At 36.9% G+C, this 144,179-nt stretch overlaps 3 protein-coding genes and 1 pseudogene across 8 annotated transcripts; 1 reads left to right on the top strand and 3 right to left on the bottom strand.

Annotated features, from left to right (window-relative positions):
• Positions 1 to 28,265: 28,265 nt before the first annotated feature.
• LOC127938228 (sec1 family domain-containing protein 2-like) lies at positions 28,266 to 58,838 on the bottom strand. The gene is made up of 4 exons (XM_052534691.1): positions 58,692 to 58,838; positions 44,320 to 44,441; positions 39,914 to 40,074; positions 28,266 to 28,646 (listed from the first exon to the last, which is right to left on the bottom strand). The coding sequence occupies exons 2-4, from the start codon at positions 44,408 to 44,410 to the stop codon at positions 28,554 to 28,556; spliced, it is 345 nt and encodes a 114-aa protein (XP_052390651.1). The 5' UTR covers positions 44,411 to 44,441; positions 58,692 to 58,838; the 3' UTR covers positions 28,266 to 28,553.
• On the bottom strand, positions 57,770 to 59,398 carry LOC127938226 (sec1 family domain-containing protein 2-like; annotated as a pseudogene).
• Positions 59,399 to 59,518: 120 nt separating this feature from the next.
• LOC127938224 (pre-mRNA 3'-end-processing factor FIP1) lies at positions 59,519 to 85,815 on the top strand. 2 transcript variants are annotated; one of them, XM_052534688.1, is made up of 15 exons: positions 59,519 to 60,282; positions 61,902 to 61,947; positions 63,098 to 63,143; positions 63,243 to 63,316; positions 63,499 to 63,548; positions 64,202 to 64,294; positions 64,411 to 64,538; positions 65,453 to 65,496; positions 68,452 to 68,551; positions 68,634 to 68,766; positions 72,340 to 72,391; positions 76,236 to 76,294; positions 77,368 to 77,572; positions 83,664 to 83,810; positions 84,890 to 85,815. In XM_052534688.1, exons 1-15 carry the CDS (start codon positions 60,210 to 60,212, stop codon positions 85,035 to 85,037), a joined length of 1,398 nt encoding a protein of 465 aa, XP_052390648.1. In that variant the 5' UTR covers positions 59,519 to 60,209; the 3' UTR covers positions 85,038 to 85,815. The 2 variants fall into 2 exon arrangements, with proteins under 2 accessions (XP_052390648.1, XP_052390646.1); XM_052534686.1 differs by having other exon boundaries at positions 63,219 to 63,316.
• Positions 85,816 to 85,930: 115 nt separating this feature from the next.
• Positions 85,931 to 126,908, bottom strand: LOC127938807 (E3 ubiquitin-protein ligase LNX). Of its 5 annotated transcripts, XM_052535679.1 has the most exons (12): positions 126,670 to 126,908; positions 126,459 to 126,562; positions 122,891 to 123,415; positions 105,992 to 106,245; positions 103,046 to 103,201; positions 100,629 to 100,837; positions 99,352 to 99,741; positions 95,317 to 95,451; positions 91,766 to 91,943; positions 89,940 to 90,198; positions 87,427 to 87,585; positions 85,931 to 87,291 (listed from the first exon to the last, which is right to left on the bottom strand). In XM_052535679.1, the coding sequence occupies exons 3-12, from the start codon at positions 123,316 to 123,318 to the stop codon at positions 87,156 to 87,158; spliced, it is 2,304 nt and encodes a 767-aa protein (XP_052391639.1). In that variant the 5' UTR covers positions 123,319 to 123,415; positions 126,459 to 126,562; positions 126,670 to 126,908; the 3' UTR covers positions 85,931 to 87,155. The 5 variants fall into 5 exon arrangements, with proteins under 5 accessions (XP_052391639.1, XP_052391638.1, XP_052391640.1 ...); XM_052535678.1 differs by lacking the exon at positions 126,459 to 126,562; XM_052535680.1 differs by lacking the exon at positions 126,459 to 126,562 and having other exon boundaries at positions 105,998 to 106,245.
• Positions 126,909 to 144,179: the final 17,271 nt, after the last annotated feature.

Below are 144,179 nucleotides of genomic sequence, written 5' to 3'. Positions count from 1 at the left end.
ATTCTACAGTTTTAAACAATACAGGTAAGTTATCTAGAATTATTTATGGAGCAGATAAAATAAATATAATCATTTATTAAGCAAATATCATTTTGACATATCTTTATTTAAAGGCTGAAATGTGAGGTTTACCCTTTTATTAAACTTTTTTAAAAGCTTTATTTGAACATTTACATTAGATATCTCAACATGCTATTAAACTGTTGTCAGTCAAGTTGTCATTTAAAGTCCAGACATCATTGGTAATGTTAACGGTTAAGTAATTATGCAAACAAAAAGTCATCTTATTTGTTGTTTGTTGATTTTTAAATATAAAACTAAGTGAAGTGATTTATGTGTTGGTAGTTTTTTAACATCTCCAGCACATTTTAACAATACCGTGATTAAATAACCTGATAATATAACATTTTCGTTGCATCCCTAGTGTGTGTCAAAGAGGACAGAAAAAAAAAAATTATAACTACAAGCAAGCATGTGTATGTTTATTCTGGAGTTCAACAGTCCAACAGGAAATAAGAAAAATGGATGGTGAGCACAAAAGAGTTGTAATCAGGAAAAGTGGAGAAGCAGAAAAGCTGTGGATTAGTGAGTTAAGTGTGTGTGTGAGAGAGAGAGAGAGAGAGAGAGAGAGAGAGACAGAGAGAGAGGAGGATGCAAGATGGAAGTAATGAGAAGCATATTTTGCAGGCTGAGGAGGTAGAGAGGATGAGGTGGATGCATGACTGGATTAGGGAGCTTTAAGAACACAGAGGAAATAAAAAAATGAGCTCAAAATAGAGCAAAATAAAACACACAGGTTTCATGCTGGGTATTTTAGTCTATCCTGGTGGAGCAGAGGTCACAGGGTAAACTATATGTGATGTCTGTGATGATGGAAGAAAATGGTGGGAAGGAGAACATTAAAGCTGTGGAGGACTATATTGTGGTTCCTAAGGTGTTCTGGGCGATTAGTGAAGTGATAAGATAAGAGAGGAGAAAGGTGAAAAATGTACCTGGCTATGAACTTGCACAACTGGAAGTGCAAGCGTAACACAAATGTCTCGCAGCTATACTTTAAAAAGACATCCAGAAGACAAAGAAGTCTGTATGTATGTGGAGACATACATACTATCAGAGCTGAAGTGGTGAACTCACACACATGGCCCTTGATGGAAAGCAGCTCTGTGCATCAAAGGGCGAAGATGACCTTGTGTGTGTGAGAGTGTGTGTCAGGAGCATGAAGAAGACAAGGCAGTGGACCACTTTTTGCTCAAGATAAGAATGAAAGATATTGTGAAACTAAATAAAAAGTTAGGAAGAGAGGAAGCTAGGGAAAGATAGAGAGCTGGAGAACAGGAAAAATTCACATTAAGTATGTGTTCACCAGAATGAGGCAGAACAGGCCTCTAACATAGATATGAAACACCATTAAATGACCACATAAATCAAGAGTATATCAATCATTATAAATGAGAGGGACATGTTTCTACATCCATACCCATCATCCATTACCCATGAGAAGTTCACACACACTTTTCAGAAAATTGGGGGAAACCATGAGGAGGAAAAAAAATCAAGAAACAGCAACAAATTAGCCAGAAAATGGACAAATCATCATCCCTTAAATAATTATTACAATCATATGTGATGCAAAAAATATTTCTTTTTTTTAAAACTAAATAAATAATCAGTCCCATTTTTTTGGCACAATATACCATTAATTTTTACAAATGTATTTATGCCTTTTGATTTTCTTTATATTGTATATTTATTTGTGCTGCTCATTTCCACAGTTTTTACATTTAGATTACCTTTGCTATAAAGTTAATATATAAAAAAACTAATTAATATCAGTTTAATATAATATTTAGCTAAATAAATATACATTTTTAATGCTGTACATAATAATATTGTGAAACCTAAATCCATTTGTAGCACTTCAAATAATTCATTTAAACTTTAAAGGGGTCATATGATGTTGCTAAAAAGAACATTATTTTCTGTATTTGGTGTAACGAGTGTTTCAGATTATGCTACCAACACATATGATGTGGCAATTAACAGCTAAATACTAATCAACCAGTGAATTTTAATAACTAATCATTAACCGTCAATACACAATTACAGTCATCATCAAGAACTCAAACAAAGTTAAAGAATATAAGTCAAGAAGGATCAAAAAGAAAGAGGAAAGAGCTAATGGTAGAAGCAGAACCTGGGAGAAAGTAGAAAAGAGAGGGGTATCAGCCCCTGCAGAGAAACAAAGAAAGATAGGAAGAAGGAGATAACAATAAAACTTGAGAAAGGAAATACAGGGTTAGCATGGTGGAGAGAAGAGCAGAATATAGAGGCCGTTCCCCCTGGCTCAGGCCTTGATTAACACCAGACCTCCAAACAGGAAATGACCCGGCCAACGTCAAGCAACAGGAGGCCTTCCATCTGGAGCCCAGTGCTGCGTAAGACTCGAACACACACATCGGAACGACAAGAACCAAAGAGCGATAAAAACCAACACTGATCTTACCGAAACCAAAAATGATTAAGACATCTCACCATTTTCACTGCTAATTCCACTCATTCCAGCAGTATGTGAAATAATCTATTCAATCCCACAAGCAGAGAGACAAAAGAGGCAATGTAAATAGTATCATTTGAAGAGGCTAATAGTTTCTGCTACTACTCAGTGATTTTAGTAGGGAAAAAACAGCTAAACATAAATGTCAAGAAGAATCTTTCCTTATTTAAAATTGTATATATACAACACAAGAATAGCAAAGCACAGCACAGCAAAGGGCAAACAAATAATAATAATTATATATTAGAGGCATAAAAATGCACTCAAGAAGATGCAAGTATTTTGGAAACTGCATCTCTGCAGTGACCCAGACAGAGACAGACATGCTGAAGCGTGTGTTAAGGGCAAGCAGGACAGACCCCAAGAGAGGACAAACGGAGTGAGAGAGAGCCGGATGGATTGTGAATGATTAATCTCAACTGTTCCCAAAGGAGTGATATGACCAGAGAGAATGTGGACGTGTGTTTGGCTGTGTGTGAGACGGCAGGGACTGTCCCCTCGCTCGTGTTTGTACGAGTGACCCCTGTGGCTATGATTACTGTTTAAAGCCTCTTTATGAGCTGCAGGGTTTCCTGCACAAATAAGTGCTAACTACATTTATTAGACTTTTACTTCCTTCATGAACATACAGTACACACACACACACACACACACACACAGAGTTAAACCGTTACTGAAATATCCTGCAGGCAAATTGTGACTGGATGATATGAGTGGTGAAATCCTCCAATCAAGTAGGCTGTTCTGGTTGTGCTTCCTGTCCTTGAGCTAAGTGAGGAGTATTTCATTTTCTTTAATTAAAGAAGAGATTTTTAATTTCCCTCAAATTAAAGCATGACTGTTCATTTCCTCTGCAGAAACCAGTTTGTACAAATACTGCTGTCATATCTCACACACACACACACACACAACCACACACACACACACACACACACACACACACACACACACACACACACTACAGTGAAGGGGTCATGGGGTAAAAGATCTCTTTGTCTCAAAGCACACTCAGTAATAAGTAGGAGTGTTGCTATGCTAACACAAGTGTTAGATTTAGTCTCTACATGTACATCAACATCATTTTGCTTGCCACGACCTGGGCCACTATAATGCAGACATGATTCTGCAGGCAACTATAGTAGACACAAACAGCATTACAAATGTCATAAAAAAATATATATATATATTTACAACATACATTTAAACTATTCAATCAGTTAACAGGCAGCTTTTGAGTATTCCTCAGTTAGGTAAACTGATTAAAATTCTTAATTCTTTAGTAATTCTTTAAGCAAATGTTCAGTAATAAAATAGAAATAGCAACAATTTACAACCAGTAGAACAAATGAGAAGCAAAATAAATAAAAGCAATAAAATTCATTGTACTGCATATTCAGAAATAGTTAAAAAACTCCAAAAGTAATCAAATACAAACAATACCTAGGCATATACATTTTATAATTGCCTTAGTCTTTACTGCATGATAATGAAAAACTAATTTTTTTTGGTTAATGTTGCTTTTTTGACTAATGTCAATGGCATTCACACAATTCTGAATGTGTGTGTGTGAGAGAGAGAACATTTCTCCCTGTCATGTAATATGTGAACACGTTGATGTGGATGAAATGTTACTAGAGTGTGTATTCGGATTTCATATGTATTTGTGAAGGATGAAACACTCCTGGCTAAGAGGATGAAGTAGGATTTAAAAAAATTTCTCCAGTATATATGTGCAGTTAAATCACTGTGAAAGAGAGATTATGTACATGTGTTTATGTGCTGGGACACATTCAGGTCACGCATGATGCTTCTACATGTACAGGGTCATAAACAGTTGAGCGTGCATACTCCGTGTTTACTCCTGCAGGCTTTGACAGCTTTCCAAAATGTGTCTGGGTGTAATTATGAATTACGCATCTGTGCATTTATAAGTGAATTAATAGCTCTGCTGACAGATACAGTACTTTGTTTCTCTGCCTTCTCATAACATATAGATAAAGTTGCCACATATCTAGAAGATCATTCATAATGAATGATAAATAAATAATATTACTGTAAATGGTCACAAAAGCTAAACTTTATTAGATTAAATTCTATCAGAAATTGATAGGCCAATAATTACTTAAATGTTATGGTCATATACAATAAAATAACCAATAATATAGCTGATATTAAAATTCAGTATTATTTGTTGTAAATAAGTTTGTAAAAAAAAATTAAATGCTGGATGTAGATGATGATTTTAAAAGTGGATGTAGTCATGACAATAGAGTATGAAAACATATTCATTCTGTGATTTTCTAAAGATTACAAGATAATGGTAAAATAATTATTTTTTTACAGTTATTCGTTAAGTTGTTAAATTAAATTACATTTCCTTCAAGTATTGGTATTATACCATTTTTTTTTTTGCATTTCTGGCCTTTTTTTATTTTTGTTAACAGTTTGGTGAGGAAGGTAAGGGTCAGAAGTAAACACATAAAAACGGACCATTTTTAATCACTTTCTTAACATTTTCTATCAAGTGGCACTCTTGTGCACAGACAAAATATGTCTTCATAATCTTTAATCCAAATGTAACACATTGCTCCATCTCTGAATAAGCTTTCTTTTTCATGCTGTAAGTCTTATTATTTTTCAGCACCTCCCTTCAACCACCTGTTAGAGACCCCTTTTCATAATCCAAAGAGTTCTCAATGAAATCCCTTAAAATAAAATATCCTGTATCACTGGGAAATAACTACATGGGCAGCTACCACTTCTTTGTGCTGAATTTAAAACCTTGACGTGGCCAGCAGACATTAATATGATTCAACATCACAAATCATAAACCATAACAAAGAACAGATGCTTTTCTATTTCTATTTCTCTCACTGTTCAAAGCACCAAGCCATTTAAAAATCAGGTCAGTGAATCATGTGCAATCAATCAGCTCCTAATTCAGACAATACTGCTCTATAAACAGTCTTCAACATTTTATTTATTGATGGGGCTCGTCCAGTACTAAAAACAGACACAGTAGCAGACCATCACACCGTTTTCAGAAAATGAACACTTCCGCAAATTACATTCCATGTTTCATACAAAACTATGACCATCCGATTACATTTGCCTTTTCAGACCAGAAGTGAGCCACTTTATCCAATAATATTTATTGTTTCATAGCAGTAGTGATAGTTCAGGTATCACATGTGGAGTATAACTGCGCTAAAGAACTTGTTTCCTATGATCTAAGACTGAAATGGAAACATTTTCCTAAACACACTTGTGCTTTAATTAAAAGCAGAGACAACCCCCCCCCCAGGTTACTGACAACAATTAGAGCCAGATTTAGAATCAGACACATTTTCATTCACATTCTACAGGAGTGAGAAGAACACTCCTGTCTCGTTTTCTATCCATCCTCAAGTGAATTAATTCCCCTCTCAGTTCTGATCTGCTTCTCAACCTCTCTCTCTTTGAAGGAACTTTACAGTCCTCACCTCTGACTCTCCACCCGCTGTTCTGTGAAGCCACAAGGCTTCAGTGATGACAGCACTGAACTCCAATAACATCATAATAATATGCTGCAGCAAACACCCCAGCACTGCTGTAGATCAAACTCAGAAGAAACTAAGCAGAGAACGCAATCTCAAGCACAATATGTAATTACACAGAAGGACAGATGGATAAGCAGGAGACCTTTATAGTGAATCAGGTTGTTTGGTTCTAAAAACTATTAATTTATTCATTCGAGGTCTTTACTGCACAGCCTTTTTCGAAAGCGTGTAATAGAACGATAGATAGCTAGTTAGATAGATAGATAGATAGATAGATAGATAGATAGATAGATAGATAGATAGATAGATAGATAGATAGATAGATAGATAGATAGATAGATAGATAGATTATTGTAATGTTATATTGGGTGGTTGTTCTGCACGCTTAATAAACAAACTCCAGCTGGTCCAAAATGCAGCAGCTAGAGTTCTTACTAGTATCAGGAAATATGAATATATTAGCCCAGTTCTGTCAACACATATCACATTATAGTCCTGCAATTTCAAAACTCTGGCCATTTGATAATAACTAGAATATCAAAATCAACTGCAGATGGCAGACTCCTTTCCTATTTAGTGCCCAAACTCTGGAAAAATCTACCTAGTGTTGTTTGGGATGCAGATACTCTCTGTCAGTTTAAGTAGATTAAAGACCCATCTCTTTAACTTGGAATACACATAATACACTATCACATTTATATAATTCAAATCCTTTAAAGGATTGTTAGGCTGCATTAATTATGTAAACGGGAAGCAGGAACACTTCCCATAACATCCGATGTACTTGTTACATCATAAGAAGAATGGCATCTACGCTAATATTAGTCTCTGTCATTCTTATTCCGAGGTCACCGTAGCCACCAGATTCAGTCTCTATCCAGATCAGATTGTGGATCAGCAAGATGACCTCTACAACCCTGAATGTGAGCAGAGACAGAACCCCTGCGAAGACCTCATCACCTTGACAACCATCAGCACAAGACCTTGAGAACCAGACAAGTGCTCTGCATCTGTGTTGCAGGCTGAAATTAAACCACAACATGCCCCCAACTGAGCCTGGTTTCTCCCAAGGTTTTTTTTCTCCATTTCTGTCACTGATGGAGTTTTGGTTCCTTGCTGCTGTCACCTTTGGCTTGCTTAGTTAGACGCTTGACTGTCTGACTGACTGCAAAGTCACTATTGGCAGAGAGCTGAACTGGATGATGACATCACTGAATCATCAATGAACTGACTTTAGTTGGAAAATGACTTTGTTGTTGTCTTGCATTACTGACAATCTATTTTCCTGTCTAAAACTGTAAAGCTGCTTTGACACAACCAGTATTGTATAAGGCGCTATACACATAAAGGTGACTTGCCTTGACTTGACAGAATGATCGATAGAGTAACAGAACAACAGATAGAATGGCAGAACGACAGATAGACAGGCAGAATGATAGGACAATACATAAAATGTTCTAGAACAATAGACAGACAAGATGATTAGATAGATGACTGGATGATGGATAGATAGATAGATAGAAAGATACAGGTGCTGGTCATATAATTAGAATATCATCAAAAAGTTGATTCACTAATTCCATTCAAAAAGTGAAACTTGTATATTATATTCATTCATTACACACAGAATGATATATTTCAAATGTTTATTTCTTTTAATTTTGATGATTATAACTGACAACTAATGAAAATACCAAATTCAGTATCTCAGAAAATTTGAATAATACTTAAGACCAATACAAAGAAAGGATTTTTAGAAATCTTGGCCAACTGAAAAGTATGAACATGAAAAGTATGAGCATGTACAACACTCAATACTTAGTTGGGGCTCCTTTTGTCTGAATTACTGCAGCAATGCGGCGTGGCATGCAGTCGATGAGTCTGTGGCACTGCTCAGGTGTTATGAGAGCACAGGTTGCTCTGATAAAGGCCTTCAGCTCTTCTGCATTGTTGGGTCTGGCATATCGCATCTTCATTTTCCCAATACCCCATAGATATTCTATGGGGTTATGGTCAGGCGAGTTTGCTGGCCAATTAAGAACAGGGACACCATGGTCCTTAAACCAGGTACTGGTAGCTTTGACACTGTGTGCAGGTGCCAAGTCCTGTTTGAAAATGAAATCTGCATCTCCATAAAGTAGGTCAGGAGCAGGAAGCATGAAGCGCTATAAAACTTCCTGGTATACGGCTGCGTTGACCTTGGACCTCAGAAAACACAGTGGACCAACACAGCAGATGACATGGCACCGCAAACCATCTCTGACTGTGGAAACTTTACACTGGACTTCAAGCGACATGGATTGTGTGCCTCTACTCTGGGACCCCGATTTCCAAAGGAAATGCAAAGTTTTCTTTAATCAGAGAACATACTGTAACTTTGGACCACTCAGCAGCAGTCCAGTCCTTTTTGAAGCGAGACACTTCTGATGCTGTCTGTTTTTCAAAAGTGCCTTGACACAAGGAATGCGACAGCTGAAACCCATGTCTTGCATACGTCTGTGCGTAGTGGTTCTTGAAGCACTGACTCCAGCCGCAGTCCACTCTTTGTGAATCTCCCCCACATTTTTGAATGGGTTAAATATATCAGTCTGTGTGTAATGAATGAATATAATATACAAGATTCACTTTTTGAATGAATTAGTTAAATAAACTTTTTGATGATATTCTAATTATATGACCAGCACCTGTAATTTACCCAAGTCAAGCCTAATAGACAGACAGACAGATAAACAAAAAGAGAGTCAGTAAGAATGATAGAATGACAGACTGGGCAGCTGATGTTGGTAAACAGGACAGCACACATAATGAAAGACAGCTGTGAAGGTTACACCAGCACTTACACCATCAGCCTGTCTGTAAATGTGCTACCAGAGACACTCTGTAATCCACATCCCCCAAGGAGGCGAACGCATCTTTGAGTGCGTTTTTAACTTATCTCGCCCCCTGCATATGTTTGTTTGCTCAGGCAGGCTTTTCTGCTGTGTATTTGTGCTGGGGTGTGCGTCCTGTTATTCAAGCTCTCTGTGAGTTTGAGAGAATATGTTTATGTGTGAGTGGGTGAAATTCATTATGACAGTTTGTGGTTCTTTCTCGGCTGATTTTCTGCGGATTTAAAATGAGAGGTTCCCATGCTGACCGTGGCTGAGTTCATGTTAGTGTGTGTGTAAGCGGCTTGTTCCCATAGCGACCAGATTTCAAGCCGAGGCTGCTTTCTATTCTGAACAATTTAACTGAGCTGCATGTCACAATCAATATATATTTCACTGAGCACATGCATAGCACTGGTACAAAAACACCAGCCACAGCTGCACGTTCTTTTATTGTTAAATAATTTGATTGTTACACTGATGATTAAAACACATGGCAGGAGTTTTATCACACGTGCTTCCAGGCACACATGTAAATGTTCATATGCTCAGAAAAACCTACAAATAACTGTCATTGAGCAGTCATTTTGCTGGACACACCTGGTGTGTGTTGTTACTGTAATTGGCAGGCCAGTGTTTATATGAAAGAGTCACACGCTTTAAAAGACAGAGAAGGGGAACGAGGTGCCCCTTGAAGTTACTGTAGCAAAAGCCAAAGCATTCTTCATTAATGCAAGAGACGAAAAGAGCAAGGAAAAGAAAGTTCATATTAATTTTAATATTATATTTAATATTCATTTTTAATGCATAAAATGTTGTAATAGAGCCCAAACATTCTTTATTAATGCAAGAAAACACAGACAAGAATGAAAGAGGAGAGAAAAAGTTAGAAAACATGCATACTCATATATACTCAAGTTACAACATATTTTCCGTCAATCGCAATGCTGCAACAAGCCAGGCTGTTCGTTTCAGAACCCCACAGGTACGGAAACATTCATAAACTTAAAAACCCTGATTCCAACCACACTGACACACACACAGATTTGAAACAACACAGTAAAGATGGAGGACCACATGCCAGCCTATTACACGCTTTCGAAGGCCATGTGATGGCGACTCTCTCAGGGTGTGTCCACCGGCCTAATAGGCACTTTGAATTTCATTTTAGTACGACACCGAATCATCACAGGAGTAAAACAAGCTTATATACACACACTTACACACACAAAAACAGAGCTGAGCCCTCAAGGTTGGAAAAGTTGAACTTGTAGTCATGTTTCAAAAGTTGCACCGCACACACTCTTTTCAGAAACCTCCGTGTAGCCTTGAATACACAACGTTATGTAGGCGGCAAGCAATAATGACTAAGAAACTAAAGCCTCGGGAATGAGTTGGTTTGAAGTGCAGTGCGTGTACAGAGTTCATTCCTGCAGTCACAAATCAAGGCGAATCAGGTTTACAGGCTCTCATATGGGCCACAGATTCAGATGGCTTCCATCAGCTGTCACCAAACTGAGGGAGAGAGCATGAAAAAAAAATAGAGAAAAGGGAAAGGAGAGAGTTTGGGGAAAAGGTAAATCAAAGCATTGAATCTTTTTTACTTTCGGAGTGGATTCCACACATATCATGGATTGCAAAGAAAAAATATGATCATTAATAAACTTTCACTTCATTCTATACTGAAAAGCACTGATAAATAATATCTTGGTGAAACAAAACTTTACCAAATATTTATCATTTATGTTTTTAATACAGCTTTTACAAGCCCAAATTTTTTAGGAGCCATTTTTTCAGTTTTAAATGAGTGTTAGTTGATTGCATAGTTAAACTTAAAAATCTCAAAACAATCTTGGTACCAATGGTATAGTACCCATTATAGGACAGTACATTTAGATGTACATATACACTCTCTCATGCAAAATTATAATAAAATAATTAGCAAAATGTTGCATGTCACACCTCAGGACATGCCCAGAGGTTGTACTAGCCATGTGTACAGTATATGTGTGTCCTAGAGTGATTCCAACTTATAGCGGTTGAGTGAATGGTGCTGGTTTGGAGTCTCATTACAGGCGAGCAGTGCTGTTTCCTGTTCCACTGATGTACAGTATGTAGTTGTGAAGTGGAGAGGTCAGAGCAGCTGTTCAGCGGTTCTGCTGGTGGTTGTTTTAATGTTGTTTAAATGTTTCAGCACTGATCACTAGTGTGTTGCACAGAGATTGGTCATGACAGCTTCATTACAAGTCACTCAATGATGTGGAAACTTAGTGACAATAACAGCATGTGATCTACCCTTTCCCATCAATCTACAGCTGACTGGCTGAGTTGTCTATACACATTCCTGCTTTATTATAAGGGTACTTGGGATCACGTTGAACTAGTACTCCACCACTTACCTGTGATCTCCTGCAGCAGAGGGCTTAACGAGGTCTGCCAGGTGAGTCAGATTGTCAAAGCACCAATCAACTCGTTTTCCTCCTTCGCAACATGTTTTTCCTCCTCAGCACCTCCCAGACATGCTTCCTGGGCCATAGAGTACACATAAACCAGCAGCACCAGAAGATCATCCACACTCAGCTCACCAGGGCCTGAACTAGACCTTATGAGGGGAAGAATCTATTTCAGAACCTCTTCCAGGTCCGAGTCCCCCAAGACCTGCAGAACAGAGACAATACATTCATCAGCACTATTACAGACTATTCAAAATATAGCATCATATCTATCAAACTACAGCTGAGACATTTATCCAATAGGAATTATAAAGTTCTGCTATAGTTATTTACATGACATGATCAATCATTATGTCAGAGCCCTCCACCATAGTCTTTTCCACTTCTACATATGTTAAATTCTTTAGAAAATCAGGTCTGAAGGGAGCAATTACTCATTCTGACCATGAACTAATATTTAATTCAGTTACTGAGCAAATTTGTGGATGAGATATATTTGATAAAAATATATTTTAAAGGTGAAGTGCGTAAAATTTTTCTTATGTTAAAATATTTTCTCATATCCATACAGAAGCAACAAGTATAGGTAAGCCATTTGTAGGATGATATCTCTAAAAAAAGTGTACTGATTCATTGTTTTTCTAGATTCTCTTATCAACAGAAAATAAAAACAGCAATTATTTGAAATCGGACAATTTTGTAACATGTAAATTACTTTTACTTTTGACTAATTTAATGCATCCTTGTGGAAAAAGTAATAATATATACATTCCAAAACTCCAAAAATTTTTATAGTAGTGTGTTGATTCTATTCAAATTAATATAATGTGACACATTAAACAATTGCACAATTATTTACTGCATATTATATTTATATTTATTTTAAGTATAATTCAAATAATTTAAGTATCATGCTAACTCCTACATACAGTAGTTGCAGAGCTTTTTAAATGTGCCCCTACATTGGGAAGCTGTGAATGGGAATACTTGAGAGTCCAATATTTATGGTGAAGTGCAGATGGCCCTGAAAAGTTTCCACAAATTATATCTCTGTTATGCCATCTGTCTACAGGAGGTGATATCAGAACAAATACAACTCTGCTCCCTGGAAACTCTGTTGGGAAACACAGCGTGTTTTTGTGTGTTCATGTGAGTCTGAGAATGATTGCGTGCTTGTGTTAAAATGTGTGTGTATTAGAAACCCCCAAAATCAAATAACCTTGAGGATGGATTTTATTTGCGATGAAAAAAACGTCCCTATTGAGCTCAGCAGAGCTGTTCTGCCCAAAACAAACACAGTTTCTCTCTCTGGAGAGAGCTGAACTGGCCTTGCTTCACAATCTCATATCTGAAAACTACAAAATCCTCCCTCTGAGCCTGAGAGTACAATGACAACCAAACAATACATTCCAAAGCACTGAAACAACAGTTCACTAGGCCCCTGTGTGTCATCCTTCCTTCTGAACATATGCAAGCCCACCTGAATCATCTTATGAGGCAATCATTATCAGTCAGAAGAGAATAAATGGAGTGTGTTGAAGGTATTCTTCTGAATTAAATGAAATTCCACACCATTATCTGCTTTAGTGGATGAGATTCCCCACAGAATTGGGATCTCAGATCAGATTACAATTTAGATTCAACACATAACAAAAAATCTGCTGAGCAATTCAAATTTGAATGTCACTTATAATATCCTTTTTTCTCATGAGAAAACTTCTCTTTGAGAAGTTTTGGACTCTTTTCTGGGGGAACTCGGAAGGAAGTCGAACCCCAGCGGGCTAATTCAGATCTGTGCTCCATGTAACCTCCCGGCCAGACAGTCAGGATATGAAGGTCTCACTCCTTCTCCATTGGACATTATCATTCTAAATCAGGCCTGGAAATGTAGGGAGGACTTTGAGTTGGCGGATCACTCGAATCAGATCGAGTCACACCTGTGATGCTTCAATCCATGACCGAAAGGACATACATTTAAAAAGAAACAGCTCTTTGAGAGGAACCATTGTAAAGCTATAAATTTCCTTTAGGAAAAGAAAACACCCTTGGAGGTTAAAAAATATTTTTTCAACCTCTGCACTTTGGACTTCCACTTGTCCTGCTAATATTTTAGCCCTAATACACATGTACTAACACAAACATTTTTAATTTATATTTTGAATTTGTAGTATAAAAATATAAAATAATATTTTTAAATGTGCCATTTTTAATGTATAATTTGTTAAGTTTATTTCGTATTTTTAAATTATTTTATACATATTATTATTATGTTTTTTTCATAAAATGCTCTTTTGAAGCAATAATTTTCTATAATATCTGGAAATTATACAGCTATTATAATTACACAGGAAACTCCAAAAATTTACAACAAAATTCACAACCAAATGTGACAGAAATCCAAATGTTTAAGGCATATAATAAAATTGCATGTATATGATAATATACATAAATAAATAAAAAATAAAAAATATTACTTAAAAATGCTTATAGAGGACACTCAATAAGGCAAACCACAGTTCCACAGTTCTCTCATACAGACATTTGGCCAACGGGATCCTTATTGTTGAGCCCTGAGCTGCTTAGCAATTCTTTGCATTATTATTAGATGGGATAGTACTTGGTACAGTTTTTGTTTAGCTTGTTTAAAAGATGATTGGGAGGTGTTTAAAATATATACGTGAACACTTGTCACACACACACACACGCACGCACGCACACACACACACACACACACACACACACACACACACACACACACACACACACACACACACACACACACACACACACACACACACACACACACACACACACACACACACACACACACACACACACACACACACACACACACACTTGTCTGAGTGTAAAGTGTGTATGGTGTTTTTTAAAAGATCTTCTTCTGTGTTCAGTGGCGTAATGGTCTGTGTTTGCAGTCTTTAGTGCACCTGACATCTGCATGAGGGTCATGTTCACCTAATTGGGCTGTTCAGTAAAGTGACCTGCTGAGACACAAACACAAGAATGTGAACACACACAGGAGAAAAATGCACAGATTTAAAATTTACAGCTGTTGATGTAGTGTTTTGAAACGTTATTTCCTCTAATATAGTGTCCAGGGGTTTTCTTTGAGAAAGTGGAGTAAGAATTAAAGAAAAGTTGAAAAACTAAACTCTCAGTCCTCAGAGAAACATTATCTCTTTCTATCCAATGCTAACATTAGAAGCCTTCAGTTTAATCAATTCATGAAGTATGCAGAACAATCTGAAAAAACAAACAAATGAGATCTTGTCTGAAATAAGAACTTGGCCATAAAAAACATGGGTTTGGTAACATGGATTCTCAAAAAACTTGGAGACTCCTACTGCATTGCAGTTATGCATTGAAATCAAGTTGCTACTGTAACCATTAGCCGCAATTACTGATAAAAAGGGTTACAGTAAAGCTTTTATGGAAGTTGTATCACCACACTGTCGCCACAAGGGAGAAGTCGTGGCCTAATAGTTAGAGGGTTGAACTCCCAATCGAAGGGTTGTGAGTTCTAGTCTCGGGCCGGACGGAATTGTGGGTGGGGGGAGTGCATGAACAGTTCTCTCTCCACCTTCAATACCACGACTTAGGTGCCCTTGAGCAAGGCATCGAACCCCCAACTTCTCCCCGGGCGCCGCAGCATAAATGGCTGCCCACTGCTCCGGGTGTGTGCTCACAGTGTGTGTGTGTTCACTGCTCTGTGTGTGTGCATTTCGGATGGGTTAAATGCAGAGCACAAATTCTGAGTATGGGTCACCATACTTGGCTGAATGTCACTTCACTTCACTTCACAAATCATGATATTCATTAAGTGAAATTCTGTTTCAGTGAACTGTTAGTGCTTTGATAAACAAAATAAGTGTAAAATGAAATCAACATTATTCATTTGAAATCACTGGTCTGAGCTGAATCATTTTAGCCCAAAAGATTCACCGTTTTCTGAGGGGAAACTGACCATTTTAGAATCGATTGTAACAGAGCCCGTCCACTTTTTCAGTGGCTTTGGTTCCAGGAGTATTTTCCCATATAGAGGATTCAAAGTATTTTTTTAAGAGTTATAAGCCAGGAATCAAATAAACTAGCAATGAGGTGAATCAATTTGAAAGTCTAGAGACAATTTACTTGAGGTTTCTCTACAGAAACACAGGTAAGTTCTTCAGGAATGATACTGTTAAATACAATTATTTGAAAAATAAATTGAAATAATGAAGGCTGATGGTTTTAAAAAAAAGCATATACCATCCATTAAAAAAACCTAGTAGCTCACAGTAAATCTGTCTGTTATAAGGTGCCATTCAAAATCTATTGCCCTATGTAGAAAATGAATGGGAGTTTTACCTCCAGAACCCGACTGTTTCACTCTCTAGAAACTATAAATATGTTCAAAGTAAAAACTCAAAATTGCAAAAAATTCCTAAAATGAAAGAAAATAAAGGTCTCATAAGCCAATAATTGAATTGACCATGCAGTTACGCCCCACCCTTTGTCTCTCATCCAATCACAAGAGGCTGCCAGACCACGCCTGTAATGGCTTGCCTTCTCCGACAGGAAATGAACTCCAGATGGGCCTCTAGAGGGAGCTGACCCTACTGTGTGTGAGAGAGTGTGCATCCAGTTTGGCACTAACTAAAACCAGGTGCCTCTCTCCACACAATGGAGTCCTTCTACAGCCCTCAGGGCAGCAGGGACTCTGGGGTAAGATAGTGGGAGACGGGGCCTTTTATGGGGAGGGGGCACTGTTGTTGTGGGCACACTGCTGGAGGAATGTTGTTGATGTGTGTATGTTTGATGCCTGAAGCCTTTTATAAAGTGGGCTGTAAAAACAGAGCACCCTAAGAATACCCTTCGCTGTCAAGACATTAAAACCAGCCAGAAATAAGGTCTGCATATAAAAGCATGATGTCAGTAAGTAAGGAAAGATTGGACTTCACTGAAATAGGCCAGGAGCTAAAGCTCATTCAAATTACTATTAAAATCACAATAAAATTAAGTACTAAAAGTTAGAACTTCGAAGTAGACTCGTAGTTGGTTTCTCTTAAGATGATCCTTCATCCAAAAACATTTCTGCCATTATTTACGGTTCTCATTCTCAGGTCGTTTCAAAACTGTGTGACTTAATTCCTTCAGCTGAAAATAAAGAATGTTCTGGTATTTATTTTCATGCAATCAGAATGAATGGATAAAATGAAGGAAAAACATAATTAAAGTTTCAGAATGGGGTATGTACTACAATGAAACAAGAAGACAATCAAATTTAAGTAATTATTCATGGATCAACTCAAGCTATTAACTCAAGAACCCAAATCACTTTTTTGAAAATCAAACCAATCTGATTTGTGGATGAATCATTCATTCCAGTTTCGCGAACTGGATATATTAATCACTGAACAGAAATTACTCAAAATAATGATTCATTCATGAACCATACATCTCTTCTCTCTGGCATGTATCAAGAAAAATTGGGGATGTCAGGACTTTCAGTGAATAAAGAATTAAATGCCAATCTGTTCCTCACAAAAAGATACTGTATGACATCAGAAGATTCCTTTTTGAAAGACAACTCCAGTTCCCGCTCATTACAATTGAATACGTGCATAATTAAATTTATTCAGTATAAATTCAGCAAAAGTTCTGAAAAATTAAAAAATGGTATCAGTCATCCATTAAGTCTACAGAGGACATTTAGAGATGAGGCCATAGGAAAAGTGTAAACAATCAGATGGCAGTAAAAATACATGAACACACACACTTTATGTAGGCTAACATATGATTCATCAAGACAGAAATAAACTAAATAAGAATGTCACAGATCACTGCTTTCCACCGTAGCAGGTCATTATAATTAAAAGTACAAATCTCAAGCCACTAAATAAAGCAATTAAAAATCCAGAACAATTCAGTGCAAAAAAAATCAAAACAAAGTTCTGTGCTGTCAAGAATGGCTACTCAATCTCAACATTACAAAATCTTGATTGTATGTGGACCATTGTTTGATTGGATCACAACACCATCCAGATCTCCAGTGTTAATGTTGGGGCTCATGAAAAAAAACTAGGACTCTCCTAGAACAACACAGTCAATGAATCACTTACAAAAAAGATACTTTCAGACTAATTGTACAGTCTAGCTAAGGGCTTCCCTATCTTTATTAACAAGATTATACACAAAGCTGGTTGCAGATCTTAGATCTGACGTGGTTTATGACCACAGGGCCTGGTTTTATTCTGTAAAGGCAGAGATATGTGCGGTAGGTGAACATACAGAATGGCTGAGGGAAATTCAGTGAGGTGCAGACCGTCTAGAAGTACAGCTGATCATTTTATCAATTAGTCTATAAACGGCCTCCTTATACCTTATCAAAGCAGTTTCATTTCAACTCATTTAGTCAAAATTTCTGGAGTTTATGGAGATGAAACCCAGTCCACACATAACAGATCAGCTGCAGGTCAGTGTGTGCTTAATGTGTGCAAAAAATAACCCAGCTGTACAATAAAGTGTAAAAATATACTGAAAAAAAAAGTTCTGTTTCATTCCTCCTGACCTCCAGAGGCAGTGCTAAGCATTAATGAATAATAGTTGGCCCAGATAGGTAGGTTGAGAAAGAAATACCAACAAAGTCATATCATGACGTAGATCGAGAAGCGAGGATATAAACCACAGCAGCTCAATGCCAAGCCTCTTTTCACTTTCTGGCTTACAATAGGTCATTGATTTGCGGTGATCCATGCAGCTTGCCTGAGTTGTGAGGATTCTCCCTGCCGAACATCAGGATGGATGTTTTGGATTCTCTTCTTCTTTACATGAGTACACATTCTTAAATTTGATTGTTGTGTCAAGGACATGTTTTTGAAGGAATCATGGCTCACAGCTCTCAAATATCTGTTTCTCAACCAAGTTCCAAACTATTCCCGAACATACTTCTTCCCGTTGCCCTCGCTGCCCATCATGTTTAGGGTTTCAGCATCTGAAAGAAGTGCTGACTGATCCATGTTTGCAATGTAGCATGCTGCCATTGTCAGAAAGACAGATTTGTATTGCAGAGCTAGATCTTAACTTGTGTGCTAGCTTCGCACAACTGTACTTAGCACCATCGCGCACTCAAAAATGTTGCACATTTGGTGCTGGCGACCAATAAGAAATCTTCACCAAAGAAAGAAAATTATGAGTATTCACAATCGAACACAGTTGCTACTATCTTTCTTCAGAGATGGCAGAGATGGAACATCTTCTTCAGTCTTTACAATCCCAGGTATCAGTTGCTCTTCTTCAGGAAAAATTCTGATGGTACGTTTACTATGCCAACATGCAAGGACTTTGTGACTGAACTCTCCAGTGTTTTAACAGGCGCCAATGTGCTGAGAAAATGAAAGCATTTTTTAAATCTAGCACGCATGTCATCCTATTGTAAGAGACTCCCAAAACAATATTAGGAACTGTCAAAATTTCATAATAGGGGTACTTTAAAACCTGTTTGTTCTACTCCTTTTCCTGTTTGGGACTTATTCTAGAGTTGTGTTTGGTTGTCATGGATGATCCTGGGACACAATTCAGTCTGTCTACAGAGAAAGAGTAAAACAGATGGAGGAGTGGAGGGATGAACATTAAATGAAGGGGACAGGAAGAGGCCAGTTTTAATGCAAATAAGAAAGATAATGAAATGTATGCAGAAGAAAACTAAATACTGTAAATGTAGGCAGATGAATGGAGTGAGGCAAAGGCAGTTTACATAGACCAAGACATAAGTGCACAGATACTCTTAAAGGTAATGCTAGATAAAACAGCTGATGGATGTTCTCTTAAAGGTAAGGACAGATGGTCTGGCCTGCATCAGAGAAGTTTATGTAAGAACATCCTCATGAATCTTCTCTTTTAAACAAGAGCCGCACTCTGCTGTGTGCTTTGTAAGTGCAGCATAGGCCACGTCACTTTGATATACTTATTCTATTCAGGGGAATGTTTATGATGATTAATAAAGTATTATACGATTTATTTAGTACTAAAAATAATAATGTAATTTTGTGCGTAATCAAACCATTTATTTAACAACAAGAAAGTACAATGAAATTTCATTAGACAAAGAAAAGTTTCTCAAAACTCTGACAATTTGTGAGGCAATTCAGACACTTCAGTCACTTATGAAGTTACCCTTAATTTAACATCCTGCCTTGGAAGATATCTGCCTATGTAGACAGCAGACGACAAAGCATCTTGCAGGGTTTGGATCAGTCATAGTCCTTTACCTCAAAAACAAGCAATGTGCCATGTCTTGTCTGTTTCATAGGTCCAGCGGTTTCAAACAAGGCCAGACTGATCTGATAAAGACAGACCATCGCTGCTGTGGTTTCAACGTGTTTTCTACCGTCGAATGAGTACAATGCAGTATGTAAAATAATCAACGCAGCATAATGTTGTTTTTGCTGCAGTATGCAAACACACTTGCACTTCCCTTCTCTCTCTTACACAGTGGACAAATAAATAAAGTCGGAACGTACCATTCGTACACGTACCTAAACATACCCATTCTCTTCCCCATAATTGTACGGTTATGCTAACGGTATCATTTAGTTCAGACAGTGTTTACAGACACGCGCACAATCACATAGAGTTGACAGGCCACATTCTCAACAGTGTCACCATTGACCGTAAGATGGCCACTGGGACTCAAAACCAAATTCAAACACACATGCAAAAACAAAAAACAACACACCTACTCGTATCACAGGATTATCTGCTAAAATGCTATCAGTCAATTCAGTGGAAAAAGATGAGATATAAAAAATGACTCCTGTTTAAAACATAATATGGAATTATTTTATCCTGATGCATGTTCCTGCATCAGTGTAAAAATAAAAGTATTTTATTAAATATATATATATATATATATATATATATATATATATATATATATATATATATATATATATATATATATATATTTACTTTATAATTTACGGTTGAATTGAAGCTTTATATCTCAAAATTGTGACTTTATTTCTCACAATTACAAAGTTATTCTGTATAACTGCATATGTCAAAACTAAACATTTTCCGCTTAGAGTTTTGCAAATATTAACTGTAATTTGAGTGTGTTGTATCTGCGTGAAAGTGTAACATATTTTGTTATTCATTTTGGCTGAATGTTCTAAATAAGAAAGTCTGACACACATAAAAAGACACTGGCTGCAACTCAACTAATGTTCCCTCTCTCTGTTACAGACACACACAAGCCCAACCATAAACTTTGACCTAATAATTCATGTCAGACTGAAAAACCAAAACACACCTAACAAAACATTTCTCTTGAAAATGCACACAAGTCTGCGATGTGAGGGGTTAAACTTAACCATCTGACTCTAGGTTGTGTCTCCAACACACAGTCAGAGGGTTGAGTTCAGTGTGTGTGTGTGTGCGTATGTATAATGAGAGGAGACCAGGTTTCAAAATAAGAGTTCTGCCCTATTGAGTGTGATGTGCCAATGACTCACACTTCTTCATAAAAAACAAAACACACAAAAAAAAAAACTTACATAAAAATTTGATTTAAAATATATATATGTTCATTAAAATAACACACTGAAGACTTTTTGCACAATTATATGAACAGTCTAAACTTATCTGGCTTTGGAAGTGCAGATACTTACGGTCTGTAGGTGGCAGCGACATGCCATGTAGTTAGAGTTCATTCAGGAGTGTGTGTGTGTGTGTTTCTGTGCATTTACTCTGTGTTTTGCTTTGTTTGTTGGTTAATAAAATGCTCACTACGGAGAATTAAACTTAAAATATTTTTAGCATCTGTTTACCGTGTCCTGGCGGACCTAGACAAACTAAAAGGTCCAAACATTTACAATAATTTGAATCAGGCATAAACAGGAAATGTCAAATTACTCCATAAACTCACACACACTCACATCAGTGTGCTTTTATGGGGGGAGTCTCTTGTGGAAATGAGTCAAATACAGTGTAAGCTTTGAAACATAATTCTGACTTCCTGCTAATTTACGTCTTTAGGACAAGAAGGCAAACACGCACACGCACCTTTATGATTAAGACGTTACTCAGCGGAGAGCACTATGATCAGAGAGATATCTAATGGGGGTACTGTCGTTCCTCCAGGGGTGTAGGCAAATTTGGTCTTTTATTCCCGGAAACTACAGCTGGATGATGAGTCACTGCAGAATTGGGCTATTTTACGATCATTGCATATTTAATTGTGTTAACACTGTATGACTAGGGAGGAACATGAGTCTAAAAGGCGGACAATCAAACCCTGTCACACATACGCATAAACAAAACAACAAAATGGGGAAATGTTGTTTATCATATGGCTCAGTTAGCTAAACAAGTGCAGACATCTTCTGCTATCATTTAGAAAGAGCGAGAGAGCAGCTGAAAACAGAAGCCAAAATCAGCATGTCGTGGTTAATCGGTGTGTCTGTTTTCATTCTCTGTGCTTTCTCTTCATCTCACACACATCCACAGAACGAGATCCGGCATCTGAACAGTCTGAACTCTAACAGTGACAAGACAAGACCAAATTTGGTTAGAGAGGCGATCGATACATGAGACTATATGCAACTCTGCAATATTCCTTGGGCCTTTTGTGTTTTAAATTTGAAAGGAAATAAAGATTGACAAGAAACAGCAACTAAAACCATAAAAAAAAAAAAAAAAAAAAACGTTTAATGGTAACAAATCAAAAAAAAAAAAAAAAAAAAAAACTTCGATTTAACGATGTAAAAAAAAAAAAAAAAAAAAAAAAACAATTATAAAGACTATACAGGCATACTAAAAAAAAAATCACAAAAAAGTCAACTTTAAAATTGAAATGCAAAAATAATATTTGAAATATTAATAAAAACTATACAACAATAACGTCAATGATATTTCAATATCAATGGACTAGATACAGAAAAGATTGCAGATTCTGATTTACTGTAGATTCCAACACTGTATGGCAATGTAATTATATTCTTAATCAGAATCTCTCGCTTGTTTTTCAGTTTTTAAATGTAAAACATGTAATTTTCTGTGACAGTCACACACACATCTACAAGGTGAATTAAAATGCTGATGCATTAAAATGAGGGAAGACGTAAAGACATGACAGTATGAACTGAAATGTTAAAGTGTTCTTTAAAAGAAAACTTGTTTTTTTTAAAAAGATAACTTTAACATTTTAGTTCATACTGTCATGTGTGCCCATCTCTATTTTTTTTTACTGCATCAGCATTTTAATCCATCTTGAAGATGGAGGTTCAAAAGTGAGAACTATATGTCTTTCCAACTTGATAACTATATACAATCACAAAGAAGTGTTTATTAAATTGTGCCAGTATCATGGACCATAACTATGTCAGCATCACTTGGCCCTTGAGTGTTGTTTGGGCTCCTCCTCAGTGCATTCTATAAATGCTTTCATATGTCTTGCACACATCCAGTCAGTTTTCTTCATTAGTAACATGCAATTATAGGAGGTGTTGAATTTTTTAATTTAGCTCCCTGCATTCTTTGTTATCATGTAGGTAAATGTGATCGCAAAACAAGCAGGAAAAAGGCATAACATGCACATTTTTAATATATAAAGGGTGTGTAAAGTCACTCATAAATTAATATTTCTGGATGCCAATGTGACCATTTTAGGCAAAGTCTGGAGCCCTGTTACATAAAACTATGACTATTTTGCTAAATGAGGAAGAATCTGGATTCAGTTCTCTTGTCTGTTAAAATCTTACACCAAAATGCTTAATATATCAAAAACAAAGTCTCCATCCAAGTTGTCATGTAAACTTTTATCAGGTAAATATCATGTAGTGGTTGAATGATATTGGATTTTTCAGTGAACAATGCTTAAACTTTTCCATTTAGACTAACTGGAATATTTGCCTACACTCTTGGATGTCTGTGACGGTATTAAACCCTGTGTGTTGGTGCCGATTAGCATGAGTGAGATGTGTTTCAGGGCTGATGAAGGGCAGAAGGGCTGTACAGAATGTGTTTTGCTCTCTTTCCATCTGCTCAGTGTGTAGAGTCAGCAGAGCCGTTTGATTGACACATGGAGCTGCTGTGGTGAGCACGCAGGAGGAATCCAGCATTCCATGGAAGAGGACTCGGAGGAACCAAGCTGTTCCGCTAAGATGTACTGTAAATAATACAATAATGCTTTGATTTAACTTGATCATTCATCATTCTGTTATATCAGCGGCGTCCAGCAAGCACAGACTCTGCCCGTTTTAAACATGATGCCAGGTAAGCTAGGGGAGGGGCCAAAGGCCGTTGTCATGGAGATCCAGAGAGTGACGTATTGAACCGTTCAGGACAGCAGGACAATGCAGCACTTGAGCTGTATGCAAACCAACATTCCCATGAGAACAGATAAGTGAAAAACAACACCGGTCAAATAGCAAGAGTAACACACAGCATCAAAATGTTACAGGATGTTGTTTTCATTTCTCATTAAACCACTTTTATTTGTCTCTCCTGCTCTTTATTTCTTTCACTCTGACCCACATCTTCATTAAAATTCCTCTTCCTTAACCAAACAACTAACATTAGTACATTCAGACTTCACTGGAGCTCTGGCCAACATATTCCTGTAACCTCATCCCCTGTTTGTCCTTCTGCATAACTTGGAATTTCAGTTATTTCGAAATGCTCCATATGATCATGAAGTGACTGTAATGATTTAAGATCACCAAATGTGCTCTAAAAGATAATGTAAAAAGTCCCATAACACACATTACAATATCTTGTCTGTCCCACAACCTGATTAACTGATATAACAGAAAACAGACAGATAAAGATATTTGAAGTAAACCACAGAATACACTACAGAGTGTAGAAAAACAAAACAATATGTTAACCTGGGTGCTGTACTACATTAACTAAGTAGGCTTTGTGTGTGTGTGTGTGTGACACACACACACACACACACACACACTGTAACAATTACTAACAGTCATTATCACAGCAGAGCAAATTATGAGAACAAACTCACAGATTGGATAAAAGAGTAAGTAAGTCTTTGTTTTTCTTTAAAAAACACTCACACCTGACTTTAGGACACTTACGAGAAGAGTCAAGATCATTTTTATTTATGAGGATGAGAACAACTAAAATTTAAGAGCAGAGGAGCACTGAAAGATTTCGACAACACTGCTTATGAATGTAAGACAATAAAGAAAGGAAAAAAACTGAAAAGACAAATAAGTGAACAAACTAACACACAAAAAAAACAACTGACAAAATAAAAGAACAAGCAAGCAAAAGTATATGTTGTAAAAAAAGTACTGAAAAATGAACAAAGAAATTAAAAGGATGAAAGAACAAAGAAGAAAAAAGAAATTAACAGATTAATAAATGAAAAAAATAATTAGGCACAAAAAAGATAAAGAACTGATAAACAGACAAAAATTTAAATACAGACAAATGACAGAATAAAACACTGAAAGAGTAAGTACTTAATAATGAACAGATGAATATATGAACAAACAAGCATAGAAACAAAGAGCCAAAAATAACTCATTGAAAATGATTAATTAAAAAAAAACATTTATTTGAACAAAGAAATGTACATAAAAATTAACACAAAAATGTGTGAACAAACAACAACAAAAAAGAATGAACGTGCAAACCAATGAGTCAGCAAAATACTAAAAGAATAAAAAATAATTAATGAATGAATGAAGATATGAATGAACAAACTAACAAACTATAACAGAAAGAATTGAAAAAAAACAACAACAACTAAAGCAAAAATTTAACTAAAGAAAAAGAAAGAAAGAAAGAAAGAAAGAAAGAAAGATGTGGGCTGCATGTGAAAAGTGTTTGTGGACCCATTGCCCCCCTCCCCAAACAGCTTCATAATTAGCGGTTGCGTGTTGGCCTAGTTTAGGTTACTCTCACTCCTTTTATTTTCCCCTCTTTTCCGTGGAAAACAGCAACACATGAAAACACACATGGCACTACTCATCTGTTCTCCCCTAAACGAGAGAGAACGAGGGAAACGAGAACTTGAGTCCCCTCAGCCTCATGTGTATGACAATACACATCTGAAGTTACGTTCTTCCCTCTAAATTTATCTTTCCCTCAGTCGCATCTTTTCGCATCCGGTCGTTACGAGTCTCTCAGACGGAAAAGGCGCTTGGCTACGTCAGATATCAAAACCACTCATAGAGTCGAATTTGTGTTTAGCCGTGGAGCTACGCCACACAAATTCAAAGCAAATGTATGTCAGACACGCTGAGCATGTGGCGCTTTAGACCCGTGCTCAGTGCTGACGCATAGGCTTCAAATCCATGTTTACGACCGAAAACATCTCAAAATGGCACACAGTCTCTCTGAGCTGAGTCGAAGTCTGTGAGACAGACACCACATGCTCAAACCACACAGGAAGAGCAAGAGTGTCTCTAATTACGGAAGTTAATTAGATAATGGATGGAGGGGGGAGGGGGGGTGAAAAAGATATGCTTCAAGAGAGAGATAAAGGGATGAGAATTAACGGCATTTATTTATATTTTTGGCATATGATGTCACATTCCAGTTTTTAAATTATAATTTATTTTAATTAATAATTCTCATAATAATAACAATTAATATAATTAATTTCCAGTAGCATATGTGTTTTTAAAATTTCCATTTTTAATGTTCTTTTTTAAGTTTTTAAGTTTAAGAAATTCTGAAAATGCTAGTCATAAACATCCATTATAATGTATAATGTAACTCTCAAATCGAAGTGTCATTACATAAAAATAATACAAATATTGAAATGGACACAACAAAAATCTGTGATGCAAAAAACTGTTAGCATACCTTATTTGATCATCTTTTTTCATTTAGTCATATAGTTTTATTGTTATTTGAATTAATCTGTTGTTCTTTTCACAGTGACTCTTTCTAGGTAACTAGGAACTAGCTGTCATTTGTCTAGGGCTCTTTCAAAGGCTGCATTCATAGATTCAAGATTTCCACAAAAATCTACAACTGTTTTCAACAATGATAATAATAAGTAATGTTTCTAGAGCACCAAATCAGCATATTTCGATTTCTGAAAGATTATATGAACAGGGTTCGAGCGTTTTATATAGAGAATGGGCAACTACGTCATCGCGCAGTAGCGGCGGCCATCTTTTAGGACACGGCTGTGGTAACTCCAAGAGGCAGTTGGTGGCGGTAATTCTTAGTTTTCCAAACGAGGTTGTATAGAGAGTTGCTTTCCTACATGCTTGTCAATGTATATATCTGCATATCTCTGCGCACCCTGTTCGCGCAGACAGAATACGTCATTAGCACATTCACGCACACTGTGCAGACAGAGTTAGAATGGCAGACATACATCAGAAACCCGGTCTTCCTTCCTGGTATTGTAGCACTTTTAAAGTTTACTCGCTGGTTAAAGACACATGATGTAGCCCAAAGGTTCCCAGTTCCAGTGCTCACGCACATATTTAGCATATTTTGCTTAGTTAACACACCCGATTCAGATGACCATCACAAGCTACGTGAATGAACTGTGTTCCAATCAATATGATCCCTACACTGTGTTCATTGCTTCTTACTCCCTGAGCAGGGGTTTACTTCACTTCGGAACATGGACTGGAATTGGGAACCGCTGATGTAGCCCATTGTAGTAATGTTGTCTCTGGTATTCTGGTCTGTGAGCGTAAATGCGTTCAGGGGGCGTGGCTTTGAAAGGTGATTGCAGGTAGGGGGGAACGTTCACTATCAGTGCTATCAGGCTAATGTTAGCATTTTCCAAGATCTCCTATTGTACCTTTAACTATTTTTCAGTCAAATAAATGTTGTATGTTTTAGTTCAGTAAAATTTATGTAATATTTTGAGGAGATCTTTTGGTATTAAATACTATTTGTGCAATAATTATGGTCCATTAATAACTTAAAATATTTTTTTTCTGTTATGTCTATTACAGTTAGTGTAGTATTTAAGGTTAAAATTGAGAAAAGGGTTTTAAATTCCAATGTAAAGAGGCGAATTAGAGTCATTTTGTGGTCAGAAAAACACACAAAAAACATTTTAATTTGTTATGCCATGGTTTACCCACTAGGAACCTGTATGGCTCTTTACTAAATATATCTAGAATATTGCAGGTCATACTTGCATAATTTTTTTAAGTTCTTCATTTGAATAAATATTTAGACATGATTAAACACTAGATTTTTAAATGAGAAATTTTAAAAGTTAAATTAGGCCTACATCTTTTTTTAATAATACTCGCATAATTACACACAATGAATGCAAGCAAATATAGAATTTAAACCAAGATTAAAATGGTGCTTAAAAAAAAAAAAAAAAAAAATTCAAATGGATTCAACAATTTTTATCCCCTTTATTTTTTATAGTATATACACATGAATTGATATTGAATCGAGATCAAAATCATCTAAATACATGCAGCCTTGGTGAACATAAAAGACTTCTTTCAAAAACATCCCTACCATTCTTAACAACTAAAATCTTACCGACACCAAACTTTTCAATGACAGTTTATCTGGCCATTTAGGATCTAAAATGTACACAATATTAACTTTTTGTTTATCGATCTGTTGTTTAAAGCAATACCACACTTGCATCTTTAACTATCGTTCTAAACATATTAGAAGTACCTTCCTTAACTTAGCAGCTTGCTACTTTCATATTCTTCATATATGCTAGTTTCATGGGATTGCTTTTAAATATATATATATATATATATATATATATATATATATATATATATATATATATATATATATATATATATATATATATTTTTTTTTTTTTTTTTTTTTTTACTTTTCCACCATTGTTACATATTTCACCATTCTGTTCATAGCATGCAGTTAAACTTAACAAACATACAGTTTTTGTCAGATCCATAAAACAGTAAATAAATCACAGAGAGAGAAAGAGAGAGAGACTGCATAGGATAAAAAAAATGTATCCTTTCTTTCAGGAGTACATCAGGAAAACATGACATGGAATGCACTTCTCTGCATTTTGAGGGATGCTGCACAGGGGCTCAGTGCAGACCAGCAGTGGAGAGAAGACGTTTAAGTACTTCCAGACACGTCAGCACAGAGCCTGAGGCCTCTCCACCTCCTCTGTGTCCTGCTGTCAATCACTGTTTGTGTGCGTGTGTGTGTGTATGTGGAGATGAGCGGGAGGAGTGAAGCTGAGGGCTGGTGCCAAAAACATATGTGTGTGACCCTGGAACACAAAACCAGTTATAAGGGTCGAAAATTGAGATTTTGAGATTTATACATCATATGAAAGCTGAATAAATAAGTTTTGCATGGATTTATGGTTTGTTAGGATAGGACAATATTTGGCTGAGATGCAACTATTCAAGGGTGCAAAAAAAAAAAAAAAGTTGTCCAAATGAAGTTCTTAGCAGTGCATATTACTAATCAGAATTAAGTTTTCATATATTCACTGTAGGAAATGTATAAAATATCTTCATGAAATATGATCTTTACTTAATATCCTAATGATTTTCAGCAGAAGAATCTATCATTTTGACCCATAAAATTTATTTTTGGCTATAGCTACAAATATACCCCAGTGACTTAAGACTTGGTTTTATATAGATATACTAACTTATTTAGGGCAGATTAGTTTTATCTCAGTTTCAAATGAATGCAGTCCTAATGTACTGTGAGTGTAAACAAAGGCCAAAACGAAAGAGAAACAACATGAAAATGGCATGCATTCTCCAGCTCTCATGTTTCACCAAAACCATGAGAGCCACGTCAAGCTGAAAACCAGACACAGTTACTGTTAATCAAAACACACAATGTAAGCAGCACTGCTGAGTCCGCAAAACTGAAACAGATGCAGGCAGACATGGAAAGAAACAGTTCACTCAAAGTGAAAATTCTGTCATCATTTACTTTTCTTTTTTCAAGAAACACAAAATGATAAATTATGTAGAATATTCATGATATTTGATATTTATATGCAAAAACTGAGTTTGGTGTGCATATGATATGCAATGGTTAGGATTAGTGGTGTGTGGTAGGAGTGTATTATATGTACGCCAAAACTGCATATAATATGCACGCCAAGACATTGCATACCATATGCACGTGAAATCTACATATTATATGCACAGCAAACACATGCTTATCACATGCACGCCAAAGTCAATTTCTGCTCAAGAAACATTTATTATTATTATCAACGCTGCAACTGTTGTGCCTTATAATAATTTTGTGCAAACTGTGATCAATTGTTTTTGTATTATTGGGTTTTCATGCTTTCATGCTCAAAGCTGACAACTGAACAAAGATGATAAAACATGAAATCAAGAGTTAAAAATAACCCCTTGTTAAAATGTTGTAAAAGTATTTTGCATTGTTTTTAAAATTAGATAAGCAACAGAAAATGTCCAGTTAGTGCAACTCCTGGTGTAGAAGTTAAGTTTTAATTGACATTTCAGTCTGTTCTTCAGTGCAATCATACAGTAGGGCTTCTTAACACTTAGAATATAGCGTTGTTGTATATGGACAACTTTTATGGTTGCTTCTTTGTCTATGTTCGAGCCCTAAATACAAAACAGCAGCTTTGAAAACTCTTCAGATATCTAATGTGCTCCATGAATAAAACAATCATTCAGGTTTGGAATGACATGAGGGTGAAATGATGACAGAATATTAATTTTGGGTGAACTATTCCCTGCAAGATTTAAACACACAAAACAACAAACAACTTCAGACATCTGGACCCCTAGAGCTGTTTAATTTAGCTAGTCTTAAGCAATCCACAGTGCCCTGAAACTGTTCAGAATTAATTACATTACTCAACCGCTGCAGGGCCAATCAGACTGCAGAATGAACTACAGCCGCTGAGGAGACAATTCCCAGGATGCTCAGGATTCTGGCTAAGCTATTCAATGAGAAAACTGAACCTGTGTTTCATTGATCGCAACTAACCCTGGACAACCCATTACCATGACACAACAATCCAATATCTCTCACACACAGCCTCAGGCTCGAGAGGAACGTGGAGGCAGGACAAAGGAGAACTGTGTTTGAAGGTAATATATTACTGAATGTGGATGTCACAATTTGAATCTGGGAAAAAATGTTAATGTGTGTAAGAGTGTGAGGCTTGACCAAGCTATTTGTGACTAAGCTTTAATGGAAAACCAAATCTGTTCACCAAAATCATGTGCTGCTTTATTCATCATCAGAAAAATAAGATAAATAAGATATTCAAGCTCTGGAATTTGAAACCAGCTGTATATTAGAGCGCTCTGTTGGCGCTGGCTAACGGCTCTTGGCTCAGTGAAAGCGCTGCATTGAGGGGGATTTCCAAAAGTCAGCAGCGTCCGACTGGAGCTCCAGAGTACACTCACTTCAGCCCGACGCCAGCTTGTCCACAGACGCACACACACACAGACGTTGTGGCAGTACAGATTGACACACACACTCATACAGCTGTGAGTGACCAAAACACTGACCCGATTCACCATTCAGCATGTTTTCACACCTCAACCAAAAATGCATACACATAGCGTATACAGAACATATGTCTGATCCTCACGCTACACCTCAATGTTGCATTCAGTAAGTCTTATATACTGAGATTATGCATTATACATACAGGTTTCATAGAAGTTACCAAAGGTTTCAAAGGTTATATCAGTAGTCCTGTACTGTAGTGCTCTATAAACGAAGTATGTACTGTCTTTGTCAGAACTGTATATACACATCTGAATAATGAACATGTGTTTGAGGAGAAACTGTTCTGATCGGGTCTTGGTTTGGTACCTTGTGGGAGATGTGAGGCCCAGAGAGCTGTCAGCACATTCACTGCAAAGATGATGGACTCTCTCATACAGCTGGATGCAGTCTGACAGCCAATGCGTGCTAAGAAACAGTGACAGACTGATGTTGACCAGGCCTATATATATAACATTTATTCCTGTGATGGAAAGATGAATTTTCAGCATCATTACTCCAGCACCTCTGATTTTGTTTTCAGGGTTCTTTGATGAAAAAAAAGTTAAAAAGAACAATATATACAGTATATATTTAACACTACTGTTCAAAAGTTTGGGTTCCGTCATTTTTTTTTCTTTTCTCTTCTTCTAAAATAAATGAATACTTTTATTATGTGATAAATTGATAAAGTGTTGATAAAGACTTATATTGTTACCCTATATGAATTCTGAGATTAATAACACGAATGTATTATTTAAATAAATAAATAAATAATAATTTATTTATTTACATTTATTCATAATTTATAAAAAAATAAAAAACATTGAAGAATCTTAAAGATTTTTCCTTTGAAGTCATTACTAGTTTTACGTTTTTCAGAAATCCCTTTTAAAAGTCTTTTCATTTCCTGGTTTAAACGAAATGAGAGAAAAAAAAATATATATTTTTAGCAACCACTGAAAAACATATAGGTTGACCACAGAGAAGAGAATCATGTCCCAGATAGTCTAAACTGTAACATATTGTATATGTTTTCGAGAACTTGATGAAGAAAATGAAATTAGGAGACCTAGATCTGAATGTTTTTCCTAGATCTTAATCTTTAGCTTTTCCTTTGATCGCTGATTTATCGGACACATACGGACTGTTTCAAACCCTTTCTTCAATCAGCTGTGTTGTATTAGCAGGCACATGAGGCTTATACTCACACACAGCCGATATACAAACACACACAAAAAGACTGCCATATATGCACTGGTCATATGCAAAGGCATTGAGAAACAAATCCATGCAGGATGTTACTTCACAAACACAGCTGTGAGAGGATCTCAGGTGTTTGTGAGGAGGACGTAAGGCACGTGAGTGTGCATCTCTGTGTTTGTGGGGTTTTATATATGAAGTCAGTGTGTGATCAGTTGATATATGTTTTGCTTGTGTATATGTATATGTAAATGTATATGTGAGTGTGGGCGTTTACACTGGAGGGTGAGAGGGAGTACGACAGATACTGGAACTTCATGTGAAGAGTAAACGGATTGTGTCTTGTTTCCGGCAGTAATCCTAAACACAGGAAGTCAGACAAGCTAAACAAGTCATATCACACACACTAAAGCACTGGCTGGACCCCAGCCAGAACTCTTCTCTCATGTGTTTTCTCCTGTCAGAGTCCTACTGTATATGATGTGCTCTATCTATCAAACTCTTGAACACAAATACGGCTCGTATATTATGAGGCGCTGTCATCCTAGATCAAAACAGATAAAAATGAAGCTCAATCAATAGCCGTTTCATTGCATCTTACAATGCACTAAAAATCAAGATGTATATATATTACACAAATGCATATTAAAAAATGCTTTATCAATCAAGAAATAAGTTCTTCATCAAATACAGTATATACTGTAGACACAGCTAGAGAGTGGAGACGGATAAGATAAGAGAGATGAGAGGAAATAGAGAAGGAAATCAACAGATGAATGATCAAAGCAGCAGAGAGATGAAACGATTCAAATTAAAACATTAGTGACAGATTTACAAAGAAAGCTAGAAAGACTGTAACTCTTGTAAGCTGGGACCGGCTCCAGGGCACATGTGGAGGGCTGGATGAAGGGGTCTACTGAGATGTTTTTTAGGGATTAGTGAGGACTGTCAGACTGGGCAGCAGGAAAAACAAGGATGTTTGGACACAAGGTCAGAAAACGAATATGCTCGCACCCACGCACACATGAGCTAGATGCACGTTCATACTGGAATAACGCCACCCGGTTTACTCCCACAGCGATCACGCATGTGTATGGGGGAGGCCAAACAAGCTTGTTGTGTTAGTGAGGTCAGAAAGCCAAGAAACAGTCCAGAAAGTGTCTCTGGGTGTGTGTTAGTGTGCATACAGTGAGATATTACCCAGGACGAGGCAGTGGGCTCCAGGCAGAGGGGAGCGGGCTGACCTGAGGGTGGGTTACGGGTTCAGGGGTCAAAGGTGAAGCACCATAACTTTGTCTGTGTGCATGTTAATGATGGCCCTGGAGCCACTGATGAAGTCTAACAGCGTGCATAAATGTTCATTGTCCATCTCTTTTCAGAGATAAAAAGAGACACAGACAAGATGTCTTTGGCTCCTGATGTGTCACTACAAAGAATTAGTTTGGTCTGTAGATGTAATGTAATGAGAAATGTAAAAGGAAACAACAGAGTCCATGATAAAAAAAGGAAAACAAATATTTTATAAAAAGATTTAAATTTAATGAAAGGTAATAACATTTTCGGTCCCACTTTATATTAGGTGGCCTTAACTACTATGTACTTACATAAAAAAAAAATAAGTACAATGTAATTATTGTGTTCATATTGTATTGTAAAACACCTGCTGCTATTGAGGTGGGATAGGGGTAAGGTTAGGGAGAGGGTTGGAGGTATTGGTAAGTTTAAGGGTGGATTTAGGTGTAAAGTATGGGTCAACAGTGTAATTATAAATGTAATTACAGAAATTAAATACAGATGTAATTACATGTAGTTTTTTTTTTTTTAAATATAAGTACAATGTAAAAACATGTATGTACACAATAATTACATTGTACTAAATTATTAATTAAAATGTAAGTACATAGCAGTTAATGCCACTTAATATAAAGTGGGTCCACATTTTCTTTGCACCTTGATTACTTACAGCTTAAATTTCTTAATCATTTATTTATCATTAATCAATAAATCCAATCCTAAAATGTTTTAAACTTCACATTATCATATATTACTGGACATTCAATAATCTAATGATTTAAATACTTCATAATGTATTTTTTTTGTCTGCCATTAGTAATTTTTTTTTTTTGAAAGTATCTAGAGTCAAAATGAATAACTCAAAATAGTAAAACATTATAAATATAGGAAGGTGAGCCACATAAGCCATCATAAAATAGCAAATATATGCACAACTGCATTTGTGACTGCAGAGTGTCTATACCAGTTGGTTTATTTTAACATTGATAGCATACTGTCATACCACCCGTCCCAGGCTAAATATTGAGAATGACCAGAAAGAGAAGGTTTAGAAAAGAAAGAAAGAGATCAGAGCTGAAGCTTTTGTAGATTTCTGATAAGTAAACAGGAATCAAGCTGAGCTCAAGCAGAATGAGTCCCTGATAGTGTGTGGGGTGGAGGAAGTCAAAGTTCACAGGTCCACTACGGCAGGATTAAGAGCACATTTACCACACAATTCATCAAATCTTCAGTCAGCCAAACACACCACTGCCCTTTGAAGGACCTCAATAACACAGACCATCTGAAAACATCTTACAATACATACATATATAGATAACACATGCATCACTATTACTATAACTCACACTTATGGGTCATTTACATCCATCTCAGGTAATCTGATCACAAGTGGTCAGACAAGACAGATTGTTGTTTACAATTGCTAGTAACATGCATCTCTTGTGATGGGATTTCTGGGGGTCTTTGATTTTGTTACAACATACATCACTTGTCAGTGGGCCTGGGTGTAGTTAAAGTAGTGCTGGGTAACAAATCACCACTTACAATATCAACAACAAACGTTTGAGTAATTTTCTATTCTTAACCTAAATCTAGTTGATCAAGTGTGTGTTGCTAAAAAGCCAGCGTATTCGGTTTCTGTATGAACGAGAGATGCAAATTCAGCTACTTCACATTCAAGAACGTGTTGCATGTGTAGTGCTTTCAGCATCTGCTCTCTCACTATTTGAGAACACTTCAAATTAACTTCATCTCGAGAGTTGCACTATGAGTTTACTTCACGAGCATTTCATCATGTCTTCATTTAATAAAAAGCATCTTTAAATGCACACTGAAAAGCAAACGTCTTCATGACAAAGCGCCATAATAAAAGTTACTTTAAACTTAGAATTAAGATTTGTCATAATAAAATGTACTTTTTTTGCAGTAATAATATATATTTTTTACAACATTTATTATAATTATTATCTTCTCAAGAAATATCATATAACCAATATATTTATTTAATTCTTGTTTTAATTCATGCATGTTACAATTTCTGTTGTGCAACAACTTATTTGACAAAAATGTTTTGTTTTAAATTCATTCTTATATTTGTATTAGATAGATTGATTAGATCAACAGACTGATTACATTTTCAGAATACATTTTATTAGATAACATTTCTGATAATAAAATTAAATGAAATCATAAAATATACTAAGTTACAATGTAATGTATTTTATTCCTTATTATTACACGGCTCTGTGGAATACTTGATTTTGATTCGTCAGTCACGACATTCTAAGGTATTCTATCCCTGGATAACAAACAGTAAAAGCTGATAACACAGGCTCATTCGGGTAACAGCAACTGGCACTGAACTATTGCTTGTACATTTGGGCTTTTCATTTGTTTAGCTAATAAAATATTAAAACTCAATTAAAAATGGTGTACAATTATTTAATTATTTCATCCCAGAATCGTGGATTTGATGGATGCTTTGCGTTCCAATATTTAAACTCAAATCAATATTTTGGATCTAATTTTTTTTACTTCTGTGGCAAGTAGCCTTGTTACAATCGGGATAATGTACATCTAGCCGGTTGTTCTCTCAGAATAAACCCCTTCAGGCTGATACAATGGCAGTCACGTTGTTGGGGTTTATTCTGAGAGACCAACTGGCTAGAGGTACATTATCCCTTACTCAATGGTATGAAAAATACATTACAGAAAAAAAAATATTTTGATAATATTTTTGGCCATGTTGTCTTGCATCATGGTGACACCATTCAAATTTCCTTCACTAAATTTAAAACTCCATTAAATAAAACAATCCTGTTAAATAACTCCAGTGCTTCTTCACCTTAAAGCATATTTGATACCATAATGGGAGTTTTTTTTTTTTAGTTTTTTAGTTTTTTTAATGACATTTAAATGAATATAATTAAACACTGTGTATGCTGGTCTGTGAGGTAACGGGAATGGGTGAAAGAGAGTACTTGTTGACAGCTCTTCTTGACCACAACACCCTCTACAGCAAACATACTCTCACATACACACATTCCCCTGGCAGGGCTGCACATCAGCCGTACAAGACTCGAGGGCATGATTCCCACCTTTTCTCAGCTTTGTGTCAGCTTATTAACTCTAAGCTCCTCTCTAAAACCATTTTAGTGGGAAAGCAGAAGCCAAAGACTGTCAAAACATACAGCCATAGTCAACAAATCATTGCATTACAGTCATCAACTACAGCCAAGCCCACAGCTTTAGCAGGGTATAAAATAAAATATATAATCACCAATAAATACATGCCATTAGCATGATTCAAAAGAAAATAAATCCAATATGGCTACCAAGGGTGGAGAAGTGATGATCCTTACACTCAGTATCAAACTCTACTGAAATCAACTATGATGAGCAACTAAATATCAATAAAATAGTTCAAACTACACAGAAAATAGATTATTGCAACCAATATGTGTTTACTATTTATAAAATAGATTATTATAACTAATATTTGTTTGCTTTATATTTTTATTCTCATTAGAGAATCCTGCTATACGCTTTACCAACATGCTAACATCAGTCTCTGTTGAAATCAGCTGTGAGGAGCACTGTTTTTGTTAGCTTGTTCCTGCCAATGTAGTGCTCCAAATCTGTCACTAATGAGCTTCCATGATGGTTGGGATCATGCTATGTAGGCAATAGACAGGTCACTAGTTTTTGGAACAGAGCTACAGATTCAGTGCAGCGGGGTGAGGCCCGGCTGGATGGGCGCCTTTATTTACAATATGCAGCTTTCCTGTACTGTGCCCCAGCAGGGTGAGAGAGGTAACCACAGACCTGAAGAATGAGCCTGTCTCATGCCACTATTTTCAATAACACAATTTCAGTCTCCAGTTTCAGAAATCCAGCTTGCAAATATCAGAAAAAAAACATCAAATGGAAAATAAATTTAAATTTAATAAACAAGGGAAGAGAGGAAGGAAAATAACTCATTTTATTTATTACCTCAGGAAAATCAGAGATCCTGTTACGGCCAATGTTTAATGCTAGCATCATTTTCTCAAGGCTGAATGCAGATATTTTATGTCCCAGAGAGAGCCTTATAATTACTCAATATTGACTTTTAGAGGCACACACATACACACAAAGAGTGGGTAACATTAACACAATCATGCTCATGGAGCTCTCCAAAACTTCAAGAGAGAAACTTCCATTCAAGATATGAATGTAAAAAGTCTGTATAACTGACAAGCTATGTAAAAAGTCTGTATAACTGACAAAGAATAAATGGTTCAAACATCTTATTGATCCAAAACTTATTTAATGTGTTTACACACAGGTCAAATATTTATCTCCTTTCTAAATTTTTCCAGTTAATTTAAGCAGAAACCTGAGAGTTTCACCAAAAATTTGAATTCTATAAATTTCCATTTACTCATGTCATTCCAAACTTCTATGGCTTTCTTTCTTCTGTGGAACACACACAAAAAGGGGATGTTTTCAAAACAGCAAACACAGAAAGTCATACAGGTTTTAAAAGACATGAGGGCGGTGACAGAATGTAATATTTTTTGGGTGAACTATCCCTTTAATAAAAGCAGAGATGGAGCATGCATTAGTTAGTGCTGTTCTTTTTATATAGCTTGGTTGCAACCAAGTGATTAGCATAATGTTTTACATGTTAGTAAACACCTTTTCCCTCTTTTTCCCCCAGAGCAATGATGATCACTGGAGAGCTGAAGGTTTATAAGCTTGTGTGCTGATTGCTGTTTAGCTGTTCGGCGGTTTGGCTGATTCGGCCAATCTGGCCTGCTTCTGCTTCATGTTTTTGCTGATTTGTTTTAATGAGTTCCTATGGGCTGAGCTTTCCCGCTGATCTCTTTACAGCCACAGGAACCAGAAACTATCAAAAACAGTCTGTGAAAACTAATAAAGGACTAGCGAGAGGATATTAGTCTGGAACACTATTTTCTACATGTTCTAGAGTGGTTAAGATATTTTGATAAGTTCAACTCTCAAATAAAACTTTTTTTTTTTTATCTTTCTGAATACTTCTTTTTGCCTTTTTATCCTCACTTGGCTCACTGCTTTCCACATTTCCTATTAAGGTCTCTGTCCTTTCTCTCTACCCACGTCTCCCTCTCTCCCTCCGTCCTCTACATATTTGACCCTTGACCTGTGATGTGATGCACACGCGTGTATCCTCCTCAGACGGCCTAAGTGAAAGCATTTCCTTTTCACTTTTGCATCCTCAGAGAGCTACACACCCACTGGAGTACTCCAATCCAAGCTGCCTCACAACTTCACTGATGCTTAAAGAATCTCTCTGTTTTTCCCCAAAGCCAAACACATGGTGTTTACTGAGAGCTGTGGCCAGTTAGTCTGTTTAGACTGTTTACTCACTCACTCACTGCACCTGCAGACACCAGAGTAAACTATAGAGAGTACAGTACTAACAGCAGTACACAACCACCAAGTTAAAAGTGACCAGTACACATTACATTAAGATTAAAGGCATTAAAGAGGATATACATATCTCTTGATATTCTAATAATCAAAATCTCTACTGTGTTGAGGATTGAGACAAACAATCGCTCATCAGGCCAGTAAAGTTTCTTAGAATCTACAGTAACAAAGACAAACAAGCTATTGGTTAGTTGATTGGTCAGCTGGATGGATGAATGAATGGATCAGCAGATGAATGACTGGGACAGATAGATCATTGGATAGGAGTAATTAGATAAATAGATTGATGGAAAGTTCAGCTGGATGAATGGACAGAAGAATGAGTGGATGGATGAGTGGATGAATTGGTAAATTAATGACTGAATTGATCTGCAGATGGATGAGTGGATGCCTGAATGGATGTATAAAAGAGTGGTTTAGCTGGAGGGATGAATGGAGGGATGGGTGGATGGACAGATTGATGGAGGACTGCATGACATATAGGTATAGGTAGATGAATGAACATATGGGTGGATGGATGTGTAGATGATGGACACATAGGCTTAGTTAGATGGATTGATAGGTTTAGATAAACCGATGGATGAATAAGTGGGTGGATGGATGGACCATTGGATAGACGAGTGGATAAAAATGGGATGATTGGGATGAATGAATGTAAAAATAAATACTGAATAGATGGTTCAATGATTGGATGGAGTGACGCCAGACTATAAGGACTAATAACAGAGCACATATTCTAGAGTACAGAGTGATGTAACTGGGGAATAACTGCTAGATACACTCCTGTGAAATCTATTAAAAGTCCAGGAGCTTTACATAACTGCATAACTAGTTTAAAATGACTTCTGGTGACGATCTGAGATTCAAGGTGCTGTTTCAGCAAATATAGATTGTCCTGTCAAGCCATGAACACTTGAAAAGTATCCACTAGACAAAAAGAAAGACAATGAAGAAGAGATCTACAGAAATCACTTAATCTTTAACTCTCAAAATAGAGATATGAAGCATTCTGCCTTCAGGATGTCATAAATTAAACTCTATAGCCTGTTATTGACAGATCAGTGAGCTGTGTGATTGGCTAACCTGCAGGAGGAGTCTCTCAAAGGCAAGGCAGGCGTCCCAGCGTGTGAGGGTGGGATGACAGAGAGCTTGAGCAGCAGCCAGTCCCAGCTGTAGGACCCCACTGTGGCTTTCCAGGGACCCCAACTGCACATATGAACAAAGCTGTTTGGCTGTAACCTGCCCTAAGAAAGACAGAGAAAAACATAAGCATCTCTTAAGCTGTCTGGATTCAACAGTTATACAACACAACATTCTGTCATTCTGAATTCAGTGTTTACCTTTGATTGCATCTTTGGTGTCAAACAAAACTTCAAAGACTGTTTGAACACCAGAAAAAAGTACTTCAGTCCTCATCAATGCAAATACACAAATTTACTGGACATACACACATACACTGTTGTAAAGGAGTGTAAACACACAAGTAATCCTGTAGAACAGTCTCTTCAATGTGTTATGAACTCACAAATGATTGGCACTATAGATAACCATAGTATTATTACTAAGAAGCAACTCAACATGTTTACTATGAGTATCGTACGTGTTCACGTTTCTAAATTGTGAAGGAATCATTCTTTTGATACAGTTCTTTTTCATGATTTGCACAAACTGATTCAAAACTAAAGCACAAAATGCTTTAGGAGAAACTCTGGGAACTTTTTTACTCTGGGAGGAAATACTTCAAAAATAAAATAAAATAAATAAATATGAAATGAAAAATAAAATCAGTGTATCGTTCTTTTGAACCAGTTCAATATAACTGATACACTAGAATGATTTGATCTTCCTAATGCTATGCAAAGTAAGAGTTTAGTGAGTTTTACTTAAACAGAATTATACATAAACAGGCAGACAGTGGGAGAAAGGGGAGATCATTTTTATCTTCATAAAATGACCACTACGTGGTTTGGTGGTGCATTTTAAACCACAACACACATGCTTCAGTTCCTCCTTGTGTTGAGACTGAATGTTTGGAAGAATTATGAATCTAAAGGGCACACTGCTTGGTAACCTCGTGTATGACATACTAGCCAAAAATATAACTGCATGTGTGATTTAGGCGGGTGTTTCTCCCACTCAAAGTGTTTGTATTTGGTCAGCCTCTACTAAGCTCATTTATTACGTTTTCATGTTTCAGCCAGAAACACTCCTACACAGAAACACATCCTCACTGACCATGGAGTTCACTAAAGGGGCTTGTAAAGACACAGATAGTGATGGTGACAGACAAAGAAAGGGATTTCACGTAGTCCAGCAATTTACTCCATATTGGCCTCTTTAACCAACTGGTTACCCTTTAAGCTGATCAACTGTACAATTTCTCTGTAATTGCATCATCTTATAATTCATGCTCAAATTTCTGAAAATAAAAGATTAAAATGCAGAAAAATAATAGGTGGGTGGGGAGCATTTCGTCTGAGGGACGCAGAGAGTCTGAGGGTGGAGGGTTCACATTAACTCATAGAGTCACATCGCTATGTTGATGTTATGAACCAGCACTAGATGTGGGAGTATATCCTGTGCACCAATGCAGCCAATGTTTGCTTTAGTCCACCCAAACGCACATACACACACAAAAGAGACAGAAAGAGAACAAACAGAGTGCAAGTTGGCTTAAAAATTACTAGAACAAGCAACACATCCAACAGTAACAATCAGGCAGACATCCAGAGGGCGGTTATGCGATAAAAGATTGAGACTGAATCATTGGCAGGCTGAGCACAAAGCCCTGTGGTTCTCCATGAAGGTCATTTTCTTAAGATGACAGATTCACAAGATGATTCTAACCCCATTACAGCCTAAATTTCACAAACATACAATTCAATTGTATTTTGTAACAATGTCTCTTGAGAAACCCTTTCTATTTATTTAAAATGAGAATGCAATGAAACCACAAATGTTAGTGAGGCATTGGGGAGTAGAATTAGGACATGGACACCAGACTACTTCTTAGCAGATAAAATTCAGACTCTAGTTGGGGGTGAGGAGGACAACTGACCTGCAAAACTGCAGTAAAATCTGGATGTGCAAGTCTGGAGATGGTTTAGTTAATTGGTCTAGAACCTTTTCCAACTACTGCAAACTAATTGGCAAAAAATCTATAGGGCTGAGAGCAGATGCATATAAAAACTGTTTGATAACTGGCAAAACGAAAAAGACAGTAGAGCTACTCCAAAAAGGCAGAACCACTAACTCCATAAAGCCTTTTTCTCAATAATGAACACCAGCACATTTGTATGCAATGAATCAGGGGAAATGTAGTCCTCTGATGTCTACTGAATGGCCACATTCCTTGGGTGGTTGGGTTAGGGAAAATAGTGGCACGTAAAGACCAGTCAGCTCATAAAATAATGCTGAGAAAGTGCATTTTCTTTTTTTCAGAAATATTCAAAGACTGAAAAGGGCTATTGTAGATTGAGTCAGCTTTAGAAAGCTCTAACAAAATACCCAAGAATCACTCAGCATAATTCGTCGGGACCAGCTTCACCAGGAAAAAAGAGAGAGGAAGTTCCAAGCAGACCAAAAGCTGGAAGAGAAATAAGAGAGACACGGAGCACTAACCATCACATGACCATGAAACAAGGGCTGAACATATATAAATACACACAGGGAAGAAATGGCCCACAGTATGTACATGCAGACAAGCAAACTCATGTTCACAAAGCAAAAAGAAGACCACCTAACTTTGCATACAGTACACGCAAAAATGAAGACCACCAGAGCATATTTTACGACAGGCCATCAGAATAATGCATCTGATGCTACAAGATGAAGCAAAACAAAATCTTTAACAGCTGTGTCTGCATTGCATAAAAAAATACAGTGTGTGTGTGCAACTTGTTCTGTTTGATACACACTATGATTGTTCTGGCACTGTAAAAGTTCTGTTGGCTTGAAGATCAGGAAATAACTGATTCAGTCAGAAAGATTGGCTGAAGGTTCTGTACTGTAAGAGTGCATGTGCTTTGGAAGAAAAGAACTGTGTGTCGTTGAATCAGAACTATTTAGCAATACAAACCCTCTGGCATCATAATATTCTCTTGCTCTCCTAAACAAACCTACATTGACAGAAGTGCATGTTGTCACATAAACCAGAAGGGCACTCACTTTATAGGATTTGACAATTACATTTGCAAACAAACATACAGAAACAAAAAAGGGTTGTCTTGTTTGCCTATTTAAGAACATAACTGAGATGACCTGCAATGAGTGTGCGAGTCAGTTTAGAGGTTACGGTCCAATGTCAGTGTCATTTAGGGTGTGTATGCTTTTGCTAGATGTTCAGATTCAACTAACTGCATGCTGGTTGACAGATGAAAACTGTTCAAATGTTGCACTAAACTATAATAAATCTATTAATCTAAACCAAAACTGGTTGAAAGCTTTTGCACAAATACTGCTAAATTTGGCAGGATAAAAATGTATAACTAAAACTGCTGAACTAAACTAACTAAAACTTCTGGAGAGCGGTTACACTTATACTGTCGAACTAAACTAAACAGGCCTGGTTGAAAAAGTAAAAAGAAAAGAAAAAAGAAAGTTGTTACTGTACACTAAGCACTTACACTATATTTTCATACTAACTATACTAACTATAACTGATGAATGTTACACCAAAATTGTTAAACTAAACTAACTAAAATGGTTGAAAACTAAACCTAAGTCAGCTAAAAAAGTAGTCAATAACATCTGCTGAAAAACCTTAACACTAAAATTGTTGAACTAAACTGAATAAAAGTCTTCTACTCTACTCTTTAACTCTAACACACTATTCCCACTGATTATAGTTATTGTGCCTGTGTGTATTTAAGCGCTCCGCAAATGTCTTATATGCCTGTGAGTATTTTTACCCCCCATTTCAGACTCTACTGCTTATGAACAGAGCACCTCTAGAACATGTGTGTGAGCATGTGATCGTATTTCCTCAGAGGTCACATGGGAGTTCTGCCCAGTACTGCTTACAGTCTGAAGGAGGCGCTGTGGTTCTTTGACTAGAAACCACTGACTTTCAGTGTCTTATTCTTTTTCCTCTGTTCTTCCTTTTCTGTCTTTAACAGTGAATCTCTCTCTCTATTGTTCACTATGTTTGTCGTGGCTATTGATGTAAAATCTTTAGTAAAAAGCTTTGAATACACAACTTTGTCTTGTTGCATAGTATTCTGCAGCAGTGCACACACTTGAGGCTCTTTGGTGTATTTGTATTCTGGCAGCAATTAAAAGTCCATACCACCACAGCTGTTTTTGTGGGTAAATTAACCTTTATTAATTAAACATAAACTTTGGATTTCTAAAGCTTTCTCGATTCCCACATTTTCTGAGTCAATAATTCAATAATAAAAGAGTGTTTTTAATGTTGGTAGGGAACAGGTTCTCAGTGTCTTATGTAGTTTGTGTATGTCTATCAGTTTTAAATGTGGGCGTGGCCTTACCTATTTTGATTGGCAGGTTTTCTTTGCTGGCTGCCTTGACCAGTTGCCTCCTCACTTCCATCACTGCCTCCTTTTGCTTAGCAACCAGCATTGTCTCCCATAGCAACCGTGTAGCGGCAGATCTATGAAAAACATGGCCAGGTAATAAGTGCACAACCTCTTTGATTTCTAATTCACATAACCCATAAATGCAAGAGCTAGAACAGAAACATCTTTAGAACACCATAACAAAAGCATTTACATCAGTCTTTAATAATGCATTATACATAACACTCATGTTAGTTAATATCAAAAGCTGCAGTGATTTAGAAAAAGTGTTTTATTATATTTGACTTGTTCAGTATTTTTCAAGAAACAAAACAAGGGGTTTCCGCGAACCCCTGTTGAGTTGAGTTTATGAAAATAAATATGAATACAATTTAAAACAAATAAATCCAAATCCTTGTGTGTGTGTGTGTGTGTGGTTTGGTAGCCTTTTGGATAGCATGCAGTTCTTTAATCGCTGTACTAGCTGCGAAGCCATTTTGGCTGTATGCGATGAGGACCATAAACACAGGACACGTTATTGCACTCAAAACAGCAATACAACATGAAACAGAATATAGACGGTCTCAAGACCCACGAGTAAAAGATGAACTTCTTTTAACTTGAAATGGCATATTTAAAATGTGGCACCCAGGAAGCAATCGAATTACAGCCAAAGACATCTTTTAAGCATTTGTTTACATAGAACAAAAATTAAAAAACAGCGTAGATTGACACAAGAACATGTCCTTAGTCTTTCTGTTTTGCTCAGTTGACTATTTATCATTTTCAATCTCCTACCCATCCATAAGTAATAAACCACTCTATCTTAAGTAACTGTATAATCATTATTCAGCAAGGGTTTCTTAAATGATCTCATCTTCTGACAAGTGCTAATGAGGCATCATCATTCTGTTCTTCATCACTGGCTCCTCCTCTTCCTGTCTTTAATCAACTTCTGGATTGTGTGTGCATTACAGATTATGTGCTGCTTGTCATATTAATCAAGTAGTGGAAACTTCTCACGAACTCTTGATGAGAGAACTGACATCATGTAATTGAGCAGAATTTGGCGGAAAGGACAAGAGGAGAAGAAAAAGAAGAGTAAAAGACTGAGAAAGTGAGGGTGTAGGACAAAAAAAATCAGAACGAGGGAGAGAGAATACACACGAGGGTGAGCAACAGAGGGTGGGGGTGCTTTACGGACACTGAAACCAAATGTTAAACCTGCTCTGTTTTTCTTTTGCTCTTTTTGCTTTTTCTCCCTCCCTCTGTCTATTTCTCTCGCTCTCTTTCTAACAGTTGCCATGTGTTGGATCTCAGCTGTAATGTGTTCCAGACAGGGTTCTGGCAGTGCTAGAGAGAGGCCTGACTCCATTACTCCAAAAACGAGACAAAAAAGAGGGGGAACAAGAATGAGGAGGACAAAAGCCTACATAATAAACATGGGGCTTGTTGTTCTAAAGCTTAAACTTGTGTCGGGAATTACCAGTGGAGGGACAGTATTAAAAACCAAAAAAACATTGCAAATAACACAAGAACGCAAAATGGTTTAGAAATCTGGAGATATGTGAAATCTGATCAAAAAAAGAGGGAAAATTGGAGAAAAATAAGATCACATGATGGGCTGGTCACACTTCATTGCCGAATCTTGCGAAACAGAGAGAGAGAGAGAAAAAAAAGGCCATTGTGTTTTCAGATTACACTAGATTAGGCACCAGGAAAGAAACCTAAAACAACAGGCATGAATATAATGAAGATGTACACTACCAGTCAAATGTCAGTACACACTTGAGTGAATTTATGAATCCCATGATCTTAGAAATATTTCCTTCTGAAGTCTAATGCTTAAACATTTAAAATTAGGTTAAGAAAAAGCTAAGCAAAGAATAAGCAAAGCAGAGCAGAGCAAAACAAAGTAAAGTAAATATTAAATGAGTTTGTCAAATAAACAAAATAAATAAATAAAATAAAAATATAATAAATATGACAAGAAGAAAACAAACAAAAACCAAATTCATGAATTGCACTGACAAGTGAAGGAAAAGCAGTTAACAAATGTCCAGACTAGGTTATGAGTGGTGGTACATATCAAGGCATCTTAAAGAGATCTTTAATGGCTCAGAAGATGTTCGGCTAGTACAAATCTTTGAAAGCCGGTCAAGTATGTTACATGCTTGTGGGTAGGTACTGCGTCCGGTGCAATGAGGCTTAACTGATTTTGCATGTCGTAAACAGATGCACACATAGTTAGCATAGTTCACATGCCAGAGTTAAGACTGGAACCTCTCTGTGTGCATGTGTATGTCGACTCGGCATGTATTCCAGGAAGAGAAGGGGTCCGCTTGGAATGTTTTGTAGGGGCAACATGGTTCCAATTTACCCCAAAACCTCCCCCCTTCTTTACTCCACTCTTCTCCTGCAGTGTTCCCCAGGCTCGATGTCCGGACAAGGGGGTTCAGTGAGTTTGTATTTGAGTGTTTGTGCTGCATTAATACTCTGACCTATGGAGGGCACTGTTGGTCTGCAAAGACAAAATATTTACCCATTCCCACCAAAACCTCTTTGTGCTGTCTAGTGTGTATGTGTGTATGTGGTAGGGGAAGTCAAAATACATGACTGAGCACTTAAGAATGGACTTCAACTGACTAAGTATGCCTGAACGCCGTAAAATAGGTCTTTATGCACGCACAGACACTAAATTGCATTCAAGATGGTTCCAAAATGTGATTAGCAATAATTAGATGCTGTTTCTCAATAATGTTTTGGATGTGCCGTAATGTAACGCACTTTAAATAAAATCCCAAAACAATATGGAGCCAAAGTTTCACCCCACAATTTTACACAGATGTGCTGTTATGATGTCAATGTCATAATCATTGAGATGGGCTGATTGATTTAGTAGACATTGATTAAGTCTGTGTTTATCAACAACAGGAAACAATCAACCCCCACTCGATAGCAGCATTCAGCCCAGGTCAGTTATTCTTCAATTACGCCCACTTCCAAGACTAATGACACTATGCACACATATGCTTGCGCACACAAGGAGACCTGGCAGACGCTTCACTGGAGAGGTGTGTGTATTTTCCATGCTAATTACAATCTGTAACAGGACTCTGAGAGAAAAACAAAACTAAAATAAGAAACAAAAACAAGCAGAATTCTTGATTCATCATAAGAGAAACAACAAGGCACACGGATAGTCCAGTTTTTTTTTCTTGTCAGGATTTGATAAAGGAATGAGCAAAGGAAATTGGAGTGCAAAAAGTTTCTAAATCTGAAGAGTATCTCCAAAGCGAGCCTGCCTTTTCACTTCAAAGACAAATGTCATCTGTATCTTAAAGAGATTGGAGAATGACTGCTATACAAGTATCATTTGGAGAAGTACGGGAGATATAGATCCATAGAGAATGGGATTATTTTATTGCCGATTTTAGTTGATAACTGCAGCTAAATATTATATCCTTTGACTTGGTATTTTGTGATATAATGGTTTTATCTAACTCTCTCTCTGTCTCTGTCTCTCTCTCTCTCTCTCTCTCTCTCTCTCTCTCTCTCTCTCTATATATATATATATATATATATATATATATATATATAAGAATATAAAATAAGCAGTTTTATATATTGTGCACACTACCGGTTAAAAGTTTGGGGTCAGAAAGATTTTAGGCTGCATTTACTTCATCAAAAATGTATCGAGGCGATAGGGATGAGAGACGTGCGGATCATAATCCAAAGGGCTTGACAAGAGAGGTAATTCAATACAATAAGAAATAGTATAGGCGAGGTGCAAATGCAGTCTGAAACAGCAAGGCAAAGGGTTATCCAAGATACACAGGCAGAAGATCAACAGGCAAGACTTTGACTAGACTAAAGAACATTTATGCTAAACAGCATAAATGCTTAAAAAATACACGGCAGTTCAAACAGGATCTGAGTGGGTGTTATATAGTGTGTGTGATTGGTTTCAAGTGTGATTAGTGAAATGGCTGCTGGGAAATGTAGTCCGGGGTGACATGTGAAAGTCTTTAGATTTTAGAGAGAGTCATTACAATGAAAGAGTGACCTGTGGTGGTAATTGGACGGAATTCAATGAACCAGATTCGTGACAAACATTTTTGTCAAAAAATAGTAAAAAACAGTAGTTTAATTACAATTAATTAAACAAATAATTAATTTGTAACAATTAATTACAAACCTTTTTTTTTTTTTTGCTACTGTTATATATTTTTAAATACCATTTATTTCTGTGACTGCAAAGCAGAATTTTCGGCAGCCATTACTCCAGCCTCCAGTGTCACATGATCATTCAGAAATTATTCTAATGGGATGATTTACTGCTCAAGAAACATAAAAAAAAAAAAAATATCATTATTATTATCAACGTTGAAAAAAGTCATGCTGCTTTTTTTGGTACTTTGGTATATTTGTTCAGGATTGATCAGCATTTATTTGAAAGAGAGATCTTTTGTAACATTATAAAATGTCTTTACTGACACTTTGAACAATTTAATACATCCTGAAAAAACTTCTTTTAACTTCCTAAGCCTAAAATGTGTATATTAACAAAAATATTAATGTAAATAGTAACTATATTTACTGTTTGACTGATATGTTGAGTGGTCCGGTTAAATTTACAGACATTTTATCGGCTATCATCTCCCTCCATAAAGATAAGCATAATTCTGCTAAAATCTTTAAGATAAAAATACAACACACATAAAAGCAACATCCCGTTACATTAATCTAAAAAATACTGGCACACACAAACTCACAAAAACACATCACAAATCTCTCTCATCTGTGCCTCATTTTGTTTCATGTGAGACTCCTTGAGCGGAAGATAAATCCCGGAGAGCAGACCTTCAACACACAATGAATGGGAGCACAGTCACAGGTTCAGGAGCAGCTGCTGGTGCACTCACAGCTCGCTGGGGGTTTAGAGTTTCTCCATGTATCAATATAGCATGTCTTCATATCATTTAAATCAACTTATTCCCCAAGATCCATTTCAAATAGATTGACTTGACAATCAATACAGCTAGATGAGGCGACGAGACGAGACAAACCAAGATGAAAGGAAATGAGAAGAGGAGACACAAGATGAGAAGACGAACTGAGATGAGAAGGAGGAGAAGAGTGGAGAAACAATATGAGGAGACACAAACTGAGATAAGAGCTAGTTGAGATGGAGGTGTGGTGAGAAGAAGATGAGGTGGGATATGAAGTGAGACAAGCAGAAGTGAGATGAGACAAGATCAAATTAAATTAGATGAGAAGAGACAGGTTAAGATAAGATAAAGAAAAAAGCTCTACATTTTTAAACATGTTGCAAAAGCTATTAACAGTAATTTCAAAAGGTCAGAGTTGTTTGTGTGACTGAAGTGTGCCTGTCACCATAACAATCCACCTGTCAATCACAGACAGGAAACTAGTGGGAGGGATATAGCAGGGGCTAAAGTGAGAGTAAACAATATGATCTGTCAACAAAGACTCGATATTCAATGCTAAGCATGACAAATGTGACAAATGACAATGACATGAAAGTCACTCTTTTTAGCCATAGTGAAATAGTGACATATGTGTCTTCTCTCTACTGTTGTTTTCTCACAGTGTAGTGTGGTCCATTTCTCCCCCCTCTACACACACACTACCACTTTCATGGCGATCTCCTGAGCAGCTCTACTATAGTGCTCATACAGGTTTAATGCTGGCTAAACAAGGCACACAGTTGGGTAGAAGGTAGTAAAAAATAGGGCTGAAGTATGGAAGTTGTGTCAAATACCTTTACATAAACAAGGGCATAGTTGGAGTGTCCCACACACACTAAATCAAAGCAACCCCACTCTACTGCAGAGCCAAGAACAACCTTTTACACCAGTCTGACTGGAACACACCTGACCACACACATACCTGTACACACAATCATCCAGTTCTAAAACAGATTCTTGGCCAACTGTAAATGTCTATTTGTATTACTGGAGCGGGGAATAAAGACAGGTTGGTTGATGTTGCAGTAGAGCAGAGCGTGAAAAACAGCCCTCATTTAGCTAACCAAATGTGAAGTCCTGAAATCGGATTTAACCAAAATTTCACACACAGCACAATCCACTGCAGACTGCATATGTTACGATTTCGAAGAACATAAATTCATCTCCTTAGTGAAGTATTTCAGACCCAACCTACCAAAACATCAGACATAGCTTTCTTTACAAAGACACTCAGATTTCTCCCACAACCACACTAAAAACACAGAGAGATCCGGACGTTTCCCCAGTCGGACCTGAATAGGCACAGTGTACAACCAGACTGTTGGGGTTCACACAGGCAAGGAAGATTTCAGGCTGCCTGAAATGACCACCCATAACAACACTAAATCCAGCGACCCTGAAACAGAGCCTACAATTACAAAGGGAAACACCATACAATAAAGAGGGCAAAATTAGCCAGACAGGCCACAAGTAGGATCTTAAAATAAAACCTTTGATAAATATTTTTCAAAGCCTATAGATATAGCTGGGCTAGAATAACACCACCTGAGCTGACAAGAATAATACCAATATCAGCACTGCAGGGATGGGACACAAAAACCCAGTCAGAACTATTATTATTAGTGGTGTTTGATGAGACAAACATCTCTATTAGAATTTCTTACTAGAGTTACAGGCTTAACAGTAACAGTCACTTATAGACTCCTGTTCAAAATAATGTGTTCTACATAAGAAACAAGTTTATGTTTCACTGAATGTATACCAGAGTGCTGCATATCACAAGCGCATTGCTGCAAGCTTGTGTTACCAAGCAAGTTTACTAAATCAGAAAAGTCAAACATAGAGTATGTAACATACATGTATACATACATACACACAGTATGTAACATACATGTCAAAATGTATTTTGAGGTCATAGTATTGTGGAAGGATCCACACAATTTGCCCCATAATCAAAATCTGTGTGAAAACGAATGAAGGTTGCTACTGTTTTACTGACACTTGTGTTAATTTCAAATGGAATATCTATGCATACAGTAAAATGTACACATAGTTGTGCTTTCGGGGTTATATCCTTTTAAAGTTTAGCATGTAACTCACTCTGTACCATTTGTGCTACAGACATGAATACTATCTCAAATATAGTGCAGGGTTTTGAGGTATGCTTTTTTCTTTTTTTAAGGATTAGACTTACAAATTTAAACCTGAACAAAACAAAAACAAATGACTTAATTTAAGGCATGATTATCAGAGACTTGTATGCAACCATTATGGGCTATTGATTTTGGCCAGCAACACCCCAAACATCCTAGCAAAGAGCTAAAAAATACTTTAAAAAACAATTTACAGACATAAAAATAACGGCTACTATTAAAACTTAAAGCCAAAAGAACCTATTCAAAAACATTTTATCCTGCAGTTCTTTAGAAAACCAGTCATAATGTAGTCTAGCAGTAAATATGTTTACATGCCCAGTTTTAATCAAGCTACTTTGTACTCAAACTACAGTCTTCATCTGTCTTTCCACGTATACATATAATACGTATACAGATAATGCCAAACCGAGTATTTAAAGGTTTAAATACCTTTAAATACTCTTCTTCTTCAATGGTTGTCTTCAATGAGCAAAAACAGCATGTTACTCCTCTCCCTTCAGGTTACACTGGCTACCAGTAGCCGCTCGCATTAAATCAAGGAACTGATGCTTGCCTACAGGACGACCACTGGCACGGCACCAACATACCTAAACTCACTAGTTCAATCTTATGTGCCTTCCAGAAGTTTGCCCTCTGCAAGTGAACGACGCCTTGTGGTGCCATCCCAAAGAGACACCTGGCTACGTGTTCTGTACTAGACTAACTGAGTATGGTCATGGCACTTGTATACTGTTGTTGTTCTCTTGTTGGTGTGATTGCTTCTATTGTTCTCATTTGTAAATCGCTTTGGATTAAAGCGTCTGCTAAATGCCTAAATGTAAATGTAAATACACTTTTTGTGCCATCTCTGTCCTTTAAATACTGGTGCACAAAGCAGGGACCACCTCTAGGACTGATTAAAAAATATACATGCCGGACGAAGCTGAGCTATAATTAAATTATTCAGAACTGTCAGTCCAACATCACAAAAACCAGAATGGTAAAATTTCAGTCTGACTCAAAAATAAAAAATAAAACAATCAGATTATTTCAGTTCTGACTGTTCAGTTCAGACTGAAAAATTTACTTTTAAAGTATATGTTAACCCATTCATTGTGGCAGCGAGTTTTGCACAGACAAAAACCACTCTTAGGTATAGAGGAATGAAACTATGCTTAAGGACATCAAGAGTCCAGGGAGTAGATTTGCTCTCCTGAGGATCTGATGGGCCCTATCAGAATACATCAAAAGCTTTGATATTTGCCTGGAGCCTGTCTAGACTCTGCTAAACAAACACTAGGCTTGTGCCTCGCTTCCCTGCTGAGTTAAAGCAAGAAATCCCCATGCTCACATTGAACAGATTTGACTGCATGGAACTGGACTAGTTCTCCTCCACAGAGTTCTGAAGCTCCAGCCGAGAATAAGCTGGCCTGAAAAAGGGAACCAGTGTAGATACTGTACAGAGAGAGAGAGAGGACAATATATATATATATATATATATATATATATATATATATATATATATATATATATTTCTTTTTTTAATCCGGAAACATAAATTAGAAACATAAGGGAGGTGAAAAACACTGAACATGACATTCTAGGGAAAACTAAAACTACACACAGCAACACAAAAACATTCTCTAATGAGCAAACGATCATTCCTCAGTTAATGTGCAGATCACGTCATGACAGAATGAGCACATATTGAAGTAATTAGCGCACGACTACACAAATACTAACAAATAACTGAAAACATTAAAAGACTAAATCTAACATCTCAAAGCAGTCCGTAACACTCTGAAAGCACATGTTTTAAATATAATTCTGATAAACCATAGTAAGATCAAGTGGTATCTGTGGATACCATACTGTCGTAATTCCACTTTCAACATTTTAAAAACCTCCTTGGATTATGTGCTCCACATGGGGGTGATTTATATACAGTTAGGAATGAATCTAGAGCGTCAGGTACACACCACCTCATTTCTGCATTTGGATGCATGTTCAGGATTATTTAAGATCAGAGCTTGTTCTTTATAGTCCTTCTAAAAATATGATAAGCCTGTCAGATGAGTCCCTGCTTCACATTGCTCTATTCAAGCACTTGATCAACCAAGTAAAAGGCGTTTTTGCATAAGGCCAACATCTGCATAGACTTTAAAACACATATCTCATTAAAAGATAGGTATCTGTTAAGTGGTTTTGTGCTGAACAATAAATGTTTTGCAAAAGATTCAGAGAAGGTCAGAAAAATGGTAGTGTAAAACTAAATTCTGCCTGTTCTTGCTGTAAAAAAACCCCAGCTATCGTTATATGTGGCCCTAAATGATAAATACAATGTTACAAATGTGTGAAATATGGGCCTTTCAAAGCACAAAACAATACAAAACCAATTCCAAACCCTGTTAAACATGCGCTTTTGCACACAACCAGTTACAGAAGGCTTTTCAAACGGAGACTTGTCCTATTCAGTCTACACACCATCTGGCTAACAGTGAGCTCTTGTATATTTATATGGAGGTCTTAAGAGTGTGTTTGTACTCAGCACTGTAGTGCTACTGTAACCAGCTAATGAAAGGATGTGGTCTTGGAATACGCCATGTGTCTGTGTCCGTGTGAAGGTAAAACAACAGCTTCAATGCTCTCAACAACAGTTATTGAACATGGTTGAGTATTACTTGACAAATAGCCACAATGGGAGACCAGAATGGAGACAAGACAAATCTGGCAGCTTTGGCAGCACAAAATGTATAAGGTGAAACTGGTTTATTCATTGATATAGCTCATAAGAGAACTTAACTCAGTCACTCCGGACCGGAGCCAAATTATTTCCACAGCCAAAAGTGCTCTCTGAATCCCTGCCTGATGGGATCTGGAAAGAAAAGAGACATACGAAACACGTTCCTCCTTTTAACAAACCTTCATGTCTAACATGTGGTTTAGACCTAATGGGTCGTAAACAGTGTTTGGGTTTCCATGCTAACGCAATTGACTTCCAGATGAAGTAGGTTTAGTTTTGACGTTGTTACTTGCTTCAAAAAAAAAAATCTTGTATCAAGAGAATATTATGTCAAATTATGATGATCCACCACAAAATCATCTGCCAGAAAGGTTATATGGTGTCAATTACCCCAAACATTTGAACAGATGATGCTTTCACTCATGAGTTCAACCAAAGGGCATAAGTGCAATACGTTTAACAAACATTTCCCATCGAAAAAACATGACTGGGTTCATTTAGGAAAAAACATTAGTTTCCATTCAGACAGTGAGTGAGTTCACAAAATATGTGTTAAAACAATTGAGCAGCATGACAATATTACACAGAACAGCAGAAATTTGGGGTCATTCATGACCACATCCCATCTCATAGGAAATGACTTCGGCAAAAAACTCCAACAAAGCCATTTAGTTCTTCCAATACACATTTATGATGACTAAAGAAATGATGGTTCTCCATTAAAAATTCTTGGCTGAGCCTCGTTCCTGTACCAAGTCTCATGGTGTCCTCAGATACTGTGAACACACAGACTTTAAGAACAGCCGTGATTATGCAATATATTTCTCTAAACCTTTACCAGAACTGAGGTTTTTGGTCTAAACCAAACTACTACAGTAGGGGGACATTCCCCTTGAAGCAGTGATGGCAAAACCATCAGACAGACGGGTTAAAAAATCTGATGTGTAAATGCAGCTTAATAGAGCTGTTGTGGTCTATTATGTCCATAATATTTATCAAAGAGAAGAAATGACAAGAAAAAAAGTCTTCTGCTAGTGAAGATTCTGAATTCTGAAGTACTCTCTGTTCTATTCAATGTCATTTGTTTTATTTTAATAGTGTCTCTTTACTTGTAATTTCTGAAGCTATAATTACATTTTGGATGTGTGTACATGTTTATTTATATTTATAATTAATACATTTGATAGCTACATGAAGTACTATATATCAAAATATACTTGTTTTAAATTAAAATAATCCACCCCAAACCTATTATAATCCTGTCATTATTTATTTCTATATATGCATAGAGTATGTTGTAATATTTATACATATGCACATCATACAAATATTACTTTTACTCTCAGCACAACTCTGTATACATTGGATTGATTTTAAAAACTTGAATATATTTGAAGTGTGCACCAAACATACACCCATAAGAATATAGAAGTATCGGATCGGGACTCGGTATCGGCAAATACTCAATATTCAATAACTCTGATCAGATTGAAGGCACAAAAAACCTCATAAAAACAAAATTTCATAAATGTTTTCTAACCCAACAGTTGGGTTCCATATTTGACCAAAATTTAGGTTAAAACAACCCAGCATTTATTTATTTATCCATTTATTTTTGAGTGAGTACATATAACAAACTTTACAGCAATATATTTAATTACAATGCTCCAAAAAAAAAAGATTCCGGTAACTTAAATCACACACTGTATCTCAATGAATGAAATATTTACACATCTATTGATTAACACACATTCTATACTTTAAGAACAAAATTATGTGACAACAGCAAATCATCAGACCTAAAATCTAGTTTAAAATCAGTCTAGGTTGATCCAACTTTCACATATACTCAGTGTGAACCTGGCCTCATCTCTGAAGAGAACGGAACCCCAGAGGCGGACTTGCCAATTCTGGTGTTCTCTTGCAAATGGGGGTCTTTTTCCCCAGGTCCCAATCGAGGATGTCAGGCCCTCGTGAAATCTGTTCCTGACAGTTTGGTCAGAAACATGCAAACCAGTAGCCTGCTGGAGCTAATTTTGGAATCTCTGGCAGTGGTTCTCCTGTTCCTCCTCGCACAAAGGAGCAGATAATGCACCTGCTACTGGGTCGTTGTCCTTCTATGTCCCTGTCCAGCTCTTCTTGTGTAATTGCATTTCTCTCTGTATCTCCCCCATGCTCTTGAAATTGTGATGGGAGACGCACCAAATCTCTTCGGGCAGTTTATCTCCTCTCATCATCATCCCCTCTTGTCTCTCTGTCAATGCTTCTTCGCTTCGCTTATGGAATGAGAAAACTGGTCAGTAAATCTTCTTGGATACAATTTGAAGAATATGTTCACAGCTTCATCCAGGTTGACTGAAGTTTTGAAGAAGTCACTCAATTTAAATGTAAAAACATTTTCAAAACAAAAATATCAAGGAAGGAATTTTATTTCCATATTTACAGGTTATCTGCAGGAATAAAATTATTAAAAATATATCATACTGTCTTAACTGTTTCGATTTTATTAGGCACATTAGCTTATTGCCGCTCAACCGGTTCACATTTACAGCTCTAAGTGTTTGCTGTGTAAAATCATGGCACACTGGCTATTAAAAACACTAATTCATTCTCTGCCACTTGGTGGCGCTTTTGGAACGGCAGAAACAGATGTTTATATGGAAATTGTTAATTTATCAGGCATTATAGGAAAGATAAAATTAATTATGCAGTTTTGACTTTGAAATGTGCAGCGCTCATATTTACTAAATGAAATTATGGCCTTAATCATCACATTAATCCATTAAGAAAATCTTGTATTTTTAACATATTTAAGGCCTCTTGAAATTATGATTAAGACATTTCTTATACCATTTTAGGCATTTAATACTTTTTATAGCTTTAAATTTGATACAACCAAATTTAAGTCTTTTTAAGGACCTGTGGAAATCAGGATTAGGACTTCAGTTTGGTTTAGATCATTTTTATTTGGGAGATTTGAATTATTGGCCATTGTTATTTAAAAGAAAATGTATTACATTTGTTTATATATTTAAAAAAATATATATTAAAAAAAAAACACACATAAACTGACGTAAATTCTGGACCTTTGGCAGTGGGGGATATGGGGTGGATTGTTCGAGCTACCCGAGCCCCCCTGAAAGATGTAATCAATTTTAAAACATGTTAAAAAATTTTAATACTGAAAACTAAAATAACTTTAAAAAGTACTCCAGCTGTAATTCATCCACAGTGTAAAGACGATCTCATTGCATGTTCATCGTTTGGCCTTTACAATAGAGCTTTTGGGCATTTTCTGAACCGACTTTAGTTTTTTTAGATAAATAAATTAACTTTATGATACCACGTCTGCATGCCATAGCATTGTAAATGCTCTTACTGGTTCTGTGCCAAGCAGCCTGGTGCCAAGCTGCACTTGTTATCATTTGTCTGCTTCAGGTGTGTGAGCTCTAGCATGTCCACCTGAATATCAGTCACATGACCTGGCAACTGTGGCAACACGGATAGGATGTTCATAACCAGACTGTCACCATGGTGGCCAACAGCTTAGATTAGGCAAAAGAGAAACAGAGGAAAAGGTATTTTGAATGATTTTGAAAGGGCACAGAATAACAAGTTAAACTGTTATACGCAACCATGATGTGACACCACAAGTAAATAGATAAAAAATGTACTTATATATTTCACAATATTTTCTATTCGTTTAGTCACAGTACATTAAAACAATTGTTAATTATTACAAATTTTGTAACAATATATTTAAATATGTAAATAAAGGATTATCTAAAAATGTACTAATTTGAATTAATTTCTAGAACATAAATCTGAATATTGGATAAAGCCAGTTTCAAAATTTGTTTTGCTGACAAATTAGAGATAAATGATTTACAAAGGGAATTTTACATTTCTTTGTTTCTTTGTATCATGCCATAAATAATGGCATGACACAAATACTTTAAACAGCCAGAGAGAGAGAAAAAATTATATTATTCACCATATTTTAAGAATAAAATGTTCAGTTTGAAAAATCAATTAAATGATGTGTAAACAATCCCTCAGTAAAAATCTTCAGAATATAGATGTGAATACAAAAAGTGTGAGTATAAGTGCTATTAAAATGAATTAAAAACTTCTGGTTCATTGAAGGAGAAAAAACTTTTTTTTTTTTTTTTTTTTTTTGAGAAAGCAGCCTAACACAATGTCATTGAAATGCAAATAAGGAAGACATGTTATGGGAGTCCATTAATCCAAAATATACAAAAATGACCAGTGCATGAAATAAAAAAACTAATAAATAAAACATGGTTTTGCCTGTAGTGCATTGACATAAGTACTAATGACTGAATACATATAGCATTTAAACAGACTGGACTACACCTGTAAGATCAAGAGTTCTGTCAATAAACACTATTGATGCTTTATTCAGGGCTGAATTCCTCCTGGTTTTGGCCTGTGGATGACTGGCCAGCTCACCTGCGATCAGACGGCTCATCGGACTCACAGAACAGCTCTCCTCACGGGTACCGATGAACTCAAACAGGGTGTTGATGGCTGATGCGAGAGATTTAATCTGAATCTGCAGCTCAGATGACAGAGAGTGCATATCCACATCCATTCCAGCCTTTTCTCGTTGATGGACTCAAGATCCACTTTCAATAAAGGGAAGAGATCAGAGAAAGCAGACAAAAGGTGAAGGTGCTGTTTCAGAGGGGGCGAAGACCACAGGCGAGTAGGCTACGCATCACCTCAGCAGTATAGTTCATATATCACCCATCCACTCACACAGTTTCTCTTCAAACCGCTCAATCACCGGGTTTTCCTCCAGATCAGTGGTCACATTATTCACAAGGAGGTGAATGAAGTGCGGAATAGTTGTGAAAACCACGCAGTAATGGAAGCGACTGAGGGAAATCATGTCTTTGATAATGTCTGCCGTTTTACCTTTCAGCACGGTGCTGACCACAAACACAGCTTTGGATTAATTCTGTCCAACTGCTTCAAAGCTTGATAACTGTTTGATGTTTCGAGCTCGAGCCAGAAGCGCAGCTCCTCCCTTGCAATGCAGACTCTCAGAACAGCGATCATCCCTGAAAACAACAGCATTTTTTTTTTTTTACCTTTGACAGAACCTTTTCCCACGTCTGACCGGGGAAACACGTGACTCCGTCCGTGGGCAACATATTTCCGTAAATGCTGGCGTTTCAAACTGAGACGAATGATAGCAACAGCAGAACTGTCAAACAGACACCATTCAAAACAAACCCATGTGAGTCTCGAAGGGGGCGTGGCGCAGAGAGAGGCGTCGCGATAATTATGCGTCATAGTGTAACTATCAGCTGGGAGTTTTGAAAGCCACTATTAATTCTTTAACAATAACAAGAAAAGCAAAGCAAAAAATACTTTAAATGACTGCATATACACATCCGTTGATTTACAACGCACAATGTGGGAAATTTGCTTATCAAGAGGCATTGATTAAGAGGCCGATATACTAATTAATATTTTGTCTCAGTATTATTTGATAAAAACGATGTTTTTCGTGGTTGCCTTTAATTATGCTAATTGTTCAACATTTTGTGATATTTAAAAAGCTAGTGTCAGAGTCAAGTAAACGATTTGTCTGTTAAAAAAATACGTTGACATGTTTCTTGTCATAATAATGGAATAAAATACAGTCATTTGAACTTGATGCAAAGATAAATAAACTGACGCGAGAAAACAAACAAACAAACGTTGCCTGTAATTAGTATATTGATGTGTTGAAGTTGAACTTCCTGCGTCTCCCGCACACGTGCGCGAGCAGTGAGATGTGTTTCTTTGGTAACGCGCACCTGCTACACCAACACGCGGCGTGTCACTGTGACAGCTGTGTCGGTAGACCCTAAAACTATTATCACACTACGCAAAGTTACTTTGTCGAACTCGGCGAACCACTGGGTTAAACTGAGATCTCAAATCTCAAAGCAAAAGAGCAAAACCCCGGAGGAGATCATGTCCACAAGAGAGGTGACAGAGAAAACAGCTGATGAGAGCGCTGATGACGAGACAGACTGGCTCTATGGAGGTGAGAAATAAACACACTGATGATTCAACTTTCAAAACTGTCTTAAGTGATTCAGAAAAGCAAAACAAACTTCCTCGTGGTGAGATGGAAAAGCATTACTCCAACATCTACCAAAACCAAAAGCACACGTGTTTAAGAAAGGATCTAATCCTAAGTTTATTACATCAGAAACCGTTAATTATTCAGCTGCACGCGTTTCATAACATTTACTTTCAAATCAACCCTTACAGAGAACATATGGCAAGAATACATTGATACACATCTAACGTAACAGCATCATGTAGGAAGTGCTGATGCATTTAATAGCATCTGATCAAAGTTGGACAGCTCTTCAGAATATTGTTTATTTTGTTTTATTTAAAATTTTTTCCCGTATCAAATATGGCATAGGACATGACCAATGCCCTATCATGTCCAACAGAGATGAATCTGAGAAAAGAAAAACCTATACATTGTACTATAGAGTTGACATTTTAAATATCAGGTTTTAAAATCGTATTTACATTTTTCCATTCAAGTTCGTTTGTTTGAAATCAGTATGATTCAAATGAGGTCCTTAACCCTCTAAAGCTTGACATATACAATAACAGTAAGAACAGTTTCACATGTATTTAAAATGCCTAGTTTTATGATCTGTATTTATTTATTTATTTATTTATTTTTTACTGTGGTAAGCAAAATATGCAGTGCAAGGTAATACAATGATGATTGAGAGAAATGGGCAAATACATGTTCCACAAAAACATTTTAACATTATTTGTATATAATTAATCTTATTAATAGTACCTGTATACTTTTATAACTTAAAAAAGGAAAGAAAAAAAAGTAAGTTTCAGTCCAATAACAATAGAAAAGTTACATTACATTTATTTACTAAAATGGACACACACTATGACCTGAAAGTGAATGCTTTTAAAATTATAATAATAATATAATTATAAATAAATAAATAATAAAATAAAAAGGAAGAAACTATCTGATGACAGAAAGCTTGTGATCTTGTTGATCATTTAAATCCCTTACAAATAAAATTTGCATGTCAAATATGTGACCCTGGAGTACAAAACCAGTCTCGCTGGGGTATATTTTTAGCAATCGCCAAAAACAAAAACTAAAAAACATTGTATGGGGCAGAATTATCGATTTTTCTATTATGCCACAAATCATTAGGCTATTGAGTAAAGATCATGTTCCATGAAGATAATTTATAAATTTCCTAGCGTAAATATATAAAAACGTAATTTTTGATTAGTAATATACATTGCTTAGAACTTCTTCTTTTGGACAACTTCAAAAGCGATTTTCTCAGTATTTAGATTTTTTTTTTACACCCTTAGATTCCAGATTTTCAAATAGTTGTATCAAAGCCAAACAGTGCCCTACCCTAATAAACCATACATCAATGGAACTCTTATTTATTCAGCTTCCATATGATCTATAAATCTTAATTTTGAAAAATTGACACTTAAGACTGGTTTTGTGGTCCAGGGTCACATATGTCAAGAGTAGGCTTTATAGTGTTAAAAAACAACTAAAGCAATAACTTTAAACTTCTTTAACTGTCTGTTTCCATGTAAAAACAAATCTTGTCCTATTTTCTACTTCTTTTTCATAAATAGATGACAATTTTGAAGAAGAAGAGACAACAGAAAAGGAAGTTTTCAGGTGAGGATGCCCAACAAAATGTGTTTAGCTTGTTGATGAGTAGAACTTTTCATGTTTTAGCATCTTTATCTAAAATGCTAAAAAACATTTATCTTTTAAAGTCTTTATGAATGGATGCTTATCCAAACTTTTGTAGACTACACCGTTCACAACTGCATTGAAAAAGGCAGAAATTTTAGAGTACACAATGGTGCAAAGACCTTGGTTTTAATTACTGCAGTATTTTTGTTGACATCTTAGATTTAATCAGGCAGTTGATTTATTAATCTTTTTTTTTTAAAGCTATTTGAATAAGCTCTTCCTCATATTTGATTTCATTTGCATTTAGAAATGTACTCCATCAGCATTTACTTTAATACATGGCCCAAACACAAACACATGCACAGTTCAACTCTCTGTCGTCTTGGGATTTTCTGCTCCTGGCAATCTCAGAAATTTTCAGGTCACTTTAAATGAGTGTGCCCATTCAGAACAAAAGAGGCTGACACATTTATTTCCTTTTAGGGCAAGAAGCGTTGTACAAATGAAGCATGTACATTTAATGCCCGCTTTGTAATGACCATATGTGCACATTAGCGGTATGTGACAAATCTTTGCTGATAGACCTCTTTTCAAAAATGCTCCCAAAGTGGATCAAGCCACATGTGTCTGGTGGAACTCTTTGGACGCTTGTTAAATTCAGCATTGGATGTGCACAGGGCTAATACAGTATAAGCTCCTCTTATGTGCTCACTGAGGTAGGAGTGAGAAGGAATATTAACCATTGTTTTATTCCTCTGCTTCCCGGCATTATGTCGAGACGTGTTAGCTGTTTCTTGGAGTTGACACAGCGTTTTTCATCGGTTGGATTGCTTCACCTTCATTAGAGTCGGGGGAAAAACTCAAACCCAAGCGAGAATTTTCCCTCACACTGCATTGGCCTTAAATAAGCCTGATGAGGCCGCAGTGATATAGGCCTCACTTAAACTAACTAAATCCCTTTTTATATATCTTTTTTCCCAAACTGCCATTTAGCTAAATATAATCTATATCATTCCCTAGTTTGAAGATGTAACTGAATCTTGATCATTTATGTGATCATTTACCGGTAATAGACACATTATTTGTACAATCTAAATGGTTAATTATAAACGCATCTCTTCTTCTGCAGTGCTCTGATTGGTGATGTTGATGGAGTGAGTGGACTCAATTACCAGGTGCTAGTTAAAAAAAAAAAGATCTATTTCGGTTGGTTGTGATTATCTAGGGCATTCATTTACCTTTACAAACAGCCATTTTGTTTTTCCCTCACAAAGGAGAGTGAATCAGACAGTGATGATGATGTCTGTGTGACCATCGGTGACATTAAAACAGGCGGATCTCAGGGCTCGTGAGTAATTCTCACAAACATTTTAGTTATATACATAGTTATAGTTTAATTATATATATATGTATGTCACTGTGTCAAGTTGTCTCGTGTCAAACAGAGATACTGATGACATCTTAAAGTATTCTGGGTCTAATAAATTGCTATAATGATAATTAATGGTCTGTTTGTGGTTTACTCTGTAGGTCATTTGGTTCTAGTTCTGTTAGTCTGAACATAAAGACCTCTGTATCAGGTAATAATGATACTCATTGCAGTACAATCTTTTTTTAAATATTTGCTTATTATAATTACCAACAATGCAATGTGCCTCACAATTTTTTGTACAATCCTGCATTATTTATACTTCAATTTCCACCCAATTACAAATATATTGTTTATCAATAATAGAAAAGAATCTAGCTCTTGTAATTAGTAGTTCAGCCTCCTGAGGTTAACGTTTTCTGAATGTAGAATTTCCTTTCACTGACTGTTAATTTGAAAATGAAATGACATCTCAATGTCCATCCCTATTTTGTGCCCTGTTGTTATTGTAATAAAAATATGATGGGGAGCTATGTCGAAAGAAATGGAGAGACTGTCATGCCTACAATTGCATTATGACACTGTAAAGTGACATTCCACTTTTAAAATTAATTCAAATTATTATTATTAAACTTATAGAACATTTCCGTTCAAAAAGTTAAAATATTTCCAGAGTATTTATAATAAAAAATACATATTCTATGTCTTATATTTCTTAAATTGCTATCATGCATTCCAGAAAGGAAGCTTAAATTTAAACCTGACTGAACTGTGCTGCTGAGAATCCCTTTAGGATATTTCTCTGGGTTTGGTTTAATATGGGTGTGAGATCCAGCCTCTAAAATCTTATCTGCTGTGAGTCAGGCTCCAAGTCCAGAGGGCTGGATCTGGATGCTGAAGGCAATGTCCTGAAGGTGGATGTGGAGTCCTTTGAGGAGAAGCCATGGAGGAAGCCAGGTGCAGTTGATTGCATTAGGATGTGTGAAGTGTTTGTGTGTTATTCAACCTCTAATTCATATATATAGGAATCTATATCTAGTACACCTAACAGCGTGTGTTGTGTATAAACGCAGGTGCAGAGCTGTCTGACTACTTTAACTATGGTTTTAATGAGGACACCTGGAAGGCTTACTGTGACAAACAGAGACGACTACGCATGAGCCTAGAGATCCTGAGCCTGGGGTCATTAAGCAAAATAATGGTACATTTAACATAAATAAAATATGCCCTTACTTCTACCATGATTGTTCATGCTAAGATGTTGATAATAACAGTTGCACTCAACTCAGAAATATAATGTTTTTGACATGACTTGAATGCATCATGAACGATTTGCAAATGTTTCCAACAGTCTGATATTATTATGTTGCTGAGCTAACGGCACAATAATCAGCTCTTTTTCCAGATAGCACATGTATGTCTGCAAGATGTCTGTTAAAGATCACTTCATCTGGAAAGCATCTGCTGTGTATAAACGTCTTTAAGATGTCAATTTAACATACAATCTAAATCATAAACATCTTAAAGACATTTTCTAAATGTCTATTTGACATCTGATAGAAAACGTCCTATAGACGTATTGCAGGTGATCAAACACACATCTTTTTTTAAATATTTTATTTTATCATAATTGTATGTTATTTTAGTTTGTGAACCTTTCTTTTGCCTTGTCTGCCAGATTTGTTCTTTTTTCCATTGAGCTCAGTGCAGAGCATTCTGGGGCTGCATTCACCACATGCAAAAATGCCTTAGAATTAGGCTAAAACAAAATCTTAGGAGAAGGCAGCTAACTGGATTCGTAACTTTTGGAACAACTTTTACTTTGCCTATGGTGACTTAAAATACTGCTTCTGTAGGTGGCTCATGAGTTTTTGGAACAATTGGGTATGTAGAATGAGTGTGTATACACTACATGTTTAGGTTCCTGTGGCTCAGTGGCAGAGCATTGCGTTAACAGCGCAAAAGTTTGTGGGTTCGATTTCCAGAGAACACATGTTAGGTGAAAAAAAAAAAAAAAGTATAGCCTGAATGCACTGTAAGTTGCTTCGGATAAAAGTGTCTTCTAAATGCATAAATGTAAATGTATACATATAAGTGTGTGCTCTCTCTCCCCAGGTTCATCGGAGTTCTAGTAATGATCTGTCAGAACACTCAACCAGGTACACCAACCCTTTATCAAACGCATCAGTATGAACCAATCAAGAGAAACAACCAACCCATTACACACACATTGCACACATTTTACTTCTTGGAACAACATAAGGGAGAGTATATGGGAACAGAATTTTCACTTTATTGGTATGCTTTCTCTTTAAAACACTGAAATTGGCCAAAATTTTGGCTTTGGCTTTAATCCTGAAACCATTTAAAAGCGATTTCAGGTCTTTTTAAGTGTTTTCCTAGTATAGTGGATGCAACAATCTCCTTTCAAACTCAGTCCATGCACTGATGCATTGGCTACAATCAGCTGTCTGTAATCAGTTGATTAAATTGATCTTAAAAGGTGTACCAATGATGCAAATTATGTGATGTCAGAGAAGGCTAGTCAGCCTTTGCATACAATGTGACTATAAATAAACTATATCAAGAATCTGTAAAGAAGAGGACGTAGAATAACTACAGTATACTTGATGTCATTTCTGTTGCTGTTTTCTCTATATTTGTTCTTGAATCATCTCGTGCAGTTGAATTGTTTGGCATAAGGGCAGTGTAGCACTCTTAATGGTTGCTTATTTACTGTGCGTGCTAGCCATGTTACCAGTAACAGCATCATTACATGATAATGGCTTTCTGCTGTTGTCCCAAATGCTCTGTACTTATATTATGAGCCCTGTATAGTAGTAAAAAAAATCCTTTTTTTTCCCATTTGATTTCTATCAGCTCTTGTTTTCTGTTCTCCCCTGAAGAAAACATCCTGACTGTTGAAACCTATAATATTTCACTAATACTTTTCTGAGAGACACAACACAAATACACACACGCCACGGTTCAGCCCTGGTGGTCCAGACTCTCTTTGGTCCTGGGCAGGAGTTAGCGGGGGTGATTTTTAATCAGCCATTCCTTGAACCTCTCCTCAATCAGTTGAAGGTTATGCCTCGCTCAGGGGGACGTGTATGAACTGGAGCATTCAAGGGTAAAGCAACAGTCCAGCTTTCATTATTACACATACACGTACAGACAGGATGCAGGAGTCAGTCACTGTACGCCCATTTAAACACAGAGCATGATGTGGCATTTTCAGAATCAAAAGGGTCTTAACAGAGATTGTCATTCGATCTTGTTCAGCCCCATTAAAATGCAATGTTTTTACATGAATTCATGTGCATATGCAGGTACTGCATGCTTAATAAATGGGACTTACTTAAAGTCAGCACGATTGAATGCATGTTATTGATCTTATTGTGAAAAATTCATCCATGTTTTATTTTTGAAAACATCATTTTTAATCGAAATGTCATATCTGAATCTTCTGGAAGATGTCAGACTTCTCTCTGGTGATGTATGCTGGGCTTCTCCAATCATTTAGTCCTACACCCCTGCAAGCTTATGTTCATCTGCCTCAATTGGAGTGCAATGCCCACATAATAAAATCACATCAAAAACTGATGCATAGAACCGACTCCTTTTCCTATGTTATATTTGAGGTAATGTGTCACACTCGGCTGTGCATCACAATACAAAAAAAAATTAATAAAAAAAATGTCACTACTTCTATTTCATCGTGAAACACAAAAGCAGACATCTGTTTTAATATTCAAACAGTCATTGTTTACAATAATGTTTTGGACCCCACTGACGGTTGAAATGTTCTAAAAAAAATTCTTATTTTGTCTTTCACAGAAGTGCACTCTGCAAATTTTTTTTCATGTTGCACTGATTGATATTGTGTCATATTGAGCTAAAACGGACACCTACTGTAGCTGCCAAGTTTTTGGTACTAATGCTACAAACTTATATTTGCTGATATATTAGCCATGATTACTTTATTCCACAAGTAAAAGCGTTACAAGGGGTTTAGCAAGAGAACGTGAGTAATAATCAACTGGTCATGTGATCTCATAATGACCACTTTCATAGTCAACCCTCTCTATGCACAACAAAAAAAAAAAACCTTTTGTTAAGATACAGATATGAAGGAAGTTTTAGGCCCTGTCCCAAACGACATGCTTCATGTGGACTTGTGGTTTTGCAGATTTACAATGGCTGCCACATGCAGGCTGCCAACAGTCTCTGTTTTAGTTGTCCCATTCGTTAGACAGATGACAGAATTTTTATTTTGGTGTGAACATCCTTTTAAATTGAAAAATCTGTCTAAAATATTTACTGCATGACATAGATTGCTGAGGTTTAAAATAAAAATGACAGCAGACTGCAGAGCCAAGGCTGGGGTGTGAATTTTTTATGTGTACCTTTTCATAAAAGCATGAGAGGATATAGCACTTAAATCGTCTGTTGTGTCTGCTGAAAGTAGGTGACATCAGAAGTGTGCCAGTTTAAGGCTTTTACATTTGTATGAGTGTGTGTTTTTGCCTTGTAGATGACTCTTAGAGTTGTCCTACATGTGGCGCGACGCGACGCGGCGCGTCTCGTCCGGTGTGCGACCGCCTTTACTCTGTCCCAAACTTCCCCAGCAAGACAGAAACAATAAGAAAGCTGACTGTGTTACTTAGACTCTTGAATCCTTGCAGCATGCATAATGTTTAATGCAGCATTAATGTGCTCTGTTCTATCTGATTAATTTTTAGTGACTGAAATAGGTTATTGCCCAGTTCATTTGTGCATTACAGCGAGTATTTGTAGCCTTGTTTCAGGAGACTTGAAGATTTATGAATGGTGATGACTACCACACATTCGCGCAAGCGTATGACTGCTGTGTGTACATGAGCTTAAAATATGTTGAGCACATCAGAGATTTCCCAGATCAGCACGAAAATCGCATTGACTGAGATTGTCTGTTTGTGTGTGTTCCAAGTATGCTATAGCACAAAAAAAGAACCTTTTGTGGTTCATTAAATGGCGTTTAGTGTGTAACGCACATTTCATCCTCCTCACTCACACATATGGACTCAACATAATGATCCAACTTTGATTTATGTGTGTGGGTGTGAATGCAGGAAGTCAAGTGGTGGGATCAGTGTTATCGGAGGGCAAGCAGGGACCATAAGTCGCGTGGAAGGAAGAAGACGTCACAGTGCTGATGAAAATAACGTCCAGGTGTGTTTTTGCTTGTTTGATGGACACAGAGTGAATCGCTGTAAATATAGAGTACTGATCTCATATACTCGTGTTATTTCAGGTTGTGTCAGAGCAATCCTCGGACACAGAGCTATCTTCCCCAAAGCTGCTGCCCTTCTTTCCTCCCAATATCCCACCTCCACCTTTCCCTCCTCCCTCCATCAGCACCACACTTCCCCTCATACCACCACCTGGTAAGTGAGCTCCGTGCTGTACACTCATGCACACTCACTGTGTCAGCAGAAAAGGTACGGGTCTGTGCTGTGTAGTGACGTAGTAGCATGTGAATGTTACCACATTGTGGGTTTTCCTTCAGTATGTCCTTGAACAAAACTCTCACTTTTAATATCTGCAAAATCAAGCAGAACACGTCCGATAGTGACACAGAGCAGCATATTAACCAGCTTATTAAATGTAAATCAGATTATTCTCATAACCAGCAGGTCAATCCGCATAATACTATTAATAAGATTAAATTAGAAATGTTAATGTTATTTTTCAGAATATATTGTAATGTATACAGTACAGACGAAAAGTTTGGAAACATTAATATTTTTAATGTTTTTGAAAGAAGTTTCTTCTGCTCATCAAGCCTGCATTTATTTGATCAAAAATACAGAAAAAAACAGTAATATTGTGAAATATTATTACAACTTAAAATAATAGTTTTCTATTTGAATATACTTAAAAAATAAAAAAATTACTCCTGTGATGCAAAGCTGAATTTTTCAGCATCATTACTCCAGCCTTCAGTGTCACATGTAACACCCAGTCTATCACATGATCATTTAGAAATCATTCTAATATTCTGATTTATTATGAGTGTTGGAAACAGTTCTGCTGTCTAATATATTTGATGAATAAAAGGTTAAAAAGAACTGCACTTTTTATCAATTTAACACATCCTTGCTGAATAAAAGTATTGATTTTATAAAAAAAAAAAGAAAGGAAAAAAAATTACTGACCCCAAATTACTGACCAGTAGTGTATATTTATATTTTAAAAACATAGCTTCTTTTTTTTTTACTTATAAGTATGTGTTTTTCGCCATTCAAATATTGCACACTAGGTCTGTGATTCAGAATGCAGTGAAATGTCCCATGATGCCCCAAAATGCTGTGTGCTTAAGGTTCAAAGTTAGAGTTCAGGTGCTAAACCAGATGAGCTGCAGCAGCTGTGTGTTTTTCATTTGACAGTGACTAAATATTGAGCATGCATGTGTCTCTGTAGGAGTCTGAGAACATATGCGCTTGAGCTGGTGTGTCTGTATCCAGGTGTGTGTAATTCTCTCCAGGTTTTCCTCTGCAGCACAGACCTAACTTCCTGCTCAGATGCTGCACCTCCACATTTTTAACAGAACTTCTATATTTGAGCTCTCTTAACCCTACCCCTCTTCTGCTTCAAAGCTCCATCAAAAAAATCCCCTTCTGCCAAATCCTGCCACCCCTCCACTGGCCCACTCAGACCTCTCACTTACAGACTCACACTCAGGACCCGCTCATCCTTTTTAATACAGTCAAAATATCAAACTTCCTGGTCAGGCCTAGCCTTTGAAGTTCAGCCTATAATCCAGAACAGGCCTTTTTCGTTTTATCATAGAAGCCCACCTCCCCATCTTTAAGTTATAGGCCTCTCTATTTTTGACTCACTCCCCCTGCGGATATCACCATCCCGTTACGGCCACGCTGTTCCTTTTGTGTCATTAATGTGCTGCGTGTGACTAAAAATAGCTCAGGGCGGGAAGAATGAAAAAGTGGCATGCTAGCAGAATCGTGGCACTGAAAATGTGCTGAGGGGGGAAGATGGAGAGAGCCAGTTGTTAGGAGAGGAATGGTTTGATTAAATGAAGTTTTTTTTTTTTCATTCATGTCATAATTTAATGACAGATTTGTTAGGAGAGGATTTGTATTTATACAGTTATTCTATTTAGGGGATTATATTATATTATATTACAAAAAGAGTGATCCGCTGTGATACTTTTAGAGGACATTAATGGTTGCAAACATTCATAAAGTACATTTAAGCACCCTTTACACAATATATATATATAAAAAAAAGAAGAAGAAAATACTTATGATACTGTCAACTCTGTCTCTCTCTCACACACACACAAAACAAATTAAAGAAATTCATTAATTTATTTATTGTAGTAAATGTGTTTGGTAGCACAATAGAGTAAGGTTGTGTACTTTAACATTATTGGTAATGCATTGGCATGAACTTAGAATGCAATATACTTTTACAGCATTTTTTAATGTCGATCTATACAGGTTTTTTTTTATGAAGTGTATACAGATGTATACACTTCAGATTGTACATATTCTGTATTTTGAACAAACATGAATACACTAATTTTAAAGATTTTTCAATGTTTTTTTTTTTTATGAGATTTGACCAAAACTGTAATATTAAGAAATGTTATTACAATTTATAGTAACTTGTCCATGTTATGCAAATGCAATTCATTTATGTGATGACAAAGCTGAATTTTCAGCAGCCAGTACTGCAGTCTTTAGTCTCACATGATCCTATAGAAACGTGTACGGGTATAAATGTGTGTGTATATATATATATATATATGTATGTATGTATGTATGTATGTATGTATGTATGTATGTATTTATGTATGTATGTATATACACAATTTCTTAATTATTTTAGTTTAAACTATAACTATATATATGTGTGTGTGTGTGTGTATATATATATATATATATATATATATATATATATATATATATATATATATATATATATATATATATATATATATATATATATATTGTTCTTCATAGTTTATGCATGATCTAATGTTGACAAATTGAAGCTTTTTGTAAAATGATACCATATATTTGACATTTTATTTTTTGTGTAGTCTGTTTTGCCCCATTGATCAAAATACACACTGCCAAACTCATGACACAGAAACAGTGTTTGGAGCATCTATTAATGTGCACTACAAGCAGATCTGTGATCTTACTGAACTATTCTAGAGCTTGCAACAGATCTCTGACATAAATTAGCATAGCATCCACAGGCAGACTAAAAAGTAGTTTAGAGTAGTTTAGGGCATAGTTCACAAAGTACATACTTTCTTAGAGGACTGTGAAGTTTCAAGGACAGCACAGATGATTTGCGAGGCTCTGTGTGAGTGGATGCATGCGTTGGAGTTGCGCTCCATTTCTGCCTCGTTCTGTGTTAGCCAGAACTGCGTGATTTCTGGGTTTCTCAAATTACTGTTTTTCTTTCAGCCTTTTCCAGTCGTTTTTGTTGTCGTTGAAAACGTATCTTTTGGAGCTGGCCCCCATCAGGGGTCTGTGGAAAAACAAAAGTGGGATGGTGCCCAGATGTGCATGAATGTTTGTGAGTCTGTGGCTAAGTGTGATCAAAGCAGATAAGAGTGTCTCAGCCATGTGATGGAGAATGTGTTTTTTGGGGGTGCTGCGAAGGCCCATTTGTTTTACACACGCATTTAAGGAGGGCGTCACGGTTAGCGGGGCAGTAAAAGTTGCAGGCCACTGAGTTTGTTGAATCCTGTCTGGATGTGTCATAAACAGTGTTGAGTCATTGGAAGTCAGGACATCTGGACATACGCACACAGACTCAAACATGCATTTTTTATAATAAATGAAATCATATGAAGACATTTGAAAATAATTGTACTGCATGTACACTTATGATTTTAATATTCCTCATTTTTAATGCTTATAAATTTGATTTCCCCATATCATAATTCACATAAAATCAGTTTATGTCTGCCGTTTCAGGTTTCCCATTACCTCCCGGGGCCCCTCCACCTATGATACCACCATTAGATAGGTAAGTGTTCATATTCAAGTGCTATTTTTTTCTTACTGGTTGATTGTAATGCATTATAGCAGGGTTTGTGTTTGAAATATTGATCATGTGTGTATATATGTCCAGGTTGGTGTCATATAGAAATTGGAGAGAGAGACAAAGGAGATGTAGCAGAAAGACGAAGCAAGACCATAGCAGGTCACTATACAGGCAAAAGAAGGAGAAAAAGAAAGACAGAGAAAGAAAGGGAGAGAGAAAGAGGTAGAGCTTGTGAAAGAGACTTAATAATGCTACGTCTTTGCAGAACAGCTGTGTCTCAGAATGCCTGAATATCAGTTTATATTCAAATGAAGTCAGTGGTCGATTGTCCATCCATATATTTTATGCAAATTTTGAGATGTAGCAAAAAATTTAAGAATGGAAACACCAAAATAAGAAAACAAATCTAAAATGTGTGCAAACTAAGCTTGCTTATTTATTTATTTATTTATTTGTGAATACATATTTTAAAGGTAATGCTGTTGAATTATGATTACTATTATTGTAATTTAAAATATATATATTTTCAAATGTAATTTATTCCTGCGATGGTAAAGCTGAATTTCCAGCAGCCATTACTCTAGTTTTCAGTGTCACGCGAACCTTCAGAAATCATTCGAATATGCTGATTTGCTGCTCAAACATTTCTTCTTATTATAAATGTTGAAAGCAGCTGTGCTGTTTAATATTTTGGTGGAAACGGTGATGCTTATTTTTCAGGATTTTTTAAATAGAAAGTTCAAAAGAACAGCATTTATTTGAAATCTTTTCTAACATTGTAAATGCAGTTACTGTCCCTTTTAATCTGTTTAATGCATCCTTGCTGAATAAAAGTATTAATTTCTTTCCAAAAATACCTTTTGAATGGTAGTGTATATTTCGCGACTTGAATGGACACATAGTTTTAGTCAGTTCTATTACCTTTTACTGTCTTGAGAAAGCAAGCAGTAGGCCAAAAGAAAAGACATTTACTTTTAAATGGTGTAATGCTTAAATGAGACACGTGTTTGCTACTGTACCGGATTAGCATAATTAATTAATTGTGTGCTAAAACAACCCCAACAGCACATGCAAATAAATGCTACTACCAGTGGGCACAATATTTTTCTTATAGCAGACTGTTATATGGTAAATTATCACTACCAAAAGAAAATATCACAGAAAAAATATATGTAAAGATGAATGTAAATGGTTATGTAAGTTTGAAAGTTATTAGGCTCAAACATTCAGTGTCCCTCATGACAGAGATGGCTGGCTCTTCTTAAAGCTATGATTGGCAGCCTTCATGGAGTTTATGGGACAGGAAATCTTGGCTGCAGCTACAAAAGCTGTATCAGACTCGTTACTTCTGTCTCAGTTCCTGCCTGCAGTATGTAGGGCAGCTCATCAAAGTTTCACCCCAGACTTAGAAGAAGAGAAATCAAGACAAATGCACTAAACTCCCATCTGCTTCAGTTAATCCACTGTGACTGTCTTTCTTCCATACACACAGAATTACTTATTCAGTTTGATCCAGCTCTTTCAGCTTATCCCTGTGCTTGGAAGCTATCAAACGTGTGTTTAAGGTGGTTACGTGTGTGTGTGTGTCTGTCTCTTTGTACACATACTTATTTGCTTTTCAGCTCTGTCTGACACTGTAACTTATCTTCTTAGGACTAAAATACGGTTAAAAGAATGTCCCCCACCCAGTCAAATGCCTAATAAGGCAGAGACAGACACAGACAGGGTGGCCATGTTTGTGACTCCAGCCTCCTGTTTACAGGCATCCAGAACGAACTCCCCATCCATCTATGCCTCATACTCTTCCTCCCTTTCTCCCCAAGACAAACAGCCAAGTCTTGGCCTTTCTATCTTCCCCCAACTTTTTTTTAGATTTACTCCCGCTCAAAGTTTGACAGGCATCATCATCTGCAGAACATTTGTGTGGTTCAGTGCCAATTGTTTTAATGCTGCAGGGAAATCATGGGTACATTTTATATATACCGTATGTATGTATGTATATATATATATATATATATATATATATATATATATATATATATACATTACGGCAAATGAAAAGAAACAAAAATCTGTCTGTTGGCATTATTTTGTATTATTTTTATCCTCTTTACCTCTTTTTATTTGTGCTATTTTTATACTTTTTTCACCATTTCTGACCCAGCTTCCTCAATTTTTTTCTCCCGTTTCCCGGTCCTTAAGTTAGCTTTTTTTCATACTTTTTTTCTGTTGTTTAAAGAATGGTTCTTCTCACGTCTCAGTGTGTCTGCCAAGTCCAAACATCCTTGAAGGAGTTTCCGTTCATCCGAACCCTGCCAACCAAGGACTGTATAATTCATGAATCACTTCCTCTCACACCATCATGCCAAAAAACTCACTTTTCTTCTTATACTCTCTCTTTTTCTGTCCTCTCTGTCATGTACATGCTCATTTGTCACACATAAACATCACATTCTGGTTAAATATAGTAAATTTAAAGGGTCCTTATTCAAAGCCCTGAGGGACATCCCTGAAATAGTGCTCTCTGGGACATCATTTCAAAAGCACAATACCTTTCCTTCTGCTTTAAATTTATCCTACTTTGGCTCTCCAGTCAACAAGAGAATTTACATGTCTAGGAAGTCCATTTTCCACAACTTTTTAGGCAGAGACACTAATGTTCAATTGAAGGCAAATTGCTTTCACTGTGTTTGAATAGATGTCTTGAGACTTGGCATCCACATCCAGTATAACTCATTACTTGTCAACAATCCCTCATCACATGTTGTGGAATATCAATAATAATTGTGTTGTTGATACGGTTACTTACCTGAGCAATGTGGAACAGCCTACTGGATGGGCAGCAACTTTGCACAGCCATTACTGTGAGTCCAGTAGGGTCAAATTCTGCAATGATTAGCTGTCTTAATGAGCCAGTCGCTAATTAAGGCTTACCTCAGGAGTGAGATTGTAACTGCGAGATAATTTAACATTGATTATCACAAATTCCTCCTCTCATCTTCTTTTGTCTGCTCTCCTGTATATAGACATAAAGCAAGAGTGAAGGGATAAGACATACTCAACATGTATTGTAGTTGGCTGAATTTAAAAGGGTTCATAAGCAAGAGAAAAGAATAAGTGGGATAGAGCAAGGGAGAAAGACAAAGAGAAAGAGAAACCAGAAAAGCGGCATGTTTTTCAGAGATATTAATAGAAACTGTACACTCTTAACCAACACCTAAACCATAAGGAGTCCTGCTGGATGTGATTTCTTGTACACACAAACTTAACTTCTACTCCTGCAGAACGCCCCGGAAGTGGTGCAGTCATCCAGGGTTTATGGATCACCAGTGGTGTGTTTGCCAGAGCTATATCTCCTCACATTATCACACATGTAGTTGCACACTGCTGGCACGTTACAGGGCACATGCTGCACTTTGAGTTAATGCCAGTAACATCAAACAATGAAGAAATTGAGCTCTTAAACAGAGGAACGTCTTTTGATCATTGTAAAAAGGTCTGACTACCTCTTTCTTTCCTTTTCCTTTTCGCCTATTTTGTTGGAATGCTCTATTTATTCCTCTCTCTTTGTTGTTAGTTAAAAATAATGGGGTCTTGCTTTGTTCACAAGGGTCAATTTGGGCAAAGTAAATCATATTTGAATATGTTACAGCACCTCCTTTTCCTGAAAGAGAAAAACGAAAAGTCAGATTAATGTGTATGTGCATACATTTGAATTCATAAAAGAAAAAACTCAAACTACTTTAAATATTTTAAATAAGAACCTTTCAAAATAGCAGATGATTTAACCACACTGTCAGCGCTAACGTTATCTATTTTATTACAGCAGTGGACGTTTGGGAGGCTATGATCGACGCTCTGCTACACCTTACCCCTTCCCTGCAGGTATGAACATTGAAAGTTTAAGAAAGTCATGCACTACACTAGTAATCTTGGGTAAAACTAATGAATACATTTTGTTGAGTGATTGTAAAAAAAAAAAAAAAGCCTAATCACCTTTGGTTCTATGACCGTTATAACCTAATCGCCTATAACCTAATCCTAATTTTTATTGATTCAAAGGTTAGGCAATACATTTTGGACTTGGGAAATGAAATAAACTTGCTTATGGAACATTTAGAATTTTCATTGGCTCCTGAATTATGTGTGTGTGGGAAAGGAAGTCTGTGTTTGAGGAACATTTCCTTGTGGGTTTTCCAAACATCTTGTAGCGAATAGTGAGAAAATATTTAGTTTGGAACCTGAATTTGGTCTTAATTGGAGCATCCAAAGTCCTGGACTGCCAGTCAAAAAAAAAAAAAAAAAAAAACTACAGATGCTGTATACAAAGTGTTATCATACTCAACATCCTCTCATCATCACTACACACCCACAAACACAGACACACGTCCTGTTGACCTTTAGAGGGATGCGTTTCCAGCCACTGAGCATAGAAATGCACTGCAAGCATTTCCACTGCAGTCCAGCACACATCATTGTTGCAGGCAGAGGTTAACAAGGACATACACACACAGAGAAAAATGAGCATGTCAGAAAACCTGCCGTTGCCTTGTTAACCTCTGCATGTTGTAATGATTTGGGCGTGCTCAAGAGGCTAAAGCAGTTATCGTCACTGTGAGCTTTCAGTCATTGTTGTATTCATGTTTGTGAGTAAAAGAGAGGCAGAGAGAAAGCAATAGCTGTTCTAGTAAAAGCAAGCTGTTATCCTGCCATCTGTCTCAAATGTGCAGTTTAAATATTCAGCAAAAATGTGCTGCATAAAACTGCTATGGCTTTTTTAATATAGCTTTTTTTATTTAATTAATCTCACTATTGTAAATCATTGTTCGTATGCATGTAGATAGATAGATACATAGATGAATTATATATTTATTTAATTGTATATTATTATTATATTTAATATCAATAGATATGCATTCCTGTCTGCTGCTTAAATCATTTTGTTTTCTTTTTTCCAGGTGTGTATACACCTGCAGTGGGCGTGGCTTCATGGTCAGGTGTGATAGACAGCAGCAAGGCATGGGAAAACTACACCCGTCATAACAAGGAAAGGGTTAGAGAGAAAGCCAGAGAAAGAGGACACACAAAAGACCAAGAGCAGGAGAGAGAGCGGTATAGAGAAACTGATCGAGAACACAGCCCCTCCTCCCAAGAGCACAGAAGGTAGGACAGTCAATTAACAGTCTCAATATAGCAAGGTTAATTGAATGTCGAATTGTAGCTGTTTTTAAGATCTGTGCAATTGTTTGACTTGTGTCATTCTAAACTAGCATTACTTCCATTCCTCTGAGAAACACAAACTAGAAATTTGTAGCAATTGTTTTTTTCTACAGTCAAGCTAGTCAAGCTCATCGAATTTAATGCTCTGCCATGACTCATTAAGCTGGGCATTGACTGGGTGCTGGATAAGAAACAAGTGCAACAGGATAAGAAATCTTTGAACTCCACATACACGCTCCATTTACAAACAATTAAAATTATAAATAAATGCATACTCTGAAAGCGCTTCACAACACTTGTGTCATTATACCATCTGGATGCTCGTAATTGAATGGGAGAATGCACGTTTTAAACAGCTTATTGTACAGTAAGTTAATCGCCATTCTAATCTAATGCGCTGCTGCATTGTAACGCACACACATTGGCTACAAACAGTTGCTTGTAGACAGACAGTAGCACACAGAATCATTCAGTAGTGCAACACCGTTCTGTGATTTCTCAATAAAATAGCTTTGAAACTGAAAAGTTCTAGTTCTAGATGCCTGCAGGTAGAATTATTTCACACTCGATTGCTTTCTCATTAATGCGTTCATATAAAAGTAAATGTAAACATTACTCTGCTACTTTGTCTGCATCTGATTTAGAATGAGCAGAAATCTGAGAAATATAACGACACAAAGACAAAAGAACTGTTAAAAATTAGCTGTTATAGAAGCTATAGCCATTTGGACAGCACTGTGTCATATGTAATAGCTGTGCACATGGTGTTCGAGTCTCAGCTCAAAGTTCAGGCTTATTTGTTCCTTAATGAATCATCAGCAACTAGTCAGACTCAACTTTCCTAAATGTCAACTTTAAAAAAAGACTGTCTTTCAACCCCTAGTCTACAGCGTGTGTAGAGCTTTTAATGCCTCAAAAATGAAGCAAAATAAAAAGGGGTTTATCAGATCTGCTTCATATTACAAGTATGAAGCCATGACAGCTTTTTTGGGAAACAGACTGAAATGATTGACTGATGATGATCAGATCATTGAGTGATTTAGATTTATTTATTTGTGAACTGAAACAATATTCTTTTTTAAAGAACTTAACAACAAATTAACTCTTTCAGAAGAGGTGAAATAGAGTCATATGGACCATTTCTATGGTTTATTTTATGGTGATTTGCATCTGTTTTGTAGCTTGGCAACTTCAGTTATCTTTCATTGTAACTTAATGCAGCAAAGGGGCAGTCGTGGCCTAATGGTTAGAGAGTCGGGGAGTGAATAACCAGTGCTCTCTTCCTCTCTCAATACCACGACTGAGGTGAGACCCTTGCTCAAGGCGCCAAACCCCTAACTGCTCCCTTGGCGCCGCAGCAATATGGCTGACCACTGCCCCATGTGTGTCTTCAATACTGTATGTGTGCACTTGGATGGGTTAAATGCAATGCACAAATTCCGAGTATGGGTCATCAAACTTGGCCATGCGTCAATTCACCCAAAGCAACCAACAAATTCTTTAGAATTACTGTGTACCACAGAAGAAAGTCTTACAGTTTGAAAGGAATTTTCACTTTTGGCCAATTTATATTTAGTTTGCTTTTACTTGAACATTTTTAGTCGTTGCTGTGGTGGCAATATTCAGTGTGATGTCACATGTGGAGAGATCTGAGATTAAAACAGGGCAGTAGGACAGTGGAGAAACACACCGGTCTGTCACACTTATGAAGTCAACATGCTCTTGCTCTTTTAGATAAGCTTTCTCTTGCTCTCACTTCACATGAACATAAGTGACCATATCTCAATATCTGTATGAGTATGTCCTCTTTAGTGCCTTAAGGGTTGCTTTTTAATCAAAAAGTGTGACAACGTGCTAAATAAAATGACTGTCAAATCTCCACATGAGTCTTCTGACTCATGCTGGGCCTGTGCGAAGCCACACACACTTTTGGCATGGTATGAGGATTAATGTTGTCACACACAGCTGCACATGCCAAGGCTTTGAGGGTATGTTAGCGGCTTAGCATCTGTGCCATTGCTCTGAGAGAGCAGAGAACCAACTGACCAACAAATGATATACACTGACGAATATTTGTCCTCTCCATCACTGTTTTATATCATATCAACACTGAAACTGCACAATTCATCACGGTCTGCCACATGCTAAGAGAACGACAACAATTCTGTTTACCATACACAAGCCGGGATGTCCCGTATTTGGGCCTAATTTATTTGTATGTGACCTGTACGTGACCTCCCTTTTCCGATTTTTTTGACTACTATGCTGATCTAACCACTGACTGATACAACAGCATCAGTGCTGATCTCTTGAGAATGATCACCGATACCTGTCATCATCCAATCAAAGCCCTCCTTACGCAGTACATAAATCAGAAATCATGAACTGTTCAAGGAAGGCTGCGGAATCTTCTGCCGGCTGCTCGCTCCCACCTCACAGCAAGTGCTGCTTGTACTAACGACAATTCTGTTCGTATTTTGACGTACATCAAGTAAATCAGTTTTTGTAAAAACAGACAATGTGATTATTTTTCACGAGTCAAACATCCCGCCGCGCAAAAGATGTGATCAGTAAGATGAACTGCCACTCCAGTGCCTCATCACAAAAAGGCAGTCAATCCAGAGTCTTCAGCAATCATGGATTCCCTGTCAGTATTTCTGGGTATCATGAACCTGCTGCATGAAGCCATAAATGTGGGCCCAAGTTGTTTCAGTTGCTCCACCTGTGTCTCCTTTGTTACCCTCCTCGTTTGTCTCCATATTTATTATCCTGGAGTCTGCAGTCCTGTGCTGGTCCTTTGGTATATGTTAGTAGTTCCTGTTGTGTGTGTCAGATTTTCTTGTTGCCGTGCTGTGCCCTGTGCTGGCGAGCCTGCCCTCGGGGTAGTTTGTGTTTGCTTTTGTTTCGTTTTTACTATCAATCGTCCATAAAAGCCCATCGTCCTCGCTTCATCCCTCATCGGAACCATGACACTTAGGACATCTTGTGATGTAACAAGTAATGCAAATTTGAATAAAATTTTAATAAAAGTAAATGGATGCATATAGATAATATACTACAGAATACATAATATACTGTTCATTTTTTTTAATATACATTGAATAGTTTAATGGATCTGACAAAAGTAAATTACTCTCAAAACATCACATCTGACAATTTAAATGATGACATTTTAAAATATTCATTTTAAAATATTGATTTAATATATATATATATATATATTAGTGCATGTACAGCTCTCTCTCCACCTTCAATACCACGACTTAGGTGCCCTTGAGCAAGGCATCGAACCCCCAACTGCTCCCCGGGCGCCGCAGCATAAATGGCTGCCCACTGCTCCGGGTGTGTGCTCACAGTGTGTGTGCGTGTGTTCACTGCTCTGTGTGTGTGAATTTCGGATGGGTTAAATGCAGAGCACAAATTCTGAGTATGGGTCACCATACTTGGCTGAATGTCACTTCACTTCACTTTATATATATATATATATATATATATATATATATATATATATATATATATATATATATTTTTTTTTTTGCTATAGAAACAAGTAACAAAGTTTTGTGTAGCCTGGCTTTTTATATTATCATTTTATTTTTTATTTTGGAAATCATGATACATTTTTTTCCATGATTGTTTGATGAATAGAAAGTTTATATATACATTTTTGAGAAAATAGTTTATTTGAAATATAAGCATTTTGTAATATTATAAATTACTTTGTCGCATTTGATCCATTTAATGTGTCCTTGCTGAGTAAAAGTATTAATTTTTTTGAACAGGAGCGCAAGTTCTGATTATCTTTATAGACAGATGACAAAGTATAATATAGCTCTGCTCATTATTATCTACAGTAGCATAGTACCTCAAACTAAATATCTTAATCACAGATGGGCACATCCAAAGATTACTTCTTTCATAGTACTTGTAATATCAAACAGGTACCTTTATTGTTTTGCCTGATCACTCATGCTCAGATCACCCAAGGTGAATATTAATACCAGGTGTAAACAGGGCCGAACACAATAACAAGATCAGCACAAAGAGATCAACAACACCTGAACTGGCAGTCTGCTTCATTTACTTCTTTCTTCTTTTCTCACTTAGCCCTTAATCTGGCTGGTGATGCTCTTAGCAGCTGGTTGGACATTTGGTGAACACTTGTCCCCTAGATATGATCTCATTCCTGTGGCATAGAGAGAGGACTGGCATGTCTTCAGTCCAGCTGGCACGACACCTACACACACACAGAAGACAGACAATCACATCATGTTTTACTCATTGTGCCTTTATACATGGGGCATGTATATGGTTGTAATTCTTAATAAACAGCTTAAAAAAAAAAAGAAAACACAGATTCACGTGTTAGCGGGTTTCTGTTAGCAGCCACTAACAGTAACGAAGATATCATTTGACTAACTATGAGAAATGCAAAGAGAGGAAATGTCGGAGTTACTGAAAGACATAGTTCATCGAAAAGGTTTATAGCAGTGGAGTGTTCATTTTTGGGTGAATGGTGCCTTTGAGTGAAACAAAAACATTTGACTGTGTGGAGCGATCGCACACACTCCACAAGTGCCTCACACTGACCACTGCCACCACAAGGTCTTTTGTCCCCTATCATCTAATTAGTGTTTCCAAGACCAATCTATTGCACAGCACCACAGGGCCGGAGGTTTCAACTGACTGGTAATTACAGATGGAGTGATCAAGTTATTGAGTTCGTCTCTCTCTTTTTCTGTGTGAATGTGCACAGAGAAAAAGAGAGAATGTGGTAAATGTGTAATCAGAACCATTCATTAGAATACTGGGTAACACTTTAGAATAAGGTTCCATTAGTTAATGTTAGTTAACTACTTTCGTTAACATGAACTAAGCAAGAACAATCCTTCTACAGCATTTATAAGCCTTAGTTCATGTTAATTTCAACATTTACTAATGCATTATTTAATTCAAAAGTTGTGCTTGTTAACATTAGTTAATGCACTGTGAATTACCATGAACTGACAATGAATAACTGTATTTTCATTAACTAACATTAACGAAGATGAATAAATACAGTAATAAATTGTTTTATTCATTGTTTGTTCATGTTAATTAATACATTCACTAACATTAACTAATGGAACCTTATTCTAAAGTGTTACCGAATACTGTACATCATAACAGCTGCAGGTTGAGCCATTTCAGAGAGATGCAGTGCGTTTGTGTGGCCCCAACCTTGTTAATATGCACAATAATTTTTATATATTTGAAATTAATCAGTCATTCCAATTGTGCAGTATATGTTAACCATGTTGGGGAAGCTTGATTAAAACGGTTACTACTTACATTGGAATATGAAGTTCTTAATGATAAAATGATACCTGACAAGTGTTACATTTTAACATTTATTGAGTAAGTGTTTAGATAATGCTGGAGCAAAAATGAAGAAGTTTCCACTAGCTTTGAAGGCTGTTCATGCCTAGGTTGATAATTAAATGATTTATTGATCATTGTAAAAAAAAAAAAAAAAAAAAAAAAGAAGATGAAAAAAAAAAACAAGTCCACACAACAGTTATAACGATAAAAACAGAGGGACAATAGCATTGAAATCACTTTCAGAATATTTCTTAGGTGATAAACGATAAAAACATTGACAGCCAAATAGATTCCATTCAATTTTTGAGCACTTAAAGTGGCATGCTAATATTGTTATTTTCATAGTTATCTTTTTAAACGCAGGCCATTCGTCTTATTAGAAGTCAGTGTACAATTGTAATGATTTTGAAACTGTCATAAGCTTAGCAACATGTTAAAGTCAAACTCTGTTGAGAACAACTGCCAATTTGCCATGGAGAATGTTACTTGTGTGACGTGCAAAGTTTGAGCATTCCAGCCATTGCTTTTGAGGTTCCTTTACAGTTACTGTAGGATGCTGCCCTACATATGTAGCTAACCAAATCATCTTAGTGAAGTGACATGTGAAGTGAAGTGAATGCTCAGAAACATGCTCTGTTTTATAACAGACATGTTGTTCTACATGTGTGTGCAGTGAGGAGGAGCGTGTGTCTCGACACAGGGATCACCGTCATTACGGAAGCGAGAGGTACCGAGAAAGCTCGGGAAGAGAAGGAGTGAGAGACAGACATCGAGAAAGAAGACACAGAGACAGGAATGAACAACATAGATCCTCACGCAGGTAACACACCGGGTCAGAAACTCACCAGGGTGCTGGACAGTAAAAGAAAAATAACAAAGCTAACTAAAATGCCCCAGATAATGGGTAGAAAATGTCCTTGCAGTGAACTTTCTATTTTTTTTTTTTTAAATCTATTATATAACATTTGACATCTATTTTATAATATTCTATCTAGTTATGGGTTTAAAGGGGTAATTCACCCCAAAAAAAGAAAATTCTGTCATTAATTACTCACCCTTATGTCTTCTAAACCTGTAAGACGTTTGTTCATCTTAGGAGCACAAATTCATATATTTTTGATTCAATCCGAGAGTTTTCTGACCCTGCATAGACAGCAAGGGAACCACCACATTCAAGGACTGATGTCATTTGGACTATTTTAACGATGCCCTTATTATGCCGCGTGGCCTGTTAACGTTTCAGTTTCATTGCTCTCTATGAAGGACCAGAAAGCTCTCAGAATTCAGCAAAAATATCTTAATGCGTGTTCCGAAGATGAACGAAGGTCTTACGGGTTTGGAATGACATGAGGTTGAGTAATTAATGAAAGAATTTAGATTTTTGGGCGAACAATTTTTTTCAGTATTGCTGAATGTGTAGATAATAATGCATTTTAGGGGTTAGATCAAAACTTACAGTAACACTTTAGTATAGGGACCAGTTTTCACTATTAACTAGTTGCTTATTAGCATGTATATTAGCTGTTTATTAGTGCTTATTAAGCACATATTGTGCATGACCATATGATTACATCCTTAATCCTACTCAATACCTAAACTTAACAACAACCTTACCAACTATTAATAAGCAGTAAATAGGAGTTTATTTAGGCAAAGGTCATAGTTAATTGTTAGTTAATAGTGAGAATTGGACCGTAAAATAAGGTGTGACAAAATTTTTACAGCATACCAAATGCATGTACAATATGTCCACATACAAAAAATGCCATTAGAGCTTCACATCAGTCACATCCTTCAGAATAACACACAAAGGTGATATTCATTGGGGGCAAAGCATCTTATATAACCATAATATATATATAGATCATGTGACGACCTTCTCTCTGTCACTCTCATTAGTGGAAGCAGCAGGAGGCGTCATGATAGTGATGACGCAGATAGCCACAGGAGACACAGGCAGAAACGCTCTAGACACAGCCGAGGAAGTCTTGAGCCCAGCGAGGAGTGCAATGTGGACCAGGAGAACCAGTCAGAGGCCACAGAATAACTCCATGGCCAGCTGGTGAGCCCGTTTGTGGACCAATAGGAGGTCTTTAGTAAAAGATCATTAGTTTTATCACCAGTCAGAGCCTGAGTGACCAACTGTGAATAGATTCTGATTAATAGTATGCACTAGTATGCACAGACACTTGATAAACCTATTTATGTTACCATTTTATCAATTTAGCATTTAATTTCCTGAAAATATTATTTAAAAAAAAATTAAAAGGTGGTCAACAAAGAACACAATTTTTATTTAAAAATGTATTTATTAATTGATTTATTATTGTTTTGTTAATACAAATTTGTATTTTTGTTGTGCCAAATGTTAATTTTGTTGAAGAAAAATCATTATAAACATAATCAAGAATTGTAAATGTGTGTGAACCATGATTTAGAGTCAAGATCACCAACAGATGTACTGGCCTTAAAACTTAATTGAAATTAATACATTATTCAGCAAAAATGCATTAAAGTCATCAAAACTAACAGTAAACATTTTTTATTCATCAAATAATCCTGAAAAATGCTTTTCTCAACAATATTATGCAGTATAACGGTTTTCAACATTTATAATAATCAGAAATATTTATTGAGCACCAAATCAGCATATTATAGAATGTTTTCTGAAGGATCACGTGCCTTTGAAGTAATGATGCTGAAAATGATGCTTTCCATCACAAAAATAAATTATATATTAAAGTTATAGCGCCTTTAAACTGATGTAAAATACTATAAAACAAGAATACTGAAATATTATTACAAACATCCAGCCTTTGTAAACATTTTTCAAAATAAAATATATATAATGTATTTTTGTGTGTGTGTGTGTGTGTGTGTGTGTATACATTTATATACACACACACAGTGCACAGTAAGACCGTAAGACAGTAATACAAGTCTCCTTGAAGAATGACTTTATTGATCATTGAACCAAAGATACCAACAGATACAATATACTGCACAAGCCAAAGCATGAGATGCCAAAGCACGCATCTTACCCCACAATGATACCTAGACACACACACACCCATACACACTCACACACAGTAAGCCTTTCACACACCACTCTTTCCTTTTTTCTCCAAAGTAAACAAAAAAGTCAGCAAGGCCACCAAAATATCATGTTATAATTATAAGCATTATAAGTTATCTTCCATTTTTAAAACAGATTTTTAACATTGCTTTTCTTTTTTTTGGTTGCTATTCTTTTTTTATTACTCACTTTAGTTTATTTTCATATGCGACAGCATCTGAAACGTACCAACACAGAACTACCTAGCAAATGTGTCTCCATGCCGGTGGATGGAGAGAACGAACCACTGTCAGAATGAACAAAACAAAGCCGAAATCAGAGAGCCGTAGAAACATAAACCAAAAGTAATATTAGTCACTAGTACAAGTGCTTGAATCTTTTTAATTATTTTTTCAGACATCAATGTTTATAGTAAAGAATGTGCGTCCACTTCGATGCTTTTTCTAACATGTAAAACTAATGGAATTGGCGATGTGTGTCCCCCACCCAAACCCTACACATCCCAGTATCCCTTTTACCTCTCGTTTGAAGAAAACCCCTTATGTGCAGCATCTCAACGTCCTCTACCAGCAACATCAGAGTCACACAATCTGACTACATATAGCACAGTGCCCATAATGTTTATACATCTATTTCCAACTCAGTTTTTGACTGACACGCTCCTCATAGCGTCCTGAAATTGTGTTTTTAGACCCTCCAAAGTCCTTTAATATAGATTACAATCTCCACCTTCCATCTATAATGACACAATGTTCCTCTCATGCACAAATATCAACTTTGTCAACCTTGCCGATTGACAAAAGGGCAATTGTGAAAGTGTCTCCTGGTCTCGGAGTGTGATAAACGTTCTTCTTGGTGGGCGGAGTCAAGTCGCCTTCAAGTTTAGAGTCTGAGCTCCTAGTACCCTGAATGAGGTCCATGTGTCATTTTCTGCTCCTGGGGGGCAGTCTGTATCATAAGCCTTGCCTTTCAAGGATGTATCGGATTCTAAAATCCACCATTTTATTTGTCATTATAAGGTCTGTGGTGTAAGCTCCACCCCCTAGTGCAGGGTCAATGTGATAAGCCCCTCCCTCATGCAGAGTAGTCCTATAGCAGGCTGCCAGGCCAAGAAACGATGGTGAGAGTGATCCGACCCCTCAACTCCTTGAGCAGGCGGACCAGAGCCGTGTGTGTCATTCCCCAAGTGCTCTTCCCGTTCACCTCCAGCAGTATGTCTCCACAGCTAATTTGAAAAAAAAAGAAATGGGTGAAGCTTTAGAATGTTTGGCAGTTTATTTATAGGTGCTCTACAAAAAGCCTGGTTTCTGGCAATAGTAGACATATATACATATATATACATATATCCAAGCGCCCTTACCGTATCCTGCCATCGTTGTAGGCCGGTGTGCCCTCTACGATAGAGCGGATGAAGAAAGACTGGTTACAGTTGATTTCTTCTTGTCCACCCACAATACTGAAACCCAGACTGCCAGACGTGCTCCTGCGGAGGACAATGTCTTTACAGCAGTATAGATGTCTGGAATGGACAGAAAATTCAAGGTTAATCTTATTGTCATTCAGAATCAGCAGACATGCATAAATACGTTAAGGGCATCTTTTTTGGAATGGTAACTGATTGAAAGTGACTGATTGTTATTGTCATGTTCTATTGAAAAGAAATGAGGGTAAATTATATAATTTCTGGCAACATTTTACATTAAGCTGCTACTTTGGCTAATTGGGTACTACTGTATGGGCAATGCTTTAACATTTAATAATCTTGATTAATGTTAATTTCTGCAAATACAGTATTAATATATTTAAAAAATTTCAAGTTGTATAAATTAGCTAATAATATATATTATTATAATAGAAAAAAGGGACAGTGATAGTTAATTTCTGATATACAGTATAAATACGTTTTAAACTGGGCTGTTATTAAAAAAGGTATTTTGATTATTTTTAATTTCTGCAAATATATAAGTACGTTTTATTAAATTCCACAGAGTATAGGTATACATTTTGTTTAAATTGTTTTATAAAATATGATTGTATAAAAAAGTATTATTTTGAAAGAAAAAAAAATGGAAAAACAAGAACAATGTGATTGATTCACTGAAAGCAATGGAAGAGAAGAGAGGAGAATGAGAGAGCAGCCGTGTTACCCACAGTGCTGTGTAAAGTATCATTTGCCTAGATTAATAAAATGTTGTTTATTATTACCTGATGCCTAATGCAGTAGCTACTGTTAATGATTTTACAGAATTATCATTTCTGGGTCAACTATTTAAAGGAGTAATATAGAGGTGCATTTCAGGAGCTGAAGTGAAGAGAGAAAATTCACAATAAATAAAAGATTTAGGAGGAGCTTTCGGATATCTTGGAGAAATAAATGAGATGCAGATGGCGAGCATTAATGGAAGAATCGATTTGTGCTTAAAGATTTACAGTCTCTGTAAAAATGCTACTGTTATAGATATTTAAAATATCGAAGGCCAGATAACAACCGTGTCTAAGAGCTAACAGCATGAAAGCTCAGAGCTCAAATTTAAAGTGGACTTCTGTGAAATGCGATGATGTAGAAATGGAGACCAGACAAATGTGTAAAGGAAAGAAAGATGCAGAAATAAAAAAAGTTCAGGGAATGGAAGAGAAAGGTCTATTTAAAGCCATCACACTCTCAAGCGTCTAAACCTGTTACAGCAGAGAATGTGAGAAGGGCTTTCCTCAACCCTGCTCTGTTCTCCTGTAAATTGAATGTTCATTTCTCTACCATGAGCTGTCTCGGAATGCGTTTCAGACAATTTGGCAGTTCATCCAACCAGCCTCACAACTGCAGACCACGTGTAACCACACCAGCTCAGGACCTCCACACATCCAAGCATCTTCAACTCCAAGAGACCAGTCACTCGGACAGCTGCTGCAAAAATCAGTTTGCATAACCAAAGAATTTCTGCACAAACTGTCAGAAACCGTCTGCATGCTCGTCATCCTCATCGGGATCTCGACCTCAACCTCACTGTCTAAACCGACTTAAACGGGCATCTGCACACATTTGATGGGGTCTTGCACTTTGGAGAGGTGTTCTCTTCACAGTTTTCACAGGGCAGATGGCAGACAACGTGTATGGTTTGCTGATGTCAACATCGAGTTGCCCATGGTGGCGGTGGGGCTATGGTATGGGCAGGCGTATGTTATAGACAATGATCACAGATGCATTTCATTGATGGCATTTTGAATGCACAGAGATACCGTAACGACATCCTGAGGCCCATTGTTGTGCCATTCATCCACCACCATCACCTCATGTTGCAGCATGATAATGCACAGCCCCGTGTTGCAAGGATCTGTACACAATTCCTGGAAGCTGAAGACATCCTAGTTCTTGCATGACCAGCATAATAACTGGACATGTCACCCACTGAGCATGTTTGGGATGCTCTGGATACGACTGCATGTTCCAGTTCCTGCCAATATACAGTAACTTCATACAGCCATTGAAGAGGAGCGGATCAACATTCCACACGCCACAATCAACAACCTGATCAACTCTATGTGAAGGAGATGTGTTGCACTGTGTGAGCCAATGGTGGTCACACCAGATACTGACTGGTTTTTAGACCCCCCCCCTTTTATTGTGGCCAGCCTAAGGCACACCTGTGGAATAATAATGCTGCTTAATCAGCATCTTGATATGCCATCTGTAAAGGAGAAGTGCTCACAGATTTAGACAGACTTGTGAACAATATTTGAGAAAAATAAGCCTTTTGTGTACATAGAAAAAGTCTTAGATCTTTGAGTTCAGCTCATGAAAAATGGGGGCAAAAACAAAAGTGTTGTGATTTTATAATTTTGTTCAGTGTATATTTGTGTGACTTCTGCTCAATGTACCTGGGCAGCTGGAGCCAGGACACCCAGAGGGGGGAGTAGTCGTCATTAGAGGGGGGTAGTTTGATGTCTCCGGGTGAAGAGGGCGAGAGAGAGCAGGGGGAATGCAGGGGAAGCATGCAGTCCAGGGAGCTCTCATTTGGGGGTCTCATTTCTAGTACCCGCAGGACCACCGGGGATAAGGTGTTCTTCAGGTTAGCCACAGCCTCACTCCGAGTCACACCCGTCAGGTCAACCCCATTCACGTTTAGAAGGATGTCACCTAAAAGACGGGATAGTCAAATTACTGTGGGGATCATAGGAGCGTAAAAGATCTGTTATATAGGAGGCAATTCTTTGATGAGAAGATATGATTTAAATGTATTTTTCCTTAATTTTTTATAAAACAATGTGCATACAAGAATCCTGCATGTTAATTGGGTCATTTTAATTGCATATTGTTTTATACATTTAATACAGGATTTCTGCGGGTCCTTAAAAAGTCTTAAATTTAGTTGTATCAAATTCAAGGCCTTAAATGGTAAAAAAAAAAAGTCTTAATTGTAATTTCAGTAGGGCTTAAATTTGGGTATGAAAAGATCAAAATTGCAATATGGCTTAATGTGACCTTTTAAACTTAAAAAGGCTTTGATTTCATTGATTAAATATAACTGCTGCACATGTCAAAGTCAGCTGCTGTGCTGCTTTGTTTATAGTTTAAGCTATTTATTCATTCATTCATTTTATTTTATTATTAATACATTAATAAAAAGTGACCGAGACATTTATAATCTTGCAAAATATTTTCAAATAAATTATACGTTTTAACTTCCATTCATTAAATAATTCTCATGCATCACAGTTTCCACAAAAAAAAAAAAAAAAAGCAGAACAGCAGTTTTCAACATTGATAATAATGAGAAATGTCTCTCGAGTATCAAATCAGCATAATGAGAATGATTTCATAAGGAACACGTGACACTAAAGAGACTGGAGTATTGACAGCTGAAAGTTGCCAACACAGGAATGAATTACATTTTAAAATATATTAAAAATAGAATTGTTTCGATCAAATAAATGCATCCTGGGTAAATGCAAATATTAAAAACATATTTAAAAAATCTTACAGACCCCAAGCTTTAGTACATATAAGACTTATATATACTTATATATATACAGTATATTTATAAAATACATTCCCTTTATTTATAATGAATTAAAACCTAGTATTGACAGTTATAACGCTATAAAATACATAATATCATGAAATGCATAGTTGTGTTATGCACAACATGGAACTAGTTGTAGTTTATTACCAGCTTACCCACTTTACAGGGTGCAAAAACTATTTTCATCCAAATATCAGACCCTCCTGAAGGCTCTGGTTCAGTTCAAACACTGAGCTTACCACACCTTTGTACAGCATATAAAGACTCAAAGCTTTGATCTTGCATGGATGTCTGTATTTGATAAATACTTTAAACCAATGCCTCCATACACCAGCCTGTGCATGATCACACTTTCACATGCCTACATACATGTCACATATGACAGAAATAAACCTGAAAAACTTTCATACGCTCAGTCGGAAGCTGACAATTGTCAGTGTGTATAACAGACAGATTTAGCAGTATGGCAGGTGTATGAGTGGGAGTGTGTCAATTTCTAGTGCTATATGCATGTATTTGCAGAGCTGATGACGGTCATGCATATTCAGTAGCAGGTGTGTCTTTGTTTGTGTGTGTACTTGCATTCAAAAGGAGGAAAGATCAGAGGGGCACCTTGGAAACAGGTGTGCGCGCTTTGTCAGATGTGTCTGAATATGTTAAATACACTTTGTGAGACTGTACCTTTGCGGATCGAGCCTTCTTGTCCCACCACTCCATTGGGGTCGACGTTGGTGACATAGACGGGCAGATCCCATCCTCTGCTGCTCATCCCACCTGCAACCGTCATGCCGAGAGAATCATGCGGTTCCTTCAGCAAAGACACTGTCTTCTCGTAACATGCAGGCTTTTGGCATGAATCCTGAAATGGAGGGACAGGAAATGAGAAAGATTAAGTCACTAAAGTTCCAGTGCAAATTATTCAGATTATGACGTTTCTTAAAGGGGTGGTTTACGTTTTTTATTATTTTTTTATTTTTTTTTAGGCTTGTTTGTGTTTATGGGGTGCAGTCTAAAATGTGTTCATGCTTCGTTTTTTTTTTAAACGTATAATTTTTCACACAATTTTCCCTTATTCCACACCAATCTGTCCCTTCTCAGACAAACGGCTCAATTTATTTCTTGTTATTATGAAGCCCTCCCTCAGAAATATGTGATGGGCCGAGATTGTCGGCTGGCTCTGTATGTGTTGATTCGCTAAAGCGCCTCAAGGGCGTCTGAACATCCCACCCCTTTCAAGCTCAGAATGTGCTTCGGTTGTATTATAAAGTAAACAATGACGTCCTTTATATTGCTTATCAATATAAGCCCGATTGAGATGCACAGAATATTAATGAAGAGGGGTGCACAGAACCTGTGCAAACACGACTCTTAATGGTTTTTTTGTTTGTTGTTGTCTCATACTTTCAGATACGCTGTTGTTTGTAAATGCTACTGTTCCTGTTAGCTTTTAATATACGGTTTTATTCTAATTAAAGCTTTAACACGGCACAACAACCGTACGCGCATCAATGTATAATGTTTCTCATTGCTTTGTGAAAATAAGTGTATAAATGGTTCCGTTTGTTGAAGCTGATCTGAATGAGAGAGGGAGAGAGACAGAGAGAAAGAGACAGACAGAGAGAGAGAGAGAGAGATGCAGAGCAGGGCGACGTGAGGAACAGTATTGAGAACTGCTGCTTTTGAACATTGGTTTTGAAACCTGTGAATCCATTAGAATCGTAAGACAGAATCTCGATTCGTATATGTTCAGATTTTTACTTGCACTCCTAGCTTTCTCTTCCTCTACTCTAAAGCAGGACGACATGGCCTCGCGCCCTTTGTTGCGTGTTCCCGGGGGCGGGGTTTATCTGGGTTTGTGACGTAATGGACCTGGGAAGAAGTTCGTTGTAGTCCCTTACCAGGATTCACACTTTTCTGATGCCACAAATAAGAATAATGTCTGTGTGTGCTTGTGTGTTTGTAATAATTGTTGAGCTTGCAGGATGCTGTGTTATTGCTGAGCGTGGCTATATTTTACCTTGGATCCTCTCCAAGAACAACAAACACAGTCGCTAAGTTCTAACTTAATAAAAAAGCCTTATTAAAGTTCAATAAAAGGGCTGTTTATATTTGGTCTGAGCCTTCGGCTACAGAAAATCAGATCTGGAGTTAGTGTATTGGGCTTATCGCTGGAGAGACTGAAAAGTGAAAGCAGAGGAGAGGAGTTTCTGACTATATGCTGCCAGAATGTTCCCACCTCTCCAAGTGTGTAAAAGGGAATTAACAAGAGTTACTGAAAGGACAAAAAGTGATTGATTGAAAGAAAGAGTGAGTGGAAGAGAAATAATGTCAGGGTTTGATTTGTTCTGGTGTGGTTTTATAGGGTTTTTTGGGCCATTTGAAAAACAAAAGGAAATTACAACAGGCCAGGCGGGCCAGGCGGGCCAGGCGGGGCTAATAGCCTCGGGCCAGTAGCACTGACGCCAAAATGGCACAGAGCTTCCACAGTCGAGCCTGAAGCTCTGCTGCGCTTCACTAAAACCCGCCCTTTACAAGCCTCTCAGGAACAACGTCATGCAACCCCGTGATTTCACCAACAAAGAGAAGTTATCAGAAAACTAAGAAATAATTCACTGGAACTAGCGCAATCACAAAACGAACATGATAAAAGTGGCCGTTTGTTTGCATGTTTTGTTAAATATTGAAATTCAAAAGCATCGATGTTTTACTATAGAATAAGTGATACATTGTGCATAATGAACGAATTTATCAGGACTCAAAATTAATCGCAGAGAAATAAATTTATTTCTATTTTACTTATTTATTTTTAACGCTTATGAAAATAGCATGCTTGTTGAGTCGAGACCGTTTCTGTTTATTTGTAGCCACAGTATGCTATACCTCACATTTAGAATGAATGATAATATCTCTTTTTATAAAAAGCATCGGCTATAAACATTTCTGCCTTGTATGGTGATTATAATCCACATCGGATAAAATTATTTCAAACACTCGCTGCTGACTTAAAGTGAGTTTTGAGCTCAACTTATTTAAAAAACAGTTTTTAATTCCGGTGTTATTGCTGTTAGCTTTCTGAAATGATCCACAGTGCAGGCTCTCTATTTTTATAAAAGCTCCCGAACAAAAATCATTATTATATTTTGATGACTTATGCTATGTGGAGCTAAACTCTCGAGACGAGACTTATGACAGATAAAATATGTTACTAAATAAATACACAATTGTGATAGAGCTTAAGAAGCTGACGTCTGATTTCTCCAAGTGGTTGCATTTATCATGTTTACTATGGTAACGTTAATGTTTAGCGTGCATAGTCTTTTACATCGCTTATAAATATTTCTGCCTTGTTTAGTGATTATAATCCACATCGGATCAAGTTATTTCAAACACTCGCTGCAGACTGAAAGTGAGTTTTGAGCTCAACTTATTAAAAAAAGTATTTAATGCTGGTGTTATAGCTGTTATCTTTCTGAAATGATCCGCGCTGACGCTCTCCAGACGCAGAGAAACTCCGCTTTTGTTCATAACCACTCCTTCTAGCCCCAGCTGGCCCGCTTTGACCTAAGGTTATCGTCGGGCCAAAAAACCCGGGCCGTTGGCCCAGAGGAAGGCCGGCGAGGCACGATTTTAGCCCGACAGTGGAAACGCGGCTACCGTGTGTCAAGGTCAATAAGTCTTTTAAAATAATTTGGGCTTTTCTTGTTAAGGCAAGGTTAGTTCAGGCTAAAAAATGTCAAAATAGGAATCCTATTGAAATAACTGGATTTTATCTATGAAAATTTACAGAACAACTGTAATTGTGACTGCACCTTTATTTGTCATTGACAATTAAACCAGCAAAGACCAACTAACCCTCACAAACTGGTCTGAGAAGTTTTTTAATCAAGGCAAGGGAGAGAGAGAAATGACTAACAATGAATTTGACACTTATTAGAACAAGGGAAGTTGTCAGTGCAGCAGAAAATCCAGTTTAGAATAAGCAATGAAATCCATCCTGCCATGGCTGTGTTTCTGTTCACTCCTGCTGGGTTTTCTTCTGTTAATAGGTTTGGAGACAGCTGTCTCAAAGGAGTGTGTGTGTGCGTGTATTGTGTGAGCTGGCTGATTGAATGATCTTTGATGTAGAAGTAAAAGGCTTTCAGATCTTCTTCGTCAATAAGAGAATGTTTAGTAAAGTGGTGCAGAGGGACGGGAAATGAAGAGTGTGTGCAGGTTATGCTCATGAAACCCACCAGTAAAGTGTGCTCAATATCCACAGGTGAGTAGGGCGGTGGTCCTTCCATGTTCCACGGCGCCTCCTGTAGGATGTCCGGACTAGGGATGTGAGTCTGGCGGGACACAATGAAGTGGACTCGGTCCTCACTTGCCTACAGAACACACGGAAGATAGCATTAGTGTCCAATTTTATATGACTTTCAGGGATTAAAGGCCTTGTTAAAGGACAATAACTACCTATAACCATAATTATAGAACAGGGATGTCCACACAGCAATTGCTGCTCCTCTTGATTGGACAAAAATCTGTATAGTGCTAGATGTGTTATCAATATTTATATAAATATTAAAATAATGTTAAAACCATAAATCTGAATGGGAATGAACTTCTGCTTTCTAAAGACTGCTCAGAAATTATGTGATTATCATAATTATATTATTCTATTCACAGGCATAATTTAATGTTTCTTTTCAGGTTCCTGCATTAAAAATGACTATGATTGAGCACTGAAAAAAAAAAATACATATATATAATTTTAAAATAAAATATTTTCCTGATAATATTTTACATGTTACCAGTTTTTTACTGTATAAATGTATCTTATTATATGAAAATGTAAAGCTATCTTTATGTTGTAGGAATGGGCTACAAGCCAACACACTCCAATTTTGATTTCATGGGGCCTTTGACACTGGCGTTAGGGTGGATGAAAGTTGGCCTAACATTAGCCATCTACTGCAAAAGACTTTCGAACTCGACAGGAGAGCAAACAGAGGCCAACAACTTCCCTTAGGAGCGAGCAGTTCAAAAACTGAATTTCAATTTTAAAATAGTTTGTTCATACCCTAGAGAGTGTGTGCGTAATGTCTCATTACTCTCCGGACATCTAGCAAGCACAATTACCCGATGTTGTGATGACAGCCAATGCCCTACAGCTTCAGCTCAGTGTGAATGTGTGATTATATCTCAGAAGTGTGTACTTATTAAAGAAAACCTAATATATATGGAGATTTGGGATTTATTCTGTAGTCTGTGCGTATGTGTGAGCTGAAGGAGGGCACAGGATCTAGTTTTTCCTTCTCTGATTTATTTTTCACCCATTCTGTTATTCCATTTTCTTGATTAACCCTTACTTTTGACATCCATTTTTGACATCCATAGCTTTTGTTTGCTCTCAAGCGTGCACACTTGCATTGAGAGCCCATGGAGTTCTTGGGAGTTCAGAGCTCTGTCGCTGCCTCTTAAATGAGTGGTCTTAGTTAGTTATTGCCCTAATTGGACTAATTTAATCAGGTTCCTGCCAGCAGTTAATCTATGTCAGAAACTTCTGCTGTGAGCGGCCATCTTGTCTCCTTAGAGAACTATCTGAACCAGACAACATTAGTAACAACATTCGGAAAAACCCATCACACTGAAATTCGTATCAAAATCACACACTCACTCTACTCTCTTACACACTTTTATATTGTTGACACACCTCTCACAATCAAATAAACTGCCACAAACCTTATGTAAGCTCTACATTTTATGCAATACTGCTCAAGGAACACACCCAATCAGAGGTGGGTAGTAACGAGTTACATTTACTTCGTTACATTTACTTGAGTAATTTTTCGGGGTAACTAATACTTTTCGGAGTATATTTAAAAATGGGTACTTTATACTCTTACTTGAGTAATTTTTTTGGGAAAAATCTGTACTTTTACTTCGTTACTGTGGGCGACGCTCCTCTCGTTACTTTATCTTAATGCAATAAATGTTGTAAATGGTTCAGTTTATTCCAAACGCGCCGTCTACTTTTCTCTGGACAATGAGCGATGCCCATTCGCTAATGATTCATTCTTTTGAGTCAATTCTGTTCAAAGGCTTGATCAAACCAATTAGCAAACGAGTGAATTGGTTCATGAATCAGTTTGAAGGAGTCGTTCAGTTCCCTGGAGAAACGCGCTGAGCGTCTGAAGCGGTTCACTCAGAGTTGTAACGTTTAAGATCATCAGCAGCGTTGAAAACGTGGATATGGAACTGCACTGAATTGAAAGCAAATCTGCAAAGGCTATTATTTGCTTGCGATGGAGATCCTTATTAGATGAACGCGTGTGCTGTCTACTGTTTAACAGGTAATAACTTGAGCTACATTCGATTACAGTAAACGATACCACTGTGACATTAGTTTGTTGTACGTGTGTGGCTTATAACAGAGGGGAGTCAAGTTGAATGCAGCTTCCAAAATACAAAAAATAGCCGATTAAGATTTTATTAATTTTAATACAATCACACCGGTGCGAGTACGTTCAGCAAGTCATATCATCAGCTGTTAAATTCAGATCTGTGATCGCTTGCTGGCGCTGAGCCAGAGACAGACGCGTTTTTACAGCGTTGCGCATTATAACCAATCACACACGGTTCTTTTGAATGCAATCAGGCCAATCGGTGTGTTCCGATGAGTCATCGCGGAAATGCCGGTGCCTTCACTCGCTCACTGACACCTCTTTCTGGCGAATTCTCTCGTCAGAAACAACAAAGTGCAGATGTGTGTACGAATCTATAATTAAGATATTGATTTCACAGTGTTAACAGTTTCAGTGATTTTAATGGGAGTTTCTGAGAGTGATTGAAATCTAGACTGTCAGTGAAAATGATCTTTAATAATGTAAATGTTATTTGCTCTCTTTCTGAACAATGAAAGATTAGTAGCAATATTTATATCACATTAACTTTCAATGTTAAATTCACATTTAATATAAAGTCAGTCGTATTAAAAATATGTTATGGCATGAAACCTATATCTGTTACTTAAGTAAACAGACAGGGTTTTATAATAAATTGGAGTAAAGGCTGATGAAATATATACATTTACACACGCACACATACATTATGTACATTTATCTATATATCTAAATAAAAATAGGCTCCGTATATATGACCCAAAGTAACTAACTACTTGAGTAGATTTTTTATCCGATACTCTTTTACTCTTACTCAAGTAACTATTCGAGACTAGTACTTTTACTTTTACTTGAGTAAATATTTCTAGAATTACTTTTACTTTTACTTGATTAAAGTTTTTGGGTACTCTACCCACCTCTGCACCCAATTTTATTTGCAGCCATAATAGTTGGTTTTTGGGACTCAGGACTAAGTCTAATCCTGGGTTAAAGTCTATTCATTACCATTAATGAATGATTCACTGAATGAGATGCCACAGGTTAGGATTAGTAGGCATTGTAAACAGTAATTCTTTGAAATACTGAAAAGGCTTCACAATAAAAGTGCTTAAATTTTTTTAGCATGACTTCAAATAATTTTAGGCTTTATAAATGTCAAGCACTGAAGCACTGCATCAAAAATAAATTTCTTGGCTGTTGCTTTTTGTCACATAAGGATTTTTTTTATTTTTATTTTTTATTGTTGGTTGTCTGTTGTTTTGTTTTTGAACAGGCTTTCCATAATTTTAGAATCATTTAATGTAGAAATCATGTGTGAACAAAACCTGAAATAAGTTTTGGGAGTTTGGCAAAGTTGTAGGATTGCTGGAAAAGCTTCATATCGATGCTGTGAGTGAACACAGACATGAAATGAATGGTATAATTCTGCTGTGGAAAAAAAATGTTGGTGAAGTTGTACAGACAAAAGTAATTAAAGAATAATGCGCCTCTTCTGAGAGGATGAAGAAAGACCAAAACTGATTCTCTCACTATTGCACATCTCTTTAAAGGCCATTTAAAGGGGGTTTAACTGAATTTGGTGATGCAATTCCGTTGCAATTTAAAGTTTACTGCATGAACATCGCTATTGTCAGTTGGACTGCATTTTGCATCAAAGCAAACAAAATCGATGTTGTCAGTGGGCTGGATTTAGCTTTTTAGCATGAACAGACTGCAGGTCATTTTCATTCATTTATGCGCACTTTTACCAGGTATTGACTTTGAATTGCATTTGTTTTGAATATTTACACTTTTGATTTGTGCCGTTGTCACCGTTTCGTCTGAAGGTTTTGCACAAGCTTTAATACTCATCACATTACTTTTGACCTCACCCATAATGCTGCTCACCTGAATAAGCAGCGCAGCATGCTCAGGAGCGCCATATCTCAGGTCGTGGCCATTGATGGCCAGAACACGGTCATCTACTCTCAGCCTCCCGTCAAGGGCGGCCAGCCCTCCCTCCAGCAGGTGGAAGATAAAAACGCCATGCTCATCAGGCCTGCGCACTAGCTTGATGCCTAGCTGTTCATCTGGAGCCCTCTTAACGAGGACCACATGCAGGCTGTCGTCCCGGATGGCAGGGGTGTGGGTGGGGAAGGCCTCGGTGGGAGAGTGATGATGGGAACGGTAACGGTGGTGCTGTTCTCGCAGTACAGTCAACCGCAGCAGTGTGCAGGGCTGCTTCAGAGCCGTCACAGCGTAACAGTGAGGCACATTACTGATATCTATACCATTCACCTGAAGGGAGGACAGAATGAAATTATATATCAAAATCAGGATAAATGTTTATGTTTACAATATTGTTGTAATAGCTTATACAGTAAAGAATGATTCTAGAAAGCCAGTATCACTTTAAATGCTTGAGCTCTTTAAAGTAGAATGGATTCTGATTGGCTGTCAGTGTTTTTGTTTTACCCTGGGAAAAAAATCATTCTGAAAGTGATTCTAATGATATAGTTCCTCTCTGTCTTTATCATTATAGTTGTGGTGTAAACTCTGCTATACATTTAAATGTATAATGATTAAAAAAAAACAAAAAAAAAAAACATTGTTATTATTATAAACAGATGTGCTCCAAATGTGTGTCTATTTAAATATCTGATTAATTAATACTCTCAGCTTTCTCATTTTTAGGGATGCACAGTGTACCTGGATCATTTCAGTAAATTTTATTTTTATTTTTATATACATTGGCTATTTAAGTGCTAATGCCCATTTACTTTATTTTTACATTTGGATTGGTTTTACAATTGTTTTCCAATTAAAATTATTATTTAAAAAAAAAATCAACAACAGTTAAACATGTTTTATGCTGTACATGTTGTGATGTACAGGTTTTAGTGTTTTATTATGATTCTGTTAATATATTGGCCATTTATTGGTTAGTAACTAAAACATTAAAATAATAATTAAAACATTAAAAAGTAAGCCATTCCACAGATTTCCTCTAAAATTTAAATAAATTAATCATTAAATCTGATTCTCTCTGGTTACATGCAGAATCCTCACATACTTTCCCTCTGAACAACAGATGGTGAAGCCCATGACAACATTTGATATCAAAACCAGGATGAATCACTCCTACTGTACAATTACGTAACATCATATCTAGCGCACATACGCACTTTAAGGATCATATCTCCAGGTAGCAGTCTCCCATCCCGAGCGATGACGCCCTCTCTGTAGATGTCCTGAATGAGGATGCGAACCAAAGGCGTCTCATTGCCCCCAACAGTGCTAATAGCCAGTGGTTCACAAGGATCTACCCTGGTGATCTTTATACTGGTGATTTCACCATCAGGGATTAGATGATGCAGCTGGGGCAATGCAAATACTGAGAGAGAGAAAAAGAGAGCATCTGTAATCAGTGATGTCACAGGCTAACCTGTTATCTAGATAAACATGGTCTAACAAATATACACCCATATCACTTGTACTATTCATTGCTGGCAAATTTAACATCTGTGTACCCAACAGACAAGTGTTATGGGGATTTATTCCAACATTTGTTACTTCAGTGTTTTGTTGTAATTTTCACATCTTTATAGTTCCTTTCAGTAAGTTTGTGACTATTTTTAATTTTAAATTATATATATATATATATATATATATATATATATATATATATATATATATATATATATATATATATATATTTTTTTTTTTTTTTTTTTTTTTTCAAAATTCATGTGACAATTACTTTTTATTTACACTAATCTTTCATAAATCTGAATTCAGTTAAACTTCTCAGTTCTCCCTCTGTACAGCCAAACCAATAATCTAGTTCAAACTGGTTTTTAAAGTTGCTGCCACATCACTTCTTGTGGGAGCAGGGCCATCCTTAACGGGGTCCAACTGATGCGGTCGCACCGGGCCCCGCACTTGAGGGGACATCACGGCAAATGGACAGCGAGATTCCGCATCATTTTTTATTTTTATTTTTTGTACAGCTAACCATTCACTTTTTCTTCTCCAACCTACACATGAACTCAAATATTATCATCACTTTCTGTCCAGGGCATCTGTCCAGATCAAAGCAGAGCCAAACATGACTTCAAAAATTAAAATCATTTCAGCGATCCATCAGAGGAAGCAAGGGGGGCCAAGCCTTCCCAAAAATTTCCCCGAAGATTAATGTAATCATGTTAACATTTATATCAATCATTTATGCACTTATTTGTTTAACTCTGATATACTATCATTCAAAAATCTGTGGACAGTATTTTCTTTTTTTTTTAAATAAGCAAGGATGCATTAAATTGATTAAAAGTGACAGTAAAGACATTTATTACAAAATATTTATATTTAAAATAAACGTAATTATTATTTTCTATTCTTTAAATAACACAAACAATTATCACCACAAAAATATGAAGCAGTGCAACATTGATAAAACTGGATTACTGGATTTTTGATTAAAAAAAATGCAGCTTTGATGAGCATAAAAGACTCATTTTAAAAACAAAAAATAATCTTACGACTAAAAATTCTTTCACATTTCTTTCATTTTTCTTTTAAATTATCACTACATGAGGAAGAGCAAGATCACTGAAGAACCAATGTTAGAGGAAGCTGACAGTAAGGCTCCACTTACCACTGAACTGACCATCTATGGACATACTGTAAATTTATTCATAATATGCGTGTACATTTGTATTTGTTCAGGATGAAAGATTCGTACTTTACCTGTGCCTGAACAGACTCTAAACTACAGCTGGATTCTGTAACAATCTCTGTGATTTGTCTTTCCTTATCTTTATCAATCTATTCTTTCTCCATTACACACACCCTCTCTTGTATCCTCATGTTCTCCACAATCTGCAGTTTCTCACTTTCAAAGTCAATATTTTCCTCTCATCTCCTCTGATTGCTTGCAGGGAGAGAGAAAGTGAAGCTCATTACTACTGCAGCCAGGCTGTTACATAACAAACACGGACGCTTATCAGTATTTTCCTTACTCATTTTCAATCTCCCAAGCACTCTTTTTCTCTTTTGTTTTCATTCAGAAAGCAACCATCTCCCTCACCGTTCCTCTGTCCAGTTCCTCTGTCCCGACACACCGCCTCATTTCCTTTCTGTCTCCCTCTGACAAGTCTCCTCGGGCTCCATCTGTATTATTAAAGGACCATATGCTACTGCGGGGCTGAGCGGACCCAAACCAGACTGTCACCTTCTGACACTCCCTTTCTCCTTTTACTATCCATTGATATTGGTTTAGCATGGTACTGAACGATATTAATAGGAAAATTCATGTTTTATTGCTATGTAATAATGCTTCATAACAGCACAGTTACACTACACAGTTAGAAAATCTTTCATATTTATAAACATGCTAATTTTATAACACAGTGCATCTAAAAACCTATTTGGTTTGTTGTTCCTAACTGGTTTAATTCTGTCTAGCTGCTTACACAGTTGGTAATCTTCTGGTCTAGCTGGTCTTCTTGCCAAGTGAAGTTGGTGTTTAGCTGGTAAACCATTTGGATTCCAACTTGACCAGCTGGAAATGCCCAAATACAATACTTGCGAGACACAAACTCACCTTCAGGTGGTATGTTGGCGTTTCTGAGGTTGTCTAGCTCCTCTGTGGTCTCATTGGCCACGGCTGTCCCACTCTTGGTCCTCCTCAGGACACTGAAGGCTCGATTCAGGCGGCGAAAAGAGCGACTACGCACTGATGTTCTGTCAAAGTTGCGATCTGTAAATGAATGTGAGAAGGAACTGAGTAAGAAAGGAGGAGATTGAGATGTTTGCAACTAAACATGTCTGGACATGTCCCTCACACATTATGCTGTCCACTTCCAGCCTACCAGAATTTAATTTGCACACAGTAGCCAATCAGATTGTCTCTCTTTTTTGAGCATCATAATATATTACACCTGCAGGTCAAGCATACACCTGCTGGTGCTGTATTGTGGACACTGCAGTAAGATTATAACTTCTACAGGTCAGACCTGAATCAGCACAAAAAGTGCAGGACACATTTTTCTGCATGTCTGTGTAACTTAAGACATCACAGATGAAAGTTAAGACAAAAATAAAACTGCATTATATACAAGCTTTTAATGTTTCGATATATCCAAGATTTTTAAACACCCTACGGGTGATCAGTGGAGAAAATATATATATAAAAAGAGTTTTTGACAAACTAATGATCTGTTAAGTTAATTTTATGTTCCTAAAGTCAGTTAATGTTCCTCAAGGAAGTTATTATAATTGTGGAATTATTAGAAGTTGAGAGTCTGTGTCAACACTTGCTGAGTCTGTAAAGGTTAAAACACTTTTTCTGTCTCAATCCTCAATTCTTTCAGTCTTTCTGTCCTGATGGACAGAGTTCTGACAGAAGCATTGGCTGGATTGGAAGCAGACAGCTTGTTCAACTGTCACACTGTTTCCAGTCCCGAAGCCAGACATGCTGGTGCAGCAGCATTTATTGTCCCCATTCTCCAGGATTCCCGTTTCAAGGGGGATGTCAGTAAATGAAACACATCTGAACTCATTTGTGAAGGTCAGGAACAGGCCTCATAAGTATTTATAAGGCATATTTGAACTCTTTCTTTAAATCTTCCTCTTTATTTCTTTAACTGCAATGTCAATTGTGTGTCTCAGCTGAGCCTTTTCAGACATGCAGTTTGAACTGATTTTGAAAAAAAAGTTTGTTCTGAATTTGTTATAAATTTCAAAGCTTTGTTATTGAGTTTTTGTTCTAAAATTTAAAAATAAAAATTAAATAAATGTAATTTTATAGTATATAAGTTAATATTTAACAGTCACCCAAAAATGTAACATATATATATATATATATATATATATATATATATATATATATATATATATATATATATATATATATATACACAATTATATAATACTATATATACAATTATATAGTAATATATATACAATTATATAATACTTTATATAACACTATATAAATACATATGTACAAACCCCATTCCAAAAAAGTTGGGACACATCTTGAGTAAAAAAGGAATAGAATAATTTACAAATCTCATAAACGTATATTTTATTCACAATAGAATATAGATAAAATATCAAATGTTGAAAGTGAAACATTTTGTAATGTCATGCCAAATATTGACTCATTTTGTATTTCATGAGAGCTAGACATTCCAAAAAAGTTGGGACAGGTAGCAATAAGAGGTCCGAAAAGTTGTACATACAAGTGTACATATAAGGAGCAGCTGGAAGACCAATTTGCAACTTATTAGGTCAATTGGCAATATGATTGGGTATAAAAAGAGCCTCTCAGAGTGGCAGTGTCTCTCAGAGGTCAAGATGGGATCACCAATTCCCCCAATGCTACGGTGAAAAATAGTGGAGCAATATCAGAAAGGAGTTTCTCAGAGAAAAATTGCAACGAGATTGAAGTTATCAACATTGCATAATATCATCTAAAGATTCAGAGAATCTGGAACAATCTCTGTGTGTAAGGGTCAAGGCCGGAAAACTATACTGGATAGCTGTGATCTTCGGGTCCTTAGACGGCACTGCATAACATACAGGAATGCTACTGTAATGGAAATCACAACATGAGCTCAGGAATACTTCCAGAAAACATTGTCGGTGAACACAATCCACTGTGCCATTCGCCGTTGCCGGCTAAAACTCTTTAGGTCAAAAAAGAAGAAATGATCCAGAAGTGCAGGCATTTCCTCTGGGCCAAGGCTCATTTAAAATGGACTATGGCAAAGTGGGAAACTGTTCTGTGGTCAGACAAATCAAAATATGAAGTTCTTTTTGGAAAACTGGGATGCCATGTCATCCGGACTAAAGAGGACAAGGACAACCCAAGCTGTTATCAGCGCTCAGTTCAGAAGCCAGCATCTCTGATGGTATGGGGTTGCATGAGTGCGTGTGGCTTGGGCAGCTTACACATCTGGAAATGCACCATCAATGCTGAAAGGTATATCCAAGTTCTAGAACAACATATGCTCCCATCCAGACTTCGTCTCTGTCAGGGAAGACCTTGCATTTTCCAACATGACAATGCCAGACCACATACAGTACTGCAACAATTACAACATCATGGCTGTGTAGAAGGAGTATGCGGGTACTGAAATGGCCAGCCTGCAGTAAAAGCCTGTATTAGACAAGAATGGGACAACATTCCTATTCCTAAACTTGAGCAACTTGTCTCCTCCCTCCCCAGACGTTTGCAGACAGTGGCACTCAGCACACAGTGGTAGACATGGCCTTGTCCCAACTTTTTTCAGATGTGTTGATTCCATGAAATTTAAAATCAACTTATTTTTCCCTTAAGATGATACATTTTCTCAGTTTAAACATTTGATGTCATCTATGTTGTATTCTGAATAAAATATTGAAATTTGAAACGTCCACATTAATGCATTTTGTTTATATGCACAATATGTACAGTTTCCCAACTTTTTTGGAATCGGGTTTGTATATATATATTAAACATAATATTTAGATAAATACACACAAGCACAATGTGTGCACTCACACTCACTCTTCCTTGAACCGCTGCGTGCTGCCAGGCTGGTGGTGCTTCCGGATTGGCTGTTATCTTCCACACTGGGCTCATAGGCGGGGTTAACCAGGCCGGGCTCGTCTGATAGGAGGGCGATAGCAGAGGAGGGGCATCCCTCCCCGGGCAGTGCTGCCACAGTGAGCTCTGAGGTGCTGTCTGTGCAGTCTTCCTCCTGAGAGCGCCGCTTTCTCTCTGCGGAGAGCCCATAGTGTGACGCTCCTTTACACCTGTGAAAACACACACACACAAAACGACGTCTAGGTCAGCAAGATATATTACCTTTCAATGAACGTTGTCATCATCTATGTGCTAATTAGGAAAGCAAAGTCACGCAGAGGAGACTGAATAATTACATTGTTACAAGAGGGTGTATTTGGACTTGTACTTGATCTTTGTGAGTTTACATTCTTGTGTAGCTGATAAATTATGCTGCATTGTCACAGAGGAGACTAACAAACAAAGAGATTTCACCCCAAGAAGCATGGCAAACAAACACAAAGACTAGAATATAAAACACCTCACCTTTGAAATGAGATTCCTTACCTTATAAAACTAATCATCTGCTAAAGCCATCTCTTTATAACCTTACTTTACTCATACACACTGACAGTCAGACGCTAGTGTAGATTACACATGAACACATCCAGTAATAGACCTGCGGCTTCAATCTGTACTCGAGAGCATTCCTCAAATGTCATTATGTTCACACACACACAGACAATGAGTAAACCCAAGTAAACCCTCATAGAAGGTCACAGGTTTTCCTCCATTCTGAATTTGAGCTTTACACTGTTCTGTCTGGCGATAAGCAATTTGCCCGTCCACACTGAATGAAAACATAGAAACTTCTGTACAATGTGACCCAATCACATCCAGACAGAAGATATTTTATGTTTTATTTTGGACCAATGAGGTTTCAATGTGGGGGCGGGGCTACCCAGAGGTATCCAGACAGATAGATAATAGGGGCAGACTTCCCAGTTGCACACTTGATGTAATTTGGTTATTTCATCAATACTAAACAGTTAGGTTAAAGTTATGGTCCTATATTAACTAGAAAACAATAAAATCATCTCATACAATTGTAAAGTGAATGATGGCACCATTATGGTGGTTGCTGGAGCAGAGCTCTCTCTCTGAGGGCTGGCTGTGAGGGATAAATCAATGGGTGGACACATGCAGCCAAAAATATGTGTACAGCACCAGAACAGATGCCATGCCTTGGGGACCAGGTTTAAAATAAAGCATTTTGTCTTAGTATTCATGCCTGTCTTCACTCTCATAGATGCCACAAGAGAGAGAGAGAGAGAAAGAAAGAAAAGGTATGTGTGGCAGAGAGCTTGACACTGGCCGTATATCTCACTTACTACTGACCACTGATTGGAGTGCCTCAGAGGTGTGCAAACTTAATAAACACCCTAAAAGAGCAACAGCTGCTTTCAGTCAGCTTCTGTCACAGTTCTGATGAAAGATCTCAAATCCTGCCTCACGCTGGTCGATTAACAATGTGTCAGGATAAAAATTATGGCTTAGGAGTTTGTTGTGATGACAACTACTACTCTCATATATAACATATCCCTGATATTGACAGACAGACCAATAGATAGAATGATAGAAAGATGGATGGATGAAGTCATTTACAGCTATCTGGTAAGAACTGTATAGTCAATGAAAGGCATTCTTTGCTTCTTCTGTTGCCATCAAAAGCAATGGGTGTGATTACCTGAAAGGAAACATAATCTCCTAATATAACAAAAAGAGGCTCAATGGAGGCCATCCAGTTGGGACAGTTCACTTCAGGATCTTTTACCCATGATTTTCCAACAATACAACAGATATTTACTTGAGTATCAAAATGATTTAAAATATTAAGTTTTGTTTTCTGAAGAAAAAATAACATTGCTAAAAATAACATTATTTTGTTTATTTGGTGTAATGCAATGTGTTTATGCAGTTTAAGGTTAAAAAAAATATATTTTCCATATAATGTACATTATTGTTGCTCCTCTATGCACCGTCTTTCTGAAACACACAAATTTTTACAAAGCTCATCGCTCTGAAAAGTGAAGTGTATGCTGATTGGCAAGCTATCCAGTGCATTGTGATTGCCTGAAGATGAACACTGAGCCGAGCCAGATAATGAACAACAGACTGACTCATTCTCGAGTCAAGAACCGTTTCTGTCAGACGCGTCCGATTTGAGAACCGAGGAGCTGATAATACTGCGCATGTGTTGTGTGAAGCAGAATGACACACAGAGCATCTAAACCAAACTGTTTTTTTTTTGGTGATTGATTCTGAACTGATTCTGTGCTAATGTTATGAGCCCAGGTAAACCGAAGGCTTTAATAAAGGGCAATCATCGCAAATGACATCATTACGTCGAGCGCAAAAGAACCGGTTGAACCATTTTATTCAACCGGTTTATTGAATCGAACTGTCCGAAAGAACTACTGGTGATCCGAAAACCGATGCGAGTGTCAGCCACTTTAAAAAAGTTAACGGCTTAAGATATTTGTGGATTAATGCTTATTAGAGATGCGAAACGTTTAAAATGATTCAGTTCGATTTGGTGAACTGGTTCAAGGAGATCCGGTTACATCGATTGATTCGTTCGCGAACCAGATATCACTTAACTGCAGTGTTTTGAACTCTCTCCAAACAGACCCGGACGACAATGAAGAATAAAGTTATAGTTTTTGCTATTTTTGGACCAAAATATATTTTCTCTGCTTCAAATAATTCTATCTGACCCTCTGATGTCACATGGACTACTTTGAAGATGTTTTTCTTACCTTTCTGGACATGGACAGTATACCATACACACAGTTTCAATGGAGGGACTGAGAGCTCTCGGACTAAATCTAAAATATCTTAAACTGTGTAAAATAAATAAACTTACACCTTCTTTCTTTGCGTGAACATTTGGGCAGTGTTATGCAAATCTTCCCACATCGTGACGTAGACATAGGGGCGTGTTAGAATGAGCTGTTTTATGTAACAATGATTTGGGACTTTAATCTTTAAAACTCTACAGATTACAGAAGAGCTTTTAACACTCCAAAGAGAAAGGAAAAATTTAAATAGCTTCATATGATGCCTATAAAAAAAAACTGATTAAGAAAATATTTTTTTATAGTGTTGACCAAACAGTCCTCAGTTAACTCTGAACATTGTAGAAAATGATATTTGTGTTAATATAGGAACAATATTAATATTAATAATGTTAGTTAAGATTGCATAGTGCTGTGTAGTGTGTTTGTGTGCAGAGAGAAAGAGAGTCTGCGACACAGTGGTTTTGTGTGTTACTTTGTTAATGGGCTTAGGCAGATGTTAATTAAAACAGGCTTTCCTGCTAGAGATAAAGCAGCAGTCTGAAGTCATAACCCGTGTCTTTGTCCTGACAGACTCAGCCATAAACCATGTAGCCACAATAACAGCAATCCAGAGGTTATCGTTTAATCCAACCATCCAGTTATATGAATGCTGCCATGTGTCAGTCATCTTGTAACCAATTTTCTCTTTCATTTTCATTCTCTCACACATACATATATGCAGCCATATGGATGGGCAGCAGGACACAGAGCAACAGAGAGCGATTAACAACTCTTATGCACTTTTCCATCACTCTCTCCCCACGCTCCAGTCTTTCTGTCGTTTGTTCGCTTCCCTCCATCTCTCAATCTTGCCTGGACCCCGACCTTAAACAACTTCATCTCACGCATCCTTTTCGCTTCGCTGTCACCCATCCTAAATTGAAATTAAAATAGAACATCTATAAATAAGAACTAATTTAAAATATTGATTGAAAAATATAATAGTATCTCAATGCTACTAAAACAAGACTGTTTCAGTAACATTTTTCATTGGGTTTTGTTTAAGTTTAATTTAGTAGGGGGTAAGTTTAGGATTCAGTTTTAGTATCCTAGTTTGTAGTTTTACTATAGTAGTTAGTTTTAGATATGAATTTAGTTTACCTGAATTATTGTTATTATTGTATTTATTTATTCAAAGAGAGAGAGAGAGAGAGAGAGAGAGAGAGAGATGCATTCAGCAGACAGATAAAAATAAATAAATAAAATCAAACCTCTATCTTTGCTCTTCATTTTCATTTCTTCCTATTTTTGATTGTGATTGTGGAGATTTAGGCCACAGCCCGGAGAGACCTCATAATGGCTTGACAAAAAGAGGGAGAATTATGTGCTCCTCTCCTCTTAATAATAATGAAATTAATCTCTAGGATATTTCGCTGGCTACTTAAAGCTTGGACACACTAAATCAAGTACACTAAGTCTTCCAGTACACTACAGACATCAGTACACAAACAGGTCTGTATCTAAGTCATCAAAACCTGATCGACGTTTCAATCCTCTTTTGAGTGCATGGATTATCCTGAACCTGACTGAATAATACAGCTCTAAGACTGTATTTTTGTCATATTTTTATAGTATGAACCATCATATAATGTCTCTTGACATGATTAACTGACAAAACTAAATTTCTGATCTATTTACTTTCTTTTTATCTGTTCCTATTTTATGTATGTTTGTATATTACATACTCTAGATATACAGAAATAGATCAATAAAAGATAACAGTTGGGTTGTTCTTAGAGTGGCTGAAAGTCATTAAAACCTACAAAAATACTATTACACTATTGACTACTATTAATAATCATTTTAATGCAACGTTATCGATATGTTACACTCTGGATGTATTTAAAAGGCATGTTACATCAGATACTCTTATAAATTCCTCCTCTGCATTCCTACTCAAGTGTATTCATCTTAAGGGGGGCAGAGGTATCATACATATGTGAAATATTTCATCCCTTCCCCTTGGAATCTCCACTGCAAGCCTGCTAATCCAGACGCAAGCATCAGGATAATCAGTAATCACAGCTCAGTCTACGACTGACACACAGAGAGGAGAGGACAGAAATGTCATCATCATAGCTCACTGCTGAACCACTGAGAAAGAGAGAGGTACTAAATCACGCCATCATTGCACGCAATCAGCACTCTTGTAAGTGGCTACAACGGCGTACACAAACACACACACACTCGCTTACACAAACAGCAGCAGTTAAAGAGCCGGAGACTGTAGTTGACCGACAGACAACATTGCAATGCAACGCTACACCAGCACAGAATGCAATTTCTGACAAAACTGCAGCACATTCAGTTCCGATTGACATCTGAAATCTCAGAGCACTGCAGGATATTGTGTCCGAGTCCCTGCAACCAGCTCAGTATATTCTTGAACTACCTGGGGACCAGTAAAAGAATAACAAATAATTATTTAAATGTAGATTTATATTATAAAAAATTATATTATATTGTATTATATTATATAAAAATTACATTTAAACACTTTTAAAATTTATATTTTATTTAATATTTCGTACATTTGTTAATTTATATAAATTGCATTGAAATATAAATTACATGAAATTAATCTGAATTAAATATTTAAATTAATTTATATAAAGTAAATACAAGGATTTTATTTCAGACAAACAAGCTAAATAAAGTGTTTGAAGAAGCTGCAATACGTCAAAAATAGAAATGCAGAAAATCAACAATGATTTGTGAGTTAAACTAACAGCTGAGTAATCATAATGTATGAAACTATGTCTAGTTTATAGCAATTTAAGACACCTGATATATAGTGATATACTGTAGATGTCTTGCCATTTCTTAAGTTTTAACAGTTGTAAAGAGAAACGCATCACTGGAAAGTTGTGCCCGGTCTGTCTGATCTCTTTAATTGCTCTGACGTTTGACTGGGGAGACATGCGCACACATATAAATGCACTTTAATCAGTCTTTGTGAAGTTTATCAAAGGAAGTGACTTCCTCCTTATCTGTACTTAATCTGCTGATGGGTTTGAAGATCAGAGCTTCAGTGCAGCAGGAGGAAGGATTAAGGAAAGTAATAATCTTGGGGAGAAAAAGACTGGAAGGAGGAGGGAGGAGGAGACACAGATCATTTTTTTCTTTGGGACTTTAGGAGTTGTGACGTATTCACGTCCAGCCGTTCATTGTCTGGAGGATTACACACTCATGAAAAAAAGCTCTGAGAGAACTATTAAGACCGGAGAAGAGGAGAGACAGATAAATGGCCAAGTAAAACTCATTGGGGGACATTTTTAAAATCCATTTACATTTCTCATAATCTGTTTTTTTTTTTCCTTTAGTGAACTCTCTAGCTGTGCTACTAGCAACACCAAATGGAGCTTGGAATTGGTTAGGCAAACAGATTGCCCCAGATATATAATATATAACAATTAATTAAATGAATATATACAGTTAACTAAGTACTTTTATGTTTGTTTAGTTTTAGTTATTTTAGTGCTTAAACTAAACATTTTTAGATTCTTTTTTTTATGGTTTTAGTTCTAGTTTTAGTTAACAAGAATAACCTTGGTCCTTTATGCATCTGAAGTTGCATTGGAATAATAATAATAATAAAAAAGATGTATATATGTATATAACACTTTGCCCCAAAAATAAAACTTTACATTTATCTCTTTTGAACAGTGACACACATCGACAGCATTAACCACACTGGCAGCATGCAAGGACAATTATGCAGACCTCCATTTTCCTTTACCATGTCTCTCTCTCTTTTTCTCTCTCTCTCTCTCTCTCTCTTTCATACCTTCTTTCTATACCTTCTTCCTCCCCTCCCACTACTCTGTTTCCCTACTTCTCTGTGATGAGAACAGCAGGATGAAGACAGCAGCAGATTTATGTTCATCCCTCTACAACCTTCCCCTCCCCCAGCTGAGCGACCGCATTGACTTTATTTCTCACATTCTCTCCCTCTCAGTGTTGAACCGGGACAGTGATCTGCTTCAGTTCTCTAATGTGTGCAGGAGATAGTGCTGAAGTGTGTGTTATCTTTGCTTTGAGCACTTAACATTAAGACCTGTGCACAATCTGAAGCTGTAGATACAACTGACCCGCTCACATGGCACACAGAGAGCCATCCATTTTGCATTTGCGTGTTGTTCTGCATGGATTCAGAAGGACAGAACTGACATCCCAGCAGTGTATTTTAATTGTTTTTAAGACGCCATGTTCCCCAGTGAACATGTGTGTGCTTGTGTACTGAAGCTTTAAAACATCCAATGTTCTAAGAGCAAAAAAATCATCTTTAGATGAGCTCATTGTTGGTTCGTGTGTATATGTGTAATCTTCTGTTTATTCACACTTTAGCTTCACATGAGCAGCTCTGCTTGGCCTAGTTTTCCAGATATCTTCACATATGCGGCCCTCTCCAAGTGTGCCACTGGGATGACAAGATCCTGCATTGCCTTTTACACTAGTACGCAAAAGCCCATTGAAACCATTCTAAAGATTTCATTGGTTATGTCTATCACAGTGCTGGCTGCCTACACAATTTTGAAACAAATACAATCTTCTAAACCTTAGTAAAACATTTGTAGCACATATGATAGATATGTGATAGATAGCATAAGTGTTTGTCGCGATCAGATTCATCCATGATTATTCTGAGCTGAATCTGAGTTGAATCTGGGAAGTATGAATTACATCTAACAGATGAGTGAATGATTGAGTTGACCAATGAATCGGCAGTGGGGGAGGGTTTGCGCTACTGGTTTTGGAACCAAAAATCTTGCATATTAAACAATAAATGTGGATGATGTAAAAGTTTGTATTAAGTTTCATACATTTTTTATTATAAGTTCAAGTGCAGCGTACTGCTAGTGTGATTGAGACTGTAAACCGAAAGACATATTCTGATTGGCTTTGTTTTGTGATTGACTGTGACATGCCACGTCCCAGTTCGGGCTCAGTGTGAACTCACAAAGTGCTTGTAGCTGGAATCTCATTGTGCCATGCCAGGTTTAGAAATGAGCTTTATCCAAAATCACATACTGGGTAGCTACTGCATTTGATGAGAAACTTACTTCACAACCATTAAAAAGTGTTCTACACTTTTTAAAAAAGAAAAAGGTACAAAGCTGTAATTTGGGGCAGTACCCTAAGGTACAAAAGCTAAAAGGTATCTTTGTACCTAATTTAGCCCTAAATGGTACATAGTACATATTTGTACTTAGTACTTTACTTTTTTTGTTTCTTTATTTCTGTGACTATATGTTGTATAAAGTGAAGAGTCCAATCAAGTCACCCTTTCCACAGGCATTTTCATTTATTTTTCTTATCTACCCACTAATGTCGCACAAAACTAATTTGACAAACGAAATACACATCAAAATGCTTGGTGATCACTAACTCCCAAGTTCAGTTGCAATTTTACTTGATTTATTAAAATATGTTTTAGGATTTGTGTTTTGGCTGTCTATATAGTATGATGAGAATTTCATATCTTTCTATTTCTGCTTGCACGCTGTCAGGATAGAAACACACACCCTCCACTTCCTGTGCCTTTCCTACACTCTCTTACTGTCTCCCAGCAGTGACTGAGCACCCAGCCCAGGTGTAGATCCGGCCCTGAGTTCAGGTGCTGAGCAGGGAGTAGGACTCTGCCAACTCTCTGTCTCCAGTGCGGCTAAAGTGTTGAATTAGCAACAACATTTTTACACTTCCTGCTCCTCATCATCATTAACTTGACGAGGAAGGCAAGGGATGCAGAACAACTGCAGGACAGACACTTAGGCAAGAGCGTAAGACAGTCTGTTGAACTCTTACTCTCTGGGGAAAGCGCTCAGAAGCAGTATTTGACTCTGCAGAGGAGAACGAGGCAGTCACATGTAGGTCATCCTTTTCATTTGTCTGAAGACTGCTTTGATTTTGCAGCCTCGCACCAGTTAAAGGTGCATGAGCATGGAAAAGCTGAAATTAAATCTTAATGAGAAATTAGAAGAAAGGAAAGCTGACAAGAAGTAATTATTTGGAGATAACCATTTATCTTTGAAATTTCTTATTAACACTCCGGATAAATCAAGACTTTGCCTCTATCTTTTGTAAGATGTGCCATAATTAAAAAGGATAAATGTCTGACAGGGATTTTAACAGGTGCTTTTTTAGGGGGTATGTAGATGTCCATTTGACCATCAAGCTTTTTTGGTAAATATAATGCTATGAGAGAGATCAGATATCTTTCATTGTAAGATAATGGGCATTACATTCGCAAGGTTAAGTTAACTACTGGAAGTAAAACTTGCATAAAAAATATTAACTTAATTACCTTTGCAAGAATAAAATTAAATAAATTGTATACAAATGAGCTATAAATGTATTTCAGCTGTATTGGAAATTTATATATGATGACATTGTGTGTGTGTGTGTGTGTGTGTGTGTGTGTACATATATATATACACACACAAACATACATACTGTATATAATAAATTATTGAATAATTTTAATCATGTAAAAAATTTTAAAAGCATAACAGTTTTCAACATTGATAATAAGAAAGGTTTCTTGAGCACTAAATTAGCATATTATAATGAGATCTGAAGTATCATGTTTATAAAATATATAAAAAGAATATACACTATAAAAAAGTTTTTTTAAATTGTAATAATATTTCACAACATTATTGCTTTCGCTATATTTTGATCAAATAAATGCAGACTTGCAGACAAAAATATTTGTAAAAAAATGTAATGGTAGTGGATATATATATATATCTACATACATTCTGTCTGTTTAGTGATGGTTCATATAATACATATCTGTTTAACGTCAACATCAGTGAACACGGTTCATACATTTATTGTCTTTTCTCTGTGTAGTTTACTGTTTGTGTGATGTGCCTTGGCACAGATAAGTAGATGGGTTATGCGGTCATCGAGTGAGCCAGCGAATGCCGCAGGACAAACCCGCTCACGTTCAGTGGTCATCCACTCACTACGCCTGAAAATAAGGTCAACCACGACAACATGTGGCCCCACAGCTACAGCCCTGTTTTCTCACTACACGCGCGTCACCCGGATGACGACATGCTGCTGTCTGACCAGGGCCATCCGCTGCATGCAGACATATACAAATGCACATACACAAAATCAATCACCCTTCCCCACATCCATAACTGATCTATTCCTACTAAAAGAAAAAACATAAACCAAGCAGAAGGACACAAATCAAAACCATATTGTTCTAGAGTCTCATACTGACAGGATCAGCCTTCCAGCCGCTCTCATTCACATTCATATGAGTCAGAGCAGCCAAGCCATTTTCAAACACAGCTGTATTGTGCAGATATCTGATTCACAAAAACTGATTCCAGCCCAAATGTGCCACTTTAATGTATGAAAGCTCTAGACATGTTAGCACATCCCTCAAGAAGTGTGATGTCCTACCTCTAAAGTGCTTCTTTTCACTTAAACACTTTCTTTTGAGGTAACCTTACATTGCATAAGTGTTAACAGAAGTTCCTCACACCTATTTGAGCAATTAGAAAGTCAGCTTTAGATGCGGACAGACAAGATTATGTCTTTAAAGTGAAACATTTATATGTACTTTTTTACATTTAGATTGACATAAAATATCAATATATTGACAGCATTTTCTTCTGATGACATCAATGCTCAAGCACAATCCGATAGCAGGACTCTATGGAAAACTATGGAAAAACATTGTCAGAAATATGTGTGAAACATATTTCATTCAACTGAAAATTAACAAAACAAAATTAAATCAAATTTTTATAAATACTATAATAAACACATTTGCATATCTTGAAATTTGTTCATACATAAAAGTGTTTATTTTACAGAGCAAATGTTGGATGGACACATAGTTCAATAATGCTTTGTTATATGTCTAGAAGCATTGTGTGCGAGCGGTTTTTCTCAAATACCACCTGATAAAGCATGTGCAGACACATCCAACATCACACAAACATGAAAAGGCAGATCTCGGCATACCTTTACACAAGATCCACCTAAACATCATAAAAGCGTTGGGAAGCAAAAGTGTTTTGGTTGAATAGAGCTGGACACCAGATAGGAAGAGAGGTTGAGTGTGTTAAAATACATTCATCTTTCCCTGTAATATACAAAGACTATTATAAGTGATCCATTGGCAAACAAATTTAATAAAACAAGTGTAAATAATGACTATGATTAAGACCGTGACAATGGTACTATTGAAAAATCCTGACGAGTCTGAAACATTGGTCCAACCAGTGACATGAGACTGAGGAATGGCTACCTGCGTGCCCACTATTGTTTTCGCAATACCATTTGGTGACACTAGTGGTGCAGAAATCACACAGATCACCTATAAACTGGTCACAGAATTAGTAACGCTGTTTATCAGGTATTGTCCCCCTAAGAACAAACACACGCATCAATCATCCGCATAAAAACATTTGCAACAGTGCACAGAGAAGATTAATGTTTCATCAAAAGTCTAATGAAGCATCTCAAAGCATAAGAGAGAAAGGAAATGTGTAGTCAAAGGAAGATGGGAAGCCTCAGCCGAGATCAAACATTCAGGATATCAGCTCTGACAGACACTGGAATTACACCTGGAATTAACATTAATTTCACAAGTAGTCAGTTCTGTATACAAGTGTAAACACTGTCCAAAACAGTGTTGATCCGAACATTCAGACGACATGAGGAGGTAGTCAGCAACACATTGGACCACATTTTTCCCAGACAAAAATAAAAGGACCTTATATTCGTCTCTCAGTCATCAGTTGGACTAAAACAAGGGTTTCTTTGCTGGTTAAGTGCAGTTTTTAAAGAAAATATGTGTCTTATTGAAAAATTTGGAATGCAAAACATATGGAAAGTTGCTGTTTAATAGCACAGATTATGTGAAACAATTCCAAAATACAGTATAAATACAAGTCTATTTTAGAGCAGATTGGTTACATGAGATGTTACTACACCATAAACCATGATCTGTCTCGCCTGAACTATTGTGACTGGATCACCTGAGACAGATGTTAACATAAGATAGTAGCATGTTTGTAATTGATCCTATCCTATCCTATCAGGGTCAGTCTGATAGGATATGCCATCATTCAAATGAATGTCCACCACAGCACTACAGAGATCTCTGTGAGAAGTTCAACATCCAATAACAAAGAAAGACAGAAGGGAAAAGATACCGATACGTAAAAATTATTAAGAAAGGCATTCTGGGCAAAGCAAAACACTAGCAGAAATACAAGAAAGAAGGCCAGTGTGTGTGAGAGAGATGAGAATAGAAGCTTTCTTTCATTATATTTGATGTAAACGAACGACCTTGCTCTCATCAACCAGCCAAACAAAAATGGACTACACAACACCTCTCTTTCTGTATCTTTTTCAATGTATGCACGCAAGACGGCATGTCTACCCATGACACTCACATACACAGGGACATAAATCATAAAACACGGCTTATATGGTGACCCACATACACAGAGATGAAAAACAGAAAGACCTCATCCTAAGAGATCCAAGCCAAACAAACGCATGGACAGATGGTGCAGGAAATTACCATATCTGTCTCCTCACTATTCATCCCTCTGAAGACACCTCACTGTCCTGTTCCAATCCAATGTTTTCCATGCTATACACACCAGTTCAGCATGTTTGTGTTGTGTATAGTCTCGATTCTAAGAGCAGAGAGGATTTGTAATGCAGTCTATTGTACTATGCTCAGCCTTTCACATGCACTTACACGGCACAATTGTGTTTCTGCCAAAGACCCGGGATCAATATAACCAGCTTTCACCCAGACACACTCGCGGCACTCTCATGCTGAATGCAGAAGTGTCTTTTTGACAGTGCAGTGCACAATGAAGCGCTGTTTAACGCTGACCCAACAGAGAAGTTCAACTTGAATGTTTTATGTTCCGTGCTGGGACGTTCTGTTGTCAGATATGCAGATGGTGTTTGAGTACCTGTGTTATGTTTTTCTGAATGGTGTGCATAGCAACTGTGCAAAGATAACATTCATTTTATGTCTTAGAAATAAATAATATATGACGATAAAAACATACTCAAAATGTAAAATCCAAATTCCCCTGACTGTGTGAAAACACACCTGCGCACACACGTATTAGGTCATCTCAGCCATGCTGCAGTGTCCCTCACTGCTTGGTAGCATCAAAACAAAACATGCTTCATCACAAAATGCAACCATAATCACCTCTACACTGTCCCCTGCCATACAACTGCAATAAATAAACACAACATGATGCTTTTTTTCTTTTTTTAAATTACATATTAGACATGACAGTATAATCTAGAATCTATAAACTTCAAATGACAACAACACACACATATCCAAGCAATGCACAAACACATACAAGTATGCAAGCAATTGTTTAGGTAAAAAACTAAACAGGATCAGTTGGGATTTATACAGGTCATTGAGAATGATGTATGGACACACACACACAAACACACACCTATACACACAATCAGATGCACACATTGCAGTGCTGGATGGGATGGGGCACAGTGCGACTTGTCCTGTTTAAGTCTAGAAGATGAGATGGTACTTATGGGCACAACTCACATCAAGTACACGTACACAGGACATTGGCGAGAACCAATGTGTGTGTTACTCACAGTTCTGAGTAGAGGATGTGGAGGTTGCCCACATTGTCAGTGTAGTTTGCTGGACTGAGCCAGGGCAGAACCAACAGCAGCAGAGCCTTCATGACCCCTTCTCTCCAGGGTCTCTTGTCTTGAGACTCTCTTTCTTTTGCTTTCTTTCTAGGCTGAATGCAGTCTTTCCTATCCGGCTTCCTCCCTGGCCCTCGCTTCTACACCTCTACTACAGTTCTGACCCCCCCTCCCGCCTTTCTCTAATTAAAAAAGCTACTCTTCCTTTTCCTTTTCTTCTGGTTTCTCCGTCTTTCCACTTTAATTTTTTTCCTCACCTCCCTCAGTCTTTTAGCCCGGTCATCTCAGCAGTAGAGAGATCAGCAGCAGTGGACGGAGAGGTAAAGACTGGGAGTGCTGCCAGTGGAGGAGAACAGAGAGTGCAGGATGAAGAAAGACTTGAGAAGAGTCAGGAGCGGCATCTGGAACGGGCACAGGTGCATGGAAGCCGAGATGGAGAAGAAAAGAGAAGGGTGAGGTAGAAGGAGAAGAGGAGGCAGAGAGCAGTGTTTGCTGGCACACCAGTCGGGAGCGATGGTTGCGTTGCAGTCTAATCTGTCCTGGGCATCATCCAAGAGTAAGAGGATTTACGCTCACGAGCCCACATGCTGCTGTGAATGTGAGAGAGAGAGAGAGAGAGTGAGAGAGAGTATGTGTGAGTGTGGCAACACAGCGTCTGACTTATACTGCAGCATGCTCTACAGAGAGAGAGAGAACTGGGGTGAACCAACTGACACAGAAGAGAGGGGGAGTTGCAGGCTTGGGTGGTCCATATATCATTGTCTATATGCCTCAATGGTAGAGCATATGGCAAAGACCACCCCCCTCTGCAATGCAACGGTTCGTTCAGCTATGAAGGGATGTGTGTGTGTGTGTGTGTGTGTGTGTGTGGGTACGTGTGTGTTGAGGGTAGACGTGAAGGATGGATGGATGAATGGAAGAGACCGACAGACATGGAATGTCTTCTATCTGTTCAGCTGTGAGGTTAATCTAGCAATATATTTTTCAATCATTCTCCAAACAGACAATAATTCACAAGGTCATGTAATCAGACTATGGTTATAGGTTCATAGATCTCCAAACTTTACAACAGTTTCAATAACCATATGATTTGGTGACAGTATCGCATGTGCTATTATCAATATTGCATGTTCATAAGAGCCTAAAGTGGCACATTCCCTCTCTGATCTGATCCAGGATTCCAGGAAAGTCTGTAGACCGCCAAATACATGCAGACTCAAGCACATGCTTACACACTGAGAAACAAAGTGCATCTAGACATGCTTGACTGAAAACACAAAAACAAAAGAAGTGACAGACCAACATACAATACAAGATACAAACCTCTCTACATTTAATACAAAAAAACCAAACCACATGCAAACTAACTAAAACACAACAAAGCAGCAATCGAAACTGACTCAATACATCAGATCTTCTCACCACAATGTTATGAGTCACCAGTGTGAAGGAACCTTCACGGTTTAACATCACATGATCACAAATGCTGGGACACAAACACAATCTGTAGCAGCTGACGCTGACAAATGCATCTCAGCTATTGAGCTTACGTGCATGGAATCAAGAGGAACTTTGTACTTTGTACAAATGTTGTCATAAAAATTTTGAAGTGAATGTGAAGTGAAAGACCATTCTTACATAGAAAGAGTCCTCACAAGGTCTTGTTCTGCTTAAGTCCCATCCCATTTTCAAGGTTTTCCAAATTTACAGTCCTGGAACAACTAAAATCACAGGAGACCATACCACTTTGGAGAAAGCAACGAGAGGAAGAGAAATACAAAGAAAGATGAACTGATAGCCTAAGTGCCCAAAATATGTAAACAGATGTGGGAGGGGAGAGGAGCAATAGTATGGAAAGAAACAAGTGTGGGTTTTTGGTTGACTGGAGAAAAGGGCAAGTTGATCATGTTTCCATAAGTGGAATTTTAAATGAGAGGGAAACTTTCCATTAACGCCAGTAACAAAATGCAATTAATTTCAACAGAGGCCCTCAGGCCTGCGGAGCAGTAATGATTCAGAAACAGTCCAAAGGAACGACAGAGTCTCTATCATCCTGAAAATGGAGAGAGTGAGGGAGAGTTCCAATAAAAAGCATTATTAAGCATAATGCCCCCAAAGGCTTTGAGGTGGAAGATCAGTTTAACAGAGGTCACTGTGGGGTTGCTACCTCTAAAAATTGGAGAACAAAGGAAACCTCTAACAAAATAAACAAACAGATGCATGCATGCTGATGAAGGTATGCTCGACACTTGTCTTCTATTGAGGCGAATCACTGACAAGAGTCTTTTATGAATGAAAATGAATGAAGAGCTGCTCATGAATGCCAATGAGAAGATGAAGTGTGAATTCAATGCATCAGTCACATTCAGCAATTCAAAACGGGCTTGCACAGTACAATAACTTAAACTGTGTGTGCTTTTCCAAACCTTCATGTTACCTTCAAACATAGACATCTGAAGATGAGTCCTTACTGAAAACATCCTTCAAACCTGACTGAATGTCAGGATCAACATCCGTTTTAACCAATAAGATTGAAGATTTTAGGTTTTAGTTTTATGTTAGGATTAGGGATTGCCTCATATTTATCACCCCACCACTATATATATATATATATATATATATATATATATATATATATATATATATATATATATATATATATATATATATATATATATATATATATATTTTTTTTTTTTTTTTTTTTTGTAAGCATTAAGATGTGGTTACATTGACCATGGACTGACAGAATTTCACTGGGGAAATCCAGTCATTTCAATGCGAATTTGTTTGATGCAATTTCCCTAGATAAAGGTGCTGAATACATTTCTCTGCAAATTTGCAGCAGTGAAAATAGGTAAGCACAATTATAAAACTTATCAGCTTGACTCATGAATATTAATAAAGCAACATTACCTAATTAATATTCAGTAGGCCTAATGTCCTAATTGATTTGGCGACAAGTAAACAGGCATTTGCCATAGGAAAATGACGGCTTAGTGTTTGCATCAATGCATCTGTTGGCGTCAGGTAAAGTAAAAAAAAAAAAACAATGATATTTCTAAAAAATAGTCGTAATGTTTGTTATGCCCCTGGTAGTGTTCAAGTGATGATGACATAAACATTGCTCCAGGACCAACAAAACTAGCAGATCCATGTTCTACTTGGCTATATCACATTGGGTCTCAGACTGTCATCTTCCAAGCCTGTCTACCACCATGCTAAATTTCATTAAGAAGCTCAAATCTCGTTAAGATCACTACTATCATATCAAAACCAGCTCTGAGGGTGTTTTCCTCACCGGCTCCTGATGTGTCCTTCCATTTCTCCCCGCGGCATCACTTCATTGCAGTGTTCAGTAAAGGGGCAGGACACCATCAGTTTATCCAGCAGCTTGTGCACCAGCAGACTGGACTTCCGGCAGGTCTGCAGCATCAGTGGAGTGCGGTCCACCGGGCAGAAGTCGCTCTCCAGCAGGAAGTTTGTCAGACACTCCTGGCAATAGGTATGTCCACAGGGGGTGTCCAGTGGCCGGATCAAAGGCTGAAGGCAGATGTGGCACATAAGGTCATCATCCACCTCCTCCTTGTAAGTATATTCATGATTCTCCTCCTGTTGGTGTCGTTGTCCACAGACATGGCACAGGTCAGGGGGAGGGGAGGTGGGACTGACACCTGTTGCACCACAAACAGGCATTGCCACAGCGCCTGCCTCTTCCTGATCACTCATTGTGAAATGGTAGAAATGGTGTTGAAGTTTGAAGTGTTACTCAATCTTTGTGTGGTTGGAGGGCTTTGTTGTGTCAGGTTGCGTTTTGAGCCACGACCTGTACGGGAGGAGTACATAAAAAGAAAGAAAGGAACCATCATTAATAGCAAATAGGTGTGGCCACATAATAATCTTGTTAGCTGTGTTTCCTGGAAAAGCAGGTCGCACACACCCAAAGACACAACGTTTAGCAAAACGAGGGAAGCAAAAATGAGTTTTTAATTTCTGTCTGTTCTGCTCTTACTTTATTTTTAATTCCCTGAGCTGGTAGTAGGAGAAATATCACACTGATCCAAAACTTGCAACAGAAATATCAATGGTGCACCTGAGATTCTTAATAATCCCAGTCGGAGAAAAAATAAAGTGTCATTTTATAACTGCCAGTGGAAGTTTTTAATCAAGGTCACACAGAGACAGCTATTTTCTAGCATTACTCTGAAAGCAATTATACCTGGCTTCATGTGAGCCTGTCATTTACTAGTGAACAGAATGGAGTTTGTGTGTGTTTCTTTGTAGCTAAATTTACATAAACTCCTATCTCAGATTTAACTAAGCTTCAAGTTTAAACAAATAAATGTAGTTCGCCCTTAAGGGAATATTTTGTCATTATTCACAATCTTTCTAGTCATTCTGAATTTGTAATTTTATTATTAACAGTATTATTTTATTTGAAATAAAAAAGTTAACTAATGTTTTTATATTTTTAATAGTATAGTCTCTATAAACTGTCATTTTATAGTAAAATAATTAATGTTCCACAGTAAAAACAACAGCATACCCGTTTGTAATGACATGTGGGTGAGTATATAAAGACAAATGTTTAATTTTCACTTGTAAAAGAAATCCTGTGGTCGGGATGTTTTTTCATAAGACTGAGTGCATAACCACACCTGTTGTAGTACAGACAACTTATTCGCACGTGAGAGTTTGCATGGTTTCGATAGGAGTGTAAAATTATTGCAGCCATAAAATTTTGTCTAGAGTATCTCACTAAGTACATTCTCTGCACTGAACACAGTACACACCCTCATATCCTCCCAGTATCTTTCTGTGCATTTCTCCGATTTTGTGAAGTCATCCACTGTTGATTTAAAGAGGAAACCCTTGAACAACAGAGCACTGCAGGTGAATGCATGAGAATAGCTTTATTGTCTGCCTCCCTGTAATCTGATCTGAGCTTAACCAGAACTATATAAGAGGACACACACACACTCCCACCCATAAAGGAGTGTGCCCAAGGACATAGTTATACCTGGCAATCCTGCGTTCCCCGTAAATTATCATCTCTTTAATAATCCTTCAGAGTGACTATATGGCTTGAGTATGTGACTGAGTTGCATTACACACACAAACACACAAAAATAATTGCTTTTACCCTGCGGCTCTTATTCAATTACGATTTTCCATTTTCTTTTGTCTTCCCAAATGCAAAGGCACTTCTGGTGAAAAAGTCATTGTCCTAAACAAACAGTATGACAGGACTTAATAACTGTTGCTTCATTTTACTTTCTTTCCTTAAACTCTGTCTCTCTGATATAGGAGATAATATTGTTTCTTAAGTGACCTTTAGCCCAAAGGAAAGTGGTGGTTAGTTTACGATGCATAAAGAGTGCTAATGGCATTAAAGTGCACAATCAACTAGAAAGCTCATTTTGATCTTAGATCCAGTGGGATCAGTGTTTAGTGACTGAAAATGCTGAAAATATCCTCAATAAATGGCTTAATAAAAGGAATATACAGACCTACACAGAACAAAGTGTGCATTAATGGTTCTATCATGGTGTAATATTGTGCCCAATCAGCCTTGTCTTGTACGTGTGTATGTCAGCACTTTATATCACTCAGCACAGACAAAACTTTTCCATCAAACAAAGTGCACAACAATGCACCACTGGAATTAATGCAAACGTAAACAGAAATATATAGTGGGGTCTAAAAGTCTGAGACCACTAGCGAAAATGCTTTTAGATGCCACCCACCCTCCACCTCACCCCCCAAAAACATCTTATCCTTGCAATGCCACCTGTGCTTCTGTTCGAACAGAATAGACAGACATGCTTGATGTAGGCAGCACTGTAAGAAAAGAGGCAGCTAGGTGGATCTCTTACTCTCAGTCCTGCTGTTGATCTGTTTTTGACTTCACCATGCTTTGTTCAGACATGTTGTAGAAGAACATTCCACAGCATATCTGAATCTTTGCATGCTCTGATTTCAACTTGAATGAAGAGTTAAACATAACCCTAAAAACTAAACACTGATTTGTGTGATTTGGCTGTCACAACAAAAAATATGAAGATCTATAGACATTATAAAATCTATCTACCTGTAAATCTATACACACGTGCCCACGTGCACACACACAATATTATGTAATAATTTTGTTGAACAGGGTTGAATGGTTGAGTTATATATAGGTCCTAACAAGGAGCCTTGGGGTTCCCTTTTGATTAAACATTCAACTGTTGCGTCATATAGCTAATAAATATTGCAATAAATCAATACAGTGATTAATGCACATATAATGACTATTCAGTGGAAATTATGGATATTAATGAGCATAGCCACACACAAAAAATAACACTCACAGAGAGATGACAGAAGTGGGTGTTCTGAGTGAGTGCATGAGGAAAATAATTACAACTAATGCAAATATATCTCAAAAGAGACATTTTGGACAACACAATCAGTATGAGAAATGAGGCTACATGTTTCTGGTATGTAGGAGAGGAACATCAGAACTTCATGCCAGCGTAGCTTGGGGAGAGTTACATAAGTGTTCATATGTAAATCTACATAGCTCACCCCCACCTTTTAGTTTTCTGCGTCTTTCTGTACGAACCTCTCTCCTTTTATCTTCCTCTTTAACCCACTTTTATTCCAACACGTTTTCATTCTATTTCTTTAGACTTTTGGCTCAATCACACACACACACACACACACACACACATGCATACTGACAGGGGATATGCTGTTGGTTTTCCTGGCTAAACAGCTGGTGGTCTGAACCGCTGATACAAGAGGATAATGATGACGATCATCAATCTAAGCTAAAGGTGTTTACACTACAAATATATGAACATCAACACATGTGCCATACTTACACACATGCCTCTATGTGTATAAATACACACAAGTTTCCATGGGCTTTGTCACTTCAAAGGGTTCATGTTGCTTAATACACAAAGAAAGTTTCTCCACAGCTGTGCTGAGTCAACAAGTACATGATTATCAAACAAAATCAATATCAGGTGAAAGTTAGTGACAAAATGTTCAGATTAAATATACTCAGACCGGTGTATTTCTCCCGCTTACCTGAACAGGTAATCCAACCGCTCCGGCAGAGGGAAAATGAGAAGGGGAGAGTGAGTGAGGAAAAGTAAAAGAGAAAATAAGAGGACTTTGTCCCTGTGGCCACAGGTTAAAAATTTCCCTGATGTCCGGTAAGCTCTGTAAATAGTCCTGGTGGTCTTCAAGTGAGAATTTCAATCCAGGGCCCCCTGGCCATCCTATCATGTACAGGGACGCCAACTCCTGACGTACACATGCACGCACCTGATACAGGAAGTGAGAGAAAAGAGGCAGAGCTAAAACAGTAGGCAGGTAAACATGAGAACTGCCCTAACCTGCTCTGGTAGGGCCAGTAACTGGTTTTCATACACACACACACACACACACACACACACACACACACACACACACACACACACACGGTATAACTGAAAGGAAGATAGCAGTCTCTTAACAATAAACCATAGAAATAAAGAAAAAAGAAAAAACATGGCCAAAACTAGAATCTATAACAGCACACAAATACAATCTATAAAGGAAGTTAATGCATATCTGCACCCACACCAAGCCGAACGTAAATATGCTGGTGGTGTGTGGCAAGCTGTGACATGCCATTGGCAAATCCTTGTACATAAGCCTGAACAAAGTGCTTTAAGAACCCCAAACAATTCACTTAAGCTGATTTTCTCTATGGGCCAACACCCATCCAATGACACCAGACAGAGAAGAACTTTGCACAGTACATCTGATGATTTGGTTAGGATCTTTGTGTGGTTGGGGGTCACCTGCACAAAACCAACTATAGATATTTGTCTATGCTTGCTGTAGATTAAAATTTCTCTAAAAATTGTGTGTCATAATGTATGTATAAGCTTATGTGATTAAGAAAGATTGTATAGAGATCGGGAAAATTTTAACAGATGATGTTTGGTTTTCTTGACCATTTCAATAGTTGAGAATAAAAAAATATATATATGTTGCTGCCAGAAGATTTGATGATACAATTTTTTTAATTCAAACTAAGAAATATTTGGTTTTCAAGGACAGTTAAAATTAAGTGTGCGTGGGTCGGTGGGTGTGTATTTACCTGCACAGCACTTACTAGTTGGCCTCTTCTAAACGTCACTCTCATCCGGGTCACGGCACCAGTGTAATCCCTGTGGTTCTACTCCCCTCACTCGCTCTGAGTGGGATTTGAACCAGCTGGCCAATATTTAACATGAATAACAGATGGAAACCACTATTTGCTGTTAGCTAAAAACATTTTCAATCGTCTTTTTTTGCTGGATACTTCCTATCAAAATTCTCAACTGCAGAGTTTCTGTTTGGAATGGAGTCATTTGAAGTTAAATGTACTGCATGTTAAGATCTGCACATAGGCCCTAATTCACAAGGTTTTCACACTGAGTATCAGCAGGCATAACAGTAGGCTATGCACTGAAGTAGAGGTCTTCACGGGTCCAAAACTTTGTGCCTGAACCCGAAAGAGACCCACAATGTACTACACAGAACTGACCCGGACCCGTCTATTATTTCAAAAGCTGGACCCGGACCCTGTTGTGAAAAATACAACTTTTTGTCTTACCTAATTTAAGGGAGCCGTAGTCTCTCTTCCTTGTACCCGACTGCCATTGATTCATTACAATCCTCCGACGAGAAAGTCATCCATGTTATTCCTCTCGTTACTCCAATTATATCCATTATTGCCATGCGTGCACTTGCATTAACTCTGAGTCTGCGCGCTCTGCTTCTAACGGCAGAGAGAGACAGATCACTTTTTTTTTTCTGGGTCACACTTTTCCTAATTTTACAAGTTGCAAGTTACAAAAAACACAAGCAGTGTCTGATCACGGCCGGGTGTTTTCCGAGTCCGATGACTCCGATCGCACGGGTATTACACACAATGTTAAACAGACCCGGGACCCGAAATAATAGATTCCGACCCGACCTGGACCCGGCTGATCATTTAAAATATAGACCCGAACCCGTACGGGTTCAACGGGTCTCGGGTGCACTGTGAAGATCTCTACACGGAAGTGTAATTATCTGAAAATATAAATATCAAATATCAACATCAATTATTGCTGTTGAGCAGTAGCAAACTCACTGTGGGCACTGGTTGCTAAATAAATAAATGAACATGTTTCCCCTTCATTCTTATTTCTCTTAAATTTCAATTGCTTTCAATTAACTTTTAAATACATTTCTAAATTAAAATTGTATATGTTTTTCAATCTTTTTTCAGCAAATAAATCTTTTCTTTGGACATCTTTCAATCATTGCTATGCATGGAGTCATGAAGAGATGCTCTAAATAACTTTATCATTGGTGATGGGAGGGCGGATTTCTCTAAACAGGTGTATATATTCAGACATGTAGTAGAAATGAATCAGAAAGCAGAAGTGACCAGAGGGTGTTTTTGCATCTACATGCCCGCCCAGGATTAAATGGGTAATTTGTGTTTGTGTGTCATGGTGTGAATATTTTGACAATAGCTGGTCTCTGAATCATGAGAGAGATCACAAGTTCAAATTCTGAATATTTACTAGAAGTGTTTACTTCGTAGCCTAATAAACTTTTTGTCTTATACACTTGGCCCAATAGGCAATGTGTTTTGAGAGCTGTCAGTCGCTTTAGATATAAACCATTGCCTTTAATGGTAATGGGTATTTTCAGCTTCTCAAATGAGCACATTTCACTATTATGAAATATATGGAGAGCCTCTGGGCATGTTGGCTGAGTGGGTTAGTTATGAGATAGCGCTTTGACAGACACGTAGGCTGACAGTGTGGATCTGTTTTTGAGAGGATGGAGAGGATAATGAGACTGCCCTCTCAGATGGCCACCTGTTCTGAGCACAACCCCATCAGAGAAAAACCCAAACAGACTGCCGTTTCCAGAGGAACTGAGTGTGTGACAGACAGACTTGCAAATTTGGAGCGCTGCCCTGTCGAGAACTTCAGTCGGAGGGAAAGTGAACCGTTACCAAAGGCCTGTTGGCTCCATAGGGTGCAATATTCACCATAAGGCTGAATGTCTTTGCTGAGGTTGTTCTAATTGTGTGTTTTGTGCTGCTGGAGGCAAAAGAGAGACATGTTTTACTCTGCTGAGACAGTTTGTGTGTGATCATGTTTAATATGATTGTGTGTTCTACCTTGTATTTATATTATTTGTGTGTGGTATTTGTGCTTAATGTTGACTTTATGGCAGGGTTAAATCACTTTTTATTAATTTGTGAATGAATTCATTCATTGTATGCTCACTGCAGTAACTCATTGATTCTCGTCTTCTTGGAAACACTCCACTGAATCTGAGAACCAATCAAACACAGGCATCATTTAAGGTAGTCCCTGGTCCCATCGGCCATTATTTCCTGCCGTCATTTGTATGGTTACCTTCAATTACAGGCTGCAAACTCAACATCACAGGTAAAATATTATTTCTTTTGAGGATGTTAGAATTGTAGAAATCAATATTGGAATTATTCACATGAACATTGTGATTATTTGGTCTTATTTTATTTTATTTTTTTTGATTTATGACTTTTTTTTTTTTTTTGTATTATTATTATTATTATTTAGATTTTGTATTAATTTTCACAAAATGTTAAAGTTAATTTTTTTTGCATAATCTAATAAATAATCCTAAGCCAAGGATTTATTTAGTTAATTAAATATTTTCCTAATAGAAAATTTAAATAATCCATATATTCATTCATTCATTCCATAAATTTTTTATGTATTTATTTAAACAGAATCGATTGTTAAATAATAATTATTTTTTTATTAATGTTCAGAAGTTAAGCAATTTCAAAAAAAAATTGAGTTATTTGCATAATGTAATTAATATTAATAAGCTAGTCAAGTATATCTCTTGCAGTTCTATAAATCCATCTCTCCTCCTTTACAGTGCCAACAGCCTTCATCTCTGTCTATTTCTTGATTTGTGTCTTTAATCATCCTTTCATATTCAGAATTGTGTATGAGTCACATCAGTATTTGGCTGTAGTTTGGTCTGAGCAGAGCTGGACTGGGGGCTGTTGAGGTTCACTATGCACAGTCTTCCCAGGGGAGAGGGGTCACCCCCCAAAAAATAAAAAATAAATATTCTATTATGGAAAGCTATTGATTAGTCTCCTATTTATAAAATCACCTTTACTTTCTCTCTCTCTAGCTGATGAGTTATTGAATATACCATCATTAGCTCTTCAAATTCATTTCTTCTGAAAAATGAAGATTGATTCTTTTCTCTTGTTGTTTTTCTGCTCTGTCTCTTTAGCTGCTCTGTTTACAGTCTGTCTCTCTCGCTCTGTCTTTGTCTCTAAGGGTTTGGAGTGCCACTGTGACTCAAGAGTCTGACTACCAGCAACAAAAATATCATCTTAGTAGATGTGAGACACAAGACTTTAAAGCAGTCCTCATTTACAGAGACACCCTCCAGGACCTGTTCTAGTGTTTCCTTTTATATTCTCACTGTTTCCCAGCTGTAGGGTGCAATGAAACAATGCAATGTCTTCCTCTCTGATAAAATACCTTATATAATATAAATATACATTACAATATATACCTTATATAATATATCATATTAAACAGGGTATATTTGCCATATGGGCTATTTAGGACTCCATATCATTAGCATTATAATTTATTAATAAAATCCTGCTTCAAATATAATCAGCTGGGGATTTGAATAGTTGAATTTAACATACTCAACACTGGCAACATTGCCAATGGCTGTGTGATTGATGTCACTGGAAACTGCCTGGCTCTCGCTGAAAATGAATAACATTTTGGTCTATTTGTCATTCTGAATTGCTGTATGTGTGAGCAACTTCACTGTTTATTGCTAATAGCCCCACGTCTCATCACTCGTCTCACTTCAAAATGATAATTTTCATAAGACATGAACAAACCTCTGGTTGCTTGAGGGGTCATAGATTCAATCAAATGTGATGATGTCTGGATTGACAAACATACATTATTTGTAAAAAATGGTTCTATGCTACATCACCAAAATGCACTAGGATAGATGTTGTGCATTTTCTGTGAATGTGTTCCTCTTTGGGAATGCACACGCACACATGTGTGTGTGTGTTCATGTGTTAGTTCCAGTTTGAGTGATTGAAGCCCACACACCATTACTCTAAGAGGTGAGAGCAAAGAGCCATGAACCTCCGGTCTGACTCATATGCCACTTCTCATTAAACCTCCAGACACACACACATTTTCAAACACAGAGAGCCAGGGATTTCTAACACATTAGTGCTGCAGCAAAGCCATCAATTCATAGTTCTAGTCAAAGACATGTGAAAACACAGATCATGTGGGTCAAGGGCAAAATGTCAGTGCTGAAGAAGAAAAAGATAGTATCAGTCTTTATCCTTCAAAAAGAGGCAGAGAGAGTCAGAGGAGAGAATATCTCCTCACGTCTTTGAATAATTATCTCAGTCAAGACTAGCTCGAATAAATAACCTTCAATATGCTTAGCAGTCCACAGTGCTTTTTTATGTGTATATACTTTTTTCCTGTGCAAAATATATTTGAAACATATTTTTTATATATTTTGGAAAGGCTTGAGTATATTTTCCAGATTGAAAATTATTAATTATAAATTATTAAATAATACTTTTATATTTCTATCTATCTATCTATCTATCTATCTATCTATCTATCTATCTATCTATCTATCTATCTATCTATCTATCTATCTATCTATCTATCTATCGATCGATCGATAGATAGATAGATAATAAAAGGGAAAGGGGGAAGAAGGAAATAAAAGAGAGGAAAAGAAAGAGAAAAGGGTGAAGAGAACAAAAGAAAGAAAGTGAAAGTAAGTTAAAATAAAAAGAAAATTTGCTCAATTTAAATAAAATATGTTATGTGTAAATATATGCATTAATTCATTTTTTAAATCACAACCAGAAAACTTTATCTAATTTCACTAATTACCATCTATATGTCTCTGTGTGTATTTTAAATCTGAATAAATTAAAATTAATATTATAAATCTGTTAGGAGTATTTCAGACTTCTAACTGAGAGTGAAGGCTTAATATAATTATATATTGGTGCCTAGAGCAGCAAGAGACTATAAAAAGCATGGATAAATGTTCACAGACTAATAGAATAATTATAGCTTCTTCACAATTTAGTAATAACTCTGTGCACGCTGACTGGATGTTTGGGAGTGTGGGTGAGAGAGATATGTGCGAGAGCACATGGCTGCATACATCATACATGTGAGTCTGAGGCTTTTGATGTGAGTTGGAGGATGTCAGCTGTGTGGCGATGAGAGGGGGACTGGAAGACTTCACTGCCCTGATTACATCAGTTATCACCTCCGCACAACAGCAAACGTGTGTGAAATTCACTTATCAGCGTGCCCCCACATGTGAAAGGGGTTACTGTGAATGGAAAGGAAAGAAATGTTTTTTTCCATCGACAAGGTTCCATCATACGTACATGTTTACAGGTACACAAACCAGCACCATTTTGGTGGAAAAGTGGTAAAAGAGAAAAATATTGATTTGATGAGTTCCCATTAATACCTGTTCCATTCCAATAAGGCACTTCTGCTGCTGTATTACTGAATGAATTACTTTGCACCTTCTGATGGATTGTGGTGTGCTGTGTTCCAATGGGCTTTTCATAAACAGCTCTGACGCTCCTATTCTCTCCCTCTGATTTCTGAACTTTTAATATGAAAGCTGATTGGTAAAGGTGAGAGTGACTATGGTCTGTGATTGGCTGTGCCAGAGGCAGGCCAAGTGGCATGATGCTCATTGTTTATCTGTATATATTTAAAAATACATAAAAGTATAATTCATGTAATGACTCAATGAATGTAAATGTTGATACGGTGGAGAGCTATAAAGTCAAACATTATGATATATGAATTAAATCTTCATTATAAGAATACAATTATTGAAGAAAAAAGTAAATAATTTATTATTGTTTCTTAGAAATATTTTTGATCATTGCTCTTTAATATAAAAAAGTTGAAATTTTTATTGCATGCAAAGTTAGTTTATGTTGTAAAGTGCCATATGGTGAAACTGCACAAAATGTGATTAGTGGGGGAAGTTGTGGCCTAATGGTTAGAGAGTCGGACTCGCAATTGAAGGGTTATGAGTTTGAGTCTCGGGCTGGCAGGAATTGTATTATATATATATATATATATATATATATATATATATATATATATATATATATATATATATATATATATATATATATATATATATATATATATATATATATATATATATATATAAAATAAAAATGCAATTTAATATTTAAAATAAATGTAAATTGGAAAAATCGATTTTTTAAAAAGGATTATTTTAAAAAATGTACCATATTTTTATTTTATTTATTGTGGTCGGGGACACTCGGAAACAGTTGTTTAAATGGTTGTTTTCATCTGAAAACTTCCCAGTACAAAGATTATGGCAGGACTTTGGGTTATGCTGAGTTAACGGGCTTATTATGATTAAATGATTCAAGCGAGACCCATTTGACAATTCAAGCAAACATAACCTACTCTATAACCTAGTCAGAGCAGAGTAGTTTCCAAATCTCTGGATCTCATCAGAAGAACTGTCTCAAACTTACACTCAAGCTCACATTTTTGGGCTAAATGACTCACCACCATGTACTGTCTGTTCGTTGACCTTCTTCTTAAAATCTTCTTCTTGCAGATTCATATGCACAGTGACATTAGCATTGCAGCTATGAAATATGTATGCCTTACGAAGCAGATAGCGCAATGGCTGCCCTTTCACATCCAGAGTCACTGGGGAGAGAGGCGAGGGAGTGTTTCTTGACATGTTCTGAGATTTTTTGTAAGGCTTTTGTGTCAGAATCTTGTGGGAAAGTAGTTCCAGACTTGTTAATAGAAAAAGTGGACGGAGAAAAAGAAGGAGGGTGGGCAGCTAAGGGCTACGCCAGCTAACACTTTGGAAAGACATTTAAGTTCCAGACTCACACTGGGACTTGCCGAAAGACTGAAACTGAACTAGATATGCACCCAGACTGATTTAAAGCCTGATATGAATCAGATTTTAAACCCAAACTCTGTCAAACCCATTCAGACTGATGAGTGACAAACTCTTTAACTCTCTCTTCTACACATCCTTATTTTTCTCTGCTTCAGGCTTAAGTTAGTCTTAAGACAGTCCTATTATAATAATTGGGCCACTCATTATGTGGTGTAATTTATTTATTTAAAAATACATTAAATAGATTGACCAGTGTTAACATAAAAAGGAATTTACTGGAAATAACCCTTCTCTTACACGTTTACTATTTCAACTTGAAAAAAACTTGACTGTAATAGTCCAGACCTCAAAAGATCTCTGGGATAAAGCTGTGGACAGGCACAAGTCAGGAGATGGATACAAAAATATGCAAAGGCTTTATCAATGCTTAGAAACACATTGAAGTCTATTATTGGGAAGTGGAAGATATTTGGTACAAAACAGACTTCCTTGGATCAGAACGTCGCTATAAACTGGATGAAAAAACCAGGAAGAAATTGGTCAGAGAGGCGACCAAGAGGCCTAAAGCAAATCTGAAGCAGCTGCAGGAATTTATGGCAAAGAGTGACACCAATATCACAGATTCTCCACAAATATTGCTCGTTTCTTGCCACTCCTCAAGAAAGACCACATGCAGTGACAACTAAACTTTGCCAAACACACCTAGAAGATTCTGATGCAGATGAGATGGAAAATTGTATTATTTGGCCTCAACACCAAACAACGGAAATCCAACACAGTTCACCATCCAAATAACATCAAGCATGGAGGTGCTAATATCCTGTTCTGGGGGTGTTCAGAAGGGACTGGAGTATTTATCATGATAGAAGGAAAAATATCATCAAATTATTGAGAAAAATCTGCTGGCCTCTGCCAGAAAGTCTTCAATGGGAAGAAGGTTTACCTTCCAACAAGACAATGACCCAAAGCAACCAACAAAACTGAGCACACTGAAACAGTGGTTAAAGGGAAAAAATCTGAATGTGCTTGCATGGACTAGTTAGAGCCCAGACTTAAACCCCACTGAAAATCTGTGGAATGACTTGAAGTCCACAAACACTCACCATCAAAATTAACTGAACTTAAGCAGTTCTGCAAAGAAGAGTGGGCAAACGCACACACATTCAAGCATCCAGATTTTAATACTGCAACTGAATTCATAAGCATGTTTTCAGAGTTTAAAGAATATCGATATTCATAAATATTCAAGACACCTTTTCTGCTCTTTCTTGCAGGAACTTTTAGTCTGTCTTATATCTCAGATGGGAATGAGAAAAAATAGAGCAGCTGGCGCAATGATGGTGAGAACAGTCATGTTCATTTTTATCATTTTCTGTCAATATAACGAGACAGAGTTTCCTGCTGTTTACAGTTGTTTACTTGATAAACATACAACTTGAGACACAATCAAAAGGAAATTCTTGATATTTCTCTGGATGATCCATAAATCACGTCTACAAAAAAAAAAACATTTCACACAGCAAATTTAAACATTAAACAAATCATGCAAAATGGAAAACTGTTGCATTTGATATAAAAAAGCACTCTCATTCAAAATGCTGCACAAAGTTACAATTGTTTACACTGATGTACACACAGTTTTTGAAATGGATTTTACTAAACTCTAAATACAAACAAAAATGTACAAATGTGAAATGCTAAATCCAAGTCTCTGGGAAACAGAATAGGAAATCAAGTGTAATTAAGCTTGTAATAACTTTAATAATAACAACAGTAGCTAGAGAAAGAGAGAGAAGGGCAAAAGAGTTCAATGGAAAAGTGTTGATATAACGAAACTGAAATGTCATGAATGACGTCTCAAATCCCCTTGTACAGATACTGGTACACATAAACACAAAGTCAAAGACTCACACTGACTTTAAAGATGTCAAACATTCACTTCTGCGCTTATGACTCAGTGTCATACTCACCTTCTCACACAATAACTGCTTTATAGGGTTTATGAGAATTTTTTTATATACGTACTGTTGGCTACAGCACTGAAAAACCCTCCCAACTAAAATTTTTTGTTTAACTTTCCAAATTTTTGACTACACACCATTTCCTGCTTGTACTGAGGTGTTAGAAAAGCAGAAGAGCAATATTAACAACAGTACAACTGCTCTGAACTCTCTATGGGGTGCAATGTTAAATATTCTTTTTTCTTTTCTTATTCTGGTGTGTTGATTTTTTCCCCTGACAGCTATACTTGGCTAATACCTGCTTTTGCACTGCTAGCAGCAGCCTACAGAGACAATCAAAGCTCAGTCCGCAGCCAAGCGCAACCACATAATAGAACAGACAGCAGGAGAAAGAGAAAACAACAGACGAGAATGCAAGAGCAGAGTTAGATAGCAGGACTACCTCTTCGTTTCACTGCATTCTGTCAGAATTCAAGATAAGAATAATCTCCACAGCCTACCACAGTGTTTTAATGGGCCTTATATTTTACACTCAAATAAAATATGGAATAGAATAAATAAAAAATGTAAAACAAACTGTATTATTATAAGCACAACTTTGTTCCCTACGGGATAATTCAACTTGATAGTTCGATTTCCAAGTATAAAGACACTTCACTGTCTAATGATTAAGAAAATGTTTAAAGAAAAAAAAAAATAGCAGTGATAACATTAGCTTTGCCGTTCATAGATTATCAAAACAGATGGCAACAACAAAGAAATTACTGTGCTATGTGGTGCTAGCATTTATTCTGCAGGTAGACGATTATCAACGGAGACGATACAGTAAATTACCATACAGTTTTACTCACCCGTCTATGCTAAACATGTTCCTGGGTGCAATAATATTGTATTATTTACTACTGAAAACATTTGGAGTCAGTAATTTTTTTTTTTTTTTTTTAAATACATTTATAATGTTTCAATATATATTGAAACATTATAAGGACAATTCCAAGCATCATTCTCTTACACTATTCCAAGTATAGGAAGCTGTTATTTCCATATTGAATGAAACTCATGCACACAACATGTAGCTATTTGACATGATGTTGTGTAATTCAACAGCTGTATAAGGTCAAGTGTCACTGGGTGCTGTTGTGTCAAACTCAGTCTATATACATAGTGTGCAGATGCCACTGCGTTTATAATCTAATGCATGGAGATTAATCCTCCATGTTAGAGCAAGGGCCGGGGGGTATTGATTTGACTGAGTGTGAATAGCAGATGTGGTGGGTCGGGGGCAGCAGCTATTTTTACAGTGACACTGTTATATAATAAACAGTTGGTCAATAAGTTGATTGAGAGAGCAGTGACGTCAAAAACCATGTGGCCTTTCTAGCACTTAGGCCCAAGACACAAATAAATGAAACAGTTTTACAAGAGATTAACAGTAACCAACTAAACTAAGAATTTGGTTGAAGTGCATACTGGTTCTGGACTATATACAGCAATAAAAAAAAGAAAAAAAAAGTCAAATTTGAATTTTCTTGTTGCATATATTTGCCTTGTTTTCCAATTAAACTATCAACCAAACAATCTTTCACAAACTTATGCAAGGTATATCAGACATGAATGTAATTTTAAGATATTTATGCAGAGTACTTTCTGAATTAGCACATAAATAAAACGTAGTTATTCTTAAATACTTCAAATAATAAATTAGCATTAACAGTAACAGTTTTCAATAATTAATAGTGTGTGTACATTTTATGTTCATTTGTGCACATTTTTTTAGATCCGATTTTCACTCAAAAAGTGCTAAAATAATTTGTAATGTAACATTTTGTAACTTTTTTTTTTCATTCAAATAAAAATAAAAATTAAGACTTTTGGATAATATATAATATGTAAGCAGAATGTCATAGGACCCTTTTGATATCCATAGAAACATTTATGACTGTTCTCGCCTTGAAACTACATAACTCACAAGAGCAATTAGACTGCAGGAGAACTTAAATCATCTGTTGAGCAAATTCAATTCATTTCCCTTTGTCGTTTTCACAGCCTTACTGATTAAAACCATTCCTCATTAGCCACATGCTAAATGAGCCTTAATTAAAGACGACAAAGGGGTGGCTGCTGTCTCTGAACACAACACAGAGCAGCGCCTCTCTCTTTCTGCATCTCTCTCTCTTTGGGCTATTTTTTCATGCAAAGACTTAAGGAATCTGGTATATAAAAGCAAAGACTGAATACATACAGGCAGGTGAATACAACAGAGGGAAAGTTTTCTTACTCGGGATGAAATTGAATGTGGCATGGGTTCAATATGCTTATTGTCATGGCAAATAAAACACTTTCTGAATTCCAATTTCAACTTGTGCCTATAACAAGAGAAAGAGAGAGAAGTGGGGAGAAACAGAGAGAGAGAGAGGGGGGAAGGAAGGAGTGAGTGAAATCGTGAGTAGGGATCTCTTTGCAGAGTTATTCCCCGCTGATGTGTGATGAATGACTCTGTGACAGATGTGAAATAGGCTCCGTTAAAATGCTCCATTTCAGCAGTGGAGTGTGGCAACAGTCTAAGGATCACCTGCGATATCAACACATCTCCCTTGCACTGTTAGACTCAACGCATTAGGAGAACAGCAACAAACATGGTTATGAAATTACAAGTATATTGTAACTTTATTGATTTATGAAGGAAACTATAATTGGGAGTTTCATTATAATCCCAATAATCAGCACCATTTAGCCGAACTTGGTTCTCAGCTGTGTGAAATCATTGGTTGGTTGATTTCTCCAAACACTATAATACTGTCTGTTTGTTTAACAATCCTGTCATAGCTACATTAAATCAACCAGATATTTATTTCATATTGCCCCCTTTACAATGCATGTCAAAAGCAAAGATAGAACTCGGCCTGACTCCAAAAAAAAAAGAAAAAAGGTGTAGCACAAGAGCAAGAGCAAATGAGATTTGAGTGAGGTTTCTTCCTCTCCGCCGCCTTCTCCTTATATGCATGCTGGTTGTGTACCCTGCACTGCACTTCTATTAACATGTGCAAGGACAAGATTTTACATACATTTTACAAAACGTTTCATATATTTTTTATAGCAGGACAATAGGCCTAAATAACACAAGTAATTTAGTTAACTTCAAGTAAATCTACTTTCAAAAAGGTTGTTGCCAGAACAACTGATAACCATGAATCTAGTGATGAATTTTAAACATGTTTGGAGTGACTCATTGCACATATAATTAGGAACTTCCATCAGTGTGCTGTAATTCAGCCAATCATATTCTGTAACAAACACATGCAGACACACACTTGCTCATTCAGAATGAATACGAAGCATATCCTTTGTGAGTTGTACATGAATGGCCTTTTCAGTGAGCAATTTGGAGAGCGTAAGCACTAAGCACTATGGAATGCTGGGTAATTACCAAGCATTACCAAGAGATGTGCAGTTTGGGATGAGCCAGTTGCCATCAGATTCAGAAACACACAAACACCCACCCACCCTTCTGTGGACATTGAAAGCAACATGTCAGCCAAAATATCATAGATTACAGTTTCCTCATTTAGAAACACTGCTTCACCCACAAGCCCACACTAATACCATTATGGACCGCAGAGGTCCAGAAAGTGATATTTGGATTAGGGCATTTGCAAAACAAACAAGATAAACGAATGCACAAGTAGCAAGAAAAACATCAGCTGTATATTGCGATCAGATTGCAGACAGGACATGTTCTGTTTAAGTGCCTGACTCGAAGGAATTCAGATTTTGTTTGTGTGCTTATGATTACAGATTAGTGTTTTGAGTCCAAGCTGTTGATAAGGTGTGCGAGTGTGTGTGTGTGTGTTCACATGAACACGGGTACTGTTGACCACACTGAGCAAGCATCACCATGAGTTGGTCCAACGACCATAGACTGCTAATTTTTACCTTGCATGACTGCATTACTTGAAGGTGTGTATGCTTTCCAGTCAAAATAATTTCTCCTATCCCACCTTTATATACAAAGACAGCTAAAAGAAAGCCATTGATAGTTTATTTTCCCCAGGTATAAAGTTTTTGATTCTGTTATCAAAACATTTCTCTATTTGTTTGAATGCCATGACATAGCAACAGTTGTTTAGCCAATAGCATGAGTTTGGGGGTGGGCTATGTGTTTCTACCAATCAAAGATGAGGGTACTGTCCTTGAAACCTGTTTAGAAACAGTAGGAGAGTTTGACTGTGACTGTGGCTCCCCTTACGAAAAATAAGTTTATTCAAGTGTGCTGTTAGTATACTTCTTTTAAACTAAAAATAGGAAAGTATAATTTCAGTCTACTTTTTATGTTATTCTCTAAAATGTGCTTTATGTACTTCTCACAAATATACTTTAAATGACACATTAGTATACTTGACTTATTTTATACTAATTTAGAAAATGTCTAAATATATTTGAGCTGTATGCTTGTGCTCTGGGAATCCATGTTTTCATTGTTATACAGTAGGGGGCGCTATTACACATCTTCTGTACAGAATTTCCAAAACACAAGCAAAAAAGAAACCAAAAAGTTTTGATTATCACCCTGAATTCAGTCTTTTCAGCTTTTTGTTCAAAATGTTGTTTATTTCTTCATTTTTTCTTTTACATTTATGAAAATTACCCAGATTCAAGTGTTTATAAAAAATAATTCATGAAGCTAGAATAAAATGTTTTTGTTTACGAGCAGATACACTGTTCTTTCTTTTGATGTTTGTATATTCAGATATTCATGTAACAAAATATATACAAATTAATACCTAAATACACATAGTAGTATACTTAAAGTATGATGTAAAGTTCACTTAAAGAAAACTTACAAGTATATTTCCATTATAAAACTATAAAACTAGTTGTTTACTGAGACTATACTTCAGTGTACTAAAAAAGTGTAGCATTTGGACCAATAAAATTTTCATTTGATTTGTGCCAGTATGTCTGTGAATGACTCCAGTCCCCCTTGTGCCATGGCAACCAATCTGATAACACTAGTTTTATTGCCCGAAGGAATGCGGGCAGAGCAACACTCACTTCATTTCCCCTTAGGAAAGACACATGATGGACTCTTCTCTAATAAGTTCGTAAGAAAACCTCTCTTTGAATGAACACACATATCCTTCAGATCATTGTATATATTAATGCTGTTCTTGTAAATTGACTGTTGAATTTGTTTCCTAGTTTGTTTATCAATTTCTGATCCAGTTACATTTGAAAACGGACTTGCTTTCAGACAAAGGGTCATAAAACTCTCCAGTATTTCCAATCTTCCACTTGGAATTTCAGTCTTTCTCATTGGACAAGCCCATCCTGAGAGGTGTGAACTGTCTCAGACTTAAAAAGCCTCCCGCACAGTCCCTTCGATTGTTTCTTGTTGTTCTTCTTCTGCTAAAACTTCTGTGTCCGTGTGTAGAGCCTAAGTTGGTGCAGGCATGCCCAGCGGACCCCAACACTGTTCTGTTAGATCCAGTGGATAAGAATGGAAAGAAAATGAGGATGTAAGCTAGGAAACCCTAAGTTCATGCCAGGCCTTCGGCCTTGACTTTCCATTCATCAAGATCCTCTGGCTTAGAATGGTTCCTTCTCATCACCTAACTTCAGCCAACCTACTGGAGCCCCAAAGTGCAGTAGTACTTTCTTTCAAACAGGCGAGACATACAAGTATCAAACTTTGTCTTATTAATTGATACATAAAGTAGCATTTGCACCTTTTTCACCTTTTTCCATTAAGGCTGTAGATCTGCAGAATATCAAATTGTACCATAGCTTCATGTTTTTATTTATCTTATCTTTACTGCTTAATTTAATTTACTGCCATATTTCCTATGCCCACTGTATGCGTGTGTATGTATAGTATGTGTATGTTAAACTAGTTTAAGTGTTTATGTAGTCAGTGAAGTCTTATTTGCATCACAATTGGAGTTGTTCATTGTTTGCTCCTAACTGGAGTCCCCAATCATTTCCCCTACACTTTTTACATTTAAATCTTCTCTTAAAACTTTTTTTTTTTTCCCTCAGGCATATGTGTAACTTGATATTATTAAATTATTATTATTATTTTTTAGTCTTAAATATTGTTTTAAATTGCATGATGTTTTTCCAGTCTTAATTCTATTATTTTTGTTTTGCTTTCTTTTCATGTTTTATTATTAGTCTTTAAATTGTATTGTACAATGGATGTTTTGTTTGGTATTTTGTGCAGCACTTCGGTCAGCATTTATGTTGTTTTAAAGGGCTATATAAATAAACTTGACTTGACTTGACAATCATGCAGATTTTTGCAACAAGATCTGAGTAATATTGTACAATAAGAAAGTTATTTTCCTTAAGGAAGAAATAAACGTTCTTAGAGTTGACACTGAGATGTCAAGTAAATACTTTCAGTGGATCTTCTAAATATTTATAATTAATTATAACTAATTATTCATATTCCCCATTTGAGCTGATTCACCACAAATGCTACACATATTAAGCTCTCAGTATAACTATAAGTTCAACTGTAATACAGTTGCAGTACAAAATAAAATGTAATGTAGTTGTGTACTCAAAGTTTACTTCTGTTTTACTTAAAGTATACATAAAAGTATACTTTTATATACTAGAAAGTGGGCCAATTTATTTCCAAGGAGTATTGAAATAGTACACTGACAAGTAGTGCACTGATATTTGTATACTTATTGCATAAAAATATACTTAATAAAAAAAAAACTTTTGGTAAGGGTTGCCTAGCCGATCTGCAAGATTTGTCACTTGCAGTTAGTTGAGGAGTTAAAAATAGAGTTAAGTCAGACACTTTATGATTTCGTTAGTGACGCTCACACAGTGTTTGCTTACTTTATTGCAGATTAAGTGGATTAGATGCAATATTGGTCAGTTAAACAGAAGTTTACAGATGCTTAGCATCAGAAATATTTTCATTGCATACTTTTTGTTCTGCTTAATTCAGCATCTGTATGTACAAGAATAAAAGTCTGATATAATTCTGTATTATTAAATACCAGTTATAAATAAAATGTTTTTTTTTTTCAGTTTTTAGTCTGATAAACATGACATACAGTAATAAAACATTAAAATGACATACAACAAGAGAGTTTTTACTGTTCACTGTTCATTCATGGGATCATTCTTCATGATCCCATGTTTTAAACTTTAGTTAATGTGTAATGTTGTTGTTAGAGTATAAATAATATCTGTAAAATTCTAAAGCTCAAAGTTCAATGCCAAGCAAGATATTTTATTCAACAGAATTCGCCTACAAAAAACTGTCACGCTGTCAGTCTCTGTTTTCCTGGGTGTTCCCTAGTTAGCTCACTTCTCCTTAGGCACTTCACCATAGGCACTTTAATTCCGCTAGTCTGGTCCTGTCTTCACAGTAATTGCACTCCAATTAAATCGCACAGGTGCTGAAATCCTTTGTCATTAGTCTCCCTATATATAGCTGTCCTTCTCTGTTGTCTGTATGGAGTTCTTACCCTATGTGTACGTATGTTCTCGTCTCCCGAGACTTCCCCTTACCTTCTCGTTCCTCCGAGTTCCCGTTTCATCCGGTTCCCA

The sequence above is a fragment of the Carassius gibelio genome, chromosome A20 (assembly GCF_023724105.1).
Source record: "Carassius gibelio isolate Cgi1373 ecotype wild population from Czech Republic chromosome A20, carGib1.2-hapl.c, whole genome shotgun sequence".
NCBI lineage: Eukaryota > Metazoa > Chordata > Actinopteri > Cypriniformes > Cyprinidae > Carassius > Carassius gibelio.
Note: the sequence above shows the minus strand (reverse complement) of the source record. Positions and strands in the feature narration are given on the sequence as shown.

Bases quoted from the DNA above. Each gene is read 5' to 3' on its own strand.
- LOC127938228 (XM_052534691.1), bottom strand. From the start codon at position 44,410: ATGCTGGTTGCTAAGCAAAAGGAGGCAGTGATGGAAGTGAGGAGGCAA. The intron at 40,075-44,319 runs GTAAGGCCACGC...TGTCTTTCTTAG, and splicing joins AAACCTGCCAATCAAAATAG to GGCAGGTTACAGCCAAACAG. The intron at 28,647-39,913 runs GTTAGCCAATCA...TTTGTGTTCCAG, and splicing joins TTGAGAGACTCCTCCTGCAG to GGTCACACACATATGTTTTT.
- LOC127938224 (XM_052534686.1), top strand. From the start codon at position 60,210: ATGTCCACAAGAGAGGTGACAGAGAAAACAGCTGATGAGAGCGCTGAT. The intron at 64,295-64,410 runs GTGCAGTTGATT...GTATAAACGCAG, and splicing joins GAAGCCATGGAGGAAGCCAG to GTGCAGAGCTGTCTGACTAC. The intron at 64,539-65,452 runs GTACATTTAACA...CTCTCTCCCCAG, and splicing joins GGTCATTAAGCAAAATAATG to GTTCATCGGAGTTCTAGTAA.
- LOC127938807 (XM_052535679.1), bottom strand. From the start codon at position 123,318: ATGAGTGATCAGGAAGAGGCAGGCGCTGTGGCAATGCCTGTTTGTGGT. The intron at 99,742-100,628 runs GTGCGTATGTGC...TCCTCCCTTCAG, and splicing joins CTGGAGATATGATCCTTAAA to GTGAATGGTATAGATATCAG. The intron at 87,586-89,939 runs GTACATTGAGCA...TGTCCATTCCAG, and splicing joins TCCTGGCTCCAGCTGCCCAG to ACATCTATACTGCTGTAAAG.